Source organism: Zootoca vivipara, chromosome 7 (assembly GCF_965207765.1).
Source record: "Zootoca vivipara chromosome 7, rZooViv2.hap1.1, whole genome shotgun sequence".
Taxonomy (NCBI): Eukaryota; Metazoa; Chordata; class Lepidosauria; order Squamata; family Lacertidae; genus Zootoca; species Zootoca vivipara.
In genome coordinates, this window is record NC_142590.1 from 2146060 (window position 1) to 2290238 (window position 144179).

A 144179-nucleotide genomic window follows, 5' to 3' on the forward strand; every position below is an offset into this window, starting at 1 on the left:
CTAATTGATATCGGAGCCCCAGGGGCTTTGATCCTTTCATTACCTCAGCAGTGAATCTGCTGTTCCTGTGCAATCTCATCTCACGATTCTCACCATGGATGCATGCACTTCCTGTTGGTTTGGAACTGAATTACAGTGGTACCTCTAATGTGTTCCGAACGCACATTCGTAAGTCGAAAAAAATTGTAAGTCGAATCCCATAGGAACGCAATGGGAGAAAAAATTCGTAAGTAGAAGCAACCGTATCTAAAAATTCATAAGTAGAAAAAATCCTATCTAAACCGCATCCAAGATGGCGGACGGAGCTCCATTCGTAAGTAGAAACATTCATAAGTCGAGGTACCACTGTACTTAACAACCTAGTCTGACCCATTTAGTACTCTGGGTACAGACGCTTTGGAGAAACGAGAACTGATTGTTGAAAAGTACAACCACACTACGGAAGTAATTTACCAATTGGCCCTAAATTGCTTACAGCAGGGATGGAATTGACAAACTATTGGCCAGACCTAGCCCATGAAGCTTTTCCAACCAGCACACAGTCACCCACTCTCTTCTCAGCCCTACCCCTGTCTTCTTAGTGGCAGTGATCAAAAACACCCCCCACAAAAACCCAGTGAACTGCTCATGGAGGAGATTGTTCCCTTTCTGCATGGGCAAGTTGTATGCATTGTGTTGTGTGATGAGAATGGGGCTCTCCTTCCTCACCATACAGCAGAGAAATGATGTAAACTGTGCCCCTACAGAATGAGAGCAGGGCTGCCTTAATGCATGCAATTTAAGTTTCATGATCTCCAGCTGCTATGTTGTAGCCTCCCCTGGCTCTAGTTATGATGCTCTGCAGTGTTTCCTAAAAATGAAGTCACAAAGTGAAGAAAGCTATAGCAAGTTGGCATTCCTGCTACACCAGAGTGTCCAAAGTAGGACAAAGAGAAGTTCAGAATATACCTGGGAAGACTTAAAACTGCAGAAAAGAAGGAAGGCTAGTTTTGTGTTTGCTGGTCCATATTTAGGAAGCCTTGTTCTTGAAAAAGCAAGGTAGTTTCACTTGATTTTTTTGTGGTTTTCCTCCTCCTTCCCCAAATCGCATTACAGTTCTCCATAACATTGATGGATGGGAGTGGTGGTAAAATAGCTTTTTTCTGGAATGGTCCAGGATTGTTTAAATGCAGCACAGGATTTTGGAAGGGTACAAATAAAATGGGAGCGAATAGGATCATGACAGTCCAGAGTCTCTTAGGGCTTGGGCAGGCATTCTGTGTTATACTCTCATCCCTAGGAGAGTTCTTCAAAGAAAGCAAAGTTTTGTTTCCTTAACAACGGCTGTTTCTAAAATCTTAGCACAATGTGTTTTCACTCAAGTGATTTGCTAGGAAGTGATGCAGGGTTTTTCATGGCCAGCTTCTTGGGGGCAGAGTAAAGTGTTTTCAGAGTATGAAAACACAGACATAATAGTGGGCGGCTTTCATTTGGTAGTATTCAGAGTGTTTCCCTGATTGAAAACAGCATGTTTCCTTCTTAACTGAAGAAAATAAAAAGGAATCTTGTGAAATCATGGAAATGATTATGAGATGAAGGAAGCTCTGTCCATTGGAGGGACAGGACTCATCAAAAAGCAAGCAAAGCTTAGGAATGTATAAAGGGGTGGGAATCAGAAGGAAAACTAAGAGCTTAGAGAGTGTCAGTGAATATGAACTGCTGTGCATGTGATAAATTACTCTAGCAAAAAGGACAGCTTGATTGATTACACAAATGAATTGCAGTTTACTCAGACTGCCTAATAATATGTGGTCACTTGCAAGCCACCAATTTGTTCACACCAACTGTACAGCCTCATGAGCAAGTCAACAAACTTAGATGTGCCGAGTACTTTTACATATTAGGGAGAAAGAACTTCTCCATGTAACATGTACGTTAAGTTGCAATGTCTGAGCTGGATTGTGGCTCAGGCAATTCATTTTGAATGTCCTGATTTCATTAACATTATTGTTAATAACATTACAGTTTCAGTAAGCTGGAACTAATTCACTCTCAAAAACAACCCTTATGAATGTAATGTCTGATATACACCAACTATTTCTGAATATTTGCTGTTGGTCTGCTATCCAATGATACTTCATTTCAGCATGTGATAGACCCAGGTGGCGCTGTGGGTTAAACCACTGAGGCTAGGGCTTGCTGATCAGAAGGTTGGTGATTCGTATCCCTGTGATGAGGTGAGCTCCCGTTGCTTGGTCCCAGCTCCTGCCAACCTAGCAGTTCGAAAGCACGTCAAAATGCAAGTAGATAAATAGGAACCGCTACAGCGGGAAGGTAAACGGCGTTTCCATGTGCCGCTCTGGTTTGCCAGAAGCGGCTTTGTCATGCTGGCCACATGACCTGGAAGCTATACGCCGGCTCCCTCGGCCAATAATGCGAGATGAGCGCGCAACCCCAGAGTCGGTCACGACTGGACCTAATGGTCAGGGGTCCCTTTACCTTTACCTTTATTGATTGGCTCAGTGGTAGTGCATCCATTTTGCATGCAGAAACTCCTGGGCATCTCTAGGTAGGGCTGAGAGGACCCAACCCCCCCCCCCCCGCCGCCTAAAACCCTGGAGAGCTGCTGTTAGTCTGCTGAGTTAAATGCACTTCTGTGTAGAAGGCAGCTTCCTTTGTTCCTGTGGTTCTAATACTCAATGTGTGCTGGAATCATGTTGGATTGCTGTTATTGAGCATATGACAGTTCATTGGAAATAGTGACCTGACACTTGCCAAAATCAAAACTCTTGAGATTCTAGAAAGTCCAAAGCACTTGAATTATGAGGTGATTTCATATTCAAATCAACCTGGATTGTGAAATAGTTGTGAATTCTGAGTATCTTCAAGGATAGGTTGCTGATGAAAATCCAACAGTGAACAAGTTTAAATAGCTTAGCAAAAAGGGTGTGCATTAGCACCAAAATAAAGGAAACTCTTTAGGCACCAGCTGTTAATAATTCTCGCCTTTGTTTAGAAAGACACTTTATCATCACAAGCTTAACAATATAAAAATCTAGCTGATTCTACAGATATATACAGAGTCTTGAGTATGTGCATATACTTACACATATAACACATTTGTTGCATTGCTTCTTTCCCCAGAAAACAAAGAGAATGCATCTTGGTTTTTGAAAATCCATCTTCACTCTGGACACTTTTAAGGCTCAGTTTTGAAATAACCCTTCTCTCCTCTAGGCAATAACACTGTGAGGGGATTTAAGCTACGTAAGCCAGGAAAGAGTGTGTCTTGAAACAGAAAGAAGTTTCGCATAGTGCAAAATGCATTATCTGATAAGACCAGATGGTTTTTCAAACGCTTGACTAGTGAGCTGTTAGCAGCAGCTGTGTATATTATTCTAAAATAAAGTTCAGTGCCAGAGCAAACCAAGTCCTGCATTCTGTGAGCCATATTAAGTGGATGTGCATGACTGCTCTTACTTCACAGAACTTGTTCAGTTTAGTCTGCTGGAGCATATTTAGTCACCTCTTGGGCACCTGAAATCTCACTAGGCATTATCCATAGCCTTTTTCAAGTACATCTCTTGTGGCCGTAATGGACAGAAACTTGCTTTTTTATTCTTAAAATGAAAGGTGAGATGTTTTAGGAAGCTGGATTCTGCCCCCAGGGTACTTCTTCTTTGCTTCTGCTGAAGTGCATTGTATATACGGCTCTGATTATGATCATGTGGTATGGCTTAATACATAGGCCAGGGTCCAAAGAATTGGGAAAGCACTCTCATGATCCCAAGGAAACATAGGATTTGTTCTTCTCAAACAGCAACACTCCTATCCCCTACTGCATGGCAAACCATATTTAGCTTCCAAATAAATTTATGGTATATATTGGAGGGCAGAGCAGAAGAGAGAAGGAGAGACAGGCACTTTGCATCAGGTCTTTGGATCCAGGCCATATATTTTAAAATTAGTGCTACAAATGAAGCAAAATCCCTCCTTCCATGTGTAACTAAGGCTGTATCGTAAGCATTCTTACAAGGAGGCAAGTCCTATTCGCCTTGGGGCAACTTGCTCCCGAGCAATTGCTTGGAGAGCTGCAGTTCTAGTTTGCTTTTGGAAAGAGGCATTGGGGGGGGGGGAAACCACCCCACAGTCTGTTCTTGTAAAGGAAAAGGTTGTTCCAGCAAGCAGCCAATGAGGTAGCAGGGGCAGGTGAGCAGGTAAAAGGCCACAGCTGCTGAATGGTAACCAAGGAGGGGAAGGAGCCTTCTCTCCAACCAAGAAGTAGCGGAAAGGCTGTCATGAGGCACCCACCAATCTCTTTCTTTCACTATCTTGCCAGCCACCTATCTCCACTATGGCTTTGATTTCAATCTTTCCTGTGATTTATACATCAGCTTAGCATGTGCTCTGAAAGGTGTTGTCACTGAACATGTGGCCAAAATAAAATAGCAATGTGGTGCTCTAAAGGGGCTACATTATTTATTCCTTTCAGGATCTGCCACATCAGGAAATTACTCAGTTAAAGGATGTCTTCTAAGAGAAGGGAGCTTCTTTAATCATTAACAAATTCCACGAGGCTGTGGTATCCTCAAATGCTGGCTACTAGTTACATTTGGCTTTCTTGTTTTGTTTTTTAGACTGACTATAAAAACGTGGTTATATGGTCTGCTACAATGCCAATATGGCTGAATACAGGTAAACAGCTCCACACTTGGGAGGGAGTCAAAACTGCACACTCCAAAGAAATAAGACTTTGACATTCTTTAGATAAATAGGTTAGCAAAGCATGGGAAAACCATGTAGGGGCATTAAGAAAAGTAGTGTGCATTTATATTGTCTTTCCCGCCTCCTCTCTCCCACACAAGAGAACAAGGCCTTCGACTGGATAGTATTTGCTTAATGTTCCGTAGGAAGGAGGGGGTGTATTTTTCCAGCTTAGATGACAGAGTTGGAAAACCAGCACAATATGAAGCTGCATTGCGTGAGGGTGGCGGGGGTGGCAGGGGGTTAATATTCTAGGAGAATGGTAATCTCTCCTGGTTTCAGCAGCTCTGTTCCTTTCCCTAAGCAGGTAGGAAACAGCAGGTAGGAAACAAACCATCAGTCCATCCACACGAGCTTTTCTGTCAGTGTCATCATTTGGCCAATGGTCAAAATTATGCTCCTCCACTTCCTCCTCCTGTAAATACAGGTGGAACTGGTAGAAGAGCTTTCTTCCGCTTGTTAAAAAAGGAAGGAAAAGAAAGTATTCCCAATTAATACTGGCATAACAGAGGCTTGAGAGTAATTGAAGAGGATTGTGAAGTTTAGGTGTACTGTACTTTTCATTCCTGGTAGAAAGTGGCCATCTATTCTTGGAGGCTGTGCAAAAAAGGGGGTGGGGGGTCAGGGAGTGCCTGTAGGCTGTTTTCCACTCAGGTCCATTGTGTATAAAGGTGTGCCTGTTAATAACAAGTGTTAGCTTTGTATTCCCAAAGCTGAATACTGACACAATCATTTGTGAAGATTGTTGCAATACTGGATGGTGGCAACGGTTGCTTTGAAACCCCATCTGCCTTGCATTGACTTATCCATCCTCAAAGTGTGATTTTGCTGTTTCTGTGGCTCCAGCAGCCCTTCTTGTTGGTCCTAGGGAGAGTCAAGCTGGAGCGGCTCCTCAGTTTCACTTCCCTGTCGAGGGAGTTTTTCTTTCGGAGGAGGAAATCAAAGTTCACCTGGCTGTTCATGGCGTAAAATACATTTGCACCGTCCGGGATGACTAATTCTGCAATTAAAGGAAATAACAGATGGTGAAACACTCCCCTATTTTTTAGTACAGGAAGCCCACAACTTACCTACCGTACTTTTAACTTTTGCGTATTCAGTTTTATGCACTTGGAAAAACATTAAACAGGGGTGGGAATCCAGGGGGAGGGAGGACTTTGGCAACCCTCCCTGCCATTGTTAGCTGCTTTGAGCATGTTCATTTTTGTTGGAAAGTGGGATACAAATAGAATGAATGAATGAATGTGTGTTGACTACACACAATTTTGCCTTTAGGCACAATCCCCAGAACATAACCCCTGTGTAAGTTGCAGGCTTACTGTACAATAAAGAGAAAGCAATATTGGTTGGGGCAATTGCTTGTGCTCTAAGCACTTTAGCACTGTCTTCTCATGGTCTGGGTTTGTAACAAAGAAAATTTAACAAAGAGCATGAGTGAGTCCTGCTGGATGCTCTGCACTATGAAGCGAATAGGAAAATGTCCAACATAATGAGGAGCAGGGTGGCCTGTGAATGGCCTCTAGAGTGTAGGGGCCAGCCCTCTATGACCCCTTACTACATGAGCACTTCCTTTGTGCCCTCTTAGCAGGTAGGCGTGAGAGTGTGATATTTTGATTGATCAAATTACACACAGAAGGGCCAGCATTGTAGCCCTGGTGCAAGTTGCCTCCTTCCCCGGGCTTTGAACCTCTGAGCAAAAGATGCCCGGAGATCCCATTGTGGTCAGAACTCTTGCAACCTATCTAGCTTCACCCTCACCCTGGTGGCTCCCCTTTTCTTTGAATGAGCAAGCTGTGCCCTCTGTCCCTGCCAATGGCACCCCATTCATTTTGTCTTGCAGAACTTGCCCATTGTGAAAAGGGGGCCTGCCTACCTGTGAAATCATTGCTCTTGCTCTCAACCCCTAGACATCACTAGCTGGTGACTTAAGAGGTATTATCACAAGCAGTGAGAAGCAAGAGACTGGATGAGAAGAGCTCTTGCTTTCCTTAGTGTTTGTCTCTGATTCTCCCCCCCCCCCCTTCTCTTACTGTTTCTAGGGAAGGGAGCTTCACAATTCTCCAGTCAAAGCTATACCAACTTTTGAGCTGATGGAATAGAACATGTAGGCAAACCCTTAGCCTCTTCTCACCTGCATAATCTGTAGGTAATTAGCTATGTTTCTTGGGGAACAGCACAATCGTTTACGTTGATTGATCCGCTCTGGAGCTCTCCTTGAGTAAGTATTAGATGCACCATAAAAGAACATTCGTTCTATCAAGGATAGATAAGTACAGAGTGGATAAGTGCAGCATTTTAGGTCAGGGGCAACACATTCCGGTGTGTCATGTAGGAGGGGTGTAGTGTAGACCCTCCTCTACCTTCAGAATAAGGCAGCACCCACAAGGTGCTGTTTTTCTTACCTTTGTCCTCAGAGATGACCTGCACCAGTTCATAATCCTGTGCAGGATCAGACTCCAGATTGTGTTTCAGCATCGCTCTCTGGATGACGGCTGGAGTCTTGTCTTGGCTAGTCAACTGGAAAGAAGAATTTGCATTAAGGCCAGCATGCTCTCAGAAGCAGAACTTGAAGCAGGCATTAATTATCTGTTCCCTATTATCAGCACACAAGGTATTAAAATGACTCTTTCTGAAATGAAATGTTAGCTATGGCTTAAACCTTCAGGTGGCAGTGACCTGTGACAACACTTTGTTGAGAAGAAAAGATCGCATCCCAGTGTAGACACTCTCGTCCCCACAAACAAGTCTATTTCCGGAGCCAGTGTTTATGGAAGCATATGACGTCAATCCAGCTATGAGCTGTTCAAACAAATGCTTACCAAACTATGGTATGAAAGTGTGGTTTGAAAAATTAAGTCACCTTGTTGGAGGTGGGGGGAACCTTCGGCCCACAGACCAAATGTCTCCCCATTTAGTTCACAATGTCATTTCCCCCCCCAATCACACCTATTATATGTGACAACACATACAGAGCAGGCAGGGATGTCATTGGGTCCTATGACTGAAAAGCAGGATTGAACTCCCTGCACATCAGCTGATGAGTTCAAGCCTGCTGGCACACCATGTCCCCCCTTGTTCACTCACCTGTCCATCAGCTGATATCACTATGGTGGGTGGGTGGTCCCACCACCTGTCAAAGCTAGCCTGTGGGGTGGGGAGAGGCAAAACTCTGGCCCACAAGGCCAAAATGGTTCCTGATCCCTGCTGTACATTGTCCACTCCCCCTATATTGTTATTTTGTGGTGTAATCCCATGCAGCAGGATTTCCCAGAAGCATTGCCACTCCTTGGAAAGCACAGTTCCATCCCTGAGTCCTGACTGAGAGAGCAAAGGGAAAGGCCAGGTGCTGGCAGGCAATACAGAGTGGGCTATTCTGCAACTGCGCCAGAGATCTCTTGTGTTGGGGGGTGGCTATGGGTACACGTGAGGCTTCGTTTCATTCTAGGGAAACCGCAGCATCCAAGGTCTCTGGAAAACTGACCCAGGCCAATTTCTGACTAATTAGAAAACACTAATTACCTCTTAGATTTTTATCTAACCACTCTTCTGTTAAGTGGCTTTGTTCAGCAAGCAGAGCGTGGTTCTGTGCACAGAAGAACTCTTTTTAAGATGCAGCTTTCTATGTACTCCAGACTCCTGGTTCACCATTTTTTGGGATGATGACGATGTAGTAATAGTAGCTGTAGCAGCAGTAGTAGTATCCTGCCCTTCATCTCGGGGGGGGGGGGGGTTCACAGCACAATCACAAAATGTTTGTTCAAAGAGCTTGAAAAAACATATAGCAACTTTGCTCCTCAAGAGGGAGAAAGAAAAAGCTTTGACTTTTTGGCTTTCTCAGTCCTGGTGTGGCTGCGTTATGGTGCCGGAGCTGGTACCAGGCAAGGAGACTTTTTTAAAATGGAAAGTGGAGCAAAGTTATACCTAAAAAAACAAATGCACACAGAGCGTCTTAGTTTAAGTTAAGCACAGAATGTAGGAACATAAGGAGCTGCCTTTTACAGAGTCAGGCCACTGGTCCATCCAGTTCTCCAAGGTTTTGGAAGGGAGCCTTATCCAGCCCTATCTAGAGAACCTGAGGCTATTTGCATGAAAAACACATGCTCCACCACTGATTGGACTGAAATCAACCTGGAAGGAAGCCACCCCGACATCCATTACCTACCACAATGCTCTTGTACATGTTGCCATTACTGTCTTCTACACTGATGCGAATGATGCAGGTGTCTTCGTTCTGCTGATTGTAAACGGGAGGCGAGACGGTTGAGGTAATGGAGGTGACTGAGATGGAGCGTTTGTGCATTCTGGGGTTGCTGACCAGTAAAGGAGGCGACGAGAGGGCATTGGTGAAGGATGACAACCCTGATGAAGATGTGTCCATCGAGTGGATAGAGGAACAAGAGGAGGAGGATTCAGAGAGCTAAGGGGGAAATCGCAAAATAAGAATAGATCACAAACCTAACATGACTCTGAATAGATCACAAACCTAACATGAGTGTGATGCAGCAGCAAAAAAAGCTAATCCTATTCTAGACTGCATCAACATAAGTCTAGTGTCCAGATGAAGGGAAGTGTTAGTCCTGTTCTATTCTGCCTTATTCTGCTCTATTCAAGCCACACCTGGAGTCCTGTGTCCAGCTCTGGGCACCACAGTTTAAGAATCATAGAGTTGGAAGAGAACACAAGGGCCATCCAGTCCAACCCTCTGCCAAGCAGGAAACACCATCAAAGCATTCTTGACATATGGCTGTCAAGCCTCTGCTTAAAGACCTCCAAAGAAGGAGACTCCACCACACTCCTTGGCAGCAAATTCCACTGCCGAACAGCTCTGTCAGGAAGTTCTTCCTAATGTTTAGGTGGAATCTTCTTTCTTGTTGTTTGAATCCATTGCTCCGTGTCCGCTTCTCTGGAGCAGCAGAAAACAATCTTTCACCCTCCTCTATATGACATCCTTTTATGTATTTGAACATGGCTATCATATCACCCCTTAACCTTCTCTTTTCCAGGCTAAACATACCCAGCTCCCTAAGCCGTTCCTCATAGGATATTGGCAAGCTAGAACTTGTGCAGAGGAGGGTGACCAAAATGATCCAGGGTCTGGAAACCAAATCTTATAAAGAATGCTTGAGGGAGTTCGGTATGTTTAGCCTGGAGAAGAGGAGGCTGAGAGGAGATATGATAGACATCATCAAATATCTCAAGGGCTGTTACATGGAAGATGGAGCAAGTCCCCCCCCCCTCCTGCTCCAGAGGGTAGGACTTGAACCAATGGCTTCAAGTTACATGAAAGGCGATTCTAAGTAATCTTCAGGAAGAACTTGATGATATGAGCTTTTCGACAGAGGACTCTCCCACAAGAAGTGGACTTTCTTCCCTTCTATTTTAAAAAATGTTACTGCTGCTACCAACAAGTTTATGGGAATTTGGTAGGCTCTGTAAAAATGTTTTCTTGCCAACCCATCTAATGAGTGAATATCACAATTTTCTTGGGTAGCTGGAAAGTTTACATTGACCTTCTGTTCTTCAAAGTTGAAGGGAGAAATGATCACTGAGCCTTTTAGACCTGTATCTCTAGCTACCATTCATATTAAATTTTTGCCTGGAGAAGAGCCATTACAGAACCTAAGATGGCTTTTGGATTTATATAATTATCCAATAATAACAAACTATCAACACTCTTAAAGGGCACTGCAAATTTCTTTCCTGCATTTAGAAGAGCAGGCCAGCAGATGGCAGCAGATTCAAAGATGTTCTGGAAGCATCTTGCAAAGGAGCTCTCCCACCTGCAGGAGAGCATCTTGCTCAGGTCTTCAGGGATTTCAGTGGGCATGACTTTGCATATAGCTAGAAACTTAGCCATTGTCCATAAAAATAGAAGCCTTACGAGTTTCCCCAGGGCTCAACTATTTGAGGCTCTTTAATGAATTTTACAATGCCACAAGGTGCACAGCAAAAAAAAATGTTGGGGTGGGATTGAGACAAGGAGGAAGGTGATGGAAGCAAGAGAGAACAGGGGAATTAAACACTCTCAGTTCAGTTACGCATAGGGTGGCCCACACACCATGCCTTTAAAGCACCTTTGATGAGTCCCAAGAAACTTCTTCCAAATTAGGAGTGGCTGAAGCATTTTGGCTTGGGGGACCATGCCCATGCCAAGGTCCACCCTTTAAGAGCTACGTGCAGGCAGAGGGCATGGACAAAACATAAAGCGGCATCTTATCACAGTAGGTGTGGCCTCTCTGCAGTTCCTTCAACCACACACTGACTGACAAACATAGACACCACTCTCACACAGCACTGGGCTTGCAGGAGAGATTTAAACCCCTCCCCTCAGCCCAGTGCTCTTATGAGGGGGAAGATGGCAGCTGGCAGGCCTACCACCCCTACTAGAAATTAAGAGCAGTCGCCTCTGGACATTGGCAAATACATACTTTCTTCTGGGGGTCATCAGGAGTGTCTGTGGGAGAGATGCAGATGCCCTCAGTTTCTGAATGGTTGGAATCACAAGACGATACGCTGACGGAATCCATGCTTTCGCCGGAGCTCCCGCTTGGTGTGGATTTGGGCTGGTCTTTGGTCGGGGGGCTGTTGGCAATTAGGTCAGATCCCAGAAATAACCTGGCAAAAAGCAAGTGAGCAAATGAAAGGGCAGCAAGTAGAGATGCTGCACACCTCTAAGGTATCCCCCAATAACTCAGCCCATAAATCAGATACCGCTATTAGGGCCAAGCCCTTCTATCCCCAAACAGTACATTCAGGGTGTGAATTGAAGCCCTAGAGAATGGGCCTGTACAACTTGTGGCCTACTAGGCCAGAGACATTCTCCTCAACAAACGATCAGTATGACACTCAAAGGGAAAAAACTTATTTTCAGGGGACACTGAACTCCAGCTAGACTTCATCATATCTGTTAAGATTCAAAACATGTCTGTTGGAGATGTAAAGTTATGAATACATATATTTTGACCATCCCCTAAAATGAGATTGTTCTGGTGTGTTGTATTAGGTGAAACTGACTGCATTGCAGGATATACTCTGCCAATAAATCCACTACTGAGTTTTGTAAAGGATCATGTCCTCTTAGAACACAGAGAAATGATAACATGCCATATGGCAATTGGATATAATAACTGCAGGGAAATGAATGCTCCTGCACTAGATGATTGCATTATAGTGGTCTAGAAAGGTGTCCAAATGATAAGACTAACATAAATTAAGAGAAACAAAATTTTAAAAAATCCTTCCAGTAGCACCTTAGAGACCAACTAAGTTTGTCATTGGTATGAGCTTCGAACAACACCATCACTGGCCCCAACAACATCAAACTATTTAATTGTTCATCTTCTAACATTGTGTATGCCATCAAATGCCAACAGTGCCCTTCAGCTCTCTATATTGGACAAACAGGCCGAACCCTACACCAAAGGATAGGTAAAGGTAAAGAGACCCTTGACCATTACGTTCAGTCGTGGACGACTCTGGGGTTGCAGCGCTCATCTTGCTTTAGTGGCCAAGGGAGCCGGTGTACAGCTTCCGGGTCATGTGGCCAGCATGACAAAGCTGCTTCTGGCGAACCAGAGCAGCACACGGAAATGCCATTTACCTTCCCGCCGGAGTGGTACTGATTTATCTACTTGCAGTTCGTGCTTTCGAACTGCTAGGTTGGCAGGAGCAGGGACTGGGCAACGGGAGCTCACCCCATCACGGGGATTTGAACCACCAACCTTCTGATCGGCAAGCCCTAGGCTCTGTGGTTTAACCCACAGCGCCACCCGCGTCCCTTCCGCCAAAGGATAAATGGACATAAATCTGACATCAGGAATCACAAGGCAGAGAAACCAGTAGGAGAACACTTCAATCTCCCAGAACATTCTATACAAGATCTCAAAGTAGTACCGGTATCATATTACAAAAGAATTTCAGAAATAGACTGGAAAGACAAGTTGCTGAATTGCAACTTATTACCAAACTTAAAACCATGGAGAGACCTGGTCTGAATAGACATTGGATTCTTATCTCATTATACATGATAAAGCTATTTTTAGCCATCTCACCCCTTGCTTTTTCCTGTAAGACCAATTGCAGTCGTTAACTCTCATCAACAGGTTTACCACACCTATCAGCCAATCACCCATTCCCACCCCCCTTCTGAGTAATACCCCTCCCCACCCTCTCACTATATATAAGGGTCTGGTGACTTCTGTTTCAGTGTATCTGAAGAAGTGTGCATGCACACTGTCACAGTGGCCGGAGTGGGCTACTTCAGAGTAACGACTCTACACAGCTCTGCATTTTATCTTTTATTGGTGCTGCATATTTACAGTGCTGAAGGCAATGCTATTTACAAGGACACATCTTCTCAGCTTGAATCAGAACCTCCGAATGGCGTTTGGCGCGTTTTTCTCCAGCATAACAACTTTGGTAGACCCATCCTCTTCCCTCTCCGCTTTCTGCGCAATTCCGGAGTTGGGGGGATGGGTCTCCCCCCCCTTGCTTGCCCCTTCCTGTCCCACCTGGGACCCTGGCTCCGCTACCTTGTCTGAGCCTCGGACACGACTTCCTGCTTCCCCACTGGAATCGGAACTCTCCCTGCTTTCCCCTGCGCTCGGGGATGGGCTTGAACTCAGCAGGGGAGGGACTTCGCGATATCCCCTGTCCCTCACATCCATCCCCCTCCCAAGCTCCCCTTCTCCCCTCCCAGGGGGCTCCCCGGGTGTCGGTGACGACTGAAAGCCTAAAAACTCTGTGCTTTCCGAGCCTGTAGGTGTGAACACCTCCCCCCAGTCCTGCGAGCTCCCTCCTTCCGCCTGGGAGGACTGAAATCCCAAAAAGTCTGTGGCGTCAGAGCTGGTGGGGGTAAAAATACGCTGCCAGTCTGCCTCTTCCTCTGACAGGGTGGACCTCGGAGACACCCATACTTCTTCCTCCTGGTCCTCAAACTCCGCTTCCCATCCCCATGGTGAACTGCTCTCCACTACTTCCTCCCCCTCCCCCTCCCCCTCCCTTTCCATGTGCCAGGGCGTGGGTCTGTGTGGGAAGAGGGCGTGAAATTATTCCACCAAGAAGTCCTCCTGTATCTGAGTGGCCGGGACCCATTCATTCTGGGAAGGCGGGGCATCCTCCCATGCCATGAGGTACTCCAGGCCCCCCACCCCTCTCCTTGAATCAAGGATGGTCGTGGCCTCATTGAGTTGCTCCCTGCCTCCCCTCTTCCCCCCTCCCTCGGGGGTCTGTTTGCTGTCTCGGAGCCTGCTGCTTTCCCTGTACGGCGACAGCAGCGATCTATGAAATACTGGATGCACCCTCATGTCCTCTGGCAGTGCCAGCCTGAAGGCAACCGGGTTGACCTGTTGCGTGACCGTGAAGGGGCCCAGCCGTCTGGGTGCCAGCTTTTTGCACCTCCCTCTGGTGGGAAGGCCCTCCGAGGACAACCAAACCTTGTCCCCCACCCTGATGACCTCCCCTTGTCGCCTGTGGCGATCTGCCCCCTTCTTGTACGCTTCCTTGGCTCTCTCCAAGTGTTCTCTGAGCTGCTGGTGCACCATCTCCAGTTCCTCTGCCCAATCCTCTGCCTGTGGGCCCTCCTCCTCCTCCTCCCCCTCCCTCTCCGGGAAAGATCTGAGGTCGCGCCCGTAGTTGGCCTTAAAGGGCGACACCCCTGTGGAGACGTGCACTGCATTGTTGTAGGCAAATTCTGCCAGTGGCAGGCGATCCACCCAGTCCGTTTGCCTCTGGCTGACGTAGCATCTCAGGTACTGCTGCAGAATGGCGTTGACCCTCTCCGCCTGTCCATTGGTCTGCGGGTGCCGAGCCGTCGACAAGCTGACCTCCACCTGCAGGAGGTTCATGAGCCGCCTCCAGAACCTGGAAACAAATTGGCGGCCTCGATCCGAAATAACTCTTAAAGGTAATCCATGCAGTCTGAATACGTGGTCAACAAACAGTTTGGCTGTCTCTTCTGCAGAGACCGCCCTGGCACACGGTATAAAATGGCACATTTTGGACATGAGGTCCACCACCACCAACACTGCGGTCTTGCCCCTGGACGACGGCAGGTCTGTGATGAAGTCCATGGACACTACTTCCCACGGCCTGTGCGGTGTGGCTAATGGCTCCAGCAACCCTGCTGGTGGTGCTCTGGCCACCTTTGCTCGCTGGCAGGTGTCACAGCCCCTTACATAGTCCCGAATATCTTCCCGCACCCCTGGCCACCAGAAGTGTCTCATGACTAGGTGAGTGGTTTTGTCCCTTCCAAAATGACCCGCCGTCGGGTTGTCGTGCATCTGCTTGAGGACCTTACCTCTGAGCTGGTTGGTGGGCAGGTACAGGGCTCCCCTGTAAAAAAGGAGCCCCCCGCGTTCTGCAAAGTCTTTTGCTTGATCCCTCCCCCCTCGCAGCTCTCTGAAGATGCGGGTGGCAAACTCATCTGCTGCCGTCAGTGCTGTGAGTTCTGCCTCGCTCACCACAGCTGCTCCGCAGGACCATGCTGATGGGGGGGAAATGTGCCGGGGTGCTGGTGGCAACTCCTCCTCCATGTACTCCGGCTTGCGGGAGAGGGCATCCGCCCTGACGTTCTGCTCCCCCGGTATGTAGTGGATGGAGAAGTTGAAGTGCGAGAAGAACTCTGCCCACCGTATCTTCCGCTGGTTGAGCACCCTGGCTGTTCTCCAGAACTCCAGGTTTTTGTGGTCTGTGCACACCTGAATGGGGTGCTTGGCGCCCACCAGGAAATGTCTCCAGTGTTTAAACGCAGAATGGACCGTGAGAAGTTCCTTATCAAACACCGTGTAGTTGCGTTCTGGCTGTGTCAGCTTTCTGGAGAAAAAGGCACAGGGTCTCCACTCTCTGTTGGCATCCAGTTGCAACAGGATCGCTCCCAAAGCCCTTTCTGAAGCGTCGGTTTCCACGCGTAGGGGCGCACCCTGCACCACGTGGAACAGGTTCTGGTCTGAAGCGAACACCCTCTTGAGGCTTTCGAACGCTGCTTGCGCCTCCTGTGTCCACCTGAACTTCTGCTTGCCTCTCAGGCAGTCAGTGATGGGAGCCGTTACCCGCGAGAAGTTCTTGATGAACTTCCTGTAGAAGTTGGCGAAGCCTAGTAGGCGTTGGGCATCTTTGCGCGTCCTGGGGCTGTGCCAGTCCAGGATGGCCTGCACCTTGTCCTTGTCCATCGCTAGCCCCTTGTCTGACAGTTTGTAGCCCAGGAAGTCCACCGCTTTGGTGTGAAACTTACACTTCTCCAGCTTCACATACAGGTGGTGCTCCTTCAGGCGTTGCAACACCTCCCTGACATCCTTTACATGCTGCACTGGGTCATTGGAGTAAATAAGGATGTCATCTAGGAAGACCAAGCAGTTCTTGAAGAGGAGGGACCCCAGGACGTGGTGCATGAAGGCCTGGAAGCATGCTGAGCCCCCTTGCAAACCGAAGGGCATCACCAGATATTCAAAAGAGCCCAGAGGCGTGAACATCGTGGTCTTCCACTCATCGCCTTCCCGGATCCTGATCAAGTTGTACGCCCCCCTCAGGTCGAGCTTGGTGAAGATCTTGCCCCTGCGTGCCGCTGTCAGCAGATCGTCCACTCTGGGCATTGGGAAAGCCACCGGTTCTGTCATGTTGTTCAGGCGCCTAAAATCCACCACCAGACGGCGCTGTTGCGTGTCTTTCTTGTCCACCCAGAAGACCGGGCTGCCCCCTGCTGCCTTGCTTTCTCTGATGAACCCCCTCTTGAGGTTCTTGTCTATAAACGCACGCAGATCCTCCAGCTCCTGATCTGACATGGAGTACAGCTTGGCTGGGGGTAGCGTGGCCCCCGGCACCAGGTTGATCTGGCAGTCAAACGACCTGTGCGGGGGTAGGTGGTCGGATTCCGCTTCACTGAAGACCTCCTGCAGGTCCCAGTACGGTTTGGGTATCGCCTCACCCCCCTTGACGTGCATGGTGGCCACCGTGGCTATTGGATGCCCCTCCCTTGGTTGGTGCTGCATGCAATGTTCCAGACAAAAGTCCGATCCAAACGTGATGCATCTCTGGTGCCAACTGATGGAGGGGTCATGGTGCGCCAGCCAGCTCATGCCCAAGACGATGGGGGGGTCTGAGATGGTGGTGACGTTGAATGCCAGTGTCTCTGAGTGTCGTCCCACCGTCATTCTCATGGGGGGGGTCTGGTGGGTGATGGCCCCTCCCAGCAACTCCCTGCCGTCAATGGTGGAGACGTGCAGGGGAAAATCCAGCTGCAGAAGTTGGATCTGGTGCGCTTCTGCAAAGTTTCTCGAAAAGAAGTTGGCAGAGGCACCTGAGTCGATTAACGCGAGGACCGTCAGGGGATACCCATTAGGGAGCGTTAGCGTCACTTCTAGAACCACCCCTGCTCTTGGGGGTGGGTGGGCTGGCGCTGCTCCTCGCTGTGCGGGTGGGTGGGCTGGGGCTGTTGTTTGCCGATTGCGCCTGGCTGCTGCCCCTTGTCTCCTGCAGCCAGGCTTTCTCGTTTCCCTGCTGTGGTGCTGCGTTAGTGGGGGAGGGCACAACCGTTCCCGCCTTTCCTTGCCATTCCCTGCGATGTGGGCAGTCTCTGACGAGATGCTGAGGGGAGTTGCAGAGAAAGCAATTCCCGCCTCTTCCCTCCTTGCGTCTTGGCGCCGCTGGGGTTTGAAAAGCCCCCCCCCCCGTGCGCTATCAATTTGCATGGGTTCCTGGTCTTGGCTGGCCCCTGGCATGGCCTGAGATGGCTGTTGGGGGAGTGGCTTCTCCTGCGACCGTGGGAATCAAGCTCGCTTTGCGCGCATTGACTGCTTGTCGTTCCATCGGGATTCCTGTCTCACCCCCACCGCCAGAGCCGCTTTGCTCAGCTGATCCATATTACTGGGCTTTGGACCTCTCGAGAGCTCATCTTTCACATCCTCATGCAACCCCAGGTAGAACGCCACTTGCATCGGAGGCGAGTTCAGTTCCCACCCCAGTCTGTGCACCAGCATGGTGAATTCCGCCCAGTATTGGCGAACTGTCCTTTTTCCTTGTCGTAAATTATGCAGTTCCTCTTTGGTCTGGTCCATATGGCTATCAGACGCATACATTGTTTTTAAAGCCCCTAAAAATAGTTTGACATCCTTCATGCAAGGATTTTTTGTCGCGATTAACGGTCTAAGCCACTCCCTGGCTGCCCCTGTAAGGTGTTCCACTATAAACGCTACTCTGTGCCCATCATCAGGGAACTCATCATGGTGCAGCTCAAGAGCATACACGATCTCAGTCTCAAAGCCATGATATTCCCTCGGGTCTCCATTGAACTTGCTTACTAGGGTCCCTGCTCTCCTTCCTGGCAGCACTTGGAGTTGGGCTCCCCCTCCTCCCTTGTTTTTCTCTGCATCCAGCTTGTTCTGGAGATCCACCGCTACCGCCCTTAACTGCTGCTCTTTCTCCTGTAGCGCTCTCACCTGTTCCGCAAGGTGTTGCCTGTCCTCCTGGACCTTCTGCGTCTCTTCTTTAGCTGCCTTTAATTCTCCCTGTGCCTGCAACGCCAGTTGCTGCAGGTCCTGCTGTTGCTTTCTCTGCGATCTGCCGCCATTTCTCCGCTTCTGGCGCGCTCATCCCGGCAACTCCAAAGTAGCCCAAAAAATGATTCGGAGGTTGCTGTCACAGTGGCCGGAGTGGGCTACTTCAGAGTAACGACTCTACACAGCTCTGCATTTTATCTTTTATTGGTGCTGCATATTTACAGTGCTGAAGGCAATGCTATTTACAAGGACACATCTTCTCAGCTTGAATCAGAACCTCTGAATGGCGTTTGGCGCGTTTTTCTCCAACATAACAACTTTGGTAGACCCATCCTCTTCCCTCTCCGCTTTCTGCGCAATTCCGGAGTTGGGGGGATGGGTCTCCCCCCCTTGCTTGCCCCTTCCTGTCCCACCTGGGACCCTGGCTCCGCTACCTTGTCTGAGCCTCGGACACGACTTCCTGCTTCCCCACTGGAATCGGAACTCTCCCTGCTTTCCCCTGTGCTCGGGGATGGGCTTGAACTCAGGAGGGGAGGGACTTCGCGATATCCCCTGTCCCTCACACACACGAAAGCTCATACCAATGACAAACTTAGGTGGTCACTAAGGTGCTACTGGAATTATTATTTTTTATTTTGTATCAACTACGGCAGACCAACACGGCTACCTACCTGTAACAATTGGGAACACTGTAGAATAAGCTAAATCCCAGACTCTTCACCAAACAGTGAAAATCTGTAAAAATGGCTATTTCCCTCGGCTCCCCACAGGCACTATGCATTTTCAGTTTATTCTTAATTTGCTCAAACCATTTTTGTAAAAGAAATAACAACTTATGGCTGTACATGGTGCCTTGCCAAGAAGCCCTTGACAACCATCCTGGTTTCTTTGCAGTTCCCAGCAGGTAGAAAATGGGAGTTTTACTGAGCCCCTGAAGGGCTGTGGGAGGCTTGGTGAGTCACAAAGCATGTCATATATTCACTGAGAAAATGGCAAAAGACTTCTGTGGGTGTTTACACAACTGAGCCTCAAAACGCCAAGATTCCCAAAATGTTTTTAACTCAAGGTTTTCTCTTCTTCAAGCAAATTCTGTGCATTAGGACATTGCCTCTTGGATCAATAAAGTTAGAGCACAAGCCAGCTACAGTTTTGCACCTTTATGGAAGGCTGTTGTTTCGGCAAAGACATTTTAGATGCATCATCATTGCCATCATTTGAGATGATTAATCAATTATGGTGCTCAATTAAAGCTGCATCTGCACCAAGGTAAGGGAAATTCCTGATTAATTGGGGGGCCTTTTTGATCCCCTAATTCAATGAACTGATGTTGCAGTCCCGTTTTTAAGCCCCCTTTTTTGAAGGGAAAGTTAAACACATGCTTAAAGCAGTGGGATTTTAAAGTGCTGAAACTTGGGTGCATGATGGCCTTGGTTTTTAAAAATGCAAGTCCTTCTGAGCCTCAGATGCATGGATGAAGGCTTGTTTTTAAAATGGATTTAAGTAAATGTGATTCTATAAGCTAAACCATAGTTTAGCACAGATGCACAAGGTTTGTTCTTTGGCTACAGGCTGTGGTTAAGGAGGAGGGAGCTTAACCATGATCCCAGAAACTAAACCTTGGCTTAGCTGCCATATCACACCAGGCTAAAGGAACAAGGGGAAAGAGAAGGTGGTTATTCCTAGTGCTGTTCACCCAAGCCCACACCAAGGCCCTCAAGCTGTACTCACAGGCTAAGCCGCTTCACCATGCTCTTCCGAGGTTTTGGCGATGTGGTTGTTGTGTCAACAGCTGCCTCCACCTCGCAGGAGAGTGCATAGCTGCAAAATGGAGTTAGGACTACATTAAAATCTTGCTGAACGTGAAATAAAGTGCCTGAATCAAAGCAACATTTTGGCTATGAATGATTAGTATTTAATAAATTTGCACACTGCCCTTCATCCATAGATCTCAGGGTGGTTCACAGCATAAAAATGCAAGATAAAAACACAAATTACATAATAAAAACAAAAACAAAACAATTACTCTTATTAAAATTACTTGAGGCAAATGGCATAAATACTGAGTTGCATTTTTTTTTTTGCTGCACAGTAATTCCTTTTATTATGCACGTCATCTAAACAAAATAGGACACGTTTTCTGGGGTCCAAGTTAAAAGTTAGGCAGGGTGGTATGTAACCATGTGGTCCATCATAACCCCATGGGGAGGAGATATCAATGTGACCAGGGCAGAATGGGAGCAGCTGTATAGCTGATCAAGATAACAGGTGAATGAGCACAGGCAGGTATCAGGAAGAGATCAAGACCAGTCTGGGTACCCATGCACACCAGAGACATTATTGGATGAGTTTATAAAATAGTATCTAAAACTTACTAGATATTGTACCATACACAGATAAAAATAAACAAGTCCCTACTTGTAGACTCACAATCTAAATTTTAAAAAAGGCACAAGGGGGGGGGGCAGGAAAACTACATGTGAACAAAGCTAAAAGGAACACAGGGAGTAGTAAGAAGAAAAGGTCGTCTCCACAGTAGCTAAGCCACATGTTATACATGGGTTGTATGTTGTCATATGTGCTGGCTGACCACCCTTGGCTCAGATGACTGTTGGCTAATAGTCAAAAACTACAGATTTTACTTTAGTGGGTCATTTCAGAATTAACAAAGGACTGTTAATGTGTCCTGATGGCTTAGAACAGGCATGTCAAGCCTGCGGCCCTCCAGATGTTTTGGACTACAATTCCCATCTTCCCCAACCACTGGTCCTGCTAGCTAGGGATCATGGGAGTTGTAGGCCAAAACATCTGGAGGGCCGCAGGTATGACATGCCTGGCTTAGAATCTACCCTTTAGGATGGTAACACTACTCTGAACTAAAGGGAGGAGCAGAAAAGGTCTGGAGCTACATTTACAGGAGGTGGAGAAAGAGGTGGAAGTGCAGCTTTGCAGCAGCTGCATAATTCTAGTTACAGGTAGGTAGCCGTGTTGGTCTGCCATAGTTGAAACAAAATGAAAAAATCATTCCGGTAGCACCTTAGAGACCAATTGGTAGGAGCTTTCGTGTGCATGCACACCTCTTCTGCATAAGTTTATCTCTAATACACTAGTGCAATATGAGCAGCTTTGTTGCCTGCCTGCAGCAGTATCTATTGGTTTCCAATTACAGATTCCTGGATCATTTTTATTTCCAGTCCATAGCATATTTTGCATATGTTCATTGGTAAGTCTGTTCCATCCCATTTTTGCATCAATCTGATTTTTAAAAAATCTGTAAGAAAATTCTTATTTTAAAAGTATTTTATTTCAGTGTGTGCATTTATCCTAAAATACGATTTAGTTCTTAAACAGAACAACAATTTCAAGTGTCATATTCTTTGAGCTGAGAACTGTATTGTAAACATCCAACAATAATTACAATCTGATCTAGATTCAGGTAGGTAGCCATGTTGGCCTGACGCAGTTGAAATAAATTTTAAAATTAAATTTAAAAATTGCCCAGTAGCACCTTAGAGACCAACTAAGTTTGTTCTGGGTATAAGCTTTCGTGTGCATGCACACTTCTTCAGATACACTGAAACAGAAGTCACCAGATTCTTATATATAGTGGAAGGGTGGGGTAGTGTTTTTCTCAGAAGGGTAGTAGGAGATGGGTGGTTGACTCAATGGGCATGGTAAACCTTTTGATAACTGTTATATATGATTATTATATAGAAATGTTTCACCTCACCTTTCTTCCTCTGTTAAATGCCGCTGTTTCTTAAACCACTGAATGAATTTTCTGTCTGAAGTCATGCAATAACTATTGCAGGAAGATTGTAAGAGCTTAATCTGAGCAATTACTTCAAACTCCTGAAAAAGGAAATAAAAGAATTAGACTATTAATAAGGGAACAAAGTTAAACACAGAGTTGCTAACAGACCAGAGTGGCAGAAAACTACAGGACAATCAGAGAAGTTAAGGATGGCACGACACACACAGGTTCACCTACAATAGCATGCAGCCTGGTTTTGAAAGGTGCCCAAACTCTGCTGCTTCAACAAAAGGGGGCACTCAGTGCTGTATAGGCTATGCTGAAGTGCTGTACAGTATATGTGGGGTTTTACAATAGGTCAGCCAGGCTCTGGAAAGCAATACCAGGGTTCCCCCCCCCCAACACTGGAGCTATAAAGCAAGAGGGATGATCCTTAGCTCCAAGCATGGGCAGAAGCAGGGTGCAAGCAGAAGGCCAAAACTAATTTAAATACAATAATCCAAAATCCACTTTACGCATTGGAACACACACACACACCCTCCAAATACTGTTTTTTGTTTTGTTTTTTAATGTTATGCATGCTCTGGATATCTTCAGTGATGTCTTCCTAACACTGCAAAACTTAATTCATATGAAGCATCCGAAGAGATTTTTCTTTGTGTAACCAATCAGAACAGAATTTGGGGCGGAGTGGGGTGGGGAGAGAGGTAGGGAAGCACCCAATTGCTTTCAAAGCATTCAGGTTTGGATTAGGAGGAAGTTTCCCAGCTGTGTTTGATGTCCCCTGAAAACTGCCTTGCAGTTCCATTTGCAAGTTTATCTACAGTGGTACCTCGCAAGACGAATGCCCTGCAAGACGAATTTTTCGCAAGACGAATGCGTCTTGCGACCAGATGGTGACTCGCAAGACGCATTCATTTTGCGAAAAATTCGTCTTGTGAATCGCGGTTTCCCATAGGAATGCATTGAAATTTAATTAATGCGTTCCTATGGGCAAAAAAAGAAAGAAATTTCAATGCATTCCTATGGGAAACCGCGATTCACAAGACAATTTTTTTGCAAAACAAATTGACTCGTGGAACGAATTAAATTTGTCTTGCGAGGCACCACTGTAGTTGTGTCATCTCCTGCCTGCCTCTGAAGCCAAAAAGAGGATGAGGTGCAGATCAGCCAGGGAACATGGTAAAGAAAAGGCAAACTTACCCGCCTTCTCTTTTCAAAATTTATTAGCCCTCCCTGCAAGAAACAGAGAGAGCAAGGAATAGTTTCAAAATCCATTTGTCTTTATGTTCTCAATTTAATAATTATACAGTTTTTAACAGTAAAATAGTTGCTTTCAAATGCATTTTGCTATAGGATCACAGCTTTTCCTTGCTTTTCAAAAGGACTAATCTTTCTTTTTTTAAAAAAAAATAGTTTTTATTAAATTTTCCAAATAAACAACAAATAAAAAACATCCCCCCCACATTCCATCTTATATACCCCTCTCATTTCCATCTCGCTCTGCTGAGCTGTGACTTCCCTCCCTCCCTCCCTCCATTCGGCTTTCTTGTTTCCTCTTATCTCACAGTTATACTAACATAAATAAATTAAATTCATAGGATTTATTTCAGTACTGCAGGTGCCTTTAAACTTCTACAGTTCTTCTCTATGTAATCAATAAATTTACTCCAGTCCCCCTGGAACTTGGCATCTCCTTGGTTTCGGATCCCACAGGTCAACTTTGCTAGTTCTGCATAGTCAAACATTTTCGTCCGCCACTCCTCAATTGTTGGTAACTCATGTAATTTCCATTTTTGGGCTAGTAATGTCCTTGCCGCAGTTGTGGCATACATGAATAATCTCTTATCGCCCTTTGCTATCTCCTCTCCCATTAGTCCCAATAAGAAAGCTTTGGGTTTTTGGGGGAAAGTGTACTTAAACATCTTTTTCAACTCATTATATATCATTTCCCAAAATCCTTTTACTTTCTCGCATATCCACCACATATGATAAAAATCACCATCTTCCTCCTCACATCAAAAGGACTAATCTTTCAAGCCCTCCAGATATGGTTGGACTACAACTCCCATCATCCCTGGGGCTGCAGGGGGAGGGCACCATACTGGCTACTCCAATCTGCCACAAACTGAAAGTCTTGCCATCACCTCCTTCAGTCGTTTGACCCTGAGCTAACCTGGTGCTTCTGTGGACAAGATCATAGTCCCTGCTCTGAATAAAAGTCCTGGAGCTGCATCCTCCCTCCATTACACTACTGGTAAAGCCCAACATTTGACCCACACAGCCCTTGCTCTGCCTTCCCAAAACTGGGGAAGGAGGCATAAGGGCTGTGACAGGGTCTTAAGAGTCCTCCCTCCTTCTTCCCGAAGCCTAATTAGTGCTTTCCCAGTTTTGGGAAGGAGGTGGGAGACCTCTACGACCCTGCCTGAGCCTCACACCTCCTTCGCAAAGCCTGGTGCCTACTTAGTAGGCTTTGGGGGGGCAGCATGAGGGCTGGGGAGGAGCCATTGTATGTGGGGCCCACTCCACCACACCCTCACGTGACACGGCAGTGTGCGACCTACGGGTTCTGGGTTGAAGTACTATTGCAGCCCACCTGGTAGGAATAGTTGGGCCACCATGCTCTGTGTGGAGATGTTGGTTCTCACAAACACCGCCTTCATATGAACAGACTGGCATGCTCGGGTGAGGACAAAGCCTGGGATGCTCGGGTGAGGGCAAAGATCTATGTGAATTGACTCCTGGGTATTTCTACCTTAATGTGGATACTATTGTTCTGTAGATTTCAGAAGAACTCAGCTTTCAGAATAATATTGCACAAGAGTATTCCAGCTAAGTAATTTACATATAATCCAGGACACCCATATTATATCTGTTCACAATCTTTGGGATTACATGCACTAACATTCATTTAATAGATTTCTATATTGCCCTTCAACGTCAGTTTTCAGAGCGGTTTAAAAATAAAAATAGAATGGTGATTTTAAAATACAACCAAAGCCTCGAAAACAGCCATCTTGGGCATGAAAAAGACCCCTGCTGCTCTCAGAACAGTTATGAGCTAGATCGTCTTTGATAACATTGCAGGAGGGAAAATGGTTTACACAACTTAAATCCAAAGGTAATCTGAAATGAAATGACTTCCTACCTGTTTTGAAAACAAACTGCATTTTTGATGTAGAGTATGGTTGGGAGAGCGCCCCACTTTAAAGTCCTCCATTTATTTCCTAATAAAGATTCCACTTGCCTCGGCTTCTGGCATTTCTCCCCCCTCCCCTCTGTGATTGTTATAATGAAACCCGCACAGCTATTAGGAATGGCTACGGATCATGTTCAGAAAGCAGGCTCATGGGTCTCTTGTGTAACCTACCTCCACGTAGTCCTGAAGAGCTGTGTCAAGCATTGTCAGGTCAGTCAGAAAAGTACCAAGATAAGGAACAGTGCCTTGCATTAGACCCTGCACAGGAAGACAGCAGAAACAAGTCACCCATCTTTCCTCAGCCTCAAGTTTGTGGGTCCAATTCAAAGCCCTTCAAGGCTTTGAGTGCCTACTCATAGGAACCTCATAGGAACCTTCTTGCCCTCTTAGAACGTGGCTGCACATTACAAGCTTTTCCCTTTACATCTACCCAAGACAGCAATGCGGAATCTATGGCCATTCAGATGTTGTTGAACTCCAACTCCCAACAGCTCCAGCCAATGGCGATTGGAGTGTGGTGGTTGAAAAGCTCTGTCCCAAGGAAGCTTGTCAACCATTCTACATCTTTTCATGAGGTTCCACAGATTATAGGTTGAGAATCTCTCTAATACAGCAAAAGATCAACTCCCTGAAGACTTAAGAGGCAAGAGCTGAGTTTCCAAAGAGTGTCTGGTGTCATTTCAACAGAAGCTGACTGTGATCAGTGCCTCCTCCCACATCAGATTTTAAATGTACTATAATATAAAATAATCTTGGTCCCAGATTATATGTTTTAACTTCTGAGGCTTATCTTAATTTATTGTTTTAAACAAAATACTGGTTCTGACTTGTTTCCCAAGGGGATGGTTTCCGATCCTGGCTTGTTCTCAAATTGCAGCTTAAACCAACCACATTTCCCTGAGTTCTGATGTCACAGGGGGCTGTGGTTTAAAAGCAGGAGGTTTCAATCTTCTCCCAGGCATGGAAGAGGAAGAAACAGGATAGGATGCACGTGAGCCCAAGGATTGGGCAGGCTCATTCATGAAATGAAAACAGTGGTTTTAAATTTCATCTAAACTCAAACCATTATATTTGCATCAGGACTAGGAGATTTCCAAGACTGTTTTTGCAATTGCTCTATTTTTATATTCTTCAGAGAAGGGCAACTTCTGCTCTAAATCTTAATTCCTTAATATTATGACTATCTCGTAGACAGAATGAAAGGGAGAAGGCTCACCATATCTTTCTGCAGTTGAAGCCTCCTCTGAGTCCTCTTCTGGTTCTCTTTCACGCTGCTATCCAAATTTGCAAATTTAGACGTTCCTTCCTATAGTGTGAACAGAAGGGCAAGTAATGAAAGAGGCTACTAAACAGGCTCGCAAACATTTCTCATACCAATTGCAAACTTATGTACTGTTCTCTCAAGTCCAGAAAACATTGCTTATTGCTGAAAAAAAGTGAAAGAAAGAGGTTCAAAAATCTGTGTTTCCTGGCATTGTGAAGGATGGCTGTTCCAAAATGCCATAAGCTTGTTTGCAAAATATTTATAGGCCCGTTCATGAGTCCTGCCAATACTCCATCTTCTCTGATTCAAACACATCTGGTCTACAACTTTCTCACTTCTAAACACTTAACATTTTCTCTCTTCTTAAACATCTTGTTCCTAACTTACTTTAAAGTATGTTCTAATAAACATTTCCCCTTTTATATAATGCTGTAGAAAGAAAAACACCAGTTTTCTTGTACACTTGCACTGGCATATGATGACTAATATCTCTGGTCTGCTGACTAACAAGGAGACAGTCAGGAAATGAAAATGCTTGCTTTGATGTGTAGGGGTCAGCAATCTGACTCTGCTTCTCAGATGCCCTCCCTGAAAACAAAGGTTCAGATGTCTTTCTCCAACATCTCCCACAATGGAGATGGGAGCAAATAATTCATTTAGCTTATCTACCATCACCACCACAATTTTTATGGCTCCCTTCACACTATTATTTAACTACCAGTCCTTTGGATGGTTCCACACCCTCTCTAATCCATGGTATAAATTTTAAGTTTAAATAACTTACAAACATGTCATAGAATCCTAGAATGGTGGCGTTGGAAGGGACCCTGAAGCTCATCTACCGGTAGTCAAACTCCCTCTCTCCTTTAACTTTATTTTAATGAAGCCTCTCATTTTTGTGAATGTCCTTCCAATGAAATTAAATGAAACTTTGCTGGCCTTCCTGGGCAATTTTCTATTCATTATGAATTGAATTTCAGAGTACTGTGATCACTATTTCCAAGCATTCTGGGGACGCTTAACATTTCCAGATTCTGGGCACATCTCAATATAAATTTATGGGCCGCCACTTCTATTATAAGCTCTATAGCTAACTGTTGCAAGGCATAATTATCATATAAAAAAGCTGTCTCTTTGCCATGATATGAATGAACATTTACCTAGTTAACATTTTCATATTCTGCCTCCAAATCGAGCTCAAAATTGTTCTGAGAGCTGTGTCTGTGTCTGGGTGTGCATGTCTTAAGTACCAGTACTCAATTTCTTATTTGAATAGGTATTTCTAGACACAGTGATTTTGCAATTAGTTTTGTTCCTCCTAAAGTTTGAATTCTTGCACTCAATACTCTGGTTGACATGTAGAGTAACACTTCTGCCAATGCAGCTTTTTCTCCATAGATTTCCCATCCATCTAATTGATTATTATCTTTCCAACAGGTTTCTGATATTAAAAGAAAAAACATATTCATAACATAGCTCATTAAGACTTCCAAGCATTAATTTACACATCTATATTTTGTCAACCTTTGCATATGAGTTTTCCTATGGTATGTATTTCTGAATATTCCACTGGCTTTCCATGGCTTCTGGGTTGTTGTTGTTATTTAGTTGTGTCTGACTCTTCGTGACCCCATGGACCAGAGCATGACAGGCACTCCTGTCTTCCACTGTCTCCTGCAGTTTGGTCAAACTCATGTTGGTAGCTTCGAGAACACTGTCCAACCATCTCATCCTCTGTCGTCCCCTTCTCCATGTGCCCTCAATCTTTCCCAACATCAGGGTCTTTTCCAGGGAGTCTTCTCTTCTCATGAGGTGGCCAAAGTATTAGAGCCTCAGCTTCACGATCTGTCCTTCCAGTGAGCACTCAGGGCTTATTTCCTTCAGAATGGATAGGTTTGATCTTCTTGCAGTCTATGGGACTCTCAAGAGTCTCCTCCAACACCATAATTCAAAAGCATCAATTCTTCGGCGATCAGCCTTCTTTATGGTCCAGCTCTCACTTCCATACACCACTACTGGGAAAACCATAGCTTTAACTATACGGACCTTTGTCGGCAAGGTGCTTGTCAATATCTTCCATCCCATCTCAGTTGAATAGAATAGATAACTCAGACCATCCCCTTTAAGGGATTAGTTATCCCAAATCAGTGGCATTTCAGATTTTGTTGTTGCCTTTCCCCATGGACACAGTTTAACAGCCACTCTATGACCTTTACGATGGTAAATATCAGAGGTCTGGCTCCATTTTGATCCAAGTGGAGACCATCACATTTGTACACTTGGGGTGGGGGGAGCTGAGAGCTTACAAGGTTTTTAAAAAGCAATGTTTTATGCACCACTGACATATCCACTACTTCTCACCCGCATTAGCAACTCCCGGCTTGTCAGATAGTTGTCGTGATCCGAGAAAATTTCTGACAGTTCCTCAAACATCAACATCCTGTCCCTGTGCAGAAAAGAAAATGATTGAAAACTGAGGTTCTCAGATATCCCAAAACAAATTAAAAGTTAAATGTGTTGTTGTTGTTGTTGTTGTTATTATTTATTATTATTATTTATACCCCGCCCATCTAGCTGGGTTTCCCCCGCCACTCTGGGCAGCTTCCAACAAATACCAAAATACATTAAAATATCACAGATTAAAAACTTCCCTAAACAGGGCTGCCTTTAGGTGTTTTCTAAATGTCAGGTAGTTGTTTATCTCCTTGACCTCCGATGGGAGGGCGTTCCACAGGGCGGGTGCCACTACTGAGAAGGCCCTCTGCCTGGTTCCCTGTAGCTTTGCTTCTCGCAGCGAGGGAACCGCCAGAAGGCCCTCGGTGCAGGATCTCAGTGTCCAGGCTGAATAATGGGGCTGGAGACGCTCCTTCAGGTATACAGGACCGAGGCCGTTTAGGGCTTTAAAGGTCAGCACCAACACTTTGAATTGTGTCCGGAAACGTACTGGGAGCCAATGTAGGTCTCTTAGGACCGGTGTTATGTGGTCTCAGCGACTGCTCCCAGTCACCAGTCTAGCTGCCGCATTCTGGATTAATTGCAGTTTCCAGGTCACCTTCAAAGGTAGCCCCACGTAGAGCGCATTGCAGTAGTCCAAGTGGGAGATAACTAGAAATTAGTTGAAATTAGACTATGGTGTTACTGTTGTCTTGTCAGAACCTGAGCCCGTGGCTGGACTTGGGACCCAAAAGGAGATGGCTGTGAAAGATTTGTGACCACAGATTGTCTCCTGTTTTCTTAAAAGTTTGTAATAGCACCCACTGGGGATGGGCTCCAATTCATAGCACACTGTTGTGTGAAGGGTGTGTGGGTTAATCCTGCTCTCCATGAACTTTTCCTGATGAAGCTCAACCCTTACAGCTGCTATGTGACCACAGGGGAAAACTTACAGGTACCAGTCGCAGATATTCGAAGGTCTTGCCTATTCACTTTCTTAATCTGGGGACTGGTGGGTTGTCAGATCGGGGTTCAGCCTGTATGCCTCCATCTCCCAACCCTGGTCAAGGGAAGGAACTGCAGGAAACCGACCACATCAGGCAAGGGAGCTTCCTTGTCATAACTGGCCAGCCTGGAGCTGGCAATATTCTCCCTAAAGAGATTTCTAGGCTAGGCATTTTCACTAATCTGCATAATTAGGAGGACTGCTCTTGAGGCTATTGGCCACCTTTGCCTCTCACACCCAGTCGCCTCCTCCTGGACCCTCTAATCAACTGTGGAGGAACTGGGCATGAAACCCACACACTGGAGCAGCAAGATCAACAAAGGTTGCTCTCCATTGCAAAGAAGAGGGGGGAAGTCTTACTTTGCGACACTCGCCCAACTCTTCTTTAACCGATAGATGGAATTGGATTGTAGTGCTGAAACAATGGCCCTCAAGGAGGAAAAATTCTTCAGGATCCTACATTCCTGCAGAAGAGGTGGTTAAGAAACAGAAGAGGGTTAAATATCAATTATTACACACCGATGGGTGATTTCCTGGGTAAGGCAGCTGCGGTAAATTCTTACTGCTAAAACCACCTGAACAAATATTGTGCACTTTAAAGAGAGAGTGTGTGTCTCCCTGACCCTTTCCAGCATCTAAAAATAAGCTTTAATGTAGATTTTGGCACCTTGTTCTTGTTTTCTTCACTTTTAACTTTTTTGGGGGTGTGGCAATGGTGTTGATTCAATTTAATAGTTTCCAGCTCTTCCAGTTAAAAGATTAGTAAAAGTGGGCCTCTATGACCAAGCTGAAGAGAACTAAAGAGCATTTATTCAAAAACATATTCACATCGCTGTCTCCTGTGGAAGATTTTGTGTTACTTTCAAGTCACACAACACTCTTCATCATCAAATGGAAGGTTCTGAGCATGGAAAAGCATGGAACCCAAAAAAGCTACCCAAAAAGCAAACTTGGTTGACAAATGCTAATTCAGCGTAATTTCCTTGATGGCCAGCATACTGCCATTTATAGTCTCTCATTTATAGACTTAGGTGGCAGCTTTGGGAATAACATGGGCTAACCATATGGGATGCCTTTGATGAATAGGGAAAGGCTGGACAACAGAAATGTGATTATTAACTACTACTACTACAACAACAACTTCCAAAGCTACCCTAGAGTAGAAGAACAAATAACACATTTGCTTAGCATTAATGAAAATATTACATCAAAAGAACCATGGCACTGATGTTTCCCGTAATGAAGACAGATTATATTCTTTTTCCAGGGAGACAGTTTGAACAAAATGCATATTTACATGTGCAATATTGATCCATTTCTCTATGATCTTGGCTCGCTGTTGTGTTTTCAACTCTTTTCCATTCAAGATGGTCCTGACAACACATTTGGTCACTGAATTGAACTGGGCGATGGTGGCTCTGATGGTGGGGGCCAAGTGCTTGTTCTCTTTCTTGTCCCTCTGAGACCAGATGCAGCCCAAGCAGTGATGGGGGACCACTCTTTTAAACAGTTTCTACAACAACACAAAATACGTATTATCAGCGCAATATTCTTCATAATCCCCACTGAACCGCACATCTGCACAGCAGACTTTTCCCAAGCTTGGGGCAAATGAGGCACATTTTCCTCTGAATCTAAACCTGGAGGCGCATTTCACACTCAAGAACTTAACGAAAGGGTCTGCTTTTGGTGCGCTCAAGAGCAAGAATTATTCACACACTGTGCTTTGGCATGAATCACAGGGCCAATCAAAAACAATTCATCCCCTGAGGCAAATCCCAATACCTCTTGTCCCCACAAACTGCAGCAGAGCAGCAACTGACCTGCAGCTTAGTGCTTTTGCTCCTGCTGTCCCACCTCCTGGCAGCTCTAGGAGTGCCTCTGAACCAGGAGCAGGGAGCCTCAGGCCCCAGAGGCTGGGGATTGATAAAGCTACTACTTTTTGGATGGCTCCCTGGAATAAAGTGAAAAGAAAGATACAAACCTGAGACAGCCACTGGTATAAAAGCAGGAAAAGTACTATTGAGGCATAAACTATTGAATGTTGAGGCATAAACTTGGAAGTAACGCTGAGTCATTGTAACAGACTATGTTGCTTTAAGAAACTATGTTGCTTTAAGAAACCTCATTGACTACTGAAATTGGATACAGAATTACTAAAGAAGAAAAAAACTAGAAAGGATATAGAAAGATAAGGAAGTGCTATGATGGAAGCACTGAGACCAAGGAGGAGGAATATGGCAGCCAGTGCCACTGCCCCTGGAGTGGTTGTAAGGAAGAAGGTAGGCTGGTAGGGGCTGGTTGAGGGCAGTCTGAGGATGGAGGTATAATGTCCCATTTTGCCCTAATGGACTAATGCCCTCCACTGCTAGTAACCTAGTACTGTACAACTTTATGTTTACGAACACGATGCAAGATGAATATCACAAAGTCATAGACTTGTATCATAGACTTGTAAGAGTTGAATCATAGACTTGTAAGAGTTGCAAGAGACAACGAGGGTCATCTAAAACAAGGGTCATCCCTTTAAAATTCAGGATTCTTTTGCCCAATGTGGGGTTTGCACCTACAATCTGTGAGATTAAGAATCTCATGCTCTACCAGCTGAGCTATCCCAGGGTATCATTTACTTGCTTCACCATTTAACTAGAAAAACAGAACTAAAATGAACTTTTGCAAAATAAATAAATAAATGGCACTCTGCATATTTTCAGTTACAGAAAGTTAGATTTTTTTATGTTGAAATTTTAATATAAAAGTTAGATATCTGAAGACTGGAATCAAAATTTGACATTGAAATTTACCTATAGTAATAGCATGCCAATTGCACTTGTCCTGATGGATCCTGACAGGTGTTGACTGCTACTGCAAAAAATTTGAATGTCTAATGCTGTTGCTGAGTGTTTTTTTTTTAAATGTACCAATATATATACCGGTATATATACTGTATATATATATATATATACCAACCAATATTCGGAGTGTTCACCAACAAAATTCACAGAGGACCCTGAGGCACAGCTGCCAAGTTTTCCCTTTTCTCGCGAGGAAGCCTATTCAGCATAAGGGAAAATCCCTTTAAAAAAGGGATAACTTGGCAGCTATGCCCTGAGGATAATTTGGAGGGCAAAGTTGTTTAGGCTCTGACCATTGCAAACAACAAAGGCATCTCAGCACGCACAAAACAACAGGGCAGACATGTAATTGGAAGTAATCTAACAGTCCACTTCCCCATGAGGTCAAGTTCACTAAGGACCAATTCTACCTGCATTTTTGTAAGCAAGTGGAGGACTCAGAATTGTCTTCAGTCCAAAGAGGGAAGGAAAATGGCCACAGTGCTTGCAGTTAGGTCTCAGGGGTCAAAGGCTACAGGAAAAGGAACCACCAGATGGTAAAAGCCTTTGATGATTGAGGAATTGACCTTATTGGGTCCCACCCACCCACCCACCAACACAAGACAACACAAATGAGGAAGCAAGTTGTGGGAACAGATTAGGAACCGTCTCCTTCCTGATCTAACAGTGTAGCCTGGGATGAGTCCAGCAGGAATCTGTGCCTTCTCCACAGCACACATTTCAGAATCACATTCTGAAGCATATGTTATACTTACAGCATCCATGTAGGTTAGCTGCTCTGCCACAAGGTCTTCTGGAAAAGAAGAGAACTCTTCTGATCCACACATCTCCATTTTTTCTTCAAGGGCAAAGGTGTCATGAATCCCATCTGTCCAGATTATAATAATAATGTGAGATACAGCAAAACATACCTACTAAACCTCTTTTATGGAGGCCCAAACAAAGCTGGGACCCTGTTACGTCGAGTTTATACTGAGACAAAAAGCAAACATATGGTTTCAATAACTGAAAGAGAGAATGGGAAAGAAAAGTCTAAGACCAATTATAGGCAAAAGGATTCTGCTTTAATGATATTTGGAAATAATGCATGAAAAGTCCACAGTTAAATTGTTCACAATTTGTATGCACTTTTACACAAAGTACTCATTTTTCCAGGCTTCTTTCTGGAAAATACACATTTTTTATGTAAAATATATTTTTGTGAATACTTTCTTGCACATCAAAAGGTGCGCTGCAAAATCGAGAAAAGGCCACAATCCAACTGGGATTTATGTTCTAATTTGTAAGTACCGGTACATTTGGGAATGTGGATTGTATTGGTCCACTGTAAAAAGTGAACCAAACATAGCCTCTTACATCCCTGAGCAGTTTGGCACAGTAAGCTACAAAATAATAATGATGACCTCCATCTTTTGTTGAAGCAGGAGAATCTCATGGGGAGCCTGAACGTCAGAAGGGCAGATAGAAGATTGCAGCAGAAGGGCTAGGAATCTCCTGCACTAAGGACACATTATCTTACTAAAATGGACTTGGGTCAGAAGAAAACAGACTTTCTTCTGTTAAGTACAAAATCATTTCAAAGAGGGTGCAGATTCAGTAAATCCTTGCTTCTAAGCCATATATTTCAGAAGAGGTTAACTATAGGAACTGATTATGTTATTTATTTATCACATTTTGATCCCACTCTTCTTTCAACCGATATTACTATTATTATTAATTTACCCACCTTAAGGTCCTAAGGACAGGTCACACCATTTTAAAAGTGTGAAACAAGTGTAAAGCATTTAAACATGAAGTTTTCTGATTTTATATTCTTAATAACCCTGTGAGTCTTGAAACTTTTTATACTACAAATGTTCCAAGGTTATTTTTCTCCCACTTTTTGTTGCAGTACAGTGCAAGAGTGCCCTTCCAGACAGCCATGAAATGCATCGCAGAACTAATAAAGCGGAATGATGTGTGGATGGTTTAGTACAGTATAGGCATAGGCAAACTCAGCCCTCCAGATGTTTTGGGACTACAACTCCCATCATCCCTGACCACTGGTCCTGTTGTAGTCCCAAAACATCTGGAGGGTTGAGTTTGTCTATGCTAATCACTAATCCACTATTTTTTAAATCACTGACATGTTGCAGAATATACCTGCAAATGTGTGAAAATGGTAAAGGACAAAAAGGCTTCTTAGCGTAATTCTTTATTGTGGGGTAGAAAAATCTATCCCTCAGCACCCCAACTCCTCTCACAGAACCACCACCCCCGTCTCCAAACAATTTCCATCCCAGTTGGTTCTATGCTTCATTCACCTCTCAGAGTTGAGTAAACCTTGTTCAGGTGGGTCAGTGTGCAGAATGTCTTGAAGTACCAGTCCTGAAGTTCCAGGGCAAGAGGCAAAAAAGATCCTAAAAAGGTCCAACCATGAGGATTGTTGGAGCCCATGACCAGCATCAAGCAAGCTATTTGGCCCCACACTTGCCCAAACCCAGTGGAATTTAAAACTTTCTCCCCTCCCCCCTTTGAATAGCTTTAACCATTACCCCCACCACTACCACCCCCATCTACACCCACATCCCATCACAAGCTGCTTGGGAAACTCCCCTCAATTTCAGAAGCAGCATATCATGTGGCAAGGGACTGGGGGTCGCTGTTCAAGGAAAACTAATATTTTGAAAGGCCCCCACCCCAAGAATTAGTTCCACAGAGCTTTGTAGCCTGGCCTGTGTTGCATGGACTGCCTAAGCCAGGCATCCCCAAACTTCGGCCTTCCAGATGTTTTGGGCTACAATTCCCATCATCCATGACCACTTGTCCTCTTAGCTAGGGATCATGGGAGATGTAGGCCAAAACATCTGGAGGGCCGCAGTTTGGGGATGCCTGGCCTAAGCTGACAGTCTCTTCTAATATTTTAGAAACGTTTATCATTAAATAAACGAGTTCCAGTTATGCACAATGGTGGGAGGGAGGTTGCCATTGCCTCTGTTTTGTGATAGAAGCACAACCATCTAATAAAAAAATCCAACACAAGCAGCTTCAATCTTTTCCCCAAACTATCGGCACTCGTATTTTATTGTTACGAACTTCCTTTAAGTGTTCGATGTCTGGATGGATGGTCTTCCCTGAAACATCTGCAGATCAGCTGAGAAATGTTTCAATCTTTTCATGGGGAAATTAGAGGCAAGGCTTCTGTGCAGGGAGGTTCTGTGGGAACCATTGCTCAGCCTGTGAATATCTAATTATAGACCTTGGTATTTAGACTTCCTTTGTTTGATCTGCTGGAACCAAATCCAGAAAAGAACATAATTAGACACAAATTAGCAACACTTGTAGGCTCCGGAATTTCTGATGAGAAGAACCCTTTAGGTATGATGCAGTTAGCCTTAAAAAATAAAATAAAAAGGATAATAAAAGGATAATAGCAATTTGGCGCCACAGCTGATTAACAGCGTAATTTTTGGAACATTCAAGTAGGTGAGGTTTAAAGGGGTTCAGAAGGGCTGTTCCTTATTGTATTATTTTCTTATCTTGCATTGTCGCTTCCTGTCCACTTCCTGCCGCCTTTCTGCGAAAGCCGGTCACTGAAATGCTTACGTTCATTGCACAGGTTTCAATAGCCTTCTAGCAATGCTATTTTTTGCCCATAGGAAACCTTCTGTCTCGGGTGATGGGGAAGGCTATTTGTCAGGCTTGACACAGCGCATAGCATTCCAGTGTCACTACTATTCACAATTGTTCCAGTGGGCCCTTTGACCTGGTAACATAAATTTTCCCTTTGTCCTTGGCTGTTAGCAATGCACCACTCAGATAGGAAAAAACAACCACTGACACTTCCTTTGTCATGACAGCAGCTAAGGAAAGACGTTTCATGACACAAATGCCGTCGCTGGAAAAAGCTGGCTTGATCACAGGAAAGTAACATTAGAAGGCTCTTTCAGAAGTGAAAAATCTGTGCATTGAGTCAATGGTTGCTGTGGTCTAAACCACTGAGCCTCTAGGGCTTCCTGCATCGGAAGGTTGGCAGTTTGAATCCGCGCAATGGGATGAGCTCCTGTTGCTCTGTCCCAGCTCCTGCTAGTTCAAAAGCATACCAGTGCACTTAGATAGGCACCCACTACAGTGGGAAGGTAAACAGTGTTTCCGTGCACTCTGGCACTCGCCATGGTGTCCCGTTGCCAGAAGCAATTTAGTCTTGCTGGCCACGTGTCCTGGAAAGCTGTCTGTGAACAAACGCTGGCTTCCTCAGCCTGAAGTGAGATGAGCGCCATACCCCATAGTCAAATTTGATGGGACTTAACCATCCAGGGGTCCTTTACCTACATGCCAACATCTCCAGCATGGAATTTTGAGCTGACGTTTATCATTTTCAATGATGAAGGAACACAAGGCAAATGACTTGGTGGTGAATGCTTGAGTTCCTTCTTCTTTGGTGACACTTGTGGCAGAGCAAGGTTGTCTTCCATTAACACAGTCTTAGCAGTGAGTCCGTAAGTGACTGTGGAGTCCAATTCTGGATCCAAACATCCTTCCACAGTGGGGACATTGGTTTCCAGGCGGGAGTTGATCATGGTGAGGATTTGCCAAACGTGTATTCCTCTTTGCTCATTTCCCCCTTTTGTCCTGAGTTTGTGCTTCTTCAAAATCCATGATGGCTTGGGTAGAGGGCTATTCTCCAGTTGAGTTCCTACCACTCATTGAACAACAGCAGATAACTTAGATTCACTAAGCATATAGTGCAAAGTTATACAATCCTCTTGGCCATTGTAATCCCATTGATCCCAAAGCTGTCCAAACATACACAGCAAGCAATTATTTATTTGTAACATTCCAGGATAATACTTACTGTTTTTCACCAGCTCTTGCTTTTGAAACTGCTCAAACAGGTGCCGTGCCCTTCTTTCTGGGTCCGAGCCCGGCATGACCCGAGTCAGATAATCCAGAAGTTTTCTCAAACAAAAGTAATGGGGTGGCTCTTGGAAGTCTTCCGAGCACTGGTCTAACCAGGCTCTCAAGATGGAGGCTATGGCACTGGAAAGAAGCACATTGTACAAGGGTAGATTCACCATCAGGGTTCTTAGGCTATATTCCAAAAAAACTTGCACAACAACAGTAATAATAGTGCATCTGTAGCTCTGATAAATTACCGGGGAGCAGCTGGTGGCAAGCTGCCAGCCAGGCCCTCAGGCAATGAGTACTGCATCTCCCATTTCCATCAGTGGAACAATTTGACTAAAGATATGTTCTCTCTTTTTTCCCCAACTGGCCACTATAGTAATAATAATAATAATAATAATAATAATAATAATAATAATAATAATGATGTAAATCTAACTGGCATTAAATCTAAGTGGTACCCAGCGCCCCCTTGGAGTTTGCCCCACAATGGCTAAAATGAGTTTTAAAACTAAAGACATCCCCATGCAAACAGATATATCTAAATAACATGAGGGCTTTAGCCTGGCTGAAATGTGTCCTAGAATTCTGATGGTGCTTCTTGCTTGCCTGGATGGAGAGGGGCCAAGATGTCTTACATCTTATTTCTGTGTGCCTTGAAGGTAAAAAGGTAAGAGTCACACCCATTGCTCTGCAGGCTTTCAGCCACTGCCATATGACCCCCAGAATGTTGCCCCAGACTGAAAAAGACTCCCCGCAACTGCAAGCGATAATGAAAGTCATGACATTTAAACCGTAACAAAACTGTTTGCAGTTTACACAGCCCCCTACAGGCACTTTCCAATGAAAATGAATAAGGGAGGTGCTGAAATAACTTCTCATTCTCTTCTCCTGCAATGCTAAACGTTTAAGCTCTACTGTCACACTATACTGCATTTTTCTTTCAGTGTCTTCATGCTATACAATTCCCAAAAATTTAGACTAAATATCATTCTGGATATCAAGCAAAGGCTTGTCCAAAGTGTCCCATCAGAACTAAGGTTTAAATTCCTTGTGTAACTATCCATAGTAATAGAATCATTCAATGTACAGGTATACTTATAGACTAGTTTTCTTGGCAGGGATACTGGAGTGGCTTGCCAGTTCCTTCTCCAGGTGATCACGTTTAGTCAAAACTCTCCACTATGACCTGTCCATCTTGGGTGACCCTGCATGGCATAGCTCATAGCTTCTCTGAGTTATTCAAGCCCCTTCGCCACGACAAGGCATTGATCCATGAAGGGGATCAATTTGGCCACCTCATGAGAAGAGAAGACTCCCTGGAAATTTGGGTTTCTCTTGTGTGTGTTTATTTAGGGGAGGGGGAAGCTCAGTGTTTGTGCGCAGGCTTTGCAGAAGGTCCCCCATTCAAACCCTGGCATGTCTAGTTGGAAGGTTCTCTGATGGCAGGGCTGGGACAAAGCTGTGCCAGAGACTTTAGAGAGCTGTTGCCAATCCAAGTAGACTATTCTGGGCTAGGTAGACCAAGTGCCAGGTATAAAAAAGTTCCCATTTGTTTTGAACTGGATACTGCAGCATTCTGGATACTTCTGCTGATCGCCGAAGAATTGATGTTTTTGAATTATGGTGCTGGAGGAGACTCTTGAGAGTTCCATGGACTGCAAGAAGATCAAACCTCTCCATTCTGAAGGAAATCAGCCCTGAGTGCTCACTGGAAGGACAGATCCTGAAGCTGAGGCTCCAATACTTTGGCCACCATATGAGAAGAGAAGACTCCCTGGAAAAGACCCTGATGTTGGGAAAGATTGAGGGCACTAGGAGAAGGGGATGACAGAGGACGAGATGGTTGGACAGTGTTCCTGAAGCTACGAACATGAGTTTGACCAAACTGTGGGAGGCAGTGGAAGACAGGAGTGCCTGGCGTGCTCTGGTCCATGGGGTCACGACTAAACAACTAAACAACAACAACTTATAGACTAGTAGGCAAGCAGAACTAAACCCCAAAGACTGACATTTCTTGTTATTTTTAGAATGAGAAACACGGTACGAAAGCAAGAGCCTTACAAAACACATAGCTTTAAATATTTTAAACTCAAGAGCTCTCCCTTGCAAGGGAAAGGGAAAAAGCACTAGTCAAACAAGGAGCACATCAGCAAGACGATGGGGAGTGTTTCATACTTGTCCCTTTTCTGATTGGGGGTATATTCCTAGGCAGGAAATGATCTGTAGGAGTGGCTCAGCTTTTGCTCTCTGACAGTAAGCCTTCATGAACCTGGGATCCATCAGATCCCATTCTGAAGACGTTCTGTCAGAAGGAGGAACGAAAGAAAGCTATCCCCATGTAATTCCAGCTTCCCCAAGGTCCAGTGAGAGGGGGCTAAACTTAAAGAGAGGGATATTCAAGGCTCCATCCTTGAGGGGTTTCTTAAATTTTCATTTAGAAAATGAAATAGAGAGCCTCCAGACCTTTTACTTACTGTGTTACCAGTCAGTCAGATTTTTATTGTTTGTAATCAATGACCATTATGATATAAATAACACAAAAACCAACAAGAGAAGCCAAGAATAAGTTTAAACATACCAGCTTTCAGGACTGCAAATTTTCAAAACTAAAATTCCCCAACTCAATTAGATTTTGAAAATCACCTTGACAGTCAACACTGTTTTGGCTCAAAAAAGTAGCCCAGGCAGAGGATAGAATCTTTCCAGTTGCTGGAAACAACACAAGCCTCTGGCTCCTTGGTCCTGCTGCTCCCCTTTGCTGAACTCTCTAAGACCTTGACCTTGAAAGTGTTTCCTCACCTTGTTTTGGTCTTAGAATGATTATCTGTGTGTGACCTTGGCTTGTTGAGACTCTGTTGCACCTGGAACCAGGCTTTCCTGGCTAAGTGTTTTGGTAAGAGGTTGAACTTCCTTGGATAAAGGAAGGCACCCTTGAAACCTGACATAACCGTGTGGCAGACTCATGCCAAAATGCATGCGCTGTGTTTTACTAATGTGGTTTTCATGTGATTTACCCTAGAAGTGTGGGAAAGTGTAGAAGTCACTATTATTATTTTTGAGTGAAGTACACAGCTGCACTCACAGAGGAGTTGAAATGAAAGTTATCATAGACTCTGATTTCACCAACAAAATGTCAGTCTGTAAGGACTTAAAAAGACAAGCTATGCAGACAGTGCTCGTAGCCCACTGACCTCCTATCAGCTGACTATTTTATCAGTATATTAGGGAGGAACACTTTCAGGAAAAAGTTTGGACGAGCACCCTCCCAAACCTTGCAGCAGCTTGAATTGTCCCTGCGAAGAAACTCCCTGTTCTTGTCAAGTCAAAGACACAGAAACAGCTAGGAGGCATATTCTCAGACAAAAAAAACCTGCCATAATTGACTCCATTCTTCACAATGGGAGATGGCTCTCTGCAAAGTTTTTAATAAACCTCACTTTTATGAACCACGCATTTGTTTAAAGTTTAGCTTATAGTAATTGTATTGGCCACAACACACTATTGATTCTTGGCTGTGCTTTTGAGGGCAATAGCTTGCAGATGCAGGCCGAGAGTTTTGTGCTTAAGAAATTCTACTTCCACCCTTTAGTAAGCTCTTGATAATGCCCTCTATAGGGAATAACAAACCAGGCAGGGGAAGGGGAAGGGAAGAAGAGGCCAGTTTCCAAAAGCTGGAAGCTCAACTAGCTTAAGCCCTTATTTTGTTCGATATTTGGTGCTTTAATGAGACCAGACTATGGCAGCCTCATTTTTCGAGGCGAGCCCGGACAATAAGATAAACTTGGGAAGTATCAGAAGTCATATACCCAGAGAGACGGGCGTTTCCTCCCTTGACAGATACTGAAGAGAAGGGAGGCTGAAATGCAGCCAGTACTGGGGGCAAAACTCAGCCCTCAGACCGCCAGGTGGCCATCAACTACTTTAAATAGCTATGAACATTTTAAACATATTCACACCCTATTACAAGTTGTAGCTCTGTCATCTCCACAGAGACTCCACCCCCATCGTTCTGCCCGGACATTGAGGTCCAGCTCTGAGGGCCTTCTGGCGGTTCCCTCGTTGCGAGAAGCCAAGTTACAGGGAACCAGGCAGAGGGCCTTCTCGGTGGTGGCACCCACCCTGTGGAACGCCCTCCCACCAGATGCCAAAGAGAAAAATACCTACCAGACTTTTAGAAGACATCTGAAGGCAACCCTGTTTAGGGAAGCTTTAAATGTTTGATGGATTACTGTATTTTAATATTTTGTTGGAAGCCGCCCAGAGTGGCTGGGGAAGCCCAGCCAGATGGGTGGGGGTATGTATGTATGTATAAATTATCATCATCATCATCTTCCAAGACACATTCCTAAAATAATCTAAAAAGTTGCTCCCTATGGAGCCTGCTGCTGCAGTACCAAATCCCACACCTGCATTGCTGGAAAACCTATGGATTCAATCTGTAACATATGCACACAAAGTATGTGGTCTCCTCTAGAATGGTGGTCCTTGGTTTTTTATGTGGGCAGGCATGCATGAAAACTAAAGATCCATGGAGTATCTGGTTTCCCCATAATTGCAACTGACAGTCCACTTAAGTCCCCAGGGTGCACTGCTGAATGTTGTGCCAGGCCTCTACATTTTAATGATATTTGCTTTTAAATTGACCATGCCTCAACCACTGTTGCCATTACTCACTTTCCCTCCTTTTCCCATTGTGCAAATAATCTGGCTTGATTTTATAACCTTCCCCATTTTCTAGTTCTCTTAATTGCCACCATTTGGCTCTTTGTCTCCTCATTTCAGCCACATTGGTTTCTTTTGTTATTTTACCCTTTGCAAGAATGAAAGTTGATTGCATTCAACAGCACAAACAAAACTTTAAACATATCCCACTGCAGGTTTCCCAGGCTTTGGAGGCCTTCGGCCAATATCCTTTCACTCATCTCACATTCATTCAGTGGCTGCTTCTCTTAAGTCCATTCCTTTGGTGCAATTATTTATGTAACACTGAAACAGGACACTGTGCTTTACTGGATGAATAATAAACCCAAGAGGAGACAAAGGGCAAAAAAGATCCTGCCCACAAAGAATCCGCAAGCTGAAAAGTGCATCATCATCAACATGCTTTTAAAACAACAACTGCAGCTAGTATTGCCACTTACAAAATGCCAAGGGAGAATACATTCCCAGAAACAGGACAGAGTTTACATTAAGTTTGCCTGTGTGAATGTATGTGTCTAGGTGCCAGTAGAAATGATTACGGTACTATAATTTAAATAGAATGAAATACATCTAATTTGTGTAGCGACTGTTACTAGATATGTGATCCAGTTCTTGGTACCAGTTCGGATTAAGTTTCTACAGTCTCAACACCATTTCACTTCAGTTTGCACCTTGCTATTTTTAAGTCTTCCTGATCTGGTCTTTTAGCGCTTCAAAAATAATGATATTGTCAGGGAGCCAGTAATTGCCTACTGAAGTCTGCATGTGCCTAGCCGGGGGGGGGGCAGCTGCACTTTGTTATTTTCTGAAAAGCATTGAAAGTACCACTACTGAATTCACTGAGGTTCTACCCCCCCCCCAGAAGAAGCCTGACACCCCCAACCAAAGCCTGCCCCTGTAATGTCCTCTTTTTGATATCCCCCAAAATGCTCAACATCAACTTGGGGTGGGGGAAATCTCCTAAAAAAGCTCAGCTACTTTGATGGATCCCCTAAAATAAGTTCAGCTGACCCCCCCCCCCCCCAACAAAACCCTTGTTACACCCAAGCAGCAGTGAGCAGGAGGATGCTATGGACCGCTGCCCTCGCCCTCAGGGTTACTGTTCTCTGTCATTTTTGCCTTATCAGCTAGTTAGTATATTAACAAGCCCAGGGGTCAGACTCAGCAAACTTTTCCACTGTCCCTCAGACCATGTGGTGGGCCAGATTATATTTTGAAAAAAATATGAACAAATTCCTATGCCCCACAAATAACCCAGAGATGCATTTTAAATAAAAGCACACATTCTAAATAATAATAATAATAATAATAATAATAATAATAATAATAATAATAATAATTTATTTATACCTCGCCCATCTGGCTGAGTTTCCCCAGCAACTCTGGGCGGCTTCCAACCGAATATTAAAAGCAGTACAGCATCAAACATTAAAAACTTCCCTAAACAGGGCCGCCTTCAGTTGTCTTCTAAAAGTAAAATAGTTGCTTATTGCCTTGACATCTGCTGGGAGGGCGTTCCACAGGGTGGGTGCCACTACCGAGAATTCTACTCATGCAAAAACACCAAGCAGGCCCCACAAGTAACCCAGAGGTGCATTTTAAATAAAAAGACACATTCTACTCATGTAGAAACACACTGATTCCTGGACCATCTGCGGGCCGGATTGAGAAGGCGATTGGGCCGCATCTGGCCCATGGGCCTGAGGTTGCCTACCCCGAACAAGCCATTGGGGTAGCCCACCTCACACGCCCCCCAGTTCAGATTGCTAAAGACACAGCCTGCGGGGCGTGCTTTTGAGTCCCACACAAACTCAAACACTTTGCCCAGAAAAAAGGAACAAAAAACACAATTTGTATTTTTGCATGGATTAATAATAAAAATAAGCAGCATGATGATAGGAAAATTAACAATCTATTATGTTTTAGGAAATAATGTAATTAATGTAATTATGTTATTAGAAATATATACATCAGACGCACAATTTAATACTCACAAAAACAAGTAAAGCCAATTTTTTGTTAATAATTATATTTTTGGTTAATAAATATAGATGCGCATCAGGATGTACTGTATGAAAATGAGGGAACTTTCTGATCAGGGGGCAAAAAAGTGAGACAACTGTTAACAACAAAACAATGAATGTTAATGGTGGTCAATGGCAAACATGATCACCTCCACAGTGTATCAATGAGATAGAAGTTAATGAATCAGAAGTACCCAGTTTGTAGGAAACTGAGATCAAATAATATTCAAACAAATTAAAAAATAAAATTCTAAGAACAAAACACACAAAACATGTTATTGGGGATATCTGCAAAAAGGTCGCTGCAAACAGTCAGACAAAGCAGAGTTTAGGCCAGTTTGATGCTCAGTCCACATGCAGCGAATTCCAACCCCCCCATTTCTGCCCTCCTTATGGCCCAACAGCTAACAACTGATGAGCATGTTTGAGGCTCCTGCTCTGCTCCCCCTTCTTAATAAATATAAACAAATAAATTTTTATTTATACCCGCCCTCTCCAGCCAAGGCCAGGCTCAGAGCGGCTAACACCAAATAAAAAGCAACTAGATAAAAATAAAAAATAAATAAAAAGCAACCAAATAAAATACAACTCAACAAGAAGACTAAATACATTAAAATTAAAATAAAAAATGCAGCCTCATACAAAAGGGGAAAAGAAGGGGAAAAGAAAGGGAAAATGGGGGAGGGGATCAGGTTGGCTCCAGGCCAAATGCCAGGCAGAACAACTCTGCAGAAAGAAATTACCATAAGTCTTTTTCTTCAGATCACCCTTCACATACCTTAAAGGACTGCCTTTTTGCAGCCCATCAAATAAAGAGCTCTTCTCTAAAGCAGGACACATGGCCACCCTAATCTAATAGTATTTCATGCTTGCATGATAGGTTGCATTATAGCCTATTGCAGGTTCTAATATTCTACAATATGATAAATGCACCCAAGAGTCAGGCCCCTGGGTGTTGCCTTTTTGCAATATGCAAATATGATGCAAATATCTTTGTTTTATCTACACAGCACCATCAATGTGCTTTGGAGCTTGCCAGGATTTTAAAAGGAAAAGCTCCTGCTCTGAGGAGTCTACAATCTACACATTTACACATACTCATTTACATATACCCAGGGCCAAAAACCATTTCGTATCTTGGTATTGCACTCTGCACCAAGTCTGTATCACCAAGTTTCACATCTGCAGCAACTATTTCCCCCATGAAATCTAGCAAAACATATCCATTGTGCCTGAGAAAGGGGGGAGGTCCCCATCTGCAGCAACTTAGTTCAATATTATAGCTGGATTGACCAAAACATACGAAGGTCAAGAGACTTGCCCAGAGTCAGATAGGAATCAGTGGCTCAGTCTGGAGTCGTGCCCTGGCCCCTTTGGTCTCCTTGGCATACCTGACATGGTTTAAATTGTATCATGTGATACAAAATATACTTCATGACAGAGGGAGAGAACAGAGCTAGTCAGATCCCTGGAAAACACAGTGTATATGCCAGGATGGTAAATTTCTCAAGGCCTGAAAGGTTAATCCTATTCTTTCTGGAAAGGTGAGAAAGAGACTATAAGCCGCTTTAGATCCTGAAATAGACACTCCCACCCCTAGTTTTATTCTTACTGCCAGGATTTCAAGTTTTAGAGTCAGTGTGGTATAGTGTATTTTGTGGTTTCATTTTGTATTTTTTGTTGTCAGCTGCCCTGTCATGTTCAAATGAAGGGCAGTACACACATTTAATGAATAAATAAAATAACCACATTTTAGAATTACGACCAATCTTTTAACTGTGGTTATTTAAACAAGCCTGGGTTTTAAGTTGCCTTGTTTCAAGCAAACAGTAGCTAAGACTAACTGCAGTTAGTTGGGTTTGAACAATATGAAAAGCCAGAAAGCAAAAGGTAAAGCTTCCCAATCCCTTCCTTGTGGCTGTCGAGCAGGAGAGGGGAGAGAAGAGCACATGAGGCTAAGAAAAGCAGGCTCACTCCAGTCCTGATGAGCCAGTTGATCATGACATGCAAATGCAGCCATTGGGGATGGGAGTATTAAACATAGCACAGTCTCAACATTTAGCATGACTATCTGAAGGTGAAAACAGGGGCTCAAAACAGTAGTGCTTGCAAAGCAGATTGGTGGCAAGAGCCATGGTTGCAGCCAGTCCTTCCACCTTTGTAATGACAAAGAGAAACCCAATCTGGTCCAGGCTTCCAAGAAGCAGAATCCTGTGAGCCAGGCAGCACATGCCAAATAGCCAAACAATGACTCTGCTGCACTGGCTCCCTGGAACAAGCCTCCCTGGAACAAGTCCTGGAACAATGACCTTAACAGATTAGACAACTGGGCCAAAGCAAACAAGATGAATTTTAACAAGGAGAAATGTAAAGTACTACACTTGGGCAAAAAAAATGAAAGGCACAGATACAGGATGGGAGACACCTGGCTTGAGAGCAGTACATGTGAAAAGGATCTAGGAGTTTTGGTTGACCACAAACTTGACATGAGTCAGCAGTGTGATGCAGCAGCTAAAAAAGCCAATGCAATTCTGGGCTGCATCAATAGGAGTATAGCATCTAGATCAAGGGAAGTAATAGTACCACTGTATTCTGCTCTGGTCAGACCTCACCTGGAGTATTGTGTCCAGTTCTGGGCACCACAGTTCAAGAAGGATACTGATAAGCTGGAACGTGTCCAGAAGAGGGCAACCAAAATGGTCAAAGGCCTGGAAACGATGCCTTATGAGGAACGGCTTAGGGAGCTGGGTATGTTTAGCCTGGAGAAGAGAAGGTTAAGGGGTGATATGATAACCATGTTCAAATATATAAAAGGATGTCATATAAAGGAGGGAGAAAGGTTGTTTTCTGCTGCTCCAGAGAAGCGGACACGGAGCAACGGATTCAAACTACAAGAAAGAAAATTCCACCTAAACATTAGGAAGAACTTCCTGACAGTAAGAGCTGTTCGGCAGTGGAATTTGCTGCCAAGGAGTGTGGTGGAGTCTCCTTCTTTGGAGGTCTTTAAGCAGAGGCTTGACAGCCATCTGTCAGGAATGCTTTGATGGTGTTTCCTGCTTGGCAGGGGGTTGGACTGGATGGCCCTTGTGGTCTCTTCCAACTCTATGATTCTATGATTCTATGATTCTAAGTCCAGACATGCGCAGAAGGAGCCTCCCTGGCCAGCAGGAGCTGCTTTGAAAATCCGGGGGAATTATGGGATATTTCGCCATTCGGGATAACAGCGGGAAACGGCTTTAAAAACGGGGGTTTCCCGCGAAAAACGGGGGACTTGGCAGCTATGGTGTAACCCCCCACATTTACAGCATGGAGATCCTGAGAGAGTATCTCTCCCAATCCGAACATGCAGCAATAAATAGAAATAGGATTCCAATATTGGCAGTTGCCAGAAACAAAATGGTTAGATTGTATGGCACAAACAAGTGTGGCAATAGAGGACACCCACCAAAACATGGCAACACCCACCAGACGCATGACATACCACCAATCCTGCAAAATGTGCCAACATGCTTCTGTATCAGCAGTGACTACAGATGTATATACAGGACAGTAGCTCAGTGGTAAGAATGTCTGTTGAGGCTCCGAGTTCAATGCCTGAATAGTGGGCCCATTCTCTCATGCTCCATTCGATAACCTCAATGTATCATCTTTGGCCATTGCTCCCAAGAAGGCGCCCAGTGAGTTCCACATTAGAAATCTGTCCCATCCAAAAGGGAGCTCAGTAAATGAGGCCATCCTTCAGGAATTGTGTACTGTGTGTTATGCTTCCTTTGATCATGTGATGAAGCTGATCAAGGAGTGTGGGTGTGGGGCATTGCTCGCAAAGTACAACTGAAGGGAGAGATTTGCCAATTGTGTTATTGAGCCAGATCTGATCCTATCGTTTGCATTGCCTGCATTGTATAATTCTGAGTGTATGGCTTAGCCCCCTCCCCCCCCCCATATTCCGTGGATGCTCTCAGTGCCTCTGCGTCTATGTACCAAAGTAGGCCAAAGTGTAAAGAAAACATTCGATAGCAAGACTGGATGCCCAGTTTGCTAAGAGCTGACCTTGTCTGGAACACAGAATGAGAGGCAGAGAGGCTTATCAGCGGATGAGCTTGACGCTGGAAGTTGCTAGCTTGATGCATAAACTAGTCTTACTGAAGGCTTTGTTGAGTCAGCATGTGTTTACAAGAAGAACCGGACACAGGAAGATCCATATATGTATTTGTAACCTATAACCTCCTTGTGTGCGCACATTTACAGAGGAGGGGGGAAGGAGCCCAAGAAGTGTATAAGAATCTTTGCAAATTTGTGTTTCTTTACTCTTGTCGTGAAGCTGATCACCAAGAGTCTCTTACATTTAAGAATTAAAATCTTTCTCTGGATTCAACCCTCGGAGTTGTTATTGACTGTCTCTGTCCTTGCCTGGGCGCAACTTAAGGACTCTTGTTAGCAAATAAGGCTACACAACATGGAGTTGGCCTTTCGCCTGCTTCCTGTTCATCCTAGTGACTTTCACCTGTTAGGCTTCAAATTCCAGGATCAATGGTACTTGGATAAGGCAATGCCTATGGGGTACTCTATCCATAGCTGCCAAGTTTTCCCTTTTCTCGCGAGGAAGCCTATTCAGCATAAGGGAATTTCCCTTTAAAAAAGGGAGAACTTGGCAGCTATGACTCTATCACATGCTCAGCCTTTGAAACCTTCAGCACATTTGTAGAATGGGCCACTATCCTGTTCCAGGCATCTCACACATTATTTAGATGATTATTAGCCGAACAGGTTCAGATTCCTGTCAGGATGTGTTGTATTTCTTCCAACAGATGGCTGCTGACTTTGGCATTCTGTTAGCAGTGGAAAAAATGGAAGGTCCTGCCACTTCCCTGTCTTACCTGGGCATCCTTACTCTCCTTTTAAAAAAGCTACTCTGTGCCAAATACAATCCCTGTTAAGCCACCTAAATTTTGCATGCAGAGCCATTGCCCCAGGGCGATGGAGGTTCTGCAGCTGAGCACTCAGTAAGTTTATTGATGTAAAGTTTACCAAGGACTAGCTGACCACATCCTTTTCTCAGTATTCCATCCTGGCTGTGATTTTTGCTGTTCAGAGAAATGCGACACTTACTTCCTGAGTAGTGTTTTGGTCTCGGCAGAGTTCTGGCTCCCATCTTCTTCACAGTTTGAGATCTCCAGGTTTCCATATCTAAATGCAACAGGAAGATATAAATTTTAGGCAGTGGTTAAAAATAAAAGGGTGTGTGGAGGGGAGAGCCTTGATTAAGGAATCCGATATTAAGAGCTGATTAAAAACTTGCCTAGTCCCTAACTAGCAAATAACAGGAAGTTTAACACCATTGGAAGGCTTCTGCCACAGGACCAGCGAAGGAGCTGGAAGACAGTAAATAAGTGAACTGCAGCCTTTCCTCTTCCTCTTGTCTCCCATCAGCTGCTTCTTATCTCATGAGGGTTACTAAGCCAGGTAGATAGTTCAGTAGTTCCAAATGTGAATTCTTTTTTACGTGAATATTTTGTTTAAAAGACCTGATTACACAAACTCTCCATCAGGAATATGAAAACATCCATGCTTTCTAGAGCTCCTTTTATAGGACTGTATTATTCATTTATATATTATTTCCGACTTCCAAGAACTCCAGGGAAGTATCAATGCATAAAATAAGTGCTTAAAACAGCAGGCAAACTTCTAAAAGCTAATGTAGCAAATAAATTATATACGTAAGGATTGAAGAGCTTGGGACTAACTTTCCTAACCAATGCAGAATTTGAATTAACATTAGTATTTTTGCATGTTCATACTTTCACTACAGTTGATGTATCTTTACTCTTACATATGTATATATGTAATATATCTGGGGTGGGGAAGTTGTGGCTCTCCAAATGTTTTCAGACTCCAACTCCCATAAACCCCAGCCGTCAAGGACGATGGGAGTTGTTCATCAACATCAGGTTGTGTGTGGCTGCAGGTTCCCCATCCATGTTTTATATAGTTATGCATTTTGTATCAAGTAAGCAATGTGTGTGTGACAATGATTCAACTCTGAACATTTTTTATCCCTTTTCTGCAGCATCACTTTCTTCTGTTGTGAAGTGCATTGGGTATGAATCAGTGCTAAATTTGTATGCTGTTATCTGTGGAATTGCAGAACAAGCACGTGACCACTGCGTTGGACACAGTTAATGTCTGTTTAGTGTGATCCGGTGCCTCCGGCTGTGAGAAGACTGTGTGCTATGAACTTAAGGTATTGAGGCACTCTCTGCTGGCAGCAGGACCTGAGCTTTCCATGTCACACTGAGGAGATTAATAATAATAATAATAATAATAATAATAATAATAATAATAATTTATTATTTATACCCTGCACATCTGGCCGGGTTCCCCCAGCCACTCTGGGCGGCTTCCAACCAAACAGAAATTCTAAAATACAGAAATCCATCAAACATTAAAATACAGAAATCCATTAAACATTAAAAGCTTCCCTAAACAGGGCTGCCTTGAGATGCCTTCTAAAGGTCTGGTAATTGTTGTTCTCTTTGACCTCTAGTGGGAGGGCATTCCACAGGGTGGGTGCCACTACCGAGAAGGCCCTCTGCCTGGTTCCCTGTAACTTGTAACTTGGCTGTATGAATGTATATGTATATGAATCAAAGAAAGCAGCATGCAATCAGATAATAACTTGTTCTCAAAACTACTACAGTGGTACCTCAACTTACGAACGACTCGACAACCCAATTTTCGACTTACGAATGGGGGTAATGGCCGCGTGCTTACGAATGTCTCGACATCCGGGGGGAAAAACTGCGGCAGTTTTAGATAGGGATTGTCACAGTGGCCGGAGTGGACTACTTCAGAGTAACGACGCTACGCAGCTCTGCATTTTATTCTTTTATTGGTGCTGCGTATTTACAGTGCTCAAGTCATTGCTATTTACACGGAGCGATGTTGTCAGTCGGTTTCAGAACCTCCTAATGGCTTTTGGCGCGTCTTTCTCCAACACAAAAGCTTTGGCAGACCCATCCTCTTGCCCCTCCTCTTCCTGCGTAATTCTGGAGTTGGGGGGATGGGTCTTCCCCCCTTACTTGCCCCTTCCTGTCCCACCTGGGACCCTGGCTCCTCTACCTTGCCTGAGCCTCGGACACGACTTCCTGCTTCCCCACTGGAATCGGAACTCTCCCTGCTTTCCCCTTTGCTCGGGGACGGGCTTGAACTCAGGAGGGGAGGGACTTCGCGATATCCCCTGTCCCTCACATCCACCCCCCTCCCAAGCTCTCCTTCACCCCTCCCCAGGCCCCCCCCATGTGTCGGTGACGACTGGAAGCCTAAAAACTCGGTGCTCTCCGAGCCCGTTGGTGTGAACACCTCCCCCCAGTCCTGCGAGCCCCCCCCTTCCGCCTGGGAGGACGGGAATCCCAAAAAGTCCGTGGCGTCAGAGCTGGTGGGGGTAAAAATGTTTTGCCAATCTGCTCCTTCCTCTGACTGGGTGGATCTTGGCGACACCCATACCTCATCCTCAGGTTCCTCAAACTCCGCTTCCCAGCGCCATGGTGAGCTGTTCTCCCGTGCCTCCTCCTCCTCCCCCTCCCTTTCCATGTGCCAGGGCTTGGGTCTGTGGGGAAAGAGGGCGTGAAATTCTTCCACCAAGAATTCCTCCTGTATCTGAGTGGCGGGAACCCATTCATTCTGGGACGGTGGAGCATCCTCCCATGCCATGAGGTACTCCAGGCCCCCCACCCCCCACCTTGAATCCAGGATGGCCGTGGCCTCATTGAGTTGCTCCCTGCTTTCCCTCTCCCCCCCTCCCTCGGGGGTTTGTTCGCTGTCTCGGAGCCTGCTGCTTTCCCTGTACGGCGACAGCAGCGATCTATGAAACACTGGATGCACCCTCATGTCCTCTGGCAGTGCCAGCCTGTATGCCACCGGGTTGACCTGTTGCGTGACCGTGAAGGGGCCCAGCCATTTGGGTGCCAGCTTTTTGCACCTCCCTCTGGTGGGAAGGCCCTCCGAGGACAACCACACCTTGTCCCCCACCCTGATGACCTCCCCTTGTCGCCTGTGGCGATCTGCCCCCTTTTTGTACGCTTCCTTGGCCCTCTCCAAGTGTTCTCTGAGCTGCTGGTGCACCGTCTCCAGTTCCTCTGCCCAATCCTCAGCCTGTGGGCCCTCCTCCTCCTCCTCCCTCTCCCTCTCTGGGAAAGATCTGAGGTCGCGCCCGTAATTGGCCTTAAAGGGCGACACCCCTGTGGAGACGTGCACTGCATTGTTGTAGGCAAATTCTGCCAGTGGCAAGCGATCCACCCAGTCCGTTTGCCGCTGGCTGACGTAGCATCTCAGGTACTGCTGCAGAATGGCGTTGACCCTCTCCGCTTGTCCGTTGGTCTGCGGGTGTCTAGCCGTCGACAAGCTGACCTCCACCTGCAGGAGGTTCATGAGCCGCCGCCAGAACCTGGAAACAAATTGGCGGCCACGATCCGAAATAACCCTTAAAGGTAATCCATGCAGTCTGAAAACGTGATCAACAAACAGTTTGGCTGTCTCTTCTGCCGAGACTGCCCTGGCACACGGTATAAAGTGACACATTTTGGACATGAGGTCCACCACCACCAACACTGCAGTCTTACCCCTGGACGAAGGCAGATCTGTGATGAAGTCCATGGACACCACTTCCCACGGCCTGTGTGGTGTGGCTAAGGGCTCCAGCAACCCTGGTGGCGCTGCTCTGACCACCTTCGCCCGCTGGCAGGTGGTACAGCCCCTTACATAGTCTCGAACATCTTCCCTCACCCCTGGCCACCAGAAGTGTCTCATGACTAGGTGAGCGGTCTTGTCCCTTCCAAAATGCCCCGCTGTAGGGTTGTCGTGCATCTGCTTGAGGACCGTACGTCGAAGCTGGGTGGTGGGTAGGTACAGCGCACCCTTGTAGAAAAGCAGCCCTCTGCGTTCTGCAAAGTCTTTTGCCTGCTCCCTCCCCCCTCTCAGTTCTCTGAAGATGCGGGTGGCAAATTCATCCGCTGCCGTCAGTGCTGTGAGTTCTGCCTCGCTCACCACTGCTGCTCCGCAGGACCATGCCGACGGGGGGAAAATGTGCCTTGGGGCTGGTGGCGCCTCCTCCTCCATGTACTCTGGCTTGCGGGAGAGGGCATCCGCCCTGACATTCTGCTCTCCTGGGATGTAGTGTATGGAGAAGTTGAAGTTCGAGAAGAACTCTGCCCACCGTATCTGCCGCTGGTTGAGCACCCTGGCAGTTCTCCAGAACTCCAGGTTCTTGTGGTCTGTGCACACCTGGATGGGGTGCTTGGCGCCCACCAGGAAGTGTCTCCAGTGCTGGAACGCCGCGTGGATCGCAAGAAGTTCCCGATCAAAAACTGTGTAGTTTCGCTCGGGCTGGGTCAACTTCCTGGAGAAGAAGGCACAGGGTCTCCACTCTCTGTTGGCGTCCAGTTGCAACAAAATGGCGCCCACAGCCTTATCAGAAGCATCTGTTTCAATGCGTAGGGGCGCGTCCTGAACCACGTGGAACAGGTTCTGGTCTGAGGCGAACACCCTCTTGAGGCTTTCGAACGCTGCTTGCGCCTCTGGTGTCCACTTGAACTTCTGCTTGCCTCTCAGGCAGTCAGTGATGGGAGCCGTAACTCGAGAGAAGTTCTTGATGAACTTCCTGTAGAAGTTGGCAAAGCCTAGTAGGCGTTGGGCATCTTTGCGCGTCCTGGGGCTGTGCCAGTCCAGGATGGTCTGCACCTTGTCCTTGTCCATCGCTAGCCCCTTGTCTGATAGCTTGTAGCCCAGGAAGTCCACCTCCTTGGTGTGAAACTTGCACTTCTCCAGCTTCACATACAGGTGGTTCTCCTTCAGGCGCTGTAACACCTCCCTGACGTCCTTCACGTGCTGCACTGGGTCGTTGGAGTAAATAAGGATGTCATCCAGAAAGACCAAGCATTTCCTGAAGAGTAGGGACCCCAGGACGTGGTGCATGAAGGCCTGGAAGCATGCTGAGCCCCCTTGCAACCCGAAGGGCATCACCAGATATTCAAAAGAGCCCAGAGGCGTGAACATCGTGGTTTTCCACTCATCGCCTTCCCGGATCCTGATCAAGTTGTACGCCCCCCTCAGGTCTAGCTTGGTGAAAATCTTGCCCCTGCGTGCCGCTGTCAGGAGATCATCCACTCTGGGCATGGGGAAAGCCACTGGCTCTGTCACCGAATTCAGCCGTCTAAAATCCACCACAAGACGGCGCTGTTGCGTGTCTTTCTTGTCCACCCAGAAGACCGGGCTGCCCCCTGCTGCCTTGCTTTCTCTGATGAACCCCCGCTTGAGGTTCTTGTCGATAAAAGCGCGCAGATCCTCCAGTTCCTGGTCTGACATGGCGTACAGCTTGGCTGGGGGTATAGTTGCCCCAGGCACCAGGTTGATCTGGCAGTCAAAAGGCCTGTGTGGGGGCAGGTGGTCGGACTCCGCTTCACTGAAGACCTCCTGCAGGTCCCAGTATGGTTTGGGTATCGCCTCACCCCCTTTGACGTGCATGGTGGCCACCGTGGCTATCGGAGGCCCCTCCCCTGGTTGGTGCTGCATGCAATGTTCCAGGCAAAAGTCCGATCCAAAAGTGATGCATCTCTGATGCCAACTTATGGAGGGGTCGTGGCGCGCCAGCCAGCTCATGCCCAAAACGATTGGGGGGTCTGAGATGGTGGTGACGTTGAATGCCAGTGTCTCTGAGTGCCTTCCAACCGTCATTCTCATGGGGGGGGTTTGATGAGTGATGGCCCCTCCCAGCAGCTCTCTGCCGTCAATGGTTGCCACGTGCAGAGGAAAATCCAGCTGCAGAAGCTGGATCTGGTGCTCTTCTGCAAAGTTCCTCGAGAAGAAGTTCGCTGACGCCCCACTGTCAATTAAGGCGAGGACTGTCAGGGGATAGCCATTAGGGAGCGTGAGCGTCACTTCTAGAACCACTCCTGCTCTGGGAGGGGTGGGCTGGCTCTGCTCCTCTCTGTGCGGGTGGGTGGGCTGGGGCTGTTGTCTGCTGACTGTGCCTGGCTGCCGCCCCTTGTCTCCTGCAGCCAGGCTTTCCCGTTTCCCTGCTGTGGTGCTGCGTCAGTGGGGGAGGGCACAACCGTTCCCGCCTTTCCTTGCCACTCCCTGCGATGTGGGCAGTCTCTGACGAGATGCTGGGGGGAGTTGCAGAGAAAGCAATTCCCACCCCTTCCCTCCTTGCGTCTTGGCGCCGCTGGGGTTTGAAAAGCCCGCGCGCGCGCGCTATCAATCTGCATGGGTTCCTGGTCCTGACTGGCCCCAGGCGTGGCTTGAAAGGGTTGTTGAGGGAGGGGCTTCTCCTGCGACCGTGGGAACCAAGCCCGCTTTGCGCGCGTTGCTTGCTTGTCGCTCCATCTGGATTCCTGCCTCACCCCCACCGCCAGAGCCGCTTTGCTCAGTTGATCCATATTACTGGGCTTTGGACCTCTCGAGAGCTCATCCTTCACCTCCTCATGCAACCCCAAGTAAAACGCCGCTTGCATTGGGGCAGACTCCAGATCCCACCCCAATCTGTGCACCAGCATGGTGAATTTCGCCCAATACGCGCGAACTGTCATATTTCCTTGGCGTAAATTATGAAGTTCCTCCTTAGTCTGGTCCATATGACTATCGGACGAATACATCGTTTTCAAACCTTCTAGAAATAGTTTGACATTCTTCATGCAAGGATTCCTTGTTGCAATTAACGGTCTTAGCCACTCCCTGGCCGCCCCTGTAAGGTGCTCCACAATAAACGCTACTCTGTGCTCATCATCAGGGAACTCATCGTGGTGCAGCTCAAGAGCATACACAATCTCAGTCTCAAAGCCCTGAAACTCCTTCGGGTCTCCATTGAACTTGCTTACTAGGGTCCCGGCTCTCCTTCCTGGCAGCACTTGGACTTGGGGTGCCCCTCCCGCCTTGTTTTTCTCTGCATCCAGCTTGTTTTGGAGGTCTACCGCCACCGCCCTTAAATGCTGCTCTTTTTCCTGGAGCTCTCTCACCTGTTCCGCAAGTTGTAGCCGGTCGTCCTGGACCTTCTTAGTCTCCTCTTTAACTGCCTTCAATTCTCCCTGCGCCTGCAGCGACAGCTGTTGCAGTTCTAGCTGGGCTTGCTCAGCGATCTGCCGCCACTTCTCCGCCTCTGACACGCTCATCCCGGCAACTCCAAAGTAGCCCAAAAATGATTAGGAGGTTGCTGTCACAGTGGCCGGAGTGGACTACTTCAGAGTAACGACGCTACGCAGCTCTGCATTTTATTCTTTTATTGGTGCTGCGTATTTACAGTGCTCAAGTCATTGCTATTTACACGGAGCGATGTTGTCAGTCGGTTTCAGAACCTCCTAATGGCTTTTGGCGCGTCTTTCTCCAACACAAAAGCTTTGGCAGACCCATCCTCTTGCCCCTCCTCTTCCTGCGTAATTCTGGAGTTGGGGGGATGGGTCTTCCCCCCTTACTTGCCCCTTCCTGTCCCACCTGGGACCCTGGCTCCTCTACCTTGCCTGAGCCTCGGACACGACTTCCTGCTTCCCCACTGGAATCGGAACTCTCCCTGCTTTCCCCTTTGCTCGGGGACGGGCTTGAACTCAGGAGGGGAGGGACTTCGCGATATCCCCTGTCCCTCACAGGGATTTTTCGACTTACGAATTTTTAGATAGGGTTGCTTTGACTTACGAATTTTTCCATTTCCAATGCATTCCTATGGGAAATCGCATTTCCAATGGCGTTTTTTGACTTACTAATTTTTCAATTTACGAAGGTGCCTTCGGAACGGATTAAATTTGTAAGTCGAGGCACCACTGTACATGGTAAAGAATCTTCCATACTGACAAACCAGAACATTTTCTTTATTAAGGGTTGCTTCAGACTGCAGGGATTAGCTCTGGTTCCCTGCCAAGGGTTCTTTGTCTAGTGCACAGTCAGTGGCATACCAAGGTTGCTATGTAATGTCATGAAGCACCCCTAAATTTGCAGAAGGATGTGTAAGAGAAAACTTGGGTTAGAATGAAATGAAATAGAATTATTTTAGGTTGAGAGCAAATGGAACACTACTTGAGAAGTAAAGCAACTATAGAAGCACAACTGCAATAAAGATTTTTTTTTCCAAGTTCAAATTAGGGTGATATCAGTTTCCAGTTTGCAACAGATTCTGGCTGTGCACAACTTTGACTGGCTCGCACCTGTGACATACGGTAATGAATCTACTTCTTCCTCCTTTCATCAGGCAATTTGGCCACTTTATTTTAAAGAGACTAATGCTAAAAACTAATGCATTTGACTGTGTTGACCACAGCAAACTATGGCAAGATCTTAAAGAAATGGGAGTGCCTGATCACCTCATCTGTCTCCTGAGAAATCTCTATATGGGACAAGAAGCTACAGTTAGAACTGGACATGGAATAACTGATTGGTTCAAAATTGGGAAAGGAGTACGGCAAGGCTGTATATTGTCTCCCTGCTTATTTAACTTATATGCAGAATTCATCATGCAAAAGGCTGGACTGGATGAATCCCAAGCCGGAATTAAGATTGCCGGAAGAAATATCAACAACCTCAGATATGCTGATGACATAACCTTGATGGCAGAAAGTGAGGAGGAATTAAAGAACCTTTTAATGAGGGTGAAAGAGGAGAGCACAAAATATGTTCTAAAGCTCATCAAAAAAACTAAGATCATGGCCACTGGTCCTGTCACCTCCTGGCAAATAGAAGGGGAAGAAATGGAGGCAGTGAGAGATTTTACTTTCTTGCATTCCATGATCACTGCAGATCAGCCCTGAGTGTTCACTGGAAGGACAGATCCTGAAGCTGAGGCTCCAATACTTTGGCCACCTCATGAGAAGAGAAGACTCCCTGGAAAAGACCCTGATGTTGGGAAAGATTGAGGGCACAAGGAGAAGCCCACCTGAAGTACCAGGAGGACAGGTAAGGCGAATGACCAAATCATCATTTGAAGCTGCATCAACTGCATTGCAAGGATAGCAACTCCTGCTTTTATGCCACATTTGTGTATAATAGAAAGAGAAATGCTAACAAGTTGCTCCCTGAAGCATGTTCTACCAATTAAAGTCTCATGACTGAGGCAATTTTGATTTTCAGATTAGGAACTGTATCAAGAGGAACAAAGCAGGACTTCAGTACAAAATTCTGTAGTGTGTGCAGGTGTGCCTCTATAACTCAATGTGGGATAGCAAAAATTTAAGTATGTCTGACATGGTTAAAATTACTTAGAATGGATTCTTTTACAAGACTAACCAGAACTAAACCTCCTTGGGGGCTTGCTTCCTCATAAGTGAGTAGACGATTGGAGTTTTAGATATTCAAATTTAACAAGTGCTTAAGCAGGTAAATGGATTCTGGGGCAAGCTTCATATCCAGCCTTCTTTCCCTCTTTTCCTCTCCATCCACCAAGAGCCAATAGAAAAACCGAAACACCGCTTGCACATTTCCCTGTTATGAAAAGCATAGGTAGCTGTGCTGACTCATTCAAAAAACAAATTCCACAATAGGGAAATTCCATTAGTTCTCCATTACTCTATTATCTGGCAGAAATTTCATCTTTTCAGCATTCGGTGTCCTCCGACCATGTGGTGGGATGGATTATATTTTGAAAAAAATATGAACAAATTCCTATGCCCCACAAGTAACCCAGAGATGCATTTTTAATAAAAGCACACATTCTACTCATGTAGAGTGTTTCTACCCATGTAGAAACACACTGATTCCCGAACCATCCGCGGGCTGGATTGAGAAGGCAATTGGGTCACATCCGGCCCACGGGCCTGAGGTTGCCTACCCCTGTTCACAGCCAACATCCATCTGCCTCTGATGGAGACATACTTCTTGTTATGACACAATCAGAGGAAACCCAGCTGACCAGGGTCCTACTCTTGACACTCCCCCTGATGCCGTATGGCTCTTCCTGGCCATATATATGGGGGTGTCTCAAAAGCATGAAACATGAAGTGCAAGTAGATAAATAGGCGGGAAGGTAAACGGCATTTCCGTGCACTGCTCTGGTTCGCCAGAAGTGGCTTAGTCATGCTGGCCACATGACCCGGAAGCTGTCTGCGGACAAACACCGGCTCCCTCAGCCTATAGAGCGAGATGAGCACTGCAACCCCAGAGACGTCCGTGGCTGGACCTAACGCTCAGGGGTCCCTTTACCTTTACTGAGGAGGAGGAGACCTTCACATGCTACCTCTATGCATGGAGACTTCCCTAAATCTTGGAACACCTGTAGAGTTCAATAGGATTCACTCACAGGTAAATGTGTATGCGGCCTTTTCTTTCAAACTGATACCATAACTATTCTGCTTAATTCTCACAATCTGCCTATACCATCTGATCCCTGCAATGCTCTGAAGGATGGTCTTTCCTAACAGTCAACCTGATTTCTCCTCAATTTTAAACTTCTGAAAGTCCCTTGCTTCCTCCTCCTCCTCTTCCTTTTAACCCCATGCTTTCCCTCTTCTTACTGCTCTACACTGATTGGATTTCCCAATAGGGTTTAATAAACTTCTTTGAATTTAGAAATGCCTGCAAGCTCTGGCTCATTATCTTTTTGCTCTCTTTATACTTCCCTCTCTAAAGGTACTTGACTTCTTGTCAAACCCAAAATCTCTTCTAGTTTCTGACCTTCCTCCCTTGTTTTAACCTTATCTCTGGAATGCCTTGCTTCCTGAGATTAGAACTTGTCCCCATCAGTTTTTGGTTTTTAGCCTGAATTTGAAGAAACGTGTTATATTTGGCTTTTACCCATTAGTTAATTTTTCTTCATTTCATTTCCTATGGTGACTCTCACCATTTATTTATTTTTACTCTTTTTTGCCTGTCTGCCCATAAAGCCTGTGGGAAGGGCCTCTTTTCTGATTGCATTTATATGGCAGAGTGCTTTGGAAGGAATGTGATTCTTACGGTTGGCCATTTATCACAGTTTGATTAACATGACTTAGGGCCCCAAGGAGCCCCATTAAATGGAATGATCCACCCTCTTCTCCTGCCTTGTGCTGTTCTGTTCCATGGGTTCTCCTGACCCCCACCAGCCAATTTCAGGGGTGTGGGGAGAGGATGCAGAGGGGGGGGAGAGGGGTGGAAGCCCCACTGCAACAGTTGGGAGTCCTTGTGCAGGCTTCTGCTTGTGGGACTCACTAACTGAACCTGCTCACAGTCTCTTCTCTGTCAAGAGTCTTGCAGAGAAACTTTGTAAAACAGATGTTTTGTTTTGGTATCACTGAACCACTTAATACGAGACTGTTTGAATATTACTGGTTTCTACTTTTGTGCATCATTGTTAGAAGAAAAAGCTGCATATAAATATAAAAAGTGGGACTTCTTTTTCTTTAAAACCCATTATGGTAGCATTTAACCCCAGAGCTATTAAGGACATTTTATGGAGCTGGTTCAAATTATGACTGAAGAGAATATAAATTAAAGGATTTTATACTTCATATGGTTCAGGGATATTTGTTAAGTGCTATAAAATAACTTACTGTGCAAACCTATATACATTTATGCAGAAGAAAGTCCCACTGAGCTCAATAAAACTTATTCCCAAGTAAGTGTGTTTAAGATTCCAGAGAGATTTCATTTTAAATTCACAGAAGGAATTATTATTTAAAGGGACACAGATTTTATCATTACATCTAGAAACAGAAGTGGGGTGATTATTGTTTATTAGTGGGATCATAGAATCAAAGAATTGTGGAGTTGGGGGGGGGGACCATGAGGGTCATCCCTTCCAAAGCAGGAAGATTTGTGTGGTAGAGTCTCCTTCTTTGGAGGTCTTTAAGCAGAGGCTTGACAGGGATATGTCAAGAATGCTTTGATGGTGTTTCCTGCTTGGCAGGGGGTTGGACTGGATGGCCCTTGTGGTCTCTTCCAACTCTATGATTCTATGATTTCACCCAATGTGGGGCTCCAATCCACAACCCTGAGATTAAGAGTCTCTTGCTTTACCGGAAGTCTAAGGGATGGCTGTGAAGATTAAGAAATATTCTAATATTAACAACAACCAACAAACTCACCCAGCCTCTCGCTATAGAAGATTAAATATATTTTTAACAGAGCCATTACTGACTTTGTAGAATGATTCAATTCTATTTAAAATGTTAATTTAATAATTATGATTTGGTATGTGTTGAGACATTATTTTGCTTTTTCACTATTTCATTTTTTAAAAATAGTTTTTTCTGGGTTTGTAGCATACTGTTATTCTGCTTTAAAAATGGAGGAAACAAAACAAAACAGCAGGTCCTAGAAAGAGCTCCCCAAACCCATGGACAGAGGTGACCCTCCCCATAAACCCATCGCCAAAGGCAAGTTGGTGATCCTCCTCAACTGGGGTCATGAATTAATCTTTAGTTCTGCTAACAGAAGCCATGTTTTTGCAACCCCACCTGAAACATACAACCTCCCTGCATTTTGTTAATTATAAAGAAAACCCCAACAACACGTTACAACTTTGAATTTGGACCCAAAGCTATCAAACCCACAGTTGTTGGATGGTTGCTTAGGTTCCCATCCAGTCACTGTAAAAGTACTTCTCTTTTCAGGGCCGTCTTAAGCCCATCCAGCGCCCTGGCGCTAAGGTCCCTCCAGCGCCCCCCTCCAGAGCCTCTCCAAGGGCCCGGGAGTGCCAAGTGGACTGCGGCAGCAGCGGGAGGCCACCTCTGAGGACTCCATGCTGTGCCTCCTTCTCGTTTCCCCAGCGCTGGGTTTCGTTCAGTCAAGCTTCACCACCAGTGCGCGCACCGCGGGACCAGCAAGAGCTGCTTGGGCGCTGTGCGCACACTGGTGGCAAAGCTCGACTGAGCGGAACCCAGCGCTGGGGAAACGAGAAGGAGGCGCAGCGCGGAATCCTCGGAGAAGGAGAGAGACACGGCACAGCCTCTCAACTAGTGGAGCGCAGTCCTGGCCAGATCGCCGGAACCCTACGCTCACTTGGCGCCCTTCCAGCACCCTCCAGCACCCTCCAGTGCCCGGTGCCATAGTTCTCCGCGCCACTAGCCTCTATGGATAGGATGGGCCTGTCTCTTTTCATCTTTCCGCCGACAGTCAAACCCCTGTTTGAAGGGAGTGCACATACTATATATAGCCTTGTGTTTTATGAAAGTGCTCGATTGACAGTCTGCAAACTGATGTTCTTTGTTAAACTAAAAAGTAGGAACAACAATGAACAGCTGCACTACAAGCTTCCCTCAGCCACCCCCAATTCTGTGCCTCAGCCAGTCAACCACGACTAAAGCAGACCTCCCCACAGGAAGCTCAGCCTTGCTCAGGAGAACAGCATACAAATTGCCTTGCCTTGCAATGTAAGATGTCCCTCAAAAGAAAATTGAAAGCCATGGCTTGCAATGAAAACTCATCCTTAACAGTGGCCCCTTGTATAGAATCGGTAAGGGATTGGTTCCTGGAGTTTTGTTTTTAAAATCTTGTTCACTTTCAGCTCTGGATTTACAGCACAAACCACAGGAAATCACATGGATTTTGTGAAGCTGGCAAAGCAGGCTGTATGAAGAGGCAAGTTTAGTTGTCCTCTTTGATTGTGTGACCGAAGTGTGCCTGCCTGCAAAGGACAACATGAATAGGAGCATACAGCTGGCCTTCAGAGCAGCTCCCTGAAAATTAAAGAACAGGAGACAGAAACTCTAACTGCACTTCGAAATTATATTGGTTTCACACCACTTTAAGTGTTGTAACGGCACCCAAGGAATCCTGAGGATTTCCATTTGGTGAGTTGCTAAACACACACACAAACACACATCTTGGTTTCTTGGAAAGGGGAAACTGTGTGACTATTCCCAGTAGCTTTATTTCTCTGCTTAAGCATGTTTTACTTTTCTTTCTGTAAAAGACAAATGACAGATGTACGCTATCTATTTTCCATCTTGTCACCAGTGCCACCATTGCCATCAGACTAGCAGGCAATAAGTCCAAGGCCCCCAAATATTTGTCAGTGGCTGGCAAGCAGCACTGTGCTAGAAAGCATTGCTCCTACTACCTGAAGCAGCTGCTTTGTCATTTTATTTTAACTGTAAAACTTCCCACAGTGCAAAGAGAAGTGGCAGAAAGCTCAGCCGCTCAAATGCCACCTCTGGGGCAGCAGAGCAAATGAGGGCACCAGATAAGGCTCTGCAGCTGTAGGGATAGCATCTGAGTGGCTGAGTTCACTGCGCTCTCTTTGCACAAGGGCAAGTTCAAAACTAAGTCAAGTGATAGGCTTGGATTCAGCAAACTCCCTTGTCATCCAGTTGACTAAGTCTCCAAGTGAGGTGGAGGGAATGAGAGGGCTAGCCACAAAGCAAGGACTTGCATGAGAGAGGAAGGCAGGTAGACTACGCATGTGTGCATGAACACATCAATGCTGGGGTGAAGGCGACGCTGGCAGGGTTAAGTGGGAGCAGTGCCAAAGTTGGGAGGGACCTTTTGGATGAGCTGCTTCCAGGAGGCCCCTCAAGCCTAGCAGCACATCAGACTGCATGAGTGATTCCTCCAAAGCAGCTACCTGCACTCCAGAAGTGATAGGGAGGCGGGAAAATGTAGCTATTTGAGGACGAAGTCAGGCATAAATACACCACACTAACACTCTGTCCCAGAAGCAAATTCATTTTTCCATTTTTCCTTGCTAGTACGAGGGCTAAAAGCCTGTACTTTCTTTTCAGAATAAAAAATGAAGTGACATGAAGACACAAAGTAGTCCCAGTGCTGGATTTCCGGTCTGCCACCATTGCTGACTGGTGAGAGAATCCCGAGCTCCGGGATTCCCTAGCATTGCGAGGGAGGGGGGAGCCGTGAGAGCGATGCGGACTCCCCAAAAGAGCCCCAGATCAAGTGTTCTGGGGACGTGGGGACTCAGCTGCACTGTTTTCGGTCTCCTCCGCCCCCTGGTAGCCCTAATAAGGGCGCTGAGAGCGAGCGGAGTGGAGACGGGGTGCTTGAGTTAAACTGCTACCCCCGCAACGCGAAGCTCCGTGCCAGCAGCCTGGAGCGGTGGATTCTTCTAAATTAGCTGGATTTGAGAAAGTAAAGAAAAAGACTTTGAAATAATTTGTAATTGGATATGGGAGGAGATTTAAAGAGGAAGTTGATCTTCCCCATTGAGTGAATCGAGACGCAGTTAATTTGCCCGAAGCCAGAAAGACTGACAGGAAGCATTCAATTAGCAAAAATTGGAGCTTAAACCTTCCCCCTAAGGCAGGGTAAAGGGGAGAAGGATTGAACCTAGCAAAATCCCTGTAAATATCTTTATTCTGGACTGGGGAAAGTCCCCCCCTGAAAGCTGGAGTCGGGTCCCTGGAGGGATCAGCGAGCCGCCATTATGACATCATAATAGAAAGGAATTTGCTTGCCTCTTTGAGGCTGGAAACTGTCAGCAGTGAAGAGAGCACAAAATACAAGGCTGTGTATATGAAGTTGGACAATGCTCTCTTCATAAATGGACACAAGATTTTTAAGATATGAAGAAGAATTAAAAATGAGAGTTAGTAACCAGATCGGACATAACTTTTGTTTCTGAATTTTGGAAATAAGAACTATGCCATTTCCTGTCTAGTAATCTCTGCTTTCCCAGGAAATTTGAGACAAGCAGGATGTCAGTAGACACAACATCAGGCACCCCCAAACTTCGGCCCTCCAGATGTTTTGGCCTACAACTCCCATCTTCCCCGACCACTGGTCCTGTTAGCTAGGGATCATGGGAGTTGTAGGCCAAAACATCTGGAGGGCTGCAGTTTGGGGATGCCTGCACAACATCATCTGACTTGGACTTTCAAAAGCAACTTCTGGAACTTATTGAAGATTTAAGATGTGAGGTGTATCAGAACACAATACAGATTGCAAAAATGAAAAAAATGACTCAGAACTGGGTGGAAAATGAAGAAGGATTATTCCCAACTGAGAATTTAGACAAGAAAGACTTACAACCACCAGTCCTGGACAACGTAGAATTAAAAGAAGGAAGGCGAAGGGAACATTGTTCCCCCAGTGAGGGGGGGGGCAAGATTCATGTTTGATTCCAAGAGCTTTTAAAGAAGAACCAGTATGGAATAATGCCCTCCCAGTGAGAGAGGGAGGGCGGAATCCATACTGGGGCCAAAGTTTAAGGGAAAGAAAAATTGTGAAAGGGCTAAAAAGTGGGAAAGCAGTTGGATGGTGTTTTGAAACATTTAAAGAACTGGGGAGGCAGCATGTTACTAGATGTTACTTTTTGATTGCTTTAGATCAGGCATCCTCCAAACTGTGGCCTTCCAGATGTTTCGGCCTAGAACTCCCACGATCCCTAGCTAACAAGATGATGGGAATTGTAGTCTAAAACTGTTAGGGTTAAAAGCAAAATCAGCAGAAACTGGTTGAGAAACTTACACATAGAGACCAAGACTTAAACAAATGCTTGGTTTAATGGAGAAAGGAAAAATTACAAAAATTAAATTAAGCTTGCACAAAATACCCGCACAACCAAACCACCCACCAAGAGCACACTGGGAAAACGCCCAGCACAGAGGCAACACACAACACCCCTGATATACCCTGCATCATCAGCTTCACAGCAACACCTGTAGAGCTGCTCCACAGCTGCAGAGCCCCAGTCATTAAATCTTTCCTGACTCTTAAAGGTACAGTGAAACAATAATGACACTTTTACACAATCATTCAACATATCCCCTGCAGTTCATTATTGTGAAACAGAGACAAACTTTGTACATGTCTTTCATGCGCAACTTTTGGAAGTGCTTTAGTAAAGATGTCTGCAACTTGTCTGTCACCGGGGACATATTCAAAAACAATTGTTTTGTCAGCAATCAAATTCTTTACAAATTGTAAACGTAATCTCAACACTCTAGTGCGCTGTGTGTTGGTTTCTGAGCACAGGATAGCAAGTCCACTCTGGGAATCGAGATAAACTTTTACTGGGAGTGATACTGGCATCTTTAAGTCTTCAAATATTTGTAAATACCACTCTATATCACGGATGGCCTGAGTACAGGCATATAACTCGCTTTCAGTTGAAGAAAGACAATTAATCGTTTGATTCTGTGCTTTCCATTCAAAAGGACACCCATTATAAAAATAAACCATACCAGATGTACCTTTGTAATTATTTTGCTCTACAGCATGAGATGCATCACAATATATTTCAAAACCTTTGTCAATAGATGGTGTAAATTCCAATCTGTAACGTTTTGTGTGTTTGAGGTACATCACCACTCTCTTAAGAGCTTTGAAGCATTGGGTAGTGGGTTTTTCTACAAATTTTGCCAGAAAATGAAAAGCATAAGTCACATCTGGCCTTGAAACTCTTTGAATAAAATTGAGCTTGCCTATGGCAGAGCGATACAAAGTTTTGTCAGAGAACGTGTTATTGCCATCTGTAAAAGTGAAACCACATACCATAGGCGTTTCTTTCCCATTTGCATTCTTTAAACATAACATTTCAACAAGATCATCTATTTTTGCATTTTGATGAATCAGATAAGAACCATTTTTGCCTTCTTCAATTTGCATGGATATATAGTTTTTAGCTTTGCCTAATTCTACCACATCAAATTTTTCTTGTAACAGTGACACTATCTGTGTATATTCATGTTTAGTTTTTGTAGAAATTAGTAAATCATCTACAAACACACATAATTTGGTCACAGAATTTCCATTTTCTTTTGTAAATACACAGTTATCTGCCTTGCCTTGTGTAAAGCCAAAATTCAGCAATTCCTTCACTAAAGTCTGATGCCAGTTTTTACCACTCTGATGCAAACCATAAAGAGATTTATTTAGTTTGCACACTACTCCTTTAGTGGTGATTACGCCATCAGGGACACGCATAAAAATTTGTTCTTCTAAATCTGCAAACAAATAGGCAGTTTTTATATCTACATGATAGACAGAATGTCCACGCTGGGATGCATCTTTTAACAAAAGCTTAACAGATTCATATTTTACGCTCGGTGAGTAACACAAATCATAGTCTTCACCTGGGATTTGCTGGAAACCTCTGGCTACTAACCTAGCCTTGTACCTTACAACTTCGTTTTTATCATTCATTTTCACTTTATAAACCCATTTTGAATCAATAACTCTCATGTCTGGGGTTTGTGGTACAAGAGACCAAGTGTTATGCTCTTTTAAAGAAGCTATTTCATCATCCATAGCTTTGTACCAATTTGCAGCTTCATGCAAAGGTAATTTTTGAACATCGTTGTAGCATTTTGGCTCAAAAACTGCTTTATTGGCATACACAGTATATAACTGCTCTTTTGAAAACCGTCTTGGTTCCTGTCTCTTTCTGTCTGAACGTCTTAGTCCTGAAGAAGAGCTAGGCCCTTCAGAATCAGTAGAACTATTTGGACTTCTAGCTTCAGACTGTAAATTGCTATCATCAGACTGTTGAGACTCTTGTGGGCTTTTCTTACTTTCAGAAAACTCAGAAGAACTTAACCTTTCTTTAGGTGTCTGTGTCTTTAAATTTTCAAACAAATCACCAGACACAACAGGCTTTTCGTCTTCAGATTCACTAGTATCCCCTGCTCCAGCGTCTTCCTCTTCTACTTCTACTTCCTCCTCATCAGCATTATCTAAACCATCACTATCTTGAAAAATAGCAACTCTATTCCAATTTACAGTTTCAATCATGCTTCTGGTAATATGAAATTTACCAGTTGCTGGTACATAAACTCTGTACGCCCCCTGCTGGTAGCCCATAAACTTTCCTTGAACACTACGTTCATCCAACTTGTGTCTAGCAGGGTAGTGAATAATAACGTCTGAACCCCAAATTCGCAGGTATTTTAAATTAGGGCGTTTTTTAAACAACATTTCATAGGGTGTAACATTTAAACTAGAATGATAGGATCTGTTTTTAACAAAAAGATAGGCATGAAGAGATTCCGCCCAATATTCTTTCCCCAAATTAGCATCATGCAAGTAAGTTTTAACACCTGCCTGCAAATCACGTTGCACTACTTCTACAATCCCATTCTGCCAAGGACTTCTAGGGCAGGACAACTCATGAACAGTCCCCTGCGCTTCCAGGAAATGTGAAAATTCCTCAGAAACAAACTCTCCCCCCTTGTCAGAAAACAAATGCTTTATAGGTTTGTTAAAGTGGGTTTTTACCCAGTTGCAAAAAATCTTGTACTTCTCAAGTGCTTGTGACTTTTCAGCAATGGTGTAAACAAAACAATATCTGCTGTACTGATCAATAAGAGTAAGCCAATATTTTGAATTTCCTAAAGAAGGAGGGAGTGGCCCTACTAAATCACAATGCACGCGTTCAAATGGCTCTGTTACTTTCCTGCCTGAGCATTTACCCTTTCTTGCAACCTTAATCTTATTCTTACAACAAGATACACATTGCATATAGTATTTACATGGCTTCAAGTTTAGTCCATCAACAATCTTCTCTGTCTTTATCACATCTGTGAAATTTAAATGTCCCAAAAGTCTATGCGCCTCATGAATACATCCGGAGTGAGGTTTTACATTTCTCAGCCCCTGACTTTTTCTCAACCCTTGACTTGGCTGGGTTACTCTACAGTTCACAGGTGGCTGTGAATGCGTTTTAAAATATAGTCTATATAAACCTTCAGACTCTCTGGCATACAATACACGTTTTCCCCCTTTGTAGAACTCACATAGTGATTTTGTGAAGCACACAGTTACTCCTTGGCGTGCAAAGCAACTTACTGATAATAAATTGTCCACTGATGGGCAGTAAGTGCAATTTGCTATTGTGATATTCAAGGAGTCAAGTTTCACAGTACCTCTGCCAAGCGACTGTAGAACGTCGGAGTTGGCCAGATGAATGGTGCCAATTTCCTCTTCGAAAGAAATAAACAGACTTCGGTCGTTACAAAGATGAATTGACGCCCCGGAATCTACTACAAACGATTTCCACGTGTCATCTTTAATTACTTTACGACCTAATGCACGAACATGGAACGCTCGCGGCTCACGTCCATCTTTACAATGTGCTGCCGACTGCTGGGTTGCTGTCTGTGATTTACAAACTGGAACGGACCCTGAAGCATTTTGCTTTTTAAATCTGCAGTCCCTCGCAAGGTGCCCCTGCTTTTTACAAAACCAGCAATGCTTGGAAGTTTTGAAAGCAGATGAATCACCACAGACTTGCATACGGCATTCCTCATTATTTTTAGAAATAGGAGTGCTAATCCCACAAGCCTCCCTTCTGTCCAGCTCGCCCATCAATCTTGCTGTTACCCCTTCCACAGTTAATTTTGCTGGAGGTACAGCAGATATCTGACTAGCTATGGCAGACGCTGACTCCTTTCCAACGTGCACTGCCGCAAGACTGTCCCACATTTCTTTGGCAGTTTTCTTATTTCTTATATACACAACTTGCTGATCACTAACAGACAAGTTAATTAATGCCCTTGCTTTAGCATCACCTTTCGACCAGGCATCGGTCATAGGAGCAGGAGGGTCCTCGGTCACGTACTTCCACACATCACGGGAAGTTAGAAGTGCTTCCATGCGAAAGGACCATAGACTGTAGTTCTCGGCCGTTAGTTGCGGGAATGTTAAAGCCTTCTCAGCCTCAGCAACACGGTCTGCCATGCTGGAACTTTTCAACCACCAGCCCACAAAACCGTTGCAGCAAAAAGAAGGAAAAAACCTTTCTAAACCTTTCTCCAAAAACTAACATGTGCAGTTCCACGCTCAACCACTGGGCCCATAACCAAGATGTTAGGGTTAAAAGCAAAATCAGCAGAAACTGGTTGAGAAACTTACACATAGAGACCAAGACTTAAACAAATGCTTGGTTTAATGGAGAAAGGAAAAATTACAAAAATTAAATTAAGCTTGCACAAAATACCCGCACAACCAAACCACCCACCAAGAGCACACTGGGAAAACGCCCAGCACAGAGGCAACACACAACACCCCTGATATACCCTGCATCATCAGCTTCACAGCAACACCTGTAGAGCTGCTCCACAGCTGCAGAGCCCCAGTCATTAAATCTTTCCTGACTCTTAAAGGTACAGTGAAACAATAATGACACTTTTACACAATCATTCAACAAAAACATATGGAGGGCCGAAGTTTGGGGATGCCTGCTTTAGATGGTCTGAAACTGGAATGACCTATGGAACTCGCTGAATCATCTGGGAAACCCTGAATCCAGGGGAAGGGGGGTTGATTTAGTTTTAAGTGATTAAATGTTATTATGTTAGAAAAAAATAATATTTGAATTCATGGAACGTTTTGGGTAATAAATTTTAGGCTAAGGGGAGAAATAAAAGATAGAGCTTGGAAAAATAATTTTTGATTTGGATTAATTGATTAATTATTGGTGGAGGATAGTGGACATTTTTAGAATAGAATAGTTGAGAGATAATGATAAAATGTGTTAGAATGATTTAAGATACAAAATGAAAATTGCTTGAGATTTTAAAATGAATCCAGTGTGTGGGGAATTGAGGAAGTCAACAATGTTAAGTAAAAAAAAAAAAGTAAGAACTGTTATGTTTTTCTTTTTCATGTTTTTGTTTGTTTGTTTTTTGTGATTTTTTGGTGGATATTGGAAAATGAATAAAAATTATTTGAAAAACAACAACAAAGTAGTCCCAGTGATAACTGTTGAACTGAAATGGTAGGTGGTAGTAGACCCTTACTTTAAAATACATCTTAAAAGTCACTCAAGTTAGCAATAATTCAAAAATCAAACTTCATCTGTTATGGTTAATCCTTGTGACAGTTTGTATGGCATGAGTTAAAACTATTTTTGACTGAAAATAGCCTTTCAATCTTACCGGTCAAGGAGAAGTTCCAGAACCTCTTTTGTAGATGCAAAGCCCCTGTATGTGGACAGAAATATACTGATGTAGGTGAAGTCATTGTCCCCAAAGGCCGTTAGAAGGTTCTCCACAAGCTTCTCCAGAGTGCCAGCTTTTATTGTCCTGATCTTGCACGTCTCATATTGGCTGACTGTATGCCCTGGGGGCAGTTGGTCCCCTTCAACCTATGCAAAATATAAGAAACAAGGGGAAATTAATCAAGCACCCCTACCAAGAGGAGAGCAATCATAGTGAAACAGAATATACTTTTTAATAGGAGATGCCCAGGAATGGTCTGGAGGTACATTAAATTGAATAGGTCTGGTACTTCAAGATGCTGGATGGGAGATCATCTGGGAACCATACAAAAGCTACTCTGAGCCCATAAGAGTAAATAAATAGAAAACCAGTAGGGTTGGGGGACGCTATTAAACTCCAGAAGATCTGGTAACCTGGCTCCAAGTTTTATGGAGACCTAAGACAAAATGCCCTCAGGTCTCCCTCTTTGATGACACTCCATCTCCTCCTCTCACCACTGGCTGTTTTCTTGCTCTCCCTCTCAGCCCCCTATGTGCCACTGTCTGATGTTCAATTTTACCTGTTGCTCTCACTTGCTTGGAGAGGGCAGGTGAACAGCCAGCAATATCCAAAAGGGGAAGCAGTAGTACAACGGGGGCTCTGGGAGTTGGCAGTAGGCAGCTTGCTGGAATGCAGGTCTCATCAAATGCCTGACACTGGTGACCCTTGAAGTCAGCCCAGATTTAACCATTCAGTATAATGTCCTGTTCTATGACCTGTATACCATGAGCATTTTGATAAAAAATTTTTTGGGGGGGAATAGGCTATTGTCAGAGACAATAGCTAGCAGCTAGCAGAGGCTGAGCGCCCTGAGAGCCAAGGAAACGAGATAAGCTTGGAGTATGAAACTGGGGAAGGGCAGCCGAGCTGCAGTAGAACCCTAAGCTCTGAGTACAAAGAGCAGGAAGGGGGGAGTCCAAGGGGGTAAAACACAAACTGCCAGTTCAAGTTCCGGCTCAGAAGCAGGGGCACCGGAAATAGCCTGTCCAAAAACACGTAGGCTCGCGAGAACATGTGAGAGGCGGGGAAAAGAAAGAAAATGAAAGTGGGGACTTCGTTGCTGGGGGAGGAAGAGGCAGAGCTCAGACTTGGCAACAGCAAACTTGGGAGAAGACACTGAGCTCCACAGTGATTTATGTGTTTAAGCAATAAATCTGAGATAATTACTGCCGGAGTTGTCTCGCTTCTATGGGAGAGACCCAAGCCATTACAGCTACAGTATACGCTATCAAAACACAGGATAGCTACTGAAAATAGCAACCCCATGCCTGATGTCTCTTGTCCGCTGAAATATGTAGTCGTGAAATGTATGCTATGACATCATCATTCCATGTTTCCCATGTTGCAGTGAAGTGGCGCAGGAGTGGGAAACCTGTGGGCCTCCAGATGTTGCTGGAATACAAGTCCCATCATCTCTGACCATTGGCCATGCTGGCTGAGGCAGATGGGAGTTGGAGTCCAACAACCATTAGAAGGCCACCAGTTCCTACCCCTGATGTTGGACACTCATGACACTGTAATGTCACATCACATAGTTCACATTATGGAGAAACTAGACATGGGTTGCTTTTCTTGGCAATGGTCTAGTGTTTTTAGCAACCTCGTAGTTTATGGGTTTAGTTCCGCCTAAAGACAACACATTTTTTTTATCTTCACAACAGGAGGATTGGAAGAAAGCTCCTCCCACATATCCTCCAAAAATGGAACTAAACTTAGGAAGGAAAGAAGCAAAAATTGGCTGCACTGATTAAAATGAAGCCAAAATCAACACAAACAACAAAAGCTTGATATAACATGTGTCTAAAACAGAGAAGTCTTGAAAACATCCAACTGTAAAGCTAAGGAAGTATGAACCTGGACAGTTTTTGGATGGGAGACCACCCAAAAAACTGAGATACAGTACCAATGTAAGAAGCCAAGCATTTTTATTAAGACATTTTGGAATTTTGAAGTATGATGTTCAAGTCAAGATGTCCCATCTGTAGAATAACTATTAATTAAACTCCTTTGTTCACACATCTCACAAGGAACAGATGCCATATCTTGCAAATCCTGTCCTATTTTTATTGCTAAGCTATTTGCTATCATGAAAACTCATTCTTTTAACTTATTGAAGTTTTTCAAACTGTGTTAGTCTATTCAGATCCTCATCCAAAAGTTGCTGAAAGAGAACATCATGTGTTTTAGTAGCTTTTGGAACTGGCCTGTGCAAAGCTGACTATAACAGAGAAAATAAACCAGATGCACAAAGGCCCACCAACAATTGTATATGTGCAAGGGAATGATGTTATTCTGCGGGAATCTAGAACTACTAAGTAGCCTCGTGGGTAAGAATCTGCTCTCGGGAACCAGCCATGGAAGCTTTTAAAAAGTTGCTTTCCCCATTTTATTGGCTAACACAGGGATCTAAATGCATGTGGATTAGTAGGGAAAAAATAGTACTTTTTTTGGTAAGGCTGTAGAAGCCAGTCTGCTAAACAAAAGCACCTGCCAAAAGGCACCCAAAATATTGCAGGAGAACAGAGGTAACAGAGTTTTCTGAAAATATCAAGGTCCAGCTTCTCTGCACACTTTTTTTTAAAAAATCCCTTCTGTCTCCCTTTATCTCAGTGAGAAGGGTTTATATTTTTATTTTTGCAAGTTGTGTTAAAACTACCTTATACAGTGGTACCTCTACTTACGAATTTAATGCGTTCCGAACACACATTTGTAAGTCGAAAAAATTTGTAAGTCGAATCCCATAGGAATGCATTGGGAGAAAAAATTCGTAAGTCGAAGCAACCCTATCTAAAAATTCATAAGTAGAAAAAATCCTATCTAAACCGCATCCAAGATGGCGGACGGAGCTCCATTTGTAAGTAGAAAAATTCATAAGTAGAGTTATTTGTAAGTAGAGGTACCACTGTATATGATTCTTGCATATCATATGTGTCAGGGGGACTCCTTAGGGGACCCTCCCCCAGTCATCCTGACAAGCACTTCGCCCAGTGACGGCACAAGCAGCGAGTCAGGAGGAGGGAATGAGGAATGGAGCGGGGTGGAGAGAGGGCTCTCAGACGCATCAGAGCCAAGGCCAGAGAGGGAAGGGCAACAGTAGCGAGGTGCTGGAGCCTCTGCAATGCTCCAGCCAGAGGACGGGAGAAGGAACGCAGCCCTTTCCGGAACCCGAATTGAGGCGCGCGCCCACACGCAGGGCTAGGGGGAGGTGCTTTGGGGTGTCCAGGCTTTTATGCTGGCTGAAGAGCCGGAAGCAGCCCTTGCCGGGTTCTGAATCGCATGCACATTTCAGGTTTCCTAAAGCCAGCAGCATATAAACAGATACATACAACAATGCATATGACTGTATAAAATACATTATTAACACTAATAAAATTTTACGGCAAAAATATACTACCACATGGGCCTTGACTCTGTTGCAAGCCTTCTACATATTTTTGTGCATAATTTTACATATAATTATCTGGGTTGTTTTTTTTTAAAGGTACTGCATAAAAGGCTTGAATAAAAGGGGGCACTTGATACAAGAGGCAGTGTGATGCAAGCAAATCAGAGCTGGCTCCTGATTAGATAGGCAGCCTCTTTGCTGAATCTGATGCATAGGAAAAAGTTTTCTTACTCCAGCAGGCATTTTAAGGTAGTATTTGGTTTCATGACTTTTTAGGCCGGGGGACCTAAAAAGGCCAGGAGCCTAAAAAGACTGCATAGAAACACTAATGATGAAGTGGTATGCAAATGCATTAAATAAATAAACAAAGTCCCATTGGTTTAGAAGTGCCAAATTTGGTGTATATGTCTGTTAAAAGTTGATGCCTCCTCCAGTCCAGAACAGGGTTGGGGCATGGATGATCTGGCCTAGTCACTTGAAGAAATGTCACTGCAGCATCAGAGGTCAGTGGTATCACAGCTGCAGGCTTCTATCCTCCTCCTCCTCCGTGTGTGTGTGCATGCATGTGTGTATGTGTTACAGAGACTCCAACTGTGCAAGTATGCAAGAGAGATTGTGTTTGTACGATTGTAGCAGAGGGAAAGACTTGAAGTGGGCCTACAGGCCAATACATAGAGAAGCAGACCTGACAAAGTTATCATGTGGGCAGACATTTATATCAGCAGCTAAGCATGTGGCAGGGACTCGGTGCAACTCAATTTCCCAGCAGTGTGGTTTCCACAGAGATAATGAACAAAACAGCCCTCTATGTGGGAGTGGGGAACTGAAAACAGAAAAGGGGGAGGGGGGAGGGGGGAGGGATGGATAGCTCCTCAGATAGTATGGGGGTGATATATGCAACTTTTTGCAGGTCTTCACTTGCTATCCTATTGAGTTACAACAGAGTTGATTATGCCAAATGTACTATTTAGAAAAGGAGTCATATATCCATCTCTCTTATTGGTAAAAAGTTTACACAAAAGGAAACATTATCAGGCAACATCTTTTAGCAATGAGGTCTACAAGATACTAGGAGTCTGGTCTCCCAAGAGGAGCTTCATCACTTACATTTAGACTACAAAAAACATCAATGAATATGCTATAGAAAGGATAAACCAACTGAGGATGGCTCAATGACCTCATTGTTGTTTATTCTTCTCCCATTCTTGTTACAAGTTCAAGATGGAATGGGAGGTGGCTGGGCACTTCTCATAGCTGTGGAATACAGATACTGCACAGAACTTTCTCCGTCAATAGAGTGCATATGTGTGCATATAAAAAATAATACACATTTATCAGCAACCAGCACCAGCATGTTAGAAATCATTTAAAGGAACTTCTGAGGTATAAGTGCAGGGTCTGGGTTAGTTTGTATGGGGAGAGGCAGTCCTTAAATGGATATGACCTCCCCTGACCTTTATAGATATAATATGGAAAATTTCCCGTCAATATAGAAAAACTCTTTGAAAATAAGTCAATATAGTGTGTGTTTTTGTAGGCAGACAGCTGGCCAGAAAGCAAAACCCAAAACCTCATCTTTCTTTTCAGAGATCTTGATCATGTCAGAAAAGAGACTGTCTCTGATTGAATCCAGATTGAGCTATTTCCTGTTAGCGTGCTAACTCAGCCCGCAGTGTTTTATTCCATAAATCAGTATTATTGAATGGTTGCCTGCCAAGTCTCTTTAAAGACTGGAAGGCAGAATTGCTGGGAGAATTCAAACAAAATTATACCTCAGAAGTTCCTTTAAATGATTTATAACATGCTGGTGTTGGTTGCTGATAAATGTTTATTGTTTTTTATATGCACACCACCTCTCCCCATACAAACTAACCCAGACCCTGCACTTCCCATCCAAGGCCCTTCTAAAGTTTCCCATCTGTGGAATGCTCTCTGAATTCAGAGCTCAGCTGGGAGGTGGGAAAACAGCTTCAGAAAGATTTGTGGGGAAGAATTAGCAAGTTGTTCCCTTCCCACCCACTGATTCTCCCTTGCAAATGCCCCCAGCCTCTGCATTCACATTATTTTGGCAACCATGGGTTTAGGAGCCCATATTTGCAGAGAATGTGCCATTTGGCCTTTACTTCTTCCTATCAAACGAACCTGATGTTATGCTATTTATTCAAATGTACTTGAGCAAATAACTTCCAGGTAGATCATAACACGCTCTTTAAAAGACACCTGAAAGTACCGAGAAACAAACAAATAAATTAAATCTCATAAACAGAGGCAGACAATTGTAACTGAGAAGCTAGAAGGTCCTAGTCACCCCAGTGCACTCAGAAGGACTGTGCTATTTTAAAAACTGAATCATAGAATCACAGAATCCTAGAGTTGGAAGAGACCACAAGGGCCATCCAGTCCAACCCCCTGCCAAGCAGGAAACACCATCAAAGCATTCCTGACAGATGGCTGTCAGGCCTCCGCTTAAAGACCTCCAAAGAAGGAAACTCCACCACACTCCTTGGCAGCAAATTCCACTGTCAAAAAGCTCTTGCTGTCAGGAAGTTCTTCCTTCTCCCTCTTTCTTTCTTTCACTCTCTCTCACCCCTTCCTTCCTTCCTTCCTTCCTTCCTTCCTTCCTTCCTTCCTTCCTTCCTTCCTTCTTTCTTTCATAGAATAATAGAGTTGGAAGAGACCACAAGGGCCATCCAGTCCAACCCCCTGCCAAGCAGGAAACACCATCAAAGCATTCTTGACATATGGCTGTCAAGCCTCTGCTTAAAGACCTCCAAAGAAGGAGACTCCACCCCACTCCTTGGTAGCAAATTTCCTTCCTTCCTTCTCTCTCTCTTCCCTCCCTCCCCCTCCTTTCTCCCCCTCTCTCCCCCCTCTCTTTCTTTCTCTCTCACCCCTTCCTTCCCTCATTCCTTCCCTCTCTCTTCCTCTCTCTCTTTCTCTCTCCCTCACCCCTTCCTTTCCTCCTTCCTTCCCCCTCTCTTTTTCACCCCTTCCTTCCTTGTCTCTCTTTCTCTCACACACACACATCCCTTCCATCCTTTCTTCCCTCCCACACTCTTCCAACTTGAATAAAATATGGGGGGGCAGGTAAGCCCCACCTCGTATTAGCCTCCCCACGCCTCCGCCATGTTCAGCAAGAAGTGGGGGGCAACGGAGGGATGCTGTTCGTTCTTCTCCACCAACCCCCACTGCCTCCTTCGCTTCCACTCCAGCGCCCCCCTCCCAACCTTTTAGAGGAGGAAAACCAGGGGGAAAATTTCCCTTGTTTTCCTCCTCAAAAAACTAGGTGCGTGTTATGGTCCGAAAAATACGGTACATTTCCTGTGTTCATGAGGTTCTTAGTGACTAGTATGCCCGCGCTTGACAAAAGTGGCCACTGTCATCTAATCTACTTTGACCCTTGTTCTGATTTTCCACAGTCATAACAAATCCAGGGAAGGCTTCCAAGGTCTGGCTCTTCCCAAGACAAGAACAAAAGTAGTTTTATGGGTTTATTTATATCCTAAGAAACTTGGGTTCTCCACTGGTAGGAAGCTTCTTTCCTTTTGATTTGCCTTTGTGTTACAATATACTTAAACTACACCTACAAGGCTTTATTAATGCTTTTCTATTTGTGACTAAAGGAATTTAATGGCTACTGTAATTTACATCTGCAGAGTTGAAAGAAGCCCAATATAGGCTGGGACAAATAATGTACAGGGAGGGCATTTTCTTACCCTTCATTTTATGTTATAGCCACTTAAGCTTTCTTTAAAGCCAACATAGGAGAGTCCAAGAGTCACCACCATTCAATTTTCTTTTATAAACCGAAGGAATATAAAAGTGTGTAAAGAATAGTTACAAGTAGGTTGCCATGTTGGTCTGACATAGTCGAAACAAAATTTTAAAAATCCTTCCAGTAGCACCTTAGAGACCAACTAAGTTTGTCATTGGTACAGTGGTACCTCGACTTACAAATAACTCGACATATGAATTATTCGACTTACAAATGAAAAAAATTGGCGCGCGCTTACGAATTCTTCGACTTACGAACGGAACGGTTTTAGATGCGGTTTACTCAACTTACGAAACCATAAATGTATGTTGTTGGAAGCAGCCTAACTAAAATCAGGCTTGTTGGGCCAAGCACCTTTTGAATATAATAGTGACAGCAATATGAGTTGTTAAAAGTTCAGTCCCCTCTGCTGAGGAAAAGTTGCAATATTTTCCCTCTATCCCTCAAAGATTCAGCTGTTAAGCTTATCAGCTACCATGAAGTCCACCGAAATAGAGAAAACAATGCCTGAAAGAAAGAAAGAAAGAAAGAAAGAAAGAAAGAAAGAAAGAAAGAAAGCTGGACAACTTAAGATGGACTTTAAAAGAAGCTGCCCATATTAATTCCATTGCATAACAAGAGCACAAAACTCATATTATATAAATCTCTGTAGCTTTGGTCAGCCAGATTGCAAAAATGGCTCTGTTTGAGATTATAAAGCTTATTTTAACAGTACAAAGCATTGTAAGGCACAGGCTGAAAAATTAAAAGGCAAGTGGGGGAGATATTTTCTCAGTAAACATCTACTCTATCCAAAATAAACAACCTAAGAGACAGATAAGAGATTTCCTCTTAATTTAGAAGATGAGGAAGTGGGGGTAGCCAGAACTGATTTTGCACCAAGCATTACATGTTCATTCCATAGCTGCCAAGTTATCCCTTTTTTACAGGGATTTTCCCTTATGCTGAATAGGCTTCCTCGCGAGAAAAGCGAAAACTTGGCAGCTATGGTTCATTCAACTAAAATATTTCTCATTTCTATTGACATAAATCTGACCATTTAAATATATTTACTTAACTGAGAAAAATGCAGAGTAAATACATTCCTACTACCACACAGGGTTTTCCAAAGTGGTTGATATTGACTCCTGAGGGAAAGTCAGTGGGAATGTGAATGGGGGTGAATTTTAAAAACCTGCAGGTCAATAAGGGGTATGCGGGAAATTTATAGTGCAAACAACATAGCTGCCAAGTTTTCCCTTTTCTCACGAGGAAGCCTATTCAGCATAAGGGAATTTCCCTTAAAAAGGGGGATAACTTGGCAGCTATGGCAGACAATGAGCCTTGGAAATAAAGGGGATGGGCATGAGCAATGACCAATGAGGAACCTCCACAATACAACTACCGTGTTTCCCCCTTTTTAAGACACCGTCTTATAACTTTTTTTACTCAGAAAAACACACGGTGTCTTATTTTCAGGGGATGTCTTGTACCTTAAGGCCTCCTCGGAGGGGCCAGGCCACTGGCTCGGGGTGCTGCTGGGCGCTCTATGTGGCGCTGCAGCAGCCGCTGGTTCCAGGCACCGAGGCGGCAGGCTGCTGGCTCGGCGCTCCGCCCAGCACTGCTGGGCGCTCCGAGCACTCAGCGCTGCAGACCGCTGGTTCCAGCGGCGGGGTAGCAGGCCTTGGGCAACTCACCCCCCAAAAGAAGAGGCCAGGCGCTGCAAGGCGCTCCGAGCGCTCGGCGCTTCGGAGTGCTCCGCTCTGCAGCCGCCGGCCTCGGGCAGCCAAACAAAAAGAGAAGAGACCAGGCGCTGCAGGGCGCTCCGAGCGCTCGGCGCTTCGGAGTGCTCCGCTCTGCAGCCGCCGGTTCCGGCGGCGGGACAGCAGGCCTCGGGCAGCTCCCCCCCAAAAGAAGAGGCAAGGCGCTGCAGGGCGCTCCGAGCGCTCAGCGCTTCGGAGCGCTCCGCTCTGCAGCCGCAGGTTACGGCGGCGGGGCGGCAGGCCTCGGGTAGCCCAAAAAAAAAGAAAAGAAAAGAAGAGGCCAGGCGCTGCAGGGCGCTCCATGTGTTCACTGCAGCAACAGCAGCCGGTTCCAGGCCCCTCTGGCTGGCTGGGGCGCTCGGCGGTCTCGCATGGAGGTATATCTTATTTTCGGGGGGCGTCTTATATTTCACTAATACTAAAAAATGCTGCCATGACTTACTTTCTGACTACGTCTTAAAAAGGGGGAAACACGGTATATTCTTTATTTTTAAAATTTTTATTATTCCTAGTAATGAGGACTGGTGATTAATAATTGTATATTGATATTTCTTTGCTTTGTTTCATTTACATTCCAAATAATTTGGGTTGGGGTTGATGACAGTTTTATATGCTCATCAAGGGGTGAATTTGGGGGATCCTGCTTTAACAAAACATTATAATGCTTCAGGCTGTTATAGGGAGGTTTTTTTCAACTTAAGAAACTACATCACAACTAAATGTTAGCCAGCATTGGAATAAATTGAATGTTTTATGAATGTCCTTATTGAGAACAGAAGTGTATTTTGTTAAGTGAGCTGGTGTAAGGGATCGCACACATACGCAATCCTTCTCCTCCCACTGTGACCAACCACATTCTCTTTGCCATGGTGGCCCTGCCCTTCTCATGATCACTTGCTCACAGTAAGGGCAAGGAAATGTGGCATGAAGGGACATTGCAAAGCAAGATAAATTCTACTAGACATTACAGAGTTGGAGACATGAACCTGCTTTGACAGCCATTTTTGACAGCAGCCACACATTCACAGTAGCATAAAGTCTGGCCCTATGTGCCACATTGATCTGAAAGGAAATTAACCCACATGATCAGTACTAATAATGGGACATTAATATGCCTGAATATGCAGGAGAGGGTGAGTGCAGGCTTAACAGAAAGACAACAGTTAAAGTTTGGAGGCATGCCACACTCTCTCTACCAGATTCTCTCTTATTTACTACTTAATAATGATGTCAACCACATCCTCAGGGCAGTTTACATTACAAAATTCCCTCTTGCAGTTAACTCAACCGGACCAACCCAAGACATTGTGGTGCTTGACATGGAAAATGCAAATACAAAGACACACACAAGAAGTGATAAGAAAGTTAATAACTGATCAGTTGTTGAGCAACAATTCCTCCAATGGCCTCCGTCTTCTTCATGATAAGGGAAGGCCACTCAGGTAAGCAGCACTCAGGTAAACAAAAATAAATGTCTATGTAGTCTGAGAGGGACGAGGGTAACGAACATTTAGTTCCCAGAGGTACTTCTGTGTGGTCTGCAGGCTCCTCTTAGAAGTTGGAGAATCAAATTCCAGCTTTCATTTATAATCCAACATAAATACAGTACAATATATGTGCATTTTCCCAGAGCTTGATACTGGGAGTGGCTGTGACCTTGTCATGATTATTATAAAGATTAAAACTCACATGGGCGTAGGCAGGGGGGGCAGCTGCCCCCTCCCAGAAGCAAAAAAATTAATGTATTTTACAGACCATAACCAGCACTTTCCCCCTCCAAAAACTGAAGTGGAAAGGGCTTTGCTTTAGCAAGAGCAGCTAAGTCTCCGCTTGCTGGGGGGGGGGGGACACAGCAGTAACAAAAACACATCAAATAAATAAAGCAAAGTGGCTACCAGTAGTTAAGCAGTTAAGACAATGGAGCAGATATCCCCAGGCAAGATTCGATAGCTGACCATTTCACCCTATTGTTCTTAAGTGGGAGTTGTTAATGAGCATTCAGGAGCATTAAGAGTTCTATTGGCGATTTAATGAGGGTGCAGACTCAGAGGATTCAATTTGACTAAGGTGGCTCTGCAAGGCTAAAAAGAAGTGAATGAGAAAGGGGGGGCTGTAGCTTTGACAGACACAGTGATGTTTATAAAAAGCATTGGTGTTCCAGTCTGCCCCTCCTCCTGCATCTGTATACTGTAAATCAGGGGTGGCCACCTCCCAAGAGACTCTGATCTACTCAGAGTTTAAAACTGGGGGTGATCTACCCCCTTTTGGGGGGTTCAGGTCAAAGCTGTTGAGTTTTTTTTAAAGGAAGGGAAAACCTGTTTTGGGGGGTTTAGGTCAAACTTGTTGAGCTTCTTTTAGGAGGGAGGGAGGCCCATTTTTGTTTAGGGCTTCAGGTCATAGTTCAACTTTTTTGAGGGAGGAGGAAAATTTTGGGTGAGCTTTTTTTAGGGGTGCCAGTGACCTACCAGTGATCTACCACAGACATCCAGTGATCTACTGGTAGATCACAATCTACCTGTTGGACGTGCCTGCTGTAAATCAAGCAGAGAGAAAGCTGCTTACAAGGCTCCTGTACATGCAGAGTTCCAGCATCACAGCATCACCCAGAGGCACCCACAAATATGAGTTATCCCTCTCTCTATTTCTTCCTTCCTTCCCTCCCTCTTCCATCCTTAATAAAATACGGGGGGGGGGCAGATAAGCCCCACATAGAAAGCCCATCAACATGGGGGGATGACTCTTTCAAGTACGGTATTTACCAGTAATTGGGGGGGGGGGTACCTAGGCCTCTAGGAGTTGGCTGCTATGCCTAGGAGTAGGACAATTCAAGAAAGCAGAACGATGCATATGGTATGGTAATATATCAATAGAATCGTAGAATTGTAGTCGGAAGGGACCACAAGGGTCATCTAGTCCAACCGGCTGCATTGCAGGATTTTTTTCCTAAGGTGGGGCTTGAACCATGGTTGAAATATTATGCTGATATGCAGCAACGCCTCAGAGCCATAGTGGCTGCGGCCATGCCTTGCCCCGCCCTCGCCCGCCCTTCCACCCCCTCTCGCCTGCCCGACCCTCCTGTCCTCTTGCTGCAGAGTTCCAGCATCACAGCGTCATCCAGAGAAGGGACCACAAGGGTCATCTAGTCCAACCGGCTGCATTGCAGGATTTTTTTCCTAAGGTGGGGCTTGAACCATGGTTGAAATATTATGCTGATATGCAGCAACGCCTCGGAGCCGTCGTGGCTGCGGCCGTGTCTTGCCTCGCCCTCGCCCGCCCTGCCACCCCCTCTCGCCTGCCCAACCCTCCCGTCCTCTCCAGCCAAGCAGGGTAGCCGCCAACGCCACCAGCCCCAGAAGCACAAGGTGGCCGCTGCTGCCACCGCCACGATGTCATCAGGCCCGTTGGCCCTTTAGCCCCGCCCACTTTGTGGCCCCTCCCCTTCTGTGCCTTGGCCCCGCCCCTGAACGACCATGGCTTGCCCCCCCCCTAGTTTTGATCCTGGCTACGCCCCTGAAAACTCAAAAGGCAAATGAAAGCAAGGGGGGGAAGGATTTAAATTATGGCTTGTTTACATTACATAAAGATACTAATTTGCATCAAAGCTTTGAAAGAAGTTTGGGGTAAATTCTGCATGTCTCTGCAGAATGGGAACTGCAGAAGTAATCTGCAGCTAGCATATCTATGGTAGTAAATAAATCAGACATGTCCAATGCGTCGATCATGATCGACTGGTCTATTGCTGGATTTCTGTTGATCGCAGGCTGCGAAAGGAAAGCCTTCTTCCCCCCACCCCCATGAGCCCAGCTCCTCTCTGAGGCAGCCCAGCAGCCCTAGAGAGTACAGCACACTCCCTGCCAGTCAGAAAGGCGATGGCTTCAAAGTCGGGCGCAAAAGACGCATGCGCACAACAAAGGCAGAAGGAGAAGCAAGCGGGTGGGAGGCAGGAGCAGGGGAAGAGGCCGGGCGAGAAAGAGAGAGAAGCTCTGCGCGCTGGCTCCTTAGAGAGAGAAAGGGCTGGTTTAAATTTACTCAAAAGGAAGGGGTGAGTTGGATCCAGGTGAAAGGGCTTCTACAGCTTTCGTCCAGTTCTTAAGGTGGTGCTTGAAGGCTGTCAACTCTGCAGTTGAGTTTACCCAATTTCTATTTCGAACTATGGGGGAAACCACTGTAATTGTGCCCCTGACTCATTTGAAAAACAGCAAGAGTCCTGGGGTACTTTAAAACATTTATTATGGCACGAACTTTTGTGAACCACATTCCATGCATCATGTTCTGATTATGGAGGACCCTGTCCTCATTGTTATTTTCTTTGAGTATTATAGAAACACACAATTACGAGTATACAAACCTTTTATATTTGAAAATATATTGATTTATAATGAACCTTTTAGGTTTTATGGAAGCCACTATCATTTGTTAGAATTTTACCATAAGCCAAATATAATATGTTTAAGTTGAAGAATGACAATGGGTGAGTGTGGTAGACCAGTTTTCGTTACTGGATAGTATCACAACCTACTTGAAGTTGGACGTGCCTGAAATAAATGAAGTCACAGTTGGCATCCCACTGACATTGCGGGTGGTGGAGAGTATGAATCTTATTGCCCCTCTCCTGCAATAGTGAGACTGTCTTCAAAAAGTAAAATATTACTTCCTCCATGGTTTTCCAGCTGGTATCAGCAGGGTGGACATCAAAGCACAACCAAAACACAAGACAAAATATGACACCAGTTTGCATGAAATTTGCACCCGGTTAACTCACCCTGTAGGGACCCAGGTGGCGCTGTGGTTAAATCACAGAGCCTAGGGCTTGCTGATCAGAAGGTCGGCGGTTCGAATCCCTGTGACGGGGTGAGCTCCCGTTGCTTGGTCCCAGCTCCTGCCAACCTAGCAGTTCGAAAGCACGTCAAAATGCAAGTAGATCAATAGGAACCGCTACAGTGGGAAGGTAAACGGCGTTCCATGTGCTGCTCTGGTTTGCCAGAAGCGGCTTTGTCATGCTGGCCACATGACCTGGAAGCTATACACCGGCTCCCTCGGCCAATAATGCGAGATGAGCGCGCAACCCCAGAGTCGGTCACGACTGGACCTAATGGTCAGGGGTCCCTTTACCTTTTTAACTCACCCTGTGGGTAAAACCACTGAGCCTAGGGCTTGCCGATCAGAAGGTCAGCGGTTCGAATCCCCACAATGGGGTGAGCTCCTGTTGCTCAGTCCCAGCTCCTGCCAACCTAGCAGTTTGAAAGCACGTCAGAGTGCAAGTAGATAAATAGGTACCTGTCAGAGGGTTGTCATGGCTACTCTAGAGTAACTCCACTTGAGCCCAGTTTATCTTCAAAGATGTTTATTGTGCTATTTATTTACAGTGTAGAGACAGCTTAAAACATGACTTCATATCCCAAATCAGAATCCAGCAATGGCGTACATCTGTTCCTATGCCAGCAGAGTAGTCTGGGCACCCCAAAACGCCACCCCCTTGACCTGCGTTGCGGCGCTCTCCTTACTTCTTGTGCCGGAAGGAATGATGCCCTTTCAGCTTCCTCCCTAAGCGGTCGGTACCCTGGCTCTGCAACATCCCTGAGCATCTGCCTGCATCCCTCCACCCCAGAGCTTTCTCATTGTTCCTCCCTCTGATTTCTCTCCTCCTCCAAGTCTCTCCCTCCCCCTCTGGTTGCTTCAGACCCACTGCTGCTCTCTGTGCTTGGCGAGGTGGACGTCAGGATGATGGGGGCTGGCTCCCTGTAGGGAGTCACCCTTACAGCACCGCTACAGTGGGAAGGTAAACGGCGTTTCCGTGTGCTGCTCTGGTTCGCCAGAAGCGGCTTTGGAAGCTGAGCGCCGCAACCCCAGAGTCAGTCACAACTGGACCTAATGGTCAGGGGTCCCTTTACCTTTACCTAACTTGCATACAGTAATTTAAATACAAGGTGTGACTGGAAAGTTTGGTAAATAGTCACAGAAATCAGACAACGAGAAATTTTTGAACATATATACCTTACAGGCCTTCAAAGTAAGCCCCCTCTGATACCATGCACTGTTGACAATGTTTGTTGTAACTGTTGGAAACTTTTGGATAAATCCTCTTTTCGTACTGCTTTCAGTTCCCTCGTCACAGCAGCTTGGACGTGTGAAATGTTGGGAAATCCGTGCCCTTTCAGGGCAGATTTCAGTTTTAGAAAAAGAAAGAAATCAGGTGGGGCCAGATTCAGAGAATATGGAGAATATGGAGGGAGGGACAACTCAGTAACCTCAGTACAGTAATGATTTCGCGTGGAATATGTCATTCTTCTGCAATCATTTGGATGGACAAATGCTGATCTTGCATCAATAATTCACGAACTCTGTCGACATTTGCAGCCGTTCTGCTTGTTGACGGTCTGCCAGACCGAGGGTCATCTTGGATGGTTTACCGCCCTTCACGGAAATGCTTAAACCACTCATACACTGTCTTTCAAGTCACAGCTTCATATCTGTATGCAATTGTGAGCATTTTGTGGGTTTCCAATGCTGAATGTATGTTTGAATATTTCTCACTGTCCGATTTCTGTGACCATTCACCAAACTTTCCAGTCACACCTTGTAGAAATACACTACACCTCACCATAGTAAAGAAGACACTAGGTGGCTTATGAGTCTGTTCAGTCTGCTGGCCAGGTGCTGCTAATTGCTGATGGGCAACTTTCAAGGTTCTTGCTCTTCCTTCTTTATGACTTCTTATTTTTAAACCAGAATTGGACTGGACAGCCCTCAAATGAGGGACGCCTTCAAACAGATTGTTGTTCTCTGACAGCCCTTCAAAATAGAGGACTGTCCCTCTACCAGGCCACCCTAAGTGTCAAGGGTAACAAGCAGGATTTGTAGCCATTGTAGTGTTAACACCAAGTCCAGAGTTCTATTTATCCACAGGAGTGAATGACAACCATTTACTTGCTGTATGATCTCCCCACAAACAAATCAGAATGAAGGCTCAGTGAAGACCAGATTCTGGCTGTGTGTACATTACAGTCGAGTCTGGCTCCAGTGTGCTCCCACTGCTGGTGCCTGAATCTGTGTTCACATGATGTTAGCCATAATCTCTACCTACTCTGTAGTTTTGCTTGGTGCATTTCCCCATCCAATTTGAAAGCATTCACTTCGCAGTTAAGCTGAGGGTGTACATTGAAAACTGTCAAATCAGGATGCCGGCTCAATAAATAGGTTGTTTGGCAGAGCCTTAAGTGGATGGATTTGCTACAAGTTCTATTATTATTATTATTATTATTATTATTATTGCTACGATTTTGTTAAATATGCATACCACCCTACACCTGTAGATTCTCAGGGTGGTTCACAACATAAAATCACAATAAAAAAGAAAAAACATAATAAAAACAAAGACAAAGACAACCAATAATGCAAGGAATACTGCTACTGCTAGATGTTTTGGTAACCTGAACATAGGGTTAACTTATGCACATAACCCTCACTGTATACAAATTAAAACCAAGCAGAACAAAAACAAAAACCTCTCTTTAAAAAATCCTCAACAATGTGCAGTTCAGCTTTTGGTAGATCTGAAAGAAAAGGCTACAGGGGATTTCCAACCTCTGAACAAGAAACTGTAAAAGCTCACACATATCCGGGACGACCAAAGATGGAGGAAATGTGGGGAGTGAGGAGGGAACCTTACAGCAGACTATCTACTTGCCAATGATTGCTTTATTAGATTGCTGTAATGCCTGAACATACACAGTGCTTCTGAAAGGGAGAAATAGATGCTGGATCCCCCTGTAGAGTATATGAAGTGAAAGAAGGAACTGAGTATATGAAGCAGAAATTAAAGGGAAACAGCTGCCTTGAGCATATGAGAAAGTAAGAAGTAGCACCTAAGAGTAAACCTGCCCTCTGTTCAAGCAAAATAGAAGAAACCAAGGGTAATAATATTATTCAAAGGAAGTGCTTGAAACACCCACACTTAATTAAAATAACTACAGTTCAATAGGTAGTGGTCTTGGCACTGGACCGCTCAGCTATGGGTTCAAATATTCTGCCAGCACCTTGATCTCATCCCAGCTGCTGACACTGCAGCTCCTGTTTCTCAGAAAATATGTTTTTCCCAGAGAAACCAAGTTCTGCTGTTTTGATTGATTTGTGGGGCAGGGAAGGGGTGTCTGGCTTGGTAGAAGAAGAAATCACAATTCAAACTACAATGGATCTTTATGTGTGGTTTTTAAAAGTTAGTGGGTGTGGGGATACGGATAATGATGAAGCGCACAGATGCAGAACATTGTGAACTGTTGCGATGCAACAAAGAGATATTGGATTCCTTAAAGATATTTCAGTTGTGGGAGGGATTCCCAGACGTTAAAACATATTAGCCTGCTGCATCAAAGCCAACATCTTGCATATGATGTAGCAGATGCAAATGCTATTCATTTTTAGTCTCTCCATCCCTAGGGAAGGGAATTGTGGCTGAGAAAGCGTGAGTTACTTCAGCCCTGCAAAGTTGACCAGTGTGTTGTGTGGATGGGGGCCGAGAGTGTGGCATTCCTGCAGTGGTGTCAAATCTCACGATACACTGTATTTTGTTTTTACAGAAATGCAGCTGGGGGTGCTGAGTATAGCAGCAATGGAGAAAGGGTTTGTTTTTCACTCAAGATGGAGAGGAAAGGAGGAACTCTTAGGGATGGGTTGTTAAATGGATACATTTGTGTCATATTATTTTTGCTAAAAGGGGGGCTGTTGGTCCTGCATTGATAATATTGCTGCAGTTACTATGAAGTATAAATAAAAAGTAACAACAACAAACGCTCTTAGTATCAACTGCTTGCTTTTTAACAATTTAATCTTGAATTTATCCAAGCAAGGGCATCTGAACCTTGGTTACTCTCCATCTTAAATCTCTTCACCCCATTATTTGAGATACTACACCTTCTCTTTCACTCTGAACATAGTACAGTATTGCCAGCCTTAGCGTACTTCCAGTCTGTTGTTGCTCTGGGGTGGGATTCAATCCAATAGAGGCAATTACAGGTTATGCAATTAAAAGTTGATTTGGAGCTTTTGCCAACAATCCCACTTTCTCCCCAAATCAGGCATTATGTGATAAGGAAAACGATGGGGAAATGCTCTAGATATTGTGGGGTAACATTTGCTTCATGCAAACCTCCTTGCAGGCAAATCAGAATGAATGCCTATTAAAAAGCCTATGCCATCTAACTACCCTGCCAACTTTATGCAAAAAGCTCAGGATGAATGCTGGATAAACAGGTCATCTGGAAGCAATCTCAGATCAACTGCATAGCTGCCAAGTTATCCCTTTTTTTAAGGGATTTTCCCTTATGCTGAATAGGCTTCCTCACGAGAAAAGGGAAAACTTGGCAGCTATGATCAACTGATGTTAGACCTTCAGTAACATTACTGGTTTACAGCTCATGAAACTTGAGTCCTTTGCATGGTTTTGGGTTGGGATCTCTGTGGCAGGAGGAAATTCAACAAGTTTTCCATACAATTATGGGGAAAGTGTCACCTGTTGACATTCTGTCAGACATCTTATTACTTGCATCTATTTTGGACCCTGTACCCCTCTTGCAAAAAGAGAATAAAAAATTGCATGAAAGACAAAACATGTGCAAATATTATGCAAACCTGTCCCCCCTTCTGGAAGTGGGAAAGAGAACCCAATCCATGTATAAAGTGCAGAGTCCAGAAAATCCTGTTGGAGGAATATTTGGCTGAGGAGGAATATAAACCTACATGCCCCTACCCAAAGTCCAACACTTTATCTGCCAACCATACTGCATCCCTAATATAATATAATATAATATAATATAATATAATATAATATAATGCAGCAATCAAGAAGGCAAGCAACAAAGGAAATGATATAAAATAGAGTAAATGGGGACTGAGTCATAATGCTCATATTATTATTATTTTTTAATTGCCAGGAGTGAAGTGATTGTGTGAGGGTCCCATGGTAGACTCCTATCACAGTAAAGTGTGTCATTACACAAGGCATTCATTTTAAACTGGAGGTACATGTTATCAGTTCAGAAATAGCTCACAGAATATGTATAGGAAACAGCTACTCCCTTTCTCATCTGAGGGCAGAAGGAAAGGTAAGAAGTTAGCAGGAAGCAGGTTTATAAAAACAAACAAACAAAAGGAAATACAGTTCCACAAACTGTATAATTGTCCTAAGGGAATCACTGCCATGGCTGACTGCTGCTGCTGTTGTTTAGTCGTTTAGTCGTGTCCGACTCTTCGTGACCCCATGGACCAGAGCACACCAGGCACTCCTGTCTTCCACTGCCTCCCGCAGTTTGGTCAAACTCATGTTTGTAGCTTTGAGAACACTGTCCAACCATCTCGTCCTCTGTCGTCCCCTTCTCCTAGTGCCCTCCGTCTTTCCCAACATCAGGGTCTTTTCCAGGGAGTCTTCTCTTTTCATGAGGTGGTCAAAGTATTGGAGCCTCAGCTTCAGGATCTGTCCTTCCAGTGCTACTCAGGGCTGATTTCCTTCAGAATGGATAGGTTTGATCTTCTTGCAGTCCATGGGACTCTCAAGAGTCTCCTCCAGCACCATAATTCAAAAGCATCAATTCTTCGGCGATCACCCTTCTTTATGGTCCAGCTCTCACTCCCATACATCACTACTGGGAGAAACATGTTGTTGTTGTTGTTTAGTTGTGTCCGACTCTCCGTGACCCCATAGTTAAAAACATAGCTTTAACTATACGGACCTTTGTTGGCAAGGTGATGTCTCTGCTTTTTTAAGATGCTGTCTAGGTTTGTCATTGCTTTTCTCCCAAGAAGCAGGCGTCTCTTAATTTCGGGACTGCTGTCACCATCTGCAGTGATCATGTAACCCAAGAAAGTAAAATCTCTCACTGCCTCCATTTCTTCCCCTTCTATTTGCCAGGAGGTGATGGGACCAGTGGCCATGATCTTGGTTCTTTTGATGTTGAGCTTCAGACCATATTTTGCGCTCTCCTCTTTCTTTTAAAGCATCATCAGAGATCTACAACCTCTCCTGGACAATGACAGCTCCCTTTCTCAAGCTCTGGGAGGAAGACCTTTCATTGCCTACAGACAGCCACCCAATCTTAAACAACTCCTCACCCACAATAATACAATAAGCAGACTTAACATGGACACTGGTACCAGAGCCTGCAATAAACCCAGATGCCAACTTTGCTGCCACATACACCCGGACAACACTATTACTGGCCCCAACAACATCCAACATACCATCTCAGGACTATTTAATTGCCCATCAAATGCCAATAGTGCCCTTCAGCTCTCTATATTGGACAAACAGGCCAAATCCTACGCCTAAGGATAAATGGACATACATCTGACATCAGGAACCACAAGACAGAGAAACCAGTAGGAGAACACTTTATCAATGACTTGGATGATGGGCTTGAGGGAATCCTGAGCAAGTTTGCAGATGACACCAAATTGGGAGGGGTGGCTAACACCCCAGAGGACAGGATCACACTTCAGAATGACCTTAACAGATTAGACAACTGGGCCAAAGCAAACAAGATGAATTTTAACAAGGAGAAATGTAAAGTACTACACTTGGGCAAAAAAATGAAAGGCACAAATACAGGATGGGAGACACCTGGCTTGAGAGCAGTACATGTGAAAAGGATCTAGGAGTTTTGGTTGATCACAAACTTGACATGAGTCAGCAGTGTGATGCAGCAGCTAAAAAAGCCAATGCAATTCTGGGCTGCATCAATAGGAGTATAGCATCCAGATCAAGGGAAGTAATAGTACCACTGTATTCTGCTCTGGTCAGACCTCACCTGGAGTATTGTGTCCAGTTCTGGGCACCACAGTTCAAGAAGGATACTGATAAGCTGGAACGTGTCCAGAGGAGGGCAACCAAAATGGTCAAAGGCCTGGAAACGATGCCTTATGAGGAACGGCTTAGGGAGCTGGGTATGTTTTTTTTTTTTTTTTTTTAATTATATTTTTTATTAAACATTTTATCAACACACATACAGAACACAAATACAAAAAATAAACATCAAAATACAGAAATACAAAAATACAAAAATACAACAAAAAAATATATATATCATCTCTAATCCATTTTAATATTCATTGTCCTCTGGCTTCCCCAATTCCCTACTATCTGATTTTCTTTTTTATAAACTTCTGTAGCAGTTTCTAAATCATCCTTCTTACCCATCATATAGTCTCTTTAACACTTCAAAAATTTCATCTTTATATCATCTATCATATTTTCTCCCTTTCAATCTTCTATTATTTCCCTATTGCCTTAACTTCTTTATTTTCCTGGATGTTCAAAATCTAGTTTTCAAATTCATACCCTATGTATAGTTTAAATTTCTTCCAATCTTTTAAAACTTTGTCATTTGTTTGGTCCCGGAGTCTTCCTGTCAATTCTGCCAATTCCATATAATCCATCATTTTCATTTGCCATTCCTGCCTCGAAGGCAGTTCCTCTTTTTTCCAATATTGTGCTATTAAGATCCTAGCGGCTGTGGTGGCATACATAAACAAATTAACATCGTCCTTGGGGATTTCTTCCCCAATTATTCCAAGCAAAAAGGCTTCCGGTTTTTTCAAAAATGTGTTTTTAAACATCTTTTTCAACTCATTATAAATCATTTCCCAGAAGCCTTTTATCTTAGGGCATGTCCACCACATATGGTAGAATGAGCCAACATCCTGCTTACATTTCCAACATTTATTGTCGCTTTTGTGATACATTTTAGCCAGCTTGACCGGCGTCAAATACCATCTATACATCATTTTCATCAAATTTTCCTTCAACACAGTACAAGCCGTAAATTTCATACCCTTCTTCCACAATTTTTCCCACTCCGACATCATCACATTATGACCCAAGTCCTTGGCCCATTCAATCATCACTGATTTTGTTTGCTCATCTTTCAAATGCCATTCTAGCAACAAATTATACATTCTAGACAAATTCTTGTAGTCTGTCTCTAATAACTCCGTTTCTAATTTCGACTTTTCTGTCTGGAATCCTATTTTTTTATCTAGCTTGAATGCTTCATTTATCTGCACATACTGAAACCAGTCACTCAACCTATCTTTCAGTTGTTCATATGGCCTTAACTTAAAGTGGTTTCCCACCTCCATCAGGATATCTTTGTATTTCAACCTATTCTCATCCATATTTGTCCTTTTAGGTTTCTTTGCCTCAAGTGGTGAGATCCACCTAGGGGTTTTTCTTTCCAATAGATCTTTGTATCTAATCCAAACATTAAACAATGATTTCCTAATTATATGGCTTTTAAAACCTTTGTGTAATTTTACTTTATCATACCATAAATATGCATGCCAACCAAACGCATTATCATGGCCCTCTAAATCCAACAAGTCATCATTGTCTAACAAAAACCATTCCTTCAACCAACAAAAAGCTGCGGCTTCAAAATAAATCTTTAAGTCTGGCAAGGAGAATCCTCCTCTTTCTTTTACATCAGTCAAAAGTTTGTATTTAATCCTGGGTTTCTTCCCCTGCCAGACAAATTTAGACAGTGTCTTCTGCCACTCTTGAAAACATTTCATTTTGTCAACTATCGGTAGGGCCTGAAATAAAAACAACATTCTCGGCAATACATTCATTTTAACAGTTGCAATTCTTCCCATTAAGGACAATTTCAACCTTGACCATACTTCCAAATCTCTTTGGATTTCTTTCCAAAGTTTCTCATAATTGTCTTTATACAAGTTCAAATTTTTTGACGTCATATTAACTCCTAGGTATTTCACCTTTTTTACACACTTCAGTCCTGTGCAATCCTCTATATTCTGTCTCTCTTGCAATGTCAAGTTCTTTTCTAGTACTTTAGTTTTCCCTTTATTTAACTTAAAGCCTGCCACACTGCCAAACTCTTGAATTATCTGCAGTACTCTCACTGCACTCTGTTCAGGGTTCTGCAAGGTCAGTACTAAATCGTCTGCAAAGGCTTTTAACTTATATTGTTTTGTACCCACTGTAATTCCTTTAACACCATCATCGTTCCTTATCATGTTCAACAAAACCTCCAGAACGGAAATGAATAGCAGGGGGGAGAGTGGGCACCCTTGTCTTGTTCCTTTCTCAATTCTTATCTCTTCTGAGACCACATTATTTACAATAATCTTAGCTCTTTGCTCAGAGTAAATACCATTAATCCCATTAACAAAGTTTTGGCCAACCTCCATTTTTACAAAATTTCTTTTCATAAAATTCCAAGAGATATTATCAAAAGCTTTTTCGGCATCTACAAAAATTAACATTGCTTTGGTGTTTATTTTCACTTCCAATCTCTCAAGAATATCTATTATAATTCTCACATTGTCTTTCATATGTCTACCAGGCAGGAATCCTGCCTGGTCTTTATGAATTAAGTCTTTCAACACCCTTTTCAATCTTGATGCCAAAATACTAGCAAATATCTTATAGTCCACATTTAATAAGGAGATTGGTCTGTAATTTTTAACCTGAGTCTTATCCACATCCGGTTTTGGTATCAGAGAGATAAAAGCTTCTTTCCAAGTCTCTGGTGCTTTGCCCCCCCCTAAAATCTCATTTGCTACCTCCATTAATGGTTGTATCAACCAGTTTTTTAATGTTTTGTAGTACTTGGAGGTAAGTCCATCAGGTCCTGGGGCTTTGTCGTTTTTCAATTCTTGTATTGCTGTTTCAACCTCCTGTCTTGTAATCAATCCATTCAGTAGGCTCTTTTGTTGTGTTGGAATTTTTTGCAGTCCATTTTCTTTTATAAACTTCTCAATTCCATCTAAATCTTCTTTTTCCCTTTTATATAACTGTTTGTAATATTTTGTAAAGCATTTCCGTATCTCTGCAGGGTTCTCAATAGATTTTCCTTCATCCATAATCTTTATAATTGTATTCTCTTTTTGTCTTTTCTTCAATTGCCAAGCCAACAATTTTCCACATTTATTGGCCGATTCGAAAGATCTTTGCTTCATTCTTCTAATTTTCCATTCAATTTCTTCATTTATTATTTGGGAGTACTGCACCTGCAAAGCTTTTATCTCTTTTTGAACTTCCTGACTTTTTGGATTATCTCTCAATTTTTTTTCTTTTTCTTTCAATTTGTCTAAAATCTTTTCCTTCTTTTCATTCCTCCTCTTCTTCCAAATTGTATTCTGTTGAATCAAGAATCCTCTCATTACTGCTTTGCCGGCATCCCAAACCATTGTAATATTTTGTCCTTTGTTCAGATTTAATTCAAAATAATCTTTCAACATCTTCTGGGCCTTATTATTTATCTGCTCATTTCTCAGTAGAGAGTCATTCATCCTCCATCTAAAAGAACCCTGCAGGTACTGTTTTAACTCCATTAAAACTGCGTTGTGGTCTGAATAAGTTCTGGGGCGGGAGCTGGGTATGTTTTGCCTGGAGAAGAGAAGGTTAAGGGGTGATATGATAACCATGTTCAAATATATAAAAGGATGTCATATAAAGGAGGGAGAAAGGTTGTTTTCTGCTGCTCCAGAGAAGCGGACACGGAGCAACGGATTCAAACTACAAGAAAGAAAATTCCACCTAAACATTAGGAAGAACTTCCTGACAGTAAGAGCTGTTTGACAGTGGAATTTGCTGCCAAGGAGTGTGGTGGAGTCTCCTTCTTTGGAGGTCTTTAAGCAGAGGCTTGACAGCCATCTGTCAGGAATGCTTTGATGGTGTTTCCTGCTTGGCAGGGGGTTGGACTGGATGGCCCTTGTGGTCTCTTCCAACTCTATGATTCTATGATTCTATTCTATGATTCTATGAACACTTCAATCTCCCAGGACATTCTATACAAGATCTCAAAGCAGCTGTTTTATTACAGAAAATTTTCAGAAACAGACTGGAAAGAGAAGTTGCTGAATTGCAACTCATTAGCAAGCTTAAAACCATGGAGCCACCTGGGATGAACAAAGACATAGGATTCTTATCTCATTATACATGATCAAGCTTTCCTTAGCACCTCAGCCCTTGCTTCCCCCCCCCGCAAGACCAGTTGCAGTAATCAGCAGTCGTTAACAGTCATCAACAGGTTTACCACTCCTATCAGCCCATCACCCATTCCCATCACCCCCACCCCCCATCCTCTGAATATACATAAGGGTCTGGTGACTTCTGTTTCAGTGTATCTGACGAAGTGTGCATGCACATGAAACATCTGTTGGAGCAAGAGTTTGGGACAGGGAAATTAAGGATTTGCAGGGCATTCAAACAGTGGACTAATTTTAAGATTTATTTACAAAAACTGAAAAACGATAAATAAAGTTGCTTCCTTTTTTAAAAAAAAAAAGCAAAGAAATTTTAGCCTGGCTTTTGGAGGCACTATTAAACAAAAAACTGACATTTTAAAAAAGTGATGGCAGGTCAGCAGAAGTGCAGAAAATCAGGACCATAATAAAATAGTGCAAACAGGCACACACAAAAAGACTGCATCCTCTGATCATTAAAACCCATCTGGCTTTTGACACAAGTGTGGGAGCCATGAGCTGCATCATCCTCAGGAGAAATAAATTCTTCTTAGCTAAATTCCCAACATACAAAAAAATAGAGAAGCAGAGGACAGATTTAAAATGTTTCAAAAGTAGATTCAGGGATTCCCATGACAAGTAATTACAGCTTCATTCGAGAACAAAAGATGTTTCTAAATGGAGAAGTGGAACGATTAAGCATGATGAAGGGCTAAAAAGCCACAACAGCAATTGTTACAGAAGAATCCTGGAGCTTGCTGCCTTCTACCATGGAAAAGCACTCTGCCTTTTATTGCAACAGCACTCGGCTACTGATAAAACATGGTGAGAACTTCAGCTCTGGATTCTTGGCTACCAGCAGCCCACTGGTAAGATTTTGTGGCATCCCAATCTTCTGCTAGCCAGGAAGCAGGTTTGCATGGCTGAAGGTCAGCAGAGACCAGCTTCACGGGCACTGCATTCCTCAACTCCTGTCCAAAGTCCTAACCATAGTCTACCTTGAAGAAGAGGACTTGATGACCGACTGTCCCTGTGGATGGACAGCAGTGTGGTTAGATTCAAGTGAAGAACCTGTATCCATCACCTTGCCACCTCAACCAACCTCTCAGGTCCATATAAACTTCAGAAAGTTCTTGACTAAAATGACAGGAGATGCATGTGGAGGCCACCAGTATGCACAACTTTAAGTCAAGGCTCCTCCCTATTAAATTATTATTCACTTTCAACTTGGACCATCAGTGGGTCTGCTTCACTCTTGCAGTCTAACCACATTTTGAGAAACGTCCCTATTCCACCAGAATCTGAAGCCAGAATCCTGATGCCTGCCTTCTATGTCTCTCTGGGTTAGCCCCACTCAACAGAGCATAGGAAAAATTCTGGTGGCCTGGCCCCAGGCCCGTTGGCATACCAACCCTGTGTTACAAAGATGTCTGAGATTGTGACATGAAAGCTGGCAAAATTAACTCCGCCGTAAGGGAATCCCTTGCAGACAAGCGCAGTACCTGGAGATCATCAATCAGGTCATGTATCCACAGCAGTGACCAGAGAAGGAATGACCGCTGGGAGGAACATAGAGGGAAGAAACACCATGGTGCATCTGCAGCAGCACAACAAGACAACTTCATCCGCCCCATGTCTTCCCCATATACAGTAGGTCTCTACAGCCACTTTTCCAATGCTTTGTGCGACAAATGGATGCCAACCAGGACAAATTCTATGTACTTGGACCAGGGGGGGGATCCTGTGGTCCTCCAGATGTGGTTAAATGCCAACAATGATGGGAGCTGTAGTTTAGCAACACCTGGAGGGCCACAGCTTCCCCATCCCACATTTAGATTAACTCTTTCCCCAGGGATAATAGCCTTGCAAATCAGTTCACAAAGGTTAATAGCCCACTAAATGTTTTTACTGGCCTTGCTGCACACCAGCTCTTTACATTAATAATTTATGGCTGGGGGGGGGGGGGACACCAGCTGTCGCATGGCCCCCCTGCCCAGTTAAGGTACTCATGTTGGGAAACGAAGCCAGCATTTGCTCACAAGCTAGCTATAAATCTAAATGAAAAGAAGCACGACTCTCAGTGTGTTCTTGCTAGACCTCTTTCATTTCAATGAGTAAACAGAACCAAAACAAAAGGCTGAAACCAAAGGCTCTTACTCAGTTTGCACAATTGCACTATATTTCCAGCTATATTATTTGCCACATTCTTTCTACTAGCATTTCTGCTTGTTTCCTTGAATGATAGCGCACTCAGATAGCTCACTCGGTAGAGAAGGAGACTCGTAATCTCAGGGTTGTGGTTCAAGCCCCAAGTTGGGCAAAAGATTCCTACATTGCAAGGGGTTGGGCTAGATGACTCGTGGTCCCTCCCAACTCTACAATTCTAAGATCTATGCTTCACTACCGGTAATGAAATTTTTATTGGCTGTAATCCTATACTGACTTACTGGGATGGAAGCCCCATTGAACTCAGTGGGACTTATTTCTGAGTAGACTGAGGATGGACAGATCGGTCTATTTCTAGTACATGGTAGATTTTTTAATGTCTTGAAATTCAAATTACGTATGCAGATTTAAATATTTTTTTTATCTCAACATACCCATTATAAAAATTATTTTATTATACAGTGGTACCTCGGGTTACGAACTTAATTCGTTCCGGAGGTCCATTCTTAACCCAAAACCACTCTTAACCTGAGGCGCACCTTTGCTAATGGGGCCTCCTGTTGCTGCTGCGCCGCTGCTGCATGGTTTCCATTCTCATCCTTGGGCAAAGTTTGCAACCCGAGGTACTACTTCTGGAGTTTGTAACCTGAGGTACCACTGTAAAACACATCGTTTTTAATGTGGTTTTGGTACTGAGAATGGCACTGTGAAATTCAGAGAAGGTTGAAACCCAAAGCATAATTATATCCTGATCCATGTATTAGGGAGACATAAATTTGGTCCCGTCACTTAAAAACTCAGACTGAGCAAAATTCCATCCCTAAAGTTGACGTATACAGGATTGAACTGCTAGGCTTCATTTGTGATCTAGCTTCAAGAAACCAAGTGGTCAGAAAGAAAGAAATTATTTCTAAGTTAAATCATTTTATCCATCAGCCTCTCCCAATATATATTTTTTGGTTAGGCCCTCAAGAGGGACGTCACTGACAGGGTAGGTGCCTGGGCTTTGGATACAGAACAACACCTGAACTGAAAACTTTAACTCATGTTTTTGTTACGATTTTCCAAGCAGATTACCCGATACAAGCTTGCTGCCAACATGTGTGTCTGCAGCTGTATTCAACAGCCAAACATGCTGTCATATCCAGTATTGCACACATGAGGACATTATTCATAATCTTGAATGGAAAAAATGCAAGATTCCCAAAAGGAAAATAATCTCCTAACCAAATATGGTGATGGTCAATATTGCTTGAGCTTTTGCATACAAATCACCATAGCAGTATATATAGAAAGTTCTTCAGCTACTTATCACCCTCACTTTTTAGTGGTTTGACATTGCTCTCATTTACGCATTTAAATCTTAGATTGCCAAAGACTTCCTCTCTCACCACCAAAGGAGTACAAGCGAATGGTAAAGAGAAGCCACACAAGCGACGCTGACACAACACCCCACACTTACACTAAGTAGAACAGAAGCATGGCCACCTCACCATGCCCCTCCACCTCTTCCCCCCCTTTTCTTCAAAATGTAACACTAATGTCTCAACAAATGAAACTGATCTGTAGAAAATGTAACTTGAAAAAGAGACATCACACATACTTTTGTAAACCAAGAAATCTTTAATAAAAATATGTTGTTGTTTTTAAAAAAAGGTTAGAATCATAGAATCATAGAGTTGGAAGAGACCACAAGGGCCATCCAGTCCGACCGCCTGCCAAGCAGGAAACACCATCAAAGCATTCTTGACAGATGGCTGTCAAGCCTCCGCCTAAAGACCTTCAAAGAAGGAGACTTCACCACACTCCTTGGCAGCAAATTCCACTGTCGAACAGCTCTTACTGTCAGGAAGTTCTTCCTAATGTTAAGGTGGAATCTTCCTTCTTGCAGTTTGAATCCATTGCTCCGTGTCCGCTTCTCTGGAGCAGCAGAAAACAACTTTTCTCCCTCCTCTATATGGCATCCTTTAATATATTTGAACATGGCTATCATGTCACCCCTTAACCTTCTCTTCTCCAGGCTAAGCATGCCCAGCTCCCCAAGCCGTTCCTCATAAGGCATCGTTTCCAGACCTTTGACCATTTTGGTTGCCCTCCTCTGGACACATTCCAGCTTGTCAGTATCCTTCTTGAACTGTGGTGCCCAGAACTGGACACAGTACTCCAGGTGAGGTCTGACCAGAGCAGAATACAGTGGTACTATTACTTCCCTTGATCTAGATGCTATACTCCTATTGATGCAGCCCAGAATTTCATTGGCTTTTTTAGCTGCTACATCACACTGCTGACTCATGTCAAGTCTGTGGTCTACCAAGACTCCTAGATCCTTTTCACATGTACTGCTCCCAAGCCAGGTGTCACCCATCCTGTATTTGTGCCTTTCATTTTTTTTTGCCCAAGTGTAGTACTTTACATTTCTCCCTGTTAAAATTCATCTTGTTTGCTTTGGCCCAGTTCTCTAATCTGTTAAGGTCATTCTGAAGTGTGATCCTGTCCTCTGGGGTATTAGCCACCCCTCCCAATTTGGTGTCACCTGCAAACTTGCTCAGGATGCCCTCAAGCCCATCATCCAAGTCGTTTATAAAGATGTCGTTTATAAAGATTGCCAAAGACTAGAATGTGATGTGGGAGGGGAAATTGGGCAAGGTGTAAAGAGAAATAAAAAAAAGGTAGCCAAGTGGTAAATGAGGGGGGAATGAGGGGAGAAGCAAATAAGGATGTATGGAAGAAGGCAGGGGAATAAATGAAAAACGTATGGTGCCCTTCGACAACATGTTTATTGTCATGACGTTTTCTGCTCACAGTGGTATCACAGCAGTCCCAATTTCAAGACTGTTTGCAAAAGTTTTGGGGTGGACATGCTACTTTGCTTTCAACTGGAGCATGCCCAGAACATCCTGTCATTTTTCATATCACAAATGTTCCAGGTTTTTCCTTTCTGCTTTAGTGTGTGCTGTAGGGCACAAGTGCCCTTCCAGACAGAAATAATGCAGTAATATCAGGGAAGCACCACAGAATGAATAACACGGGGCGATGTGTGGACAGTCAACTATCAACCACTAATACACTATTATTGGGTTGATGACATGCTGCAGAATGTCAAAACAAAAAACCCACACCAAAAAAGCTAGTCTGTGAAAAGTGGTTTGATTTATTTTTTGGGGGGTGGACAGTGTGAAAAATAGCATAGAGGATAGCAGGGGAGACGGAATCAGGAAGAGGCCTCTCCCTCCTTGTTCCACTGATGAACATTTTTACTGGATCAAGGTGTTTTATTTCATCAGGGGAATATCACTGGATACATGCTCCACATCTGAGACTTTAAAAGCTTTCAACATACAGTTCCCCAAATTTTGCCCATGGGAGTGGAGGATAAGGTTTCTGACAGCAGGAAAGATGAGCATTTGCTGGTGTCCCTAAGACCAAAAAAGGGCCCCCTACAGCAACCCCACTGCCACTCTCAGTACATAAGGAGGTCAGAGGCAGCAGGAGAAAATTCTTAGTTTTGATGTGTCATTATTTGCTGATAAAGCAGTTCCCCTCAAGGTTGCCTTGACCCAAAGTCCCAAAAATCCTGAAACTAGTACTGGGTGCAAGGCAAAAGCAAAGTATTGTTACTTATTGTTTTACCATTTACTATTTAGGGGTTAATGTTACAGTGTACTGAAATGCTATAACTTGCTTTGGGAGGGTAGACACCCTATAAGGTGGGCTAAAACCCCATTTCATTTGTGGAGAGGTTCCCTTGCAACACACTTGACTTGTCATAGCATGTTGCTGGTGGTGCTGGGCCTTGGGGACAGGGCAATGTAGCTGCACAAATAAATAAACATTGCACATAATTACAAGAGGCCTGCACAACGTTGCTCAGGATTTCAGCTCATGGCATGATCCAGACTTTGGCCCCATGTACAAAGAGCAGGGTGTGGAAGCCTCCATCTGTTAAAATGGACTGCGGGGGCTGGCAAAGTAGCACTGTTGGCTGCTGTGTCCAGCTTCTATGAGATGCACAGACCGCAACTGTGTCTGGCTCATGCCAGCACAGCAATGCCCTGCTTCTCACTCCTTCTAGCAGAGCCTTTGGCTGGGCTGCTTGAACCACCACAAAGGAGCTCTGAATGGGGCCAAGGTGGGGGTGGGACATGCTGTGGAGGCAGCCAATACCAGAGCAGCAGCTATGTTGCAGGCCTTACTGCAATTCACTGAATCCTCAATCTCCCTAAGAACTAGAAAGGGGCAGCCTCCATTGTGGGCTCCTGTGTCCTGGATAGCCAAGGCACACCGATCTCCTCCGTTCCCACTTCTTTCCCATCCCTCCAGAGCAGGCCCTGGCAAATTGGGGGCTTCTGATGAATGCAAGTGCACACATCGCCCTCTCCCCTTTTTGAGCCGTGACTAGCATAGTGACTGTGCACAAGACCCCACAAGAATGCCAATGATGTTTTTTACATTGAAGTGTCTTAGCACAACTTACAGGATAAAGAGAGAAATAACAAGAAACATTAAAACCAAATATTAAAAATCTGCAACAAAACAAGACCTACCTGCAATGTGTTCATCTATCCACCCACCCACAACACCACACATAATAAATCCTATCCAACCAACTTGAAAAGGATGAGCACAAAAAAATAATGTGTCCACAGACATATATAGTTACCGTTCAAATTAAGGACTAACGGCTTGGGTAAATAAAAATGTTTTTTGTCTGGTGCTTAACAAAAACAACAATGGCACCAAGTCGTGCTTCCCTGGGGAAAGCATTCCGCAAGCAGGGAGCCACCACCGAAAAGGCTTGTTCTCCATATCCCGCTCAGGTCCCCAGGTGATCAACACAGTGTGCATGTAGGTTCATGAAGAGAGAGGGTGGCACTTGATGTATTGGGGTCCTGAACTACATAGCTGAACACCAGAACTTGTATGCCCAGAAACTAATAGGTAGTCAGTGCTCTGCTGCAAAATTTGGTGCTATCTGCTCAGACCATCTTGTCTTGGTCAGCAATTAGGATGTCTACCCTCACAAGGGGGATTGCAGAATATCAGTATGCACTAATATTAACCCCAGAATGTTAAAGAAGTAAAAAAATGACAAGTGGCATTTTGCCTCCTATGCAGTGAGGCAATTTTTGTTCCAGTGCAAAAATTGAGCATATGCACTCCATGGCCCAAACAGAGAAGGGCTGGATAATGCCCCCAAAATCCCAATGAGATGGCCATGCTTGGAAATGGGGACTTGTACTAGTCTAAATTCCTTTCCAAAATGTATTTTTTTAAATAAAAAAAGATGCAGCATGAATTGGATTAAGCAGAGTGCTCATTTAACAACTGATCTGACCAGCTATAAGAAGCCAATCACCAGCCTTCTTAAAACTAAGACCTTTAAAAAGCAGAGAAACACAGTAAATTAGATTGCATCTGCCCTCAAGCAATGAAGCCAAGTGTGACCTGAAGTGACTCCTTAAAAGTTGCTCATCCATTATAGGAAGGGGGAGTAATGAGTATCTATGCTGTTCTCTATTTCCAGAGAGAGAGAGAGAGAGAGAGAGAGAGAGAGAGAGAGAGAAACTTCTACAATACGAAATGTTACACGACAAACAAAAAGAAAAAGAAAAGAAAAAGATTCTACACAGAATAAAACCAGAAATATGGCTGAAACAGCAGCTCAGGAATCTGGATTTATGTATCAACTCATTATTTGGGGGAGAGGGGAATGCTATAACTTGCAAGCATTTTTGCTCTTGGCAGGCCTTACAATGTTAATGACCTCAGCTAAAGAGGCTTCTAATAACCACCAGGAAGGGAAAAAATTGCTTCACTTGTATGGATGGCAGAAGTGTTTAAGATGGTTCTCTGTGCACCTTTTGCATATCCTTTTCCCATAATGAGGCCACTGGGACATATCTCTTTGGATGCTTTCTGAAGGCGAGGAACTGTATGGAAGAAAGCAAGCATCTCTGGCCAAAAGAAAAAGTGGCCAGATTCATACATGGACATTACAGTACAAATATGTGTGCTCTCATCCAGGGAGAAAACAGCTCACAGCTACAAGCTTTTCAATACTCAAGTGAACACGCTCTGCCAGAATTAAAATAGAGCATAAAAGTCAGTTCTCAACATTCTAGTGTGAGCAAGAAACAGAACCCGGGATAGGGCCCTGCAGATAGAATCAAGGAACAAGCCTAGTCTCTACTCCCGTGTCCATCTCTCTATGTTTTCCCATGGAGTGAGTGACTGCCATTAATTACGGGGCCTGGGGGAGATGAGGAGTGAGGAGAAAAGAATTTTTATGATGGTAGAGTTTGAAAGAAGCAGAATGGGAAACTGAGCACTAAAGGGATGTTGGTGGGTTGAGTGAGAGCCAGGGAAGTCCTACCCGGGCACTTAGGTATCATCCAAGAAAGAGGCAGTGCAGATGACAAAAGAGGACACAGACCTGGATTAAATCTGTAAATCATATGTATAGATACAAAATTTAGAAAACCATTGCTAGAATATAAATAGCATTACAATACACCTCACTGTGTATTGTGGGAATGAGTGTGAGCTGGTGAGCTGGGTGCCCAACTGGTCATTCCGCTACATAGATGCTAACTGCTGAGCAGAGGCATCCCTCGCTTCCTTGGTATCAGGGAGAGACCACAGATCAGAAACTCAAAAAGTTTGCTTTCCATTGCCTTTTGTTTTCTACCAGTGACTTCCTCCGTGGCTGCTCGGCTTGGCTCGGCCTCCCCTCCTCCAGTGGTCCATCTGTCTGCTGGCTTCCCTCTGTTCACTTCTTTCCATTCTGCCTCCTCCCTCCCATTTCCCTCCTCCTACAACTCTTGCCCGCTCCCTCCATCTTTCTTCCCTCAGAGGTCTGCTGGGCATTGCATTCACGCTCTTAATAGCGCCCATGGCCAACTGGGAAGGCCCCCACCCCCCGCAGGGCTGCTGAGACAGCAACACCAGTGACTGGATTATTCCGCCAAGGAACCCAGAAGGGCATGTGCACCTTGCCCAGCTGCCCAGAGCAGTGGAGGTACAGCCCAGCCAGCGCATGGGCGGGCAGGCGGACTGCTAGCTACTCCGAGCCAGAGTGGAGAGACACAATTTTTGCACCTTGCTGGGGATGTGGCAATCTATCCAACCCCTAGGTAAGCCCTTGTGGCTGATGGAGCATTTCAAGAGCCTTCCTGCTTTCCCTTTTAATCATTATTTAATGCTGACTTTGGACCAGGCAGCCCTTCAGGCGGAGGAATGCCCTCGGATGCATGTCCGCCCATACTCTGCAGTAAAGAATGGGAGTGAAAAGTTGGTTCCTAGTTCCAAGCCCCTCCTTCTTTCTTCACACAAAAGTCTGAAAGAGAACTGAATGAGCAACACCTGGGAACTAGTAAGCAGTACCAGTCTCATCAAGAAAGAGAGGATAGAGGAGCTGAAGAGGGATTAGTTAAGAAGGGACTGTAAAGGGATGGATGGGACAAGGAGGCTTGATGCTCCCTTTAGTTATTTATTCATAGCCACAAAGGAAAGCTACCACTTGCCACCAAGTGTCAATGTCAAAATGCAAGACAATGAAATAGCCTGTCTCAGCAGAAAGCAAGGCCAAGTCAACCCTTAACAGAGATTTAAATGGTATCTCCAGGAAGTTTGGAAAAAAACATGGCACACTAAGTTACAAAAGGGGAAATCTGGTTGATATTCTCATGGCCAGTGTGCACTCAAGGGGGCCATGAGGGACTGTGGTGGGAAGTAATGCCCTCCAATATCTTTTCAGAGATGAAAATGGAATACAATATACAAATATATTGGCTATACGCTCTTCGACAAAGGACTGGCAATGGACAAGGAGAAGGTGAGAGCCATCCTGGAATGGCAGAGCCCACAGACACGCAAGGATGCTCTTGGGCTTTGCAAACTTCTATAGGAAGTTCATTAAGAACTTCTCTGATGTAACAGCACCCATAAGAGACTGCTTAAGGGGCAAGCAGAAGTTCCGGTGGATGCAGGAGGCACAGCACGCATTTGAACGACTGAAGGAGGTTTTCGCGTCCGACCAGCACCTGTTTCACGTGGTCCAGGATGCACCACTACATATAGAAATGGACGCTTCGGACCGGGTGATCGGCGCCATCTTGCTGCAGCTGGACACCAAGAGGGATTGGAAACCGTGTGCCTTCTTCTCCAGGAAGCTGAACCAGGCGGAACACAACTACACGGTTTTTGACAGGGAACTCCTCGTGATCCACGCTGCGTTTAAACACTGGCGGCACTTCCTGGTGGGCGCCCGACACCCCGTTCAAATGTCCACCGACCACAAGAATCTGGAGTTTTGGAGAACAGCCAGAGTGCTTAACCAGAGACAGAAGATAGCAGCCGGCCCCGCCCCCTCTCCTTGCCCTGCATTTTCGCATGATCACTGGAACAGAAGTTTTCGCTGTGAGGCAGAGTGTTTCTATAGTGATCTCTTGGTGATCGACTAATCCCCTTTCCCCTTTACTCTAGTCTGACATTTCCCCTTTAATAACGGGGAACAACTTTGGCCTGAACCCTGCCAGCTCAACTCAAGTTTAGGTTCTTAGTTACAAATGTTATGGCAATTGTTTACTGGGTCTTTCTTGTAGATCTTGGAGACCTAAAAAGTGAAACATTGCAAAGAACCAACATCAAGCTTTCAAGTGCAGAAAAATATTCCTGCTGACCCACGTAAAAAGTTATAGTTCCCATTTTTAAGCTAGATTTGCTGACAGCATAGAAGCATTAAGTGCTAGAGCTATCCAAACCAGCAACATGCCTTTAACTGCAACACTTGTATGCAACTAATTTTACTGGAAGGCTGCTTTGAGATGGGTGTGGAATGGGCCAGGTTTGCAGAAAGACTTTCCTCTGAGTTGCCCACTGGGGTCTAGGTCATACTTTTCAGGGTGATGGATATGGCTGATCCCATCAATCCCCATCCTAGACTTTGTGTTTCTCCTATTATTCTGAACTGTGGGAGAAAAGGAGTTGGGTTTTCTATACCAACAGCATTGGGGGGGGGGTTTCCTACCATGAAGTATACTGCTTTTGCCTTCCTAAGAAGCAGCTTCTGCCTCAGAAATTTATTATTCTCTTCCTCACTCCTATCTCTTTCTCAGTCAGCATCATCCTGACATGCCGTGTTCTAATTCCCACCCCTTCCATCACCCCTTTCTGAAGGTTTGTAAGATGAAATTGCTACCTATTCAGGTTGAGTAATATAATATTTTAGATAATGATATAACAAGGATAGGAAACGAAGCGAAATGTAAAGATATAAAGTTTAATTTTGCAAACCATCAGATGGGAGGGAATGGAGTCGTTAGGCTTAGTTGAGCCAAGGATTGTTATGTTATGTGATTATATGTAAAACCAATAATAATAATAAGAAGAAGAAGTATAGCCAAGCTCCGAGACCCATAGTCTCTTCCCCTGTCCACAGTGCAAAAGCAGTGGTAACCAATAGGGCACATTTCAAATACTGCTGGACTACAACTCCCATAAGCCCTGACCAGTGGCTCTGCAAGTTGGGGCTGGTGAGGACTGGAGTCCACCCACATGAGGAGGGAGGGTGCCCCACACTGGCTAGCCTAATTAAAGGCTCTGATCAGGCTGCCAGTGCCCAGCTTTTCATTTCCCATCCCTCAGCACCAGAATTGCCTTGGGTAAAACCAGCCTATTGGCACTGACTACCTTTCCAAGCCCATAAAGTCTGCTGCTGCTGCTGCACCCCACTGCTAAGTTCTCCAATGCCTTGGAAGTTTCTCTTTTTTCTCCCTGGGCATGTTTTTCATGTCCTTTTAATTGTGCAAGTTCATCACCATGACAATTAAACTGGTTCCAAAATAAAACAACAAACTAGCATTCTGCCTGCTTTCTGTTTAGGGCTTGCAGATCTTTGAAGAAAGCAAACGGTTTCTTCTCCAGAAAGCAGAATCATATATACATGCAAAGCCAACTGGGCTTCCCCTTTCTGTCATGGTTAAACTTCCAGTTCTGTCGTTGTCACTGCCAGGACCATGAAATAGAACCCACATGAGCAAATGCATCTCTGTTTAGAAAGAGTGCTCTGTGGAGAGCAACTCCTGCTGCCAGCTAAGAGTACTGCTGCCACAGCTCAAAAGAAAACATTATATTCCACCCCCACCCCACCCCAGTTCACAACAGAGATGCTGGGCTCCTTTCTCTCCTTTAGCAAACACTGGAAGGAGGAGGAGGAGGAGGAGGAGGAGGAGGAGGAGGAGGAGGAGGAGGAGGAGGAGGAGGAGGAGGAGAGGAGGAGGAGTAGTTTGGATTTGATATCCCGCTTTATCACTACTCGAAGGAGTCTCAAACCGGCTAACAATATCCTTTCCCCTCCTCCCCCCCCAACAAACACTCTGTGAGGTGAGTGAGGCTGAGAGACTTCAGAGAAGTGTGACTAGCCCAAGGTCACCCAGCAGCTGCATGTGGAGGAGCGGAGGAGCGAACCCAGTTCCCCAGATTACGAGTCTACCACTCTTAACCACTACAACACACTGGAAGGGTTGTAGCTCTGCATGCAAAATGTCCCTGGCATCTCCATGCAGCGTTAGAAAGATGGAAACTGTGGGAAGCCCTGCCACTCAGTGTTGGCAATACAAAGCTAGATGAACCAATGGTTTGACCTGGTTTAAGGCAGCTCCCCGTGTTCCTATGAAATCCTGTCACCACGAAAGCAGGAAAAATGCAACTTATCTCATTCTGACTGTATGCAAGGAGCAGAGGTGCTTCCACAACCCACCATATGTTTTGTCATCCACTCTCTCCTTCTTCTACAGAACTGAACACTCCCTATCAACATCTCTAAGATATGTTGTTGAGCCTACAGTTTGGAAGCATGGCTTCAATCCTCCAACACACACAAAAAGCTGGATTCAAGGCTCAGTCTCAAGACTAGATTTATCTACTGTCAGTGACGAGTTCTCTACAATGTCCATGCCAATTCTATTGGTCAATAACTGGAATGTAAATTAGCTACCACCCTTTGCTTCAAGATGGCTTTCCAGCATGGCCCTTGATGCTGAACCAGATCCACATTCCTGTGCTCTGAGAACTCCGAATTAAAGCAGACAAAAGCAGCCTCCCTCCTTTGTATTTTTTTTTAAAAAAAACTCTGCTACAGGACAGAGTGCCACTCTCAATGGCCTTTTACCCCAGCAAATCTGTCATCTGTGACTAATATTCAAATATTTTACCCCCCCCCCTCCCACCAATCCCTACTAAAAGCAGGAGGCAAAGATGGGAACCCTGCCACTGCAAAGGAAGCAGATTTGAAGTCATCTGTTCATCTGAGAACGCTGTGTACTTCTTAGGAATATGAAGAGAGAGGGACATTCCCAGCACTATCTTAGATGCACTGGAGGGAACTTGCTAATATTGCCTGGCCATGTTGCTTTATAACGTAGTCCACCTGACAAGTTGCATTTAAGTTCCAAAGTTCCTTAAAATATCTATCAGGTAGAGAAGTTATGAAAAGAGAACAGAACTGAAAATCCAAGTTAATTTTTGTTGTCCTTTCCCATAGAAGGCATTTTTTATATTCACAATAAACAAATGCTTGGAAAAAAATATCTTTTTTATGTTTATTTTTGTATTGAGAAATGTTTTTTGTTTCTGACTATCGGTTGAATAAAGTATATTGATATTGATTGATATTGATAATTTCTAAACCGACTTTATGCTATACTTCACTCAAGGCAACTTCCAAGTGATTAAATATGTATTAGTATTGCATTTATTTGTTGCCTGCCTTTTTTTGAGATAGGCACCCGAGCTTAAAGCAACCAAGCGTCTTAAACCCTTACAAGACAAGACAATAAAAATACCAAAAACACCAAAATTGCATTTCAACAAACAACAACACATACCAAGATGGAAATAGTTCAAGCCTCACTGTAAAATACAACATAAGCCATATCCAGACATGGTGCCTCTATGTGGCAGGAGTGCAGGGCCTGTGGCCCTTAGGATGTCGTTGCGCTAAGCCTCACATCATCCCTGAGCATTGGCAATACTGACTCTCATTCATGAATCGGATACCTCTTTCTAATATGGGCACTACATGCACATATTGCCCAAGGTTGCCTCTCTGCATTAATAAGTCTTACACACCCAACATGTCTGGTGGGTACAGGGGTGGAGCACTTGGGGCATGGCAAATATGATCCCTTCCTTCCACTGCGCATAGGCTCTACTCAGTTACAGTCTTGTCTGAATAGGGCTGTAGTAATCATTCCAAAGCAACCGATCCCATTGGGTAGATTCTCAGTTTCTATAAAATCATCAGGATAACTGAAGAGTAGCAATATGCAGTGGCTGCCTTGTTAATACCAAAGGGTAAAAAACGTTAAGAAAGGAAGATCATACATTTTACCAGAACAATGGCTGGTGTTGGAAAGCTGTCATTTAATACAAGCTCTCACCAAGTCCAGTAAAGCAGAGATTGAAAACCTAAGGGGCAGCCGGCATGGTGCTCTTCCAGATATCACTGAACTCCAACCTCCATCCTCCCTGACCATTAACAATACCAGCTGAGACTGATGGGAACTAGAGTCCCCACCCCCTACCATATAAGGCTTAGCACAATGTAGTTGTGCATTTTTACGGGCTTGAATCTTCTACAGAAGAGCAGCCTTTTCTGCACATCAGATGTGTAACAGTAAGCACAAATAAAAATGTCCAACTCTGCAATATGGAAAGAACAGAGGAAGTTACACATATATCCACTCTTCTTTGAGGTTGCATGTGGGGGGGGGGAGCTCAGAAGTTCCCCGTCTAAATACTAGCAAGGCCAAGGCCTGCCTGGCTTTATCAGTGTGTTCTCAATATCATTATCTGGAGGAATATTATATTCCAGCCTTCACTGGCAGGGGCAGATGGAAGTTGTAGTACAAAACAGCTGGAGGGCACCAGGTTGGCAAATGCTGCAGTTGTTGTTGTTGTTGTTGTTGTTGTTTAGTCGTTTAGTCGTGTCCGACTCTTCGTGACCCCATGGACCAGAGCACGCAAGGCACTCCTGTCTTCCACTGCCTCCTGCAGTTTGGTCAAACTCATGTTCGTAGCTTCAGGAACACTGTCCAACCATCTCGTCCACTGCCGTCCCCTTCTCCTAGTGCCCTCAATCTTTCCCCACATCAGGGTCTTTTCCAGGGAGTCTTCTCTTCTCATATGGTGGCCAAAGTATTGGAGCCTCAGCTTCAGGATCTGTCCTTCCAGTGAGCACTCAGGGCTGATTTCCTTCAGAATGGATAGGTTTGATCTTCTTGCAGTCCATGGAACTCTCAAGAGTCTCCTCCAGCACCATAATTCAAAAACATCAATCCTTCGGCAATCAGCAGAAGTATCCAGAATGCTGCAGTATCCAGTTCAAAACAAATGGGAACTTTTTTATACCTGGCACTTGGTCTACCTAGCCCAGAATAGTCTACTTGGATTGGCAACAGCTCTCTAAAGTCTCTGGCACAGCTTTGTCCCAGCCCTGCCATCAGAGAACCTTCCAACTAGACATGCCAGGGTTTGAATGGGGGACCTTCTGCAAAGCCTGCGCACAACCACTGAGCTTCCCCCTCCCCTAAATAAACACACACAAGAGAAACCCAAATTTAAATCCCAATATGCATTACAGCGGTGGTGATTCTGTGTGTGTGTGTGTGTGTGTGTGTGTGTGTGTGTGTATATAAAAGCTGCATCGATGCTACAGTTCACCCAAATTGTTAAATTTCAGGTCTTGTGCTCAGAGATGAAGAACCAAATGCAAAAGGAAACCAGCAAGAATGTTAATGTTAAAATCAGACTTTGGCACCATTTCACAGTACACTTGGTCTTCAGCTCTTTCAACCAGGACTCCAAGGTCCACCAAGCATTTGTACAAGATGCCAACCTGACATTTTATTTATATATATATATATATATTTATTTTTTACTCACCCCTAGCCATCTTGCTCCTTTATTAGCAGCTTGCTGAATCTGCACTCTTTTGAGGGTGACATGGTAAACTGCGCCTTCCTCTACCTCTTCACCCCAATCCTGAATTGAGCTCTGCTGCAGGAAGAAAACAAACGCTTGACTTAAAACAACAACAACAGGTTGTTTCCACCAACAGCTGCAGAACTTGTTGCTGAGGGCTCACTGCGTAGCACAAGTGGTACAAAGCACAATACTGTACAACTATCACAGACGAAGACAAGATACTTGCCAATGGAGGCTGATATCTGGGATATACTTGGCAAGCTCTTCTCGCCTGTGGTATCAGGATACCATGAGTTTCCACTTAGCTCCCCTCCATCCCCACCACACACAATCGGCTAGGACTGCACATATTTCAAATAGTTTTACCATGTCTTTTCTTTTCATAAGGAATTCCTCCTGACTTACCACCAATAGCACTATCATTACTTTTACCACTGCAGAGTTAGTTATTACTCAGGAAGACAGATAGTCCTCTAACAGGCATTTAAATTACAGTAAATCTTCATTTTCTCTGAATTTATGATCTTAGACTATGTCAGGATTTTTGTCTAAAACATATTTTTCCAGGATGTGCAAGGGTTATCAGTCTTAGTGATGCCCACCAAAGTTTTTGTTTTTTTAAGTCACACATGCCAGAAAGCTGAGAAGAAAAACTAGCATAACATCTCTTAAACTGGATTGGAAATCTGTTCTGCAACATACCTCTGGATTTGTTGATTAATATAGATTAAAGCAGCTCTTTGCGGCTGACCAAGGCAGAAAACACCCCCAGTTTATCAAAAAATTTATCCAGCTAGCTTCCTTTCCTAACTGTTCCCGCCCCCGCCCCCCACTCCTTCCCACACCAAGCGCACGGACAGAAAAGTTCATTAGTTTGCAGAGAAGCATCGTTTTAACAATAGCGATTCCCACTAAGCAGCAACCGCAGTAAAGGTTTTAAAAAGATACTTTCAATGACTCCCTTAAGAGCCAGCAAGGGGGCGAGAGGGAAGGAAATGTACCCTTCAGAACAGCAAATCCGGTCCTGAAAGGAGGATTCGCTGCCTAAAAGAGAAGCCTTTGAAAAATGAAAAGCAAGCGAGTTCGTTACCATTTTAGCTCTCCAAAGCAATTTCATCCTGAGCTTTCTTCCCGGCCCTTGGAAGGGGCATGGTGGGTCCTGCGCTGCGAGCGGCTCTTCACGATCCCCGCACCCGCCGCCCTCGCTTCTGCCACTCACTCACTCGCCCCCACCCAGGCTCCTCTCGGCGCTCCGCGGCCCCTTCATGCCCCGCACAAAGAGAGAGAGAGCGAGAGAGCGAGAGAGGGGGGGGGAGGGGGACAGAGAGCGAGACGCGCAGACTCCTCCCCGGCACACTCACTCACACACACACACACACACACACAGAGAGAGAGAGAGAGGGGGGTCAGGTTTTCCTGTTTATGCTTGCGCTGCGCACATACATTCTTTCTCTTTCGGGGCTTCAAATCAAGAAAGAATTCCTATCAAGTAATCTCTTGGCACTCCGCGACTCTAAGTCGGAGCTAAGCCTCTGAAGTTGATTAGCTGACGTCTCCTGATAGGCACCCAGGTGCCAAAACAGAAAGGGGGGCTCCCGCCTCCCCGCCCAGTTCCTGAACCAAAAGAGACAAAGGAGGGAGGGGGGAAGGGAGGGAGCGAGGGGGTTAGCTAAACTTCTATTATCTGGGCAGGTCAGATAATTCAATCTGAATGACCCCAGAGAGGTGCTGTCAATGGGAAGTGGTGTTGCGAAGGGGGAGAGGAAGAAGCACATCTTCCAGGCAACAGAAAATGGTACTTCAAGCTCCAAAAAGTCATTAGGGCTAGAAATACACCTGATGATGAAGGAGGCTCTGGTCAGCCAAAGCCACAGCAAAAGGAATGTGCTAGTCTTTAGAGTTCCACAGGTCTCGGTCATTTTTCAAACCTGTAAACTATTTCTCACCCAATTCGTCTTGAGCCATGACTTTATCCAAATGATCACAGGGGTTCGTAGTTAAAGGGGTGGAAAGGGGGAGGGAAAGAGCTAGAGCATTTTCACAACTGAAGTTGAAAGTGCCATTCAACTTTTTTCACACACAAATATGGTTCATGTGCAACAGAACGGAGATCAAACATACACTGCAGACATTACATGTGAAGGCTTTAGCCAGTGTGGTGTAGTGGTTAAGAGCGGTAGACTCGTAATCTGGGGAACTGGGTTCGCGTCTCCGCTCCTCCACATGCAGCTGCTGGGTGACCTTGGACCAGTCACACTTCTCTGAAGTCTCTCAGCCCCACTCACCTCACAGAGTGTTTGTTGTGGGAGAGGAAGGGAAAGGAGAATGTTAGCCGCTTTGAGACTCCTTCAGGTAGTGATAGGGCGGCATATCAAATCCAAACTTTTCCTCCTCCTCCTCCTCTTCTTCTTTACATTTGCATCACGTGGGAGAATGCTGTTAGACCCATGAATATATAAGGAATCAAATTTCCCAAAAAGTAACACAGGAAATGCAACAGCAGCAGTAGGGAAATACCTTCATTAGGACCAGATAAAATGTCACACAACGGTAGTAAGCCTTTTGAGTTCTCCAGGCTGAATGATTGCCTTCCCCATAAATAAAAGAAAAAAGATGTTCCTGGCAATGCTGGAAAAGCCCAAAGGCTGATCCATATTGGCATTTAATATGGATTTGAAACAGTTTGTGTCTTTTTGATTGATTGATTGATTGTCCTCCTCATTCAAGTGGGAGCCTGTACTTTCCCCTTGCTAAATTCAGATTTTCCCAGTCTGTGGATAATCCAAAACGGGGAGAAAATCCAATATGAAATCACACATTACCTGACAGTAGATGCACTGAAGTGTATTGTGTGGGTGGACTTTTTGTGCGGTGACATTTTGCTGAGTGCCATCTATTGTCGCACCCACAATTTTCACTTTCTTTCTATAAGCTCAAAGCAAAGGATGAGGCCTGCTTTTTTCCACCAGTTGCTGCTGAAGGCAGGTTCACAGTATTTTTATTTTAAAAACAGCTCTTATGTGCAGAGCTGCTCTTGCACAAAACAGGTGTATTAAAAAGAAAATGTAATTAATTAATTAATTAGATTTCTATGCTGCCCTTCATCCAAAGATCACAGGGCAGTCTACAATATAAAATTTGTCCTTGCAGGTACAGGAATCGGGAAAGTAAAACTCTGTGTGACTGACTTCTGAGTAGATATTTGGAAGACTGCAGTGGAAATGATTAGATAATGACCCAATGATTTGTTTCTAAGAAATAAAATATCTGGAGGTGGGGAAAGAATTCTACTTTGAAAAAACACATCCAAAGTCAGTAGCTCAGTTATAGCCAGTAGACTTACTGTTTACAATAGGGCACCACAAAACAAGATGGATCTAGACTCCACAGTAAAGTTGCATCCAAGTTGAAAAAACATGAATTTTCTCTTATTTAAAGCATTAAAAGCCTGGTGGTCATCACATAAAGATGATTAAATAAAGTATGTCAGAATTAAGAAAAAGGTCAAGAGTTTGTACACACTCCGTGAACACAAAAAAAATTACTGTAGGTGTGGTCTGTTGCACTTAAAAAAAAATCTACAGTATAATTTATTTCAGGCGAACCCCGTTAGACCTGAGACTGAATTCTGAGCAGATTTGCACAGAATTGGGAATTACAATGTGGCATAGCCATGGTGAAAATCGAGACAGGGTGTTCTTTATTCTGGATTAGTTAATCCAAAATACTTTTGTCTCTGGCTCCATCCACCATTGGTTCTTGGTCTGCTCACTGCTAGCAATGCAGCCCCTAGCAGAAAATAAGGCTGTCCGCTCGGCCTCATCAAGTAAAAATGGAATTGTACTACGATGTAGTATTTTGAAGCACCAGTTATTAGCTCTGCTAAATTGATTTAACAGACCTGAGCTTACTCAGATAGATTTCTTTTGGCTCTAAAATCACACACAACCTCAAATTAATCAAATAACTGAATCAGTATTATTGTCTATTTATCAAGATTTAACCCTATGCCAAAATTTTATGAACACTTGCCAGAATTTAAACAGATGACCACTTCCCCCTTTTAAAATGCATTAATTTATCTATCTATATTATTTTGGCTATACTTAATATTTTGGCTATACAAGATCATCCATCCTTAACTATTTGTAGGCATTAATTTACTCAAATTTATAAAAGGTATTTTCTGGTCTAATGGAGTTACAAGAAACTTCTGAAGGCAAGGGAAACAGGGAACAGGACATTTCACTTCTTTGTTCTCAAATGCCCTTGGTCAGCTGGAGCTAAAGGAAGTGTCCGAATTGGCTTGTAGGAAGAGCTTAGAATGAGTCTATGATAATAGCTATTGCATTGTAGAGAGAGCAAGTTCAGAGCAAGATAAAAAAAAAACATAATAGTCTTATCTGGTAATCTGAAATGTTTACTTGATTAGAACTGGGATTTTCAATATCTCTGGTATAACATTTCCTAGAACTACTTTTAATGATTCTTTGAAATAGCCTTGGGGAAAACAGTAACAATAAGCACATACATGTCTCACAAAATTGCTAGACCCAAAGCCAACTGTGTAATTACCACGGCAGTTGAGAGCAAGGAAATCATGGAGCTTCTTTCCCTACTCTGAAAGGAAAGTCAGAAGGATACATTTCCCAGCATCTAAGTAGGAATACAATTTGAAGGTCTCTGAGCTCAGGCATGAGATGTCACATGTCATGACCTCAATATTATAGGACTCCCACTCCAGGGAGGCTGGCCATAGTCCAACTTTGCAAGTTTTGAATTTAAAAAAGCAAGTAAGGTCTTTTATTTTCAAAGATTTGCAATAATCCATGAAAATGTTCAATTTGGAATAAATAAATGGTTTCTGGCACTTCGATATTGAACAAATGTTCAGGTTCCATACTCCAGAAGACACTGTTAGAATCCTTAATAACTATTTGAAGAGCACTGTATAAAAACTAGAGCAAGAAATGATGATCTCATTGGTTTTCTATGATTTGGAATGCGGCAGTAAAGGATGAAATTTACACACACACGTGACATTTGTCCACAGCTTTCTGGGTCATGTGCCCAGCAGGCACAACAAGACGCCATTACCTTCCTGCCACAGCGGTACCTATTTATTTACTTGCACTGGCGTGCTTTTGAACTGCCGTCCCAAGGATGCGGGTGGTGCTGTGGTCTAAACCACCGAGCCTCTTGGGCTTGTTGATTGTAAGGTTGGTGGTTTGAATCCCCGTGATGGGGTGAGTTCCTGTTTCTCTGCCCCAGCTCCTGCCAACCTAGCAGTTCCCTCAGCCCCATAGTCGCCTTTGTCTGGACTTAACCATCCAGGGGTCCTTTAGCATTCCTCTACCCCAACCCCATGCACTGAAACTATCTTCTCTTTACACATCAATTTCCTTCCCAGATTCCCCCTCAAATATTCCCCCTTTCAAAAATTCACTGATCAGATTTCCAGTTACAAAAATTCTTATCCCTAGATTCTCTCCTGTTGTGCCCACTACTGCTCTCATGCAAAGAAACAAAGAAGTGAAGGGAGGGAGGAGGTCTACATTAGTCTGGGGAGCTACAAAAAATATACAATAAAACAAATTGTTACTGAGAGGCAGTTGAGGCATTACAGAAAAGGGCAGGATTTTGGGAACCGCAATGACATGTAAATACTGATGTGGACATAATACTTTATACACATTTCAGTGACAGATGCTTAAACAGAAGTGTGCCCCTGCAATTTCACTGATGATTTTTGATCTTACTGTGAGAATAAGCTGTTGACATGTTATCATGTTAGAAAACAGAGAATGCTGCAAACTCTCAGAAGCCCAGCTCAGCATCCAGCATCAAGAGGGAAGAAAATGATGGTGTGACATTTTAAGCTAACCCACTGCAAAAAGTCAGCTTGCTCCATCTCCCCTCCTCTGCTTACATGTCTCCAAAATGACAGGAAGGGAGGCCAGCGACCCAAAGCCATTTGTGCATACCTGGGCCCAAAAGTGGAAATGGAATCAGCACCACCCAGCCACCCAAACTGCCACATTTATTTACCTGTTTAATGCACACCAATATGTAGAAATTTATTTCTACTACTTATTTATTCAGATTGCATACATTCACACTGATTCTTGATTGGGTTTGGCATGCTGTGACTCTCCATGAGAAGCCATGGCTGCAGTGCGGACTGGCAACTCCACCTCCACCCTGGCATTTGGTGCAGGGATAGGGACGTAGTATTGCCTTCTACATTGCTGGAGGGTGGAATTGACTGCAGCTTTCTAGGGCAGAGGTGGGCAACCTGTTGCCCTCCAGATGTTTCTGGCCTACACCTCCCATCACCCCTGACCCTTGGCCATGCCAGCATCTGGGCATCTGAAGTCCAGCAGCATCCGGAGGGCCACAGGGTCCCCACCCCTGCTCTAGGGAGACAGGTATCAGTCCTTCTTTCCATAATTTGCACTGGAGAATAAGGTTAGCTATGCATGCATGCACAACTTAAATCGTACAGTTGAGAAGCTCTGTGGATAAAGTCTAAATTGCATTCCCAGCACAGGATTTTCCAAGGCTCATAACTTGTTTAATTCAAAGCCAAAACTCTCAGCACTTCCCAGCGAGAGCAGTTTCCATGCCAAATTTCAGAATGCACCCCCACCTCCGCTCTGGCCAAAATAAGGCAGCTAAAGAAATGCTGTGAAGTGGGTAAAGGAGACCAAAAAGCAATCTAGGGGCATGGTACTGCACAGAGAATGTTTCTCTTTTCAAATTTAGGTGATTGCTACAGCCTTGGGGGACACAACAAAATGTACTAGCCTATCCACTGAACATACACCTCCTACATTTAATGCCATTTCCCTGGCACCCTATGGCCCCATCCCACATTATCATGGGAGCAGCCAAAGGACAGCTCCATCACACACCATTTAAAGCAGTGATGGGCAACCTTTTGAGCTTGGTGTGTCAAAATTCGCCAAAAAACCGAGCATAACTCGGGTGGTGTGTCACTTTGAGAAAAAACCATAATTTCGCGATATTTATAGTTTAAATAACAAAAATGTATAATCGTTTCCCCTTAAAAAAAAAGGAAAAGGGAGAGGGAAAAGTTTTTTAAAAAATATTTAAAAGGGGGGGAAGACCCAGAGGTCTTTCCCAGTGGGACTCTGGGCTCAGGCCTTCCTCCAATGGGTCTGCCGCTGGGGAGGTGGGCTCGGGTTGGGCCTGTGCCTCCTCGTGGCCCTCTTCAGCCTACCTCTCCCCTCACTCAGCTATGCTTGCGTGGCAGCGGGGCAACAGGGAAGGGGTTTCACCTTACTTGGGTGTCTCTTCTCTCTTCCCGGAATGGTGGTGAGGTGGCGGCAGTGGTAGCAGCGAGGTCGGGGTTCTTCTCCCTCCTCCAAGTGCCCCCTCCTCTTGAGTCGGGGGCGACGGAGACAGCAACAGAGTGAGCGGACCCCTGTTCCCCTTTGCCTTGTTTTTTGTTCTTTTCTGCGGCGGCAGCGGCAGCAGCAGCAGGGCCGGGGCTTCCTCTTTCCTCCTCTGGCCTTCGGAGTGCCTTGAGGCCGTCCGTCAGGTTCTGAGGGTGGGGGTGGGGTCTGGCAGCTCCCCAGTTGCTGCACTGGTGGCCCCCGGTGTCTGGGCGGTGGCGGTTTTGGTGGCTTGGGAGCCCGTCCAGCAACTCCTGCAGTGCTGGTCTCTTTCAGGAGCTCCGCGACTCCGTGCCAACCGCCATCTTGCCTCTCCGGAAGTCCACAAGGCCCCCAGAGATGCGCCGCCTACGGCATTCCGCCACCGGCCGGAAGTGAGATCTCAGCATGCGGCCGCGTGTCACCGAAAATGGCTATGCGTGTCAGTGCTGACATGCGTGTCATAGGTTCGCCATCACTGATTTAAAGTAACACCAGATGCTCAAGTCCCCTGAGAGAAACCCACACCGTGGCTCCACCCTATGCCAGCACTGCCCCAGTCTAGAAGTGGTGAGACTAGCATGGCAGTAAAGCACAACACAGGCCTCCTTCCACACCCCCTGGAGTATTCAATTTTAAGTCTCCCTTTCACAGTCGTTGTTCAGCAGGTTCTTATAGGTCCTAGAAAGCAGGTCCTTTCTGATATTACGATGAAAGGGGTTGTCGCCCCCCACTGGACCTGCTCCTGTGCCTTTACCAGCAGTCTGATACACACAAATTCAACAGGTGCAGATAAATGAATGGGAAAGACTAGAGCACAATCCTCTACATGTCTATTTAAAATTAATCTCATTGTTTTCAAAGGAAACTTAATGCCTAGGACTGCAGCCTTAGGATGCTTCACAGTGGGAGCTTACTACCGTGTTTCCCCCTTTTTAAGACACCGTCTTATAACTTTTTTTCCTCAAAAAAACAAAGGGTGGCTTACTTTCGGTGGGATGTCTTATTTTTTTATTACTGGTACGGTTTTTACGGCTCAGGGCACTGGCTCAGGGCGCTGCTGGGCTCTCTTGAGTGCTCGGCGCTGCAGCAGCCACCGGTTCTGAGTGGCGGGGCTGCAGGAGTCCTTGGCCGGGCCAGGCGGAGGCCGCTGGCTCAGGCGCTCCGCCTGCCACTGCAGGGCGCTCCCAGCTCCTTGACCGGGCCAGGCAAGGAAGAAGCAGTGAGCCCAGTGGTGGCGGCAAGCATGGAAGCGGCAGGGATGACTGTGGACGAGAAGGTGGAGCGCGGGAATGCAGCCAGCAAGGCGAGAGCGCGATCAGCTGTTAAGCGGAGCTCTTGGAGCGCCACTTCACAGCTGATCGCACTCCTGCAGTGCCGGCCGCATGGAGTGACTCTGTGAGTGGAGGTGCCTGTGGGGGTTGGTTTCCGCAGCGCGGAAGTATGCCTTATTTTCGGGGTATGTCTTATACTTCTCAAATGCTTAAAAACTCTGCCATGGCTTACTTTACGACTACGTATTAAAAAAGGGGAAACAGGGTACCTAAAACAAGTTTCAATAGGGGTGGAGAGGATATGGGCTGGTATTTTGATAGTTTTAGCATGTTGGCGTTACTGTTAACGGCATGGGTTCAAGGCCAATGCTTTTCTTAAATAATGGGTTAGTTTTAATCAACCAAGAGTATATTTTTCATTAATGTGCGATACAAGACTGAATGATTTACAAGTTTCTATCTAGCTGTACATAAATATATTTGCACATGTACAGAACAGTCATCTATGCTATGCGGTGCTGGAACATGTCTTTATGCATGGATCTATGTGGAGCTGGATGTGTCTCTGAGGTCTATCTGGCCCCTAGATTTTTCAGCACTTGCCGTCTTCATCCCTCTCACTTTTTTTCAGTCTTAAGTTCAGTTCACATTTCTGATCATGGTGATTTTTTTTTAAAGTCCTCATGAAAAATTTAATGTGGATTCCTCCTAATATTTTCGTATGCATTTTTGCCTGATATATGCATTTTTGCAAGCAATTTCCCCTAAAATAGTATATTTTGTATGTTATTTTCTTGAATATCTGCATTTTTATACACATATAATATACAATTCTTAAACACATATAATGTTACGTATTATACACGTCTTGGTACACATTATTTGGCTGGAGAACAGTGTTACAAAATTTGGGGAACTGTGACTTGACCTGGTTCACATTAAATTCAAAACCAAACTTAATTTCTCCCTCACCCTCAATCTGGACTAGCACTAAAGGTAGAGAAAGAGAATTAAAGATGGCATGATGAACTATGGTTACTTGTGATTGGTACAGAAAACATGTAAAACCTGTCTGACCAGAGACAAAAATGAGTCAAAAGAAGTGACTGTACATCATGGGCTGTGATGGCTCCATCAGACTACCTAATCCTCTTAAAGAACTATTGTCAGCTTTATAAATTCATGAATAGCAGTTTCCACAGGCCCTCCCAACCACTGTAACAAGCCACACCCTTTGAGTTAATGCAGCAAAGTGCAGGGCCGTCTTAAGCCCATCCAGCGCCCTGGCGCTAGGTCCATCCAGCGCCCCCCTCCAGAGCCTCTCCAAGGGCCCGGGAGTGCCAAGCGGACCACGGCAGCAGCGGGAGGCCACCTCTGAGGACTCTGCGCTGTGCCTCCTTCTCGTTTCCCCAGTGCTGGGTTCCACTCAGTCAAGCTTCACCACCAGCGCGCACACTGCGGGACCAGCAAGAGCTGCTTGGGCGCTGTGGTGGCGAAGCTGGTGGCGAAGCTCAACTGAGCAGAACCCAGTGCTGGGGAAATGAGAAGGAGGTGCAGCGTGGAGTCCTCGGAGAAGGAGAGAGACGCGGTGCAGCCTCTCAGCTAGTGGAGCGCAGTCCTCCTGGCCAGATCACCGGAACCCTGCGCTCACTTGGCGCCCTTCCAGCACCCTCCAGCACCCTCCAGCACCCGGCGCCGTGGTTCTCCGCGCCACTCCGTGCCCGGCGCCATGGTTCTCCGCGCCACTAGCCTCTATGGCTAGGACGGGCCTGGTCATAGGCATAGGTACGGTACTACCTAGTATGTTGCTCTACTATGCAGGCCACACTTTCCCTCAAGAAGCCTGGACATCATTGTAAGTTAATGTTTAGCAGCTCATCTGCTATGAACCCTTTTCTTGCCTTCCCTCTCTGCTCAATAATTGGATACTTGCCCACATTTCTTATATTTAACTAGTTCAAAGCACAAGGACTTTGTTCCTTCCCATCCATGCAGGTGCAATAACTCGGCTTAAGTTTGACTCACTCAGTTCCAGTAATCACTTCTTTCAAAGGTGCCAGACATGTAGCTTTATTACTTCCAAAAAGGTCAATCCATTCAAAAGATTAGTTTTATACATGCTGTAGAGGAGGCAAAGCGCTACATGCTTGTTGAATGCCTAGGCCAGATTTTGTGGCTTAAACGCTAAAATTAACTTTGTGCTCTTGGGATAAAGTAAATGGTAAAGGGACCCCTGACCATTAGGTCCAGTCGTGACCGATTTTGGGGTTGCAGTGCTCATCTCACGTTATTGGCCGAGGGAGCCGGCATACAACTTCCGGGTCATGTGGCCAGCATGACAAAGCCGCTTCTGGCGAACCCGAGCAGCGCACGGAAACGGCGTTTACCTTCCCGCTGTAGCAGTACCTATTTATCTACTTGCACTTTGACGTGCTTTTGAACTGCTAGGTTGGCAGGAGCTGGGACCGAGCAATGGGAGCTCATCCCGTCACGGGGATTCGAACCGCCGACCTTCTGATCGGCAAGCCCTAGGCTCTGTGGTTTAACCCACAGTGCCACCTGTATCCCTAAGCTCTTGGAGTAGACATCCGAATTAAAACTTATACAATAACAACATTCTCAGATGTGGGGATTGATAAAAATGACACCAACCAAGATCCATAAAACAATATCCCTTTTGACATCCCTATCCACTTGCCTTTTACATTCCAGGACAACTTTTGAGCTTAAAAAAAGAAAAATCCCTCAAACTGCCTCCTCCCCTCCCTCCAAAATGGCATAAAACTCTTTCCTACTCAACCTCATTTGAAGGTTCTTTTGGTTGAGCCCCTTCCAAAGAATCAGAGCCCCACCCTCACAAAACTAACTTCCTCTGTGTTAAGACTTGCCCCCATGAAAGGCCTGCTCTTGCTACTTGCCTTTCCCTCTGCCTTAGCTTAGCTGAAGGAGAGATAAACCTAGGGGTCAAACTACAGTAGACACTAAATGTTGGCAACTACATCTGGGTTGCTGCTGCTGCTGTTAATAAGTACTAAGCCTAGGGATGGATTCTTTCCATCAGGACAGAGAGGAAAGTTTAACTCATCCTTTCCCAACCTAGAGTCCTCCCAATGTTTTGGATCACAATTCCCAGCATCTCTGACCATGGATATATAAAATATAAAGCAAAACATCTACTTGAACAAACAGAACCATGTATTGTAAGCAAAACTATCAATGGGGAGCCTCCACAACTACAAACAGTATATTTCAATTTAGACATCCAAATTTCCCTTACAATTTACTGCTATTTTGTCCAATTCCTTCTTCCTAATCTTTCCAGGGCAAAAAGGGCCACTATGAGTCACAAAGGCATTAGTCACTCAACAAACCACAGAACCCTCTCTGCACTGCGTTCTCAGCGGCTTCAGTATAAAATCACTGGTGTCAAAGGAGTTCATCTTATTACAGGAACAGGGTGTTTAGAGTTCAGCCAGCCCAACGTTGGTTGAAGTCAGCAGAAAACTACTTGCAGTCTCCAGTGGAAAATTGGCAAGATATCTCCCCCATCGTTCTGCCCAGACACTGAGGTCCAGTGCCGGCGGTTCCCTCGCTGCGAGAAGCCAAGTTACAGGGAACCAGGCAGAGGGCCTTCCCGGTACTGGCACCCGCTCTGTGGAACGCCCTCCCACCAGATGTCAAAGAGAAAAACAACTACCAGACTTTTAGAGGACATCTGAAGGCAGCACTGTTTAGGGAAGCTTTTAATGTTTAATAGATTATTGTATTTTGGTGTTCTATTGGAAGCCGCCCAGAGTGGCTGGGAAACCCAGCCAGATGGGAGGGGTATGAAAATATATTATTATTATTATTATTATTATTATTATTATTATTATTATTATTATTCCTAGCCCTTTCCGATCCCAAACTACAGGTAGATAGCAGTGTTGGTCTGCCGTAGTCAAAACAAAATAAAAAATTCCTTCCAGTAGCACCTTAGAGACCAACTAAGTTTGTCATTGGTAAGAGCTTTTGTGTGCATGCACACTTCTTCAGATACACCAGGCGTAGGCAACGTTGGTTCTCCAGATGTTTTGGAACTACAACTCCCATGATCCATGACCACTGGCCCAGTTAGCTAGGGATCATGGGAGTTGTAGTTCCAAAACATCTGGAGAGCAACGTTGCCTATGCCTGAGATACACACTTCTTCGTATCTGAAGAAGTGTGCATGCACACAAAAGCTCATACCAATGACAAACTTAGTTGGTCTCTAAGGTGCTACTGGAAGGAATTTTTTTAATTTTGTTTCGATTCCAAACTATTCAGCTAACTAAACCAGCCCAGCAATGAGTTGTGTTTTGCTGCATCCCAATTAAACGCAATGGATTGTATCTAACGCTGTTGTTCAGCTTCTGTCAATGAAACAGAGGGACAAAATACAGTGATTTCCCTTGCAGGTGCCCACACTCCTTAATCTGTCCCCCGAGGGTTGAAGGCTCCAGGAACATAGGAATCTGCCTAATCCAGAATGGACCTGTCAGAGGGTCGTTGTGGCTACTCTAGAGTAACTCTGCTTGAGTCCAGTTTGTCTTTAAAGACTTTTATTGTGCAAAGTATTTACAGTGCAGACAACTTAAAACATGACCTCTCATTCCGAATCAGAATCCGGCAATAGTGTACGCCTGTTCTTACGCCAGCAAAGTAGTCGGGGCACCCCAAAACGCCTCCGCCTTGACCTGCATCGCAGTGCTCTCCTTAACTCTTGCGCCGGAAGGAGCAATGCCCTCTCAGTCTCCTCCCTGTCAAGGCAGTGGAAGGGCTCTCCAGCATCCTTGAGCCCTTGCCTGCATCTCTCCTCCCCTGAGCTTTCCCATTGTTCCGCAGCTGGCTGCTCTCTCCCTCCGAGTCTTTCCCCTCCCCCCTGGCTGCTTCAGACCCACTGCTGCTCCCTGTGCTTGGCAAGGTGGATGTTAGGATGATGGGGGCTGGCTCCCTGTAGGGAGTCACCCTTACAGGACCATTGGTCCATTTAGCTCAGTATTTTCAACACGGACTGGCGGCGACTCACCAGGATTCCCAACCTCACCTGAAGACATCAGGAATTGAACCTTTTGCATGCAAAATATTGTACTCTATTATTGAGCTATGGCTGTTCCACAAAGTGTCAGGGCAGGCATGGGGTGGGTTGAAATCACTGAAAATTGCTTCCCTCCCACTGATACAAGCCTTACTGTTGGCTGAACAACACTGCTGGGTGTCCCATAAAGTAGTTAGAATCCATTCCTTATCTCAATATATTTTTTAGTAGTGAATCAACTTCAATATTGCTTCATGTCTCTTGAGCCTTATCAGTCCCATACAGCTGAGTCCAATCATTTAATTCCACAACATTGTTTGAGTATTTGTGGTTTTGTCTGATAAACAACGAAAAGCCACTTGGCTAAATCAGCTGCACCCCAGCTTAGTACTGATACTCCACCCACAATCACACACTAGCTCACAGGTTACATTTTTAAAAGCCAATGAAATGCATATGATTATCATGACTATTTGCTATAAAAAGATAAAAATTCATTCAGGATTGTTGCCGCTACCACCTAAATGATACTGCTGAAATGAAGAAGAAAGCTTGGTGTAACCAGGCTGGGATTTCTGTGTGGGAGGACTGTGAGCTTTGTTTATTTCTACTATTCAAAGAACATTCCTGGGCTCTAAGTTCTTTAATTCTTAGTGCATCTTTTGTATCAGGCGTTGGTTGGTGGTTCTTGGGGTTGTAGTAGAAAACAAAATAGTTCTTGGGGTTGTAGTAGAAAACAAAATAGATCCTGCAAGCCTGAAGTCTGTCTATTCCTAATTTGGATGAGCAATGGCCCATCACACACACACACACACTTCACTTTCATTGGGGCCCAACTCTAATAACCACCTCATGAGTCTCATGTTTTGTAAAAAAAAAAAACAACAATGACTGGAACAACACAAAGCAATTAATATTCCTATTGTAAGAGAACAGATGGAATATGTAGTAGCACATTTCAGAGGGAAAGCTTTACACATTGGAATCAGCCAGGACCATAGCTGCCAAGTTATCCCTTTTTTAAAGGGATTTTCCCTTATGCTGAATAGGCTTCCTCGTGAGAAAAGGGAAAACTTGGCAGCTATGGCCAGAACTCAAAAGCAAGCAAGGATTAGGTCTGCCATCCTATACCCATTTACTTTAGAGTAGTTGTTGTAGGATGGTGCTGTAAGACATGGTTCTTTGCTCCTGTTTTCAGTCCCAAAGGGACTGTTTCTTTAAAACAATTTCCCAACTTCATAAATTCCCCGTAAGAAACTGTGTGTGCACCTTCATGTTCCCCAAACACAGGAACACCCTGTGTGCTTTGGTCCTTGCTTACCCCACCCCCACCCCCTTATCAGTGGTGGTTTCTCCATAGGAATCAGTGGTTCTTATCTACCACAATTCATTTATGAATCTGTCTTGGTTTGGCAACAGCACTTGCTGAAAGATGAAGGTGAAGAAGAGCAGGTTCCGGCTAAAAACAAGGTGTTCTAACATAGTTTGGGAAGTTTGTTGTAAGCATAGGAAAAACGTGCATTCTGCCCTTATATAATTTGGGTCCTAAACATTTTGTGAATCTTTGTACTTTTGTCCATTTACTGTATTTATTTTTCCCAATTTGAACTATAAAATGATTTTCTTGAGTCGAAATGAGAGTACTCCTAAACTTTTTTTTTAGAAAAAAAGCACTGCCCTCTACTATAAAATCCTTCTCGGCTGGCGTTCATATGCAGCTGGTTTGCTATCCACCAAATTCATCAGCCTTATCAGATAGCACAAGCCGAAACAAACTCTCATGTTAATATGCAGTCATCTTACCTCCCGCATCACTAATACACGCCATACTGAAATGTGACCATCCATATACATCAGGACCTTGTGGATCTCTTTGGTTTCAGATGCTTCAGGAACAGGGTGCCAGATAGCCTCCAAGGAAAGCTTCAGAGAACCAGATAGTTGTAGGAATCATTATAAGCTTCCTGTACCAAATGAAGAGTCATAGTGTCAGTAGGAAGCCATTTATTTTTACATCTCCATATATTCACTTTATTAAGAGGCATAACCAAGCCTTGCAGAAAAGCTCACAAAAACTTACTAGTCCACCAAATTTTCAATAGTCTGCCTGTCCACACAGTCCTTTAAGCATACATCAGATGATTTGGAAATTGTTTTCTTTCAGGTATTGCAGAAGTGGAAATCATTTGTTCATGATGTGCAAATTGCAGGTGCTACATGTCATCTTTGTGCCTGCATAGATATGCCCATGCAGCTTATTTGTATATTATAAATCCATAGCATTTTAGTGCAAGTTATCATCATATGTGTTAGTCCCACAATGAAATAGTACCCAACGGGCCCTAAAAGTTATAGTCTGATGATCTCAGTGTAATCGAGGGGGACACCTAAGAGTTAAGTTCTGTCTTAACTAACCTTCTGGAGTTCAATTAGTGTCTCAGCAAGCATACAGGTAGGGGTGACCGAGCAGGAATCATGTGCTTAACTTTGAAAAGGCTTTCAGTAAAGCCCCCCCCCAAGATCAAATTCTGAGTAGAAAAAAATCAACTCATTTCACATTTAAAAGTGAATCTACCTCATGTGGACCAAAATAGAGCCATTCTTCCAGATTTGTGCTTCTTCAAATTTTGAAATGCAGATCAATGGCATGGAACAACTCCCCTGATATGATAGAGGCGTACTGTTTAGAATTATGCCTGGTGTGGAGAAAGTGGATAGGGATAAATTGCTATCTCTCTCATAATACTAGAACTCACAGCCATCCAATTAATCTGAATGTTGGAAGGTTCAGACAGACACTGAATAGTTAAACTATGGAATTCATAACGACGAGAGGTAGGGAGAGCCACTAATGTGGCTGGCTTTCAAAGAGGATTTGACAAATTCAAAGAAGAGGAGACTCCTTGGTTTCTTCAGCTACACTACTTTCTGCCATAGCCTCTTCCTGCTCACTGCGACACCTCAGTCTGCTCCCTCTTCTTCCTCTGACCACTCAGTGTTGTCCCGCTACCACAGTGTAAAGTTTTATATAAACCTACCATATATTTCCATTGCTATAGCATCTTAACATTTCAGGGACACAAAATCCCACAAATGTGAGATATAGATAAATTTGGTTTTAGACATTTGTTTTGAAAAATAAAATAATCAATTCCCTCAGTTTTTTGTTTAAAAAGAGAAAAAAGTTCCTACAATTTTCTGTGATCTTATGCATGTTATAACAGCAGAGACAGAGCACCAATTAAAAACCCTCAAACCTATTCTGAGACCAAATGACTTTTACAACCATGTAAAATCCAAGTCTGTGCCCAGATGCCTACGTCTGTCTCTTTTTCTTTCCTTTCAAAAAGACTTTACTGAGATAGAATTTCTCTAAAACAATAAAGGTACAATCTTAGCAGATTATTTTTTCAAAAGGGATAATTGGATTTTAAAATGAGATAACAAAAACAGTCATGATCACATTACAATAGGACTCAGTTTCTTTTTGAAAGGGCAAAAATCTTGATTCAGGGAATAAACAGATTAGCAAAGGACCAGTTCTGATGTAATGTTTGGCTCACATGGGATGACTTCTTGAAGTGATCATGAACACAGGCGAAACATAGCTAACTAACTTGCCAGAAGAATCCTCAAGAAAATTATAACATATTTGTGAGCTGTGGGTCCCAGTGATAAAATCTATAAATGCAGTATTTACTAAAAGTAATATTTACTTTCTCAGGTCTGACTGAAGGCTGATTCACTCATTGCAAGATCTTTACCAAGAAAGGACTTTGCTGCATAAATTAATGGGTGATCTATTTGAAGACTGTTGCACATGGGTTTGTTAAATTTGTTATGTGAATAAGTTTCGACACATGCATTCAAGAAGAAAGTGAAGAAATCATCAAAGCAAGAGTTCGGAGGTGGAGTCCTCACTCTCTGAGACTTCAGTTTTGAATTTAATCCCACAGCAAGGCATTGCACTGAACGAATACCCCTATGTGATTTGAAAAACAGATTCTATATATAATTAGTAGTACGAAATAATTCATTTCAAACCACCAACATAACAGCTGCCAGTACATCAGGCACAAGCATGCTTTAGATCAAGAATATACCGTTTCCCCCTTTTTAATACGTAGTCATAAAGTAAGCCATGGCAGGGTTTTTAAGCATTTGAGAAATATAAGACATACCCCCAAAATAAGCCATACTTCCGTGCCACGAAAACCAACCCCCACAGGCACCTCCACCTCACATAGTCACTCCATGCGGCCGGCACTGCAGGAGCGCGATCAGCTGTGAAGTGGCACTCCAAGAGCTCCGCTTAACAGCTGATCGCGCTCCCGCCTTGCTGGCTGCATCCCCGCACTCCACCTTCTCGTTCACCGTCGTCCCTGCCGCTTTCGTGCTTGCCACCACCACTGGGCTCACTGCTTCTTCCTTGCCTGGCCCGGCCAAGGAGCTTGGAGCGCCCTGCAGCGGCCTCTGCCTGCCGCTCCACCACCCGGAACCGGCGGCTGCTGCAGCGCCAAACACTTGAGAGAGCCCAGCAGCACCCTGAGCCAGCGCCCTGAGCCGTAAAAACCATACCGGTAATAAAAAAATAAGACACCCCACCGAAAGTAAGCCACCCTGTGTTTTTTTGAGGGGAAAAAGTTATAAGACGGTGTCTTAAAAAGGGGGAAACACGGTATCCACCTGTTACTTTTTTCCAGCTGCAATGTTGGGTGCACATGTATTTTTAGCATTTGAATAGCGGCCTTTTCTGGAACAGACACGCTGATTGGGAAGCTGATAAAGCTAAGAAAACATCGCTCCCTGCCATTCAACTATTGTACAACATTGTGTAAATGTTTACAACACTCAAATATACTCTGTGCAAGTATTATTTTATTTTTTATTTTTTAATATATTTTTTATTGATCATTTTTCAACAAACATACAAAATACAAAACACATCAAAACATCAAAATACAAAATACAAAAATACAAAATAACAGAAAAATATATCATTTCTCATCCATTTTAATACTCATTGTCCCCAGGCTTCCCCAATCCCCTACTATCTGATTTTCATTTTTATAAACTTCTGTAGCAGTTTCTAGATCATCTTTCTTTCCCATCATATAATCCCTTTAAAATTTTCCAAATTTATTCATCTTCATATCATTAACCCTAATTTCGAACTTTTAATCTTCTATTATTTCCCTAATGCCTTAACCTCTTTATTTTCCTGGATATTCAAACTCTAATTATCAAATACATTTCCTAGATACATTTTGAATTTCTTCCAGTCTTTTGAAACTTTGTCATTTGTCTGGTCCCGGAGTCTTCCTGTCAATTCTGCCAATTCCATATAGTCCAGCATTTTCATTTGCCATTCCTGCTTCGAAGGCAATTCCTCTTTTTTTCCAATATTTTGCTATTAAAATCCTAGCAGCTGTGGTGGCATACATAAAGAGATTAACATCATCCTTGGGGATTTCTTCCCCAATTATTCCAAGCAAAAAGGCTTCCGGTTTTTTCAAAAATGTGTTCTTAAACATCTTTTTCAATTCATTATAAATCATTTCCCAGAAGCCTTTTATCTTAGGGCATGTCCACCACATATGGTAGAATGAGCCAACATCCTGTTTACATTTCCAACATTTATTGTCGCTTTTGTGGTACATTTTAGCTAGCTTGACCGGCGTCAGATACCATCTATACATCATTTTCATCAAATTTTCCTTCAACACCGTACAAGCCGTAAATTTCATACCTTTCTTCCACAATTTTTCCCACTCCGACATCATCACATTGTGACCCAGATCCTTGGCCCATTCAATCATAACTGATTTTGTTTGCTCATCTTTCAAATGCCATTCTAACAACAAGTTGTACATTCTGGACAAATTCTTGTGATCTGTCTCTAATAACTCCGTCTCTAATTTCGATTTTTCTGATTGGAATCCTAATTTTTTGTCTAGCTTGAATGCTTCATTTATCTGCACATACTGAAACCAGTCACTCAACCTATCTTTCAATTGTTCATATGGTCTTAACTTAAAGTGGTTTCCCACTTCCATCAAAATATCTTTGTATTTCAACCTATTCTCATCCATATTTGTCCTTTTAGGTTTCTTTGCCTCAAGTGGTGAGATCCACCTAGGAGTTCTCCTTTCCAACAAATCTTTATATCTCATCCAGACATTAAACAATGATTTCCTAATTATATGGTTTTTAAATCCTTTATGCAATTTCACTTTGTCATACCATAAATATGCGTGCCAACCAAATGCATTGTCATGACCCTCTAAATCCAACAGATCATCATTATCTAACAAAAACCAATCTTTCAACCAACAAAAGGCAGCAGCTTCAAAATAAATCTTTAAGTCTGGCAGGGAAAATCCTCCTCTTTCTTTAACATCAGTCAGAAGTTTATATTTAATTCTTGGCTTCTTCCCCTGCCAGACAAATTTAGACAATATCTTCTGCCATTCTTGAAAACATTTCATTTTGTCAACTATCGGTAGGGCCTGAAATAAAAACAACATTCTCGGCAAAACATTCATTTTAACAGTTGCTATTCTACCCATTAAGGACAAATTTAACCTCGTCCATACTTCCAAGTCTCTCTGTATTTCTTTCCATAATTTCTCATAATTGTCTTTATACAAGTTCAAATTTTTTGACGTCATATTAACTCCTAGATATTTCACCTTTTTTACACACTTCAGTCCTGTGCATTCCTCTATATTCTGTCTCTCTTGTAATGTCAAGTTTTTATCCAATACTTTAGTTTTCCCTTTATTCAGCTTAAAACCCGCCACACTGCCAAATTCTTGAATTATCTGCAGTGCTCTCACTGCACTCTGTTCGGGATTCTGCAAAGTCAATACTAAATCATCTGCAAAGGCCTTTAACTTATATTGTTTCGAACCCACTGTAATCCCTTTGACACCTTCATCGCTCCTTATCATATTCAGCAAAACCTCTAGGACAGAAATAAATAACAGGGGGGAGAGTGGGCACCCTTGTCTTGTTCCTTTCTCAATTCTTATCTCTTCTGATACCACATTATTTACAATAATCTTCGCTCTTTGCTCAGAATAAATACCATTAAGCCCGTTAACAAAGTTTTGGCCAACCTCCATTTTTTCAAAATTTCTTTTCATAAAATTCCAGGAAATATTATCAAAAGCTTTTTCGGCGTCCACAAAGATTAACATTGCTTTGGTGTTTATTTTCACTTCCAGTCTCTCCAAAATGTCTATTATAAATCTTACATTGTCCTTCATATGTCTTCCAGGCAGGAATCCTGCCTGGTCTTTATGAATTAAGTCTTTCAACACCCTTTTCAACCTTGACGCCAAAATACTAGCAAATATCTTGTATTCCACATTTAATAAGGAGATTGGTCTATAATTCTTAACCTGAGTCTTATCCACATCCGGTTTTGGTATCAGAGAGATAAAAGCTTCTTTCCAAGTCTCTGGTGCTTTGCCCCCCCCCTAAAATCTCATTTGCTACCTCCATTAATGGTTGTATTAACCAGTTTTTTAATGTTTTATAGTACTTGGAGGTAAGTCCATCCGGTCCTGGGGCTTTGTCGCTTTTCAGTTCTTGAATTGCCATTTCAATCTCTTGTCTAGTAATCAATCCATTCAGTAGGTTCTTTTGTTGTGCTGGAATTTTCTGCAGTCCATTTTCTTTTATAAATTTCTCTATCCCATCTAAATCTTCTTTTTCCCTTTTATATAGCTGTTTGTAGTATTTTGTAAAACATTTCCTTATCTCTGCAGGGTTCTCAATAGATTTTCCTTCTTCCATAATCTTTATGATAGTATTCTCCTTTTGTCTTTTCTTCAATTGCCAGGCCAACAGTTTCCCACATTTATTAGCCGATTCGAACGATCTTTGCTTCATTCTTCTAATTTTCCATTCAATTTCTTCATTTATTATTTGGGAATACTGTACCTGCAAAGCTTTTATCTCTTTTTGTACTTCTTGACTTTTCGGATTATCTCTCAATTTTTTTTCCATTTCCTTTAATTTGTCCAAAATATTTTCCTTCTTTTCATTTCTCTTCTTCTTCCAAATTGTATTCTGTTGAATCAGAAATCCTCTCATTACTGCTTTGCTGGCATCCCAAACCACTGAAATATTTTGACCTTTATTCAAATTTAATTCGAAATAATCTTTCATCATCTTCTGGGCCTTATTAATTATCTGGTCATTTCTCAATAAAGAGTCATTCATTCTCCATCTAAAAGAACCCTGCAGATACTGTTTCATCTCCATTAGAACTGCGTTATGGTCTGAATAAGTTCTGGGGCATATCTCGCTTTTTGTCACTTTTGGACATAAGTCCTTTGTAATCCAAATGTAGTCCAATCTACTTCCTGACTTTTGCGAGTCCGAGAAAAAGGTGAACTCTTTTTCCAATGGATTTCTTAGCCTCAAAACATCTACTAAGTCTAAGTTCTCTACCAAATCAAAAAATGTTTTTGGAAGCTTACCATCATTAGATATTTTTTGTCTTTGAGTTCTGTCCATCATCGTCGATACAGCCCCATTAAAATCTCCCATCATTATGATCTTATAATCCAAATAATCCAACAACGCAGTATGTATATTCTTGAAAAAGTCTGATTTAGCTTCATTTGGTGCATAAATTCCAAGTATCAAACATTTTTCGCCTTGCAGAGATATTTCCACTGCAATATATCTCCCTTGTGCAAGTATTATTTTAGAGGGAAGTGTTATATCTGTATTGGAAGGATACCAAGGAGTGGGGAACCCTAATACTAAACCTCCGAGTTGTTAATTTGTTAGGATTGTCACAGTTCCCTCACGAGGGTGGAGATATGGGAGGCAAGATTGTGGGTTGTATCTAATGCTGGTCCTAGTTAGAGTAGACCCACTGACATTAAGGAACATGACTAACAAGTCCATTAATTTCAATGGGCTTACTGTGAGTAAAACTTAGTTGTACCTGACCCATTGTAAAGTGGGCCAGCACATAATCAGGCTTTTGTAGGAAGAACCCAGATACCAATGAAACCAGAGGGTGGGGGGAGGAGATCACTTACTATTCTGCTGCACAAGACTGACTCTAGTTCAGGGGTCCCCAAACTAAGGCCCGGGGGCCGGATGTGGCCCGCGCGAACCAATTGTGCAGCCCCCGACGACCCCCGCTGCTGCCCGCTCTTATCGGCGCGCCGTGGTGCGGTTGCCCATCTTCGGGTTGGCGTGGCACCATAAATAGATTGTGTGCATGTGCGGCCGGAGGAACACGCTTCCATACGCATGCGCACAAGCTATTTCTGGTGCTGCGCTGACACGGAAGTGCACTGGAAATGATGTCTGCGCATGTGCAGAAGCCATTTCCGGCGCTGCGCCGGAAAAAGTGAGTGTGTGCACGTATGGGAGTGCATTCCCCTGCCCTCCGGCCCGCCGTGCGATTGGTGCCAGAGGAACCAGCCCGAAGCCGGATAAGTTTGGGGACCCCTGCTCTAGCTCCTATGATAAGATGCAGTGACTTCAGAGAGCAAAGCAGAATAAAGCATAGCTTGGCCTGATGGAGAAAATTGCCAGTTTGGCAACTATTTTAGAGAAGGAATTCAGTTTATTGTTTTGTTCCACCAGCTGCTCCAAAACCATTTGCAAAGTTGCATGATCCATGTCCAACTCTGTCTCCATTGAGAAGTAAAAGTTAGACAAAAATCTCCTTTTGCTTGTGACACGCACACACAAGCCTTTTTCTGACTTTGTTATAAAATACTGAAAAACATGAGTTTGGAATGAGTGGAATATTTCATTCCACTGCTTTCTAAGATAATATTCTTCTCTTCCATTGGGACTCCATGTATTTATTCACTCCAGTCCACTCTTTATAGTATTTGTTACTGGGATTTAATTTAAAAAATAGAAACCAGGCTACTTTTGCATTAATAATACTTTTGCATTATTTCTCTTGGGAAATAATGTTCACTGCTGAGCAATTCCTACTCAGCACTGAGTTCCAAAGCTAAATAAATCAGGTGTGGTGATTTATTTCTCTTTTACCATTCAGGCTTGGTGGCTCAGTTTTTCAGAGCAAAACATATTTCCCCACCCTCCTGAGCAGAGTGGAACAAATGGCACCCTTAGCCCCAATTATTATATACCAGGACAGGGCGGGAAAGATGTCAAGCTCCTACCAGCCCCAGTAAGCATGCTTTGCCCAGTTCCAAAATGGCCGCCGTGCCAGAATAAACCGGGGGAAAACAAAAAAATCCGTTTTTTCGGCTGGGAACAGCTGGAAAAACAGGGGTTTCCCGGGGAATACGGGAGATTTGGCAGCTATGAGCATGGCCAATGGTGAGGGATGGTGGGGACTCAGGTCTAAAAGCCTCGGCAGTACAGTTCCCCCATCCTGCCTCAGAGTGTAACTTTAGCACGAGACAAGGAGATAAAGTGCCGAAATCCGGCTACTTTTATAGATTGTTTCATTCGCCCAATTTCTTGGAGAAGTTCCACGGTTTGGTTCCCTCCAGAACGAGCTCACTGGGTGCTAACTGGCCTTTTGCAATTTCTGTGTCTATTTGCAGATACAGGCTGAGTATAAGTGGAAATGCAGCTTAAAAGAGAGCTGAAAGCCCCCTGCTCTCACATCAGATCTCCAGGAAGATAGCCAGTACCCTAAGATGCTTACAGAGCCAAAGCTCAGTGATCCATGTTTTTTTAAAATAATGTTGCACGCCACCCTAATCTCCAAACGCTGCAAGATTACGGGGGTTCCAGCTGTTTACACAGGGTTCGTGTTTCCTATTGGAAATGAGGCACAGTGGAGACTGTGGTGTCTTCATGATATATGGTTTATTTACACATATATGTGCTCCAACCCTCTCTCCAGCTTGCTGCCTTTATCAGCCTGCAACATTTTTTCTTCTAGGTCACATCACAGCCAACCCTGAAACAACAACAACAACAACTCTACCTCAAATTCTGCCTTTGTCTTCTAACTAACTCTGAGTCTGGCCCAGAACCTGTACTTTCTTAATGGCCAATTGCCTTTCCTTTGTTCTTTTAATGCCCCATCTCCCACCAGGCCATCTCCTGAGCATGGTAAACTGGGTCCAGGGATTAGGGGTCTGGCATCCAGTTTAACTCTCTAAGCCTTGTGTCAATTCTAACACCTACTGGACACAGGAATGTAGGGGAGTCTGATGCCCACAAACACTATGTATCTAACTAAAGACATATACATGTGAATTTTTTGCATTTTACTAGCTCCTAGTCCTCCAGAACATCCGTCCCAAGATACTCTACCAAAGCTTTGCTCCTCTCCTGAAGCCACACCCCACCCCAGTCCTACTCCACTCTCTATAGTGTTTTTGCCTGACTACAAAGTGTCCTTGAACTGCAGTCATGTCTCTTGCTTGTCTTGAGAGATAGGGCTTTGTGGAAGCCTCTGGCTTTTGTATGGCTGGAATGTAGCTTACTACAAGTGGTGGCCATTTTAGGTGCATTCAAAATGACACAGAATCACTGAGATACAGGTCCTTTTGGAACTGGAAAAGGGAAGGACGGGGGCAGAACAGGGTGAGGGAACATGTTCCCCCAACATGCGCAGGGGCCAGGAACGGAACCCCCACGCAAAAAGGTCGTCATCTGTAGACTAAAGTGTTACATTTCTTGTTCCACTCAGTTTTCCTTCTCCCCATCTAAAAGTTGCTTGTGACAGAATGTGGCCCTTGAGCTGAAACCCGTTCCCCGTCACTGCTTTAGAGCTATTTTTGGATATTAATTGGCCTGTTGGTAAGCTTTTGTGATAATTTTTTTGAAAAATTATATCTTTAATTCATGCTGGCTAAGGAGAACGTTTTAATACATTGCTGGCATCATTTAAGCACCGCTGCACTATATTACACAGGAGTATATAGTATGTAGAGAGCCAAAATATGAACTCATGATATTCTGATTGAGGCAGACCATGATGAGGCCTTGGTTTGGGAATGTGTGAGATACGTTTCTTTCTCCTTTCTTTTAAGTCTTGACAGTTAAAATAGCCCAGCAACTACGGTATGTGTCCTGGGAAAATCTGATATGTGTGTGTGTGTGTGTGTGTAGAATATATATATATAAATGTAGATGGTCAGACATTGAAGCATGGGAAGTCTAAAAATTTGTTATGATTTGGCATAATATTTGGCTTAATTGATATGTATGTGTATAATTGGATATAACTGAAATAATTGAATTGTGTTTTAATTGGAAAATTTAGCCAGTTCTGCTACCAAGTTTGTGCATGCATGCTTATGCTTAAATATACATGAGAGAGATAAAGGGAACCAGTTAGATGGTGGCAGCATCTGTCAAAATCTTAGCTGAGGATCAAACAGAGACAGACAACAGACATACAGCAGGCATCCCAAGCTGTACCTTTGAAACTGCCTTTCTGAATCACAAGCTATTCCTAATAGCTGATGAGAAATCCAGAGCCAGTCTTTTAAAAAGTATTTCACATAAAACAATTAGGCTCTTTTAAACAAGAATGCTTTTAAAAAGGTAAAGGACCCCTGACAGTTAAGTCCAGTCGTGAACGACTCTGGGGTTGCGACACTCATCTCGCTTTACTGGCCAAAGGAGCCGGCGTTTGTCTGCAGACAGTTTTTCCAGGTCATGTGGCCAGTATGACTAAGCTGCTTCTAGCGAAACCAGAGCAGCGCATGGAAACGCTGTTTATCTTCCCGCTGTAGTGGTACCTATTTATCTACTTGCACTTTGACGTACTTTCGAACTGCTAGGTTGGCAGGGGCTGGGACCGAGCAACGGGAGGCGGGAGCTTACCCCGTCGCCGACCTTCCGATTGGCAAGCCCAAGAGGCTGAGTGGTTTAGACCACATCACCACCTGCATCCCTCATGTTTTTAGCAGACACCAAAAAGAGGACAGGGAAGATGCTTGATCTCAAAAGGCAGGGAGTTCCAGCATGCAGGTGTTGCCATGCCACACAATCAAGTTCTTACAAAGGCAGAACAGGTATTATGTGGCACCTGTAGTAGAGCCAATTCCACCGATTGATGTGGTTCTCTAACCTCAAGTGTAGGAGAGTTTGTTGGTTTGGTTCCAGGGTGGAAAATCAACAAGAACCCTGTGCATTCTGAAACTAAAAACTATATTGTTCCATGCCACCCTAATCTCCAAATGATGCAAGATTGATTCCAAGGGTTACAGTCATCTACCTAGTGTGTGTCTTTCCTTTGGAATAAGGGACAGTGGAGACTGTGATGTCTTTATGATATATGGTTTATTTACACATACATACAACCTGTGCCTACGATGAAGGGCTTCACAGTATTAACACCCCAAGGGGGTCTTGCTTCCCCTATAGCCACAGCCAACAGAAATAGCTCTGTCTCCCGGCTGCCCAGGCAGCAGCCTGCCAGCTTCTAGTTTCTAGCTCACATAACTCCCAACTCTGGTTTTTGTCTTTCTAGATACCAACAACTTGTGGGAAGAGAAGCCACTCATTTGCTGTCTGGCACAGATCCACTTCCTTTGTTACCTTAATGGTCACAATTTGCAACTATGGTTAGAATGGGTTAGAAGAGAATTTACAAAGCTGTGGTTTGGAGGGGCAAGCAGAAATAATGCAGATATAATGCCTAGCTCAAGCAAATGGAAAGGAGGGAATTTGCACAACCAAGGAGAGTAAGAGGGAGGACGTAGCAAGCCTGTGAAGCATTTCTAATCTCCTAGCCCTGGTTAAAAGGGTTGGACAGCTGCACAAGCAAAACAAAAAACAAAAACCCAAAGTGCAATGCTGTGAGGAATATGTTGAGGAGCATACAGTGGTACCTCGACTTACAAACGACTCTACAACCGAATTTTTCGATTTACGAATGGGGGTAATGGTCGCGCGCTTACAAATGTCTCAACATCTGAAAGGAAACCGTGGCGGTTTTAGAAAGGGATTTTTCGACTTACGCATTTTTAGATAGGGTTGCTTCAACTTACGATTTTTTCTGTTTCCAATGCATTCCTAGGGGAAATTGCGTTTCCAATGGTGTTTTTCGACTTACGAATTTTTCAACTTATGAAGGTGCCTTCGGAACGGATTTAATTCGTAAGTCGAGGCACCACTGTTTGTGTTTCATAGCCAGTTTAATCTTAAATGAAAGTTAATAAAACATAATTAGGAAATAAAAGTACTCATATATGAATGGCAGAAGTCTCCTATTCCAGGCACTCTATTTTTCCCATCTGAACTCCAACCGACTGGAAAGATTTTGGTTTGAAATTTCATTGGAAGGTGGCATCTCTTGTGGAGGTAAACTAACCCTGCCCAGCCCCCTGCTGCAATACCAGCTCTGGGGAGGAGCAAAGCAAGTGTAATTTGTGTGAACAGGGAATGCAACTGGGTCTACTCTGAGTAAAATTTAGCTGACTGCCTATTTGTTGTTGTTAAGAAGGAATTTCACAAATAAAGCCAGCAGCAAAATAACTAGATTCTATGAGATTTCAGCACCTCACAGTGTAACAAGCCAGACATATCTGTGATGCGGAGAATATCAAGATCCTCATGAGAAAATATAAGCCAACTGGGTAGGATCCCTCAGAGCAGAGTGAACTTTGATGCACCCTGAATGAAACAAATACATGCCTGTCCACCCCCATGCACACAAAGGGATTAAAATGTATTCCCTGCAGTCACGAACTATGGAAAGCGTCCAGCTATTTGATTATGCTTTTCCTTTCCTTATCTCCTGAGCTGTAAGGAACCCATGGCTCTGCAGCATATCCTTTGTGTCCCTATCCGTATCAATCCTCTTTATGCAGTTTAGCATATTGATCTGTGCAGGCAACAAAACAAAAACTATGCATCTTTTTTTAAAAAAAAACAACCATCAGAATGCACTGCATTGCAAACAGAGTCTCTCCACACTATAACAGCCTGGAAGGAATTAAAACTGCATATTTGGTAGATTATTGCAACAGGAATGTTATCTCTATATACAGATAACATCCAGATACAGAAAATGGAATCAAGCTACTCACAGAGTGAACCACAGGGAAAGTCTCCATTTCCTCGATTTCATCCGACTGCATTCAAAGCCAGGGCTGCAGCAAGCAGGATCAGCAAGCTAGCAACACTTTAGAGTCACATCCGCAGTACCTTAGCTAGGAGGGAGAGGGGAAGGACTGGGGATCCTCTTGCCTTGGGGGCATCATCTGACCAGGTAGAGTCCTGTACAGATCAGAGATTTATGAAGGATAACAGTAGGATAACTGAAGCATTTGACATTGGGTTCCACCAGCAAATAGCCACGGATGAAATCAGACACAGGTTACTGATCTGTTCTTGGGTACTCAAGGGAAGAAATCTATGCTACACAGAGCAAGAAAGAAACAGCATAAAATTCTGTTCTTCATATAAATCCAGCTTTATGACATTTAGAGAACTTGCGTGAAGAGATCCTGATTCATGTGCCAGGGTTTTGTGGATTTTTTGGGTGGTGATGGAATGGTTCGATTTTTTACCCTTCTGGTTTTTAAATAAATCTTTTATCATTTGAAATTTATATTCCTTTCTTTAAAAAAAATTCTAAACACTGACAAATAAAAATATCTAAAACAAGTTATTAAAACATGAATAATAAATGAAACATGATAACATCAAGAAACAATTCAAAGAGCAGAAGCAGACAAAAAGCATATTTTCAGAAAAACCTGCTGGAAAAGAAAGCGCTCACCTGCTCGCCAAAAGGTGAGCCGTAATAGGGCCGAGGAGAGCATTCCACTGTCCTACGGTAGTGCCACCACAGAAAAATAAAATATTGCCCCTTATGTGAATGACAAAGACCATGGCTTTCAGAGATGATATCAGTCAATCAAATTCATATGGATACAGGTGATTGTTGAGATATTCTGATCCACGCCATCTAGGGTTTTAACACTTTCAGTTAAGCCTGGAAATGAACTAACAAACATTGCAGATGGTATAATACTGCAATTATACACTTCAACCTGCCAGACTGAGTTAGCATTCTGGCAGTCACACTCTGGTCCAACTCAAGCTTTTTCAGAGGCATCTCCACACAGAGAGCATTTAAGCAATCCAACATGGAAATTATTATTCCAGTCTTAAAGTCAGATCCACATCAGTTTTTTATTTATTTCTAAAAAGTACATGAAAATGTGAAAGAAGTTTTGTGTGCATGTCACCTAATATACATATTTCTGCAAGTTTCTCCCTGGTGTAATGCATTTTTGTACTATATTTTCACAAAGAGAAGTATTTTAACGTGTGCACTTTCCCTCCATGCATGCTTTTACATATTGTCAGGGGGTCTCCTTACAGAGAGCCCCCACCCATCATTTTCACCAGCTCATCACCCAGCGTCAACATGAGCAGCGAGTCAGAGGAGAGGAATGAGGAAGTGAGCGGAGTGGAGAGAGGGCTCTCATATGCTACAGAGCCATTGCACCGCTCTGAGGGAGAGCTAGGGGAGGGGGAGCTGAGACAGCCATCGGACACAGGGCATCCGTTTCCCCCGACGCCTGAATTGAGGCATGCCAGCACCCGTAGGGCAAGGGGGTGGCGTTTTGGGGTCCCCAGACTCTTATGCTGGGCGAAGACCAGGAAGAAGCCATTGCGAGGTTCTGATACGGACTGAGCAGTCATGTTTCCCGATACTCTTGCACTGTAAATAGCATGCACAATAAAACTCTGAAAGAAAAGATGGAGTGAAGCATCTTTACTCATGAGTAGCCACAGCCTTCTCTGACACATGCTTTTGGGGGGGGGGGTCGGAGAACTGCACTCCAAATTTTGGAGAAGTGAAAATCTAGAAAGGCAGCTGCACTTTGGTCTGCATACTGGTTTGACAGGTATGAATTAGGTAGGTTCACAGTGAAATGTAAACTGAATAAATCCCACATCTCCATTTCTAGCTGAATGTTTCCTATTCCTGGTTCTGCTGCAGGTGGACCAGTTAAGGACAGTCAGTTGCCTCTGGGTATGCACCTACTCAACTGGTTGACAGACAAAGACACAGGCCTGGCATGGCAAAGGAAACCAGGTCATTTAAAAGGCTTGTTGAGAGAGAGAAAGAGGAAGTCCTCCTTTGGGCCCAGTCTTATTCAACATCTTTATCAATGACTTGGATGATGGGCTTGAGGGCATCCTGAGCAAGTTTGCAAATGACACCAAATTGGGAGGGGTGGCTAATACCCCAGAGGACAGGATCACACTTCAAAATGACCTTAACAGATTAGACAACTGGGCCAAAGCAAACAAGATGAATTTTAACAAGGAGAAATGTAAGGTACTACACTTGGGCAAAAAAAATGAAAGGCACAAATACAGGATGGGTGACACCTGGCTTGAGAGCAGTACATGTGAAAAGGATCTAGGAGTCTTGGTAGACCACAAACTTGACATGAGTCAGCAGTGTGATGCAGCAGCTAAAAAAGCCAATGCAATTCTGGGCTGCATCAATAGGAGTATAGCATCTAGATCAGGCATCCCCAAACTTCGGCCCTCCAGATGTTTTGGACTACAATTCCCATCTTCCCCGATCACTGGTCCTGTTAGCTAGGGATCATGGGAGTTGTAGGCCAAAATATCTGGAGGGCCGCAGTTTGGGGATGCCTGATCTAGATCAAGGGAAGTAATAGTACCACTGTATTCTGCTCTGGTCAGACCTCACCTGGAGTACTGTGTCCAGTTCTGGGCACCACAGTTCAAGAAGGATATTGACAAGCTGGAATGTGTCCAGAAGAGGGCAACCAAAATGGTCAAAGGCCTGGAAACGATGCCTTATGAGGAACGGCTTAGGGAGCTGGGTATGTTTAGCCTGGAGAAGAGAAGGTTAAGGGGTGATATGATAGCCATGTTCAAATATATGAAAGGATGTCATATGGAGGAGGGAGAAAGATTGTTTTCTGCTGCTCCAGAGAAGCGGACACGGAGCAATGGATTCAAACTTCAAGAAAGAAGATTCCACCTGAACATTAGGAAGAACTTCCTGACAGTAAGAGCTGTTCGGCAGTGGAATTTGCTACCAAGGAGTGTGGTGGAGTCTCCTTCTTTGGAGGTCTTTAAGCAGAGGCTTGACAGGCATATGTCAAGAATGCTTTGATGGTGTTTCCTGCTTGGCAGGGGGTTGGACTGGATGGCCCTTGTGGTCTCTTCCAACTCTATGATTCTATCTGAAAAAAATTGCG

General features: G+C 44.2%; 1 protein-coding gene across 3 annotated transcripts; it reads right to left on the minus strand.

The window, feature by feature from the left end:
• Positions 1 to 2969: 2969 nt before the first annotated feature.
• Positions 2970 to 113636, minus strand: RGL1 (ral guanine nucleotide dissociation stimulator like 1). 3 transcript variants are annotated; one of them, XM_088673613.1, is made up of 19 exons: positions 113352 to 113636; positions 112220 to 112333; positions 71128 to 71336; positions 49463 to 49540; positions 37576 to 37760; positions 33497 to 33609; positions 31184 to 31399; positions 30247 to 30350; positions 28809 to 28893; positions 26400 to 26489; positions 25355 to 25441; positions 23188 to 23220; positions 21961 to 22082; positions 19962 to 20051; positions 11172 to 11358; positions 8906 to 9160; positions 7146 to 7260; positions 6875 to 6996; positions 2970 to 5743 (listed from the first exon to the last, which is right to left on the minus strand). In XM_088673613.1, exons 1-19 carry the CDS (start codon positions 113376 to 113378, stop codon positions 5738 to 5740), a joined length of 2238 nt encoding a protein of 745 aa, XP_088529739.1. In that variant the 5' UTR covers positions 113379 to 113636; the 3' UTR covers positions 2970 to 5737. The 3 variants fall into 3 exon arrangements, with proteins under 3 accessions (XP_088529739.1, XP_034977353.2, XP_034977354.2); XM_035121462.3 differs by lacking the exon at positions 6875 to 6996; XM_035121463.3 differs by lacking the exon at positions 6875 to 6996 and having other exon boundaries at positions 112220 to 112330; positions 113352 to 113581.
• Positions 113637 to 144179: the final 30543 nt, after the last annotated feature.

Bases quoted from the DNA above. Each gene is read 5' to 3' on its own strand.
- RGL1 (XM_035121462.3), bottom strand. From the start codon at position 113,378: ATGAAATTGCTTTGGAGAGCTAAAATG. The intron at 49,541-71,127 runs GTAAGATTGAAA...TGTTGCATTTAG, and splicing joins CTGGAACTTCTCCTTGACCG to ATATGGAAACCTGGAGATCT. The intron at 7,261-8,905 runs GTAGGTAATGGA...TCTTCTTTCCAG, and splicing joins ACATGTACAAGAGCATTGTG to TTGACTAGCCAAGACAAGAC.